The sequence below is a fragment of the Phymastichus coffea genome, unplaced genomic scaffold (genome assembly GCF_024137745.1).
Source record: "Phymastichus coffea isolate CEN01 unplaced genomic scaffold, Cenicafe_Pcof_1.1 PCOF00130, whole genome shotgun sequence".
Lineage (NCBI taxonomy): Eukaryota > Metazoa > Arthropoda > Insecta > Hymenoptera > Eulophidae > Phymastichus > Phymastichus coffea.
In genome coordinates, this window is record NW_026706941.1 from 53604 (window position 1) to 175499 (window position 121896).

Sequence of the window (121896 nt, forward strand, 5' to 3'; positions counted from 1 at the left end):
ATCTACCAACAATGATGTATTATATTGTAAATATATTTTCTCAAAGTCCATGCTGATCTCGCTTCCTCCAATCACAAACATGCTCATAAAAACAAGCACCACTGAGCGTGATGCGCTTCTTGAAACCAACATTGCTTTATACTGCGTTGGAATTTTTGAAGAATAGAATTCAGATTAATTATAAGTATACTTGTATTTTAGTTTATTTTAATAGAAATAATTCCAAAGACATACTTGTTAGTTTGCAGCAATATGTACACTAACTACTATTTGTCATATGCGCTTATATCTTAGAGAGATAAGCATTTAAGGACGGAAATGATTTGTTAAGCGGTTATTTAATACATCAAAGCACAAATTAATGCTTTGAAATAGAAAACATTGTATCACTATTTTTGGTCTGACAATGTCGACTTAGATAGTTATTCATATTTTTATGGTTTTTTACCATAATGCTCCTTCCCCCCAAAACACATTTTTCTATTTAGAATTAAACTATATACATATAAATATATGTGTGGCTATAATTTTTTTATAACGGTATAATATTTTTGAAAATGACAAGTAACATTTTCTTGAAGCATAATATATATTTGAAATGAAGTTACGTATTACGTATTACGTATCACGTTATATATGATACGTATATAGCTTATTTATAAGGTATATTCATTTGTAAAGGAAATAAAGACAACAACATTCTTTACATGTTAAACATAAAGATGAATAAAGTCATAAAAATATATCTTTTAATTTTTTATGATCATATCGGATGATAAATAAACAGAGTATTGATCAAATTGTTCTACTTTCTTGCGTAGCATACGGTTAGCAATTTGTATGTATCTGACTTTGTAATATCATAATCCAACCTACTACAAGGAATCAAGTTTTTTAACACTGACTGGAATAAACAAAAAGATTTTAAGTTCTAAATATTTTAGCAAAGTCATAATAGCATGTACAATTAATTAAACCAATCGAGTAAGGCAGTAATTGAAAAGTTTGTAATATTTAGATTTGTCGTTAGATATATGCCTAATTTCTGTTGAATTTTTTAATTAGTGATTTAGATATGAAAGATATCACTAAAGAAAAAATCTTTTTGGAGCACAGATGTTTTTCAATTATTTGAATCACGTTTTAACAGTGATTAGTCTGTGCTAGTGAAAAGTTGGAATAGAAACAAATTTTTTGCGTTTTTCTAGAAACCGTTCAAAGTCATTATGGTAAGCTTAATTCTCTTGCTGAAAGTTGATAAAGAACGAATGTTAATATTTCTATGGAAGCTTGTCAAATTTTAAGTCGTTGTCAAACCAATGGAACGATTCGATCTTCCAAATAAAGAAACTTGAAAACTTATAGTACATGATATAAAAAAAAAGTTTAATTATTATTATTATTCTGTTTTGTGCTTAAATTTACTCTGTTTCGTGGATGGTAAAGCTTTGGAAAATCTGCCGTCGTAATACATTTTTCATGAAATAGTAGGAGTTGAGTTGTAAATAGTAAAGTAGTGCGATATTGGAGTAAAGGTATTTGGTTAAAAAAAACTTTTGTTAAAAAGAAAAAAGGAAATTTTTGATTGTGTCAGAAAAAAAGTCAAAGAAATCTTAAAATATAAAAAATATGGCAATAAGTGCTGATTCTATAAAAGTTGTAATCCTGGGACGAAATACTGGATGAAAGAAGGGGTGACTTTTCGGATGACATTTTGGCGGATATAGCAATGGATTTTTTGTCTGAAATTGGATGTAGATTAGCAGATAGAAAGGTAGTGGTGTGATATGAGGGCACAATTCATGAGAGAAGAAGAGTCCAGATAGCTGAATATCATTTGGAAAAGTTCGGGAGATAGATTCTAAATGATGTCAAAGTTCGGATAGTAAAAGCCTATGAACGTTAGGATTTCATTTAAGAAAGTTAGGATTTTATTAATGAAAGCCATGGTGAGATTTTTACAATGCTTGATGTTACCTGTAAAAGAGTACTTAAGCAATAGCCCCGGTGCGTGGTTGCTGGAACTTATATACCCTACCAAAGTGACATTTGATTGGATTATTAAAGTAACCAATCAGAAGCAAGTTGCTCGATAATGGTAATTGGTTATGGTTGACCAATGTTTATTTCGCATGACAAGATTAGTGTATCTAATGAGACCTTATCTACTATCTAAATAATAACAAATTTTGTATTTACATGCTCTATGCCTACGCTATCACTATAGTATGGGGTTGTTAGTTAAAACTAATGAATATTGTAGCCGTTTCAATGATCCAAGAACACAGTAGCCCTTTTCCAGTGGTTATTTTGTGTTACCTGGATAATTCAAATTTCCTAATTGTTACATTTGGTAACATTTGCTTTGGTAACCAAGTGAACAAATTTTACTCAATAATAATCTATTTCAATCAAATCAAACTGTGAGATTTTCAAAATGCAGATACTTCGAATGCTTTTTTATGACTAAGACTGGCATTTATATATTTAAATAAGACTAATTCATCATTTGTAACACTGGCGATTAAGGCATTTGATAAAAGGTTCTACGAATTTTGAACTCCAATAAATATCCAGTCCATTATGCTGCCTTAAATACGTAAACGAAAACCAACTTCCGCGTAAAAATATTAAAAATGAAGTATTAAAATTTAAATAAAAATGGTATTATTAATAGTTTTATCATGCAAATCGAGCGAAATTCTTTCGAAATTGGCTTATTTACAATGATTGAGCGTTGTGATCGAATTCAGATTCAAAGCACTGCATGGATTATTATAACAAGAGAAAAAGAAAAAAAATGCATAACTTACTTTATTTAAAGCTTAGTTAGTTAATTTAAAAGTATTGATAATAATCTATTGTGCTTTTTTTCAATACATTATCAGGGATAACATTATAAATTGAGGATTCTAGTAATATTATAGTATATCATATTGAATATTATACAAAATAAATGCAATAATATAGCGTAAGTGCAGAAGTATAATGTCAAGAGTCGTCTCTGATGATAGAGATACCAAAGATTATTTGGAATTATTGGATTGGTATAATATACAAACTCTAGTAATTATATATGGAAATTAAATGAATGAATATCGATGACTATTTTTCATAAATCGTATATATACCAAAAATAACATCGTAATTCTGGTGATTCAGAATCCATGTTAAGCTATTGGATTAATAATAGGAGAAGTGACATCCTTTAGTTAACAATGAATTTCAGGGAAGAGGTATGAAGAGCAAAAAATGTATTAAGAGGCAGAGTATTTCTTTTACAGACCAGTGATGATTCATGGTCGATATTAAGATATGCAAAGACCGTGAATTTATAAAAAAACAACCTAAAAACTAGATCCAGTACTGCTTAGCACTATTATATGAAGAATATGGTGTTTTTTAATTATTAGGATGGTATAAGCATGTATTAGGGATATGCATAAAAAACTTAGTAAAAGAAATATCTATCTCTTGTTCGTAATTTTAACTGCTGAAAAATTGCATTTTAACAACATTTCGTGTAAAACATACGCAACTGTATCCGATTATGTGAATATTTACTTGCTGGCCTGCATCTGGATTTGAAACGGCTGCTCAGTGTTGAAAGTAAATATAATATAATTATAATATATAATAGCGGTAATATGAATGATAAAAATAACTAATATTTAGATATTAAAATTTATTTTTCATTTTTTACAATAATTTCTTTTTACTTTAAATAATATGTTTACGCGTTGAAGGTTAATAGGTAAGTTAATAGGTAAGTTGGTTAATAGGCAAGGAACTAGATGTTATAAAACATACATTTTTTGAACAATAAATTGATTATACATAATTGTTTACTTGAGGAGGATGGACAGAAAACACAACTAACTAATGTTGGTTGTTATTTCGAAGATTTGTTTTTGATGTTCTTTTTCTGTATTTTCAAAGTCCTGATTATCCAAGCAAGCGATAACTAAATCCGCTAATTTATTGTTTTGTAGTAATAAAATTTCATAAACAAAGGAAAAACAGTAATAACCGTACTCATCCATGTGGAAATGAATTTGTGAAAAATCTATAACATCGTACAAATCGATTGGTAGTTTGGCAAATTTTACTAAATTTCCTTTTTCATTGATTTTTATGGCTACCAAGTTGTTTGTTTAAGTTATGGAAAATGCAACGTTATTTTCTTCAATACTTTCTTGAACAAGTAATAGAAATTCACCATTAGGTAGATTATAAAGATTAGCTGATCTTGTCGGATATTGGAATTTTAAAAAAGTTTCGAATTGTAATCGTCCATTATGATTATATTGAGAACAATTAAAACGAAGTGAATTAATTTGGTAGCAAATACTTAATTTTTGATAGGTACTTGATATTGCCACTGTTGAAGAAAATGACTCATAATTGAAATACTTTTTCAGTATTGTAACTGAAACAGTTTAAAAATAAGACTTAGTATTTTTGGAAAAACACTGTTATTTTGGTATAAATTATTATGCATATGTGTGTAAAGTGTTATTATATAACTGATTGCAAATAATAGTGGATAATTTTCTGTAGCTATCTAACGATATGGAATATAAACTATATAGAATAACAATTTTCAAAAATAATAAATGTTGAACTATAAACAAATTTCCTCATATGTAAAAATAGCAGCGGTCAACTATGAAAATGTTTAAATTCTATTACAGATATTTTACCATTTTGATTCACTTCCTTGATTTGAACAGTTTTTTGCAACATTGTTGCCGCATCGACTATAAAATATCCTTTAAATGGTGACTGTATTGCTGCAAGTATGTGAGGATTTTCATTACACAACCATTTGTTCAATCCTGTAACAATATTTCCGCCATCGTCCAAAATCATCTTGCTGAATGCGAAATTGCCGATGCTACATGATTTTTTTCAAGATGCAGTTTGTCATTGACAACAACTATAGCTTCGCAGTTAGAAAAATGTAATATACTATATCTAATAAAATCATATTTTCCTCTATACGTGAGAATTGCTTTATCATTGCCAAAGTCATGTACTTCAAGAATTGGTCCAATAAATTCGCCATTTGTATAATTAGCATTGATTCTAAAGTCACATATTTTTATGTGATTTTTGGAGTTTACAGATTGTTTTGATTGAATAGCAAATGTACACAATTTTCCCCAACTTCTTGGTCGAGGGTCGCAATTACCAAATATGAAGCTTGCACTACCAGGTTTATAATAGTTTTCAATCAATCGTGTTTTGTACCTAAGCTCTATGAATTTATTTATTCTTATTGATGCGTTCAATTCATAGGTAAGAACATTAATGATCAATATTAAAAAAGTTATATGTCCTTTTTGAATCACTGTCATTTTTAGACTGCACTACTGTTCAAAAATTGAAAAGTTATTGTTAAAAATCTAAAAAAACGTATTTAAGAATAAATTTCATAACTTACGTTTAGTATTCTGTGCAGGACTGGTGTTTTCAAGTACTACATTCAAATTGAACTAGTCGTACCATTTCAGTATATTTGGCTACTAGTACTTATTAGCCAATCACGGAAAAAAAACTAACGTTTATAAGTCAAGATTAAACTATTTCCTATGCGAACTATGCTTTATATGTAGAAGAAGTCTTTTAGTTATCATGAATTCAATATTTTGTAATCAATGATAAAACTTACAAGGAGTAATATGTTTTAAACTTTTTATGACGGCTTGATAAAAAATGTTAGGGAGAGTAAAATCGCAGTAATCGATTATTTTCCACTTCATGTTATTTATTTTTTCAATTTTTCCAATTAACCAAATATTTATTCTAATCCTTTTTAACTATGGAAACTTCTATGCTATGTTGGATTTCGATCGGCCTTATCGCTTTAACGGTAATTTTATAGCTATAGATACCATTTTTTTGCAACATCTATCGTAATTAAGTAGGTTGAAAGAATCAATTATAAAATTGTTCACTTTTAATTGTAGTATCATATTTAATTAAATTGAAGAAAACTTCAATACTTTAATGTTCATCGAGCGAAATCATTGATTAACTAAAAGTTAAAAAAAATTAATGTCTTGTATAAAGTGGTAAAATGAACATAGATTATCCAATTATTCAATTGAAATTTTCTACTTTTTTTATTGATAAAAATTTTCAAACTTATATCATTAGAACTTCCAATTAGGAACAGCAGTCAGTCGTCAGAAATTATTATTGTAACATGCATTTACGTTGAATATTCTGATTTTCTTTTTTATTGAAATACTATATTTTATATAAACGTACAATTTTAGTTATTATTGTTTTATTAGATACATCATACTGCAGACAGAAGCTAAAAGTGTAGAAAAAATGATAATAAATTGTATTATCTATCCAATGCAAAATTTGTAATTACATAGCGGTAAAACATGTATAAATTTAAAGTACTAAATATAATATATATAATAATGTAAAAATTTATTCGAAAATTCATACCATAAAAAGCCATCAGATGAATATAAGTAAGTTAATTTAAGAATTTGTTAAATTTTCTTCTTCAAAACAAGTGATCGTAATATCCATTGAACCTCCTTTTTCGATTTTGACGAACATGTGCGATAAACAATATTCGTTATTTTCATTTACGAAGAAATGAACATCCTTCAAATCAATCGGACCGTCAAATCGAAACTTTGAAACCACCATAGATCCGACTTTAACTCCTTTAGAGTCTATTTTAGTAATGACGAAACTATTTTTACTTTTCTGAACACAACTAAATGGACTACCACTTAAGCAACTCTCAGTTAGCAACATGAAACCGCCATCTGGTAAGTTGTGAATTTCCGCTGTCTGAATGTTACTGCTGAAGTCCAAAGTATTTTCAAATTGTAGATTTCCATTCAAATTAAATTGTGAACAATTGAATATATGCGACTTCGACTGGTAACAAATACTTAGTTTCTCGTATGTCTGAGAGATAGCTATGGTAGGGATAACATTTTTTTCCGAGTTGGAGTATTTTCTCAAGACTTGGACTGAAATAATTTATAAGTTTATATAATTAAGTACGTTAAATTAAATCAGTGTCCTTATTTTAATTGAATCTTAATTAAATAATGTTGGTAGATAAATAGTAAATTACACCATGATTCTCTGTATAATTTTAATCTACGATTCATAAAATGGAAAAAATCATACGTAAAGACATGTAAATAGACCATAATGTCAAAAAGATAAAAAATTCGTACTAATAAGTAAATATTACTCATTTCTAAAGTACTATTTATAAAGAAATTACGTAAGCAAAACACTGATATTAAACATAATTGACTCACTCGTCTTATCAGCCGTCATAACTCGGACATCGCCGTTAGATAAACTGCCATCTATAGCCAAACGAACTTTCGTCGGCGAATACACAGCAGCGAGGATGGTATTCACTTTAACACTTATCCATTCGTCCATATCGGTAACGATGTTGCCCTCACTATTAATGATCAGCCTGCAGTACGTTCCATTATTACAAGATGATATACCGTAGTTAGGCTCGACTACATCGAACATGTCATCAGCGGCAGCCATGATTGAACCAAACTTGATGTTCACATTGTCGTTTATTTTTGCGACGATAGCGCGACAATCGGAAAAATGTATGATTCCATAACGATCGAAATTGTTCGGTTCCTTCCATGCAACAACAGCTTTGTTTTTTCCGAATGCGATGATGTTGTAGATTTTTCCGATGACTTCGTCTGGTCTATTAACTTGGAATGTAACATCACAGACGCGGAAATGGTCGGGCGAATCTATGGGCTTCTTTGTTTCCATGACGAAAGTACACGAGCGTTTTTTGGCCACTAAAACAGTTTCATCGCAAGTACCGAAAACCATGCCTGGGCTTGTGAACGAATAACGATCTCTGAGTAACAGCGTAGCATGTGACGGGAAGAGAGTTCTTGTCGTAGTTTTCATTCCAACGACCCCATCGAGACTCATGGCAATAAGCGCGAAAAGTGCAAGCACCGTCATTTTTTCTTTTTGAGAATTCATAATTTTTCGGTATGACATTCGATTAATCTGTGAAAAATGATGAAAAAATAAGTATTGATGAAAGTAGAACAGAATAAATTAAGTTAATCTTGAATTAACTTACGTCGTATTTAATGTTGTAATGCAAAACGATGCGTCTTATTGCTACACATACTTCGTACTAAACTTGCGTCTCTTCTTTCCTCTTTTATTCTCAGATAAAACTCATCAAGAAGCTACGCGTGTGTGAAGAAAATTCCGAGGTCTGGAAACTTTGATATGATAGAGGTCACGACTGTAACATTTCTATTATCAATACTGGATGTTGACGCTGCATCCGACATTTGGTAATCATGTTATCTCCTTTCACTTTCTGTGATCACTTTATATTATCGATATTTGTACGAATACAATGTTATTAAAAATAATATTTTCGGAAAACTTGACCACCTGGAAAATCTTATTTTTTAATTCGAATGCTGATTTTTATAGTTTGATATTATATAATCAATATTAATCTTCGTTTTTGCAATGCCGTCTTTCCGTATATATTTTGAACAATTTTGCAAATAGATAGTTACCTTTGTAGTTGAATAGATGCATTGTAAATATAAATAAAAAAATATTAGCTTATAAAGTGCGTGTAGATCACTTTTTTAGCTTACAGCTTTTCACTGAAAACTTGAAAAAAGTAGGTGAAAATATAAGCTGAGTTCGTTATTGCAGTAGAACTTTTTCATTACGTAAATGTAATTATTAATTCAAGAGAATTGATAGTTCAAATTACTTATAAACTGAAATTTTCGATGTCTAAAATTTTATGTAGCTATAAGTAATCATTAGAAGTTTGGGAAGAACGTTGGCAAACTTTCTTTGACGGAGAGTGAATGAAGTTAAAGCACATTGAAGACGAATCATTAGTTTAATTTTTCATTAAGTTCTCAAATTTTTCAGAATACCGTCTCGACGATATCATTTATACTCGTGTTAACTACTTTATAAGCACACTTCGATATTAAAAATATTTAGGTTTTCAAGGAGAATTTACCCCCTTATTAGATAATACGTTGAATCCCGATGTCATTATGTAGGAATTGATTGGTACAACTACTTTGATTTTAGTCACAAAAAATATGTTGATTCCATTTTTCAAGCAAAACTTTTCAGTGCAGTCGAATGGTCTAGTGGACGCTTATCGTTCTGGCCAGCTGTCAAATAGCAGAGAGTTGCACGGCGGCCGTGAACAGCTCAATCCGCCGACAGGCAAAACGATGCAGCCGAGATAGCTCTGATGGTGCGCGCATGCTTTCACCTCAGCGCCATAAATCGAGCAAACACAAAACGGCAACGCCCCGCTTTTTATAACGAGGCATCGTTTTGCGGGCTTTGCGATCACTCTTTTAGCCATTCGACTCCTTATTTTCGTGTTGCTTTGTTCCTACAGCTGCGGTTTTTCCAGCAAGAAAGAGCGTTTATCTACGACTGTATTTGCACATACGTGTAGGTCTTGTGCTATGTTTTGAACGTTGCGGTATCCGATTTACTCTTAATCACATATCCTTTACAAGGTCTTCCACAGCGGCGATTTTGGTTTCTCTGATGGGAAATATGGGTACATTTATATATTCAGATATGAATGAATTTTGATGGGCCCTTTAAAGTACTTCACAAGTTAATGGCTTTGCGGATTTCCAATGGATTATTGTAACAGTTGATAAGCTCGTATTTTTGGTATTCTGAAATTTGGAATCATAAACTCATTGAAACTCAGTTTTAATTTGTTACGAATTCTAAATCAATGATATCGTAATTTTTTATTTTCAACGTTACACAATCTATATATATATATATATATATATATATATATATATATATATATATATATATATATCAAATTAAAAAATGTTTATTGGAATAAAAATTACGTTAATCATTCTTGGAATAGAGATCGTGATTATGAAGCAGCTATATTTCTGGCATTTTAGGCATCCATTTGTCGAGAGCGCTTTAGAGGTTTAGTGTTAGTGTATATAGCTCCTTAAATTAATATAAAACTGAATATTTATCGAAGCTCAAATCTACTATATTCTAAATTTGGTATGAAAGTCGTTGAGCCGTGCTTTAATATGATTGAAATAAATGAATTTGTCGTGTATTCTGAAACGCTACCTATCTGTTGATCTAAATGTCTTAAAAATCAATATAGTCATATTTAGCGAGTGATAAAATTTTTATTTATATCGACAAGTAATTGATATCACCTTTCAATAAAGTGAACAATTGTTACAAAAGTTTAACAAGAAAATTTGTTTACGAAAAAATTTAATCATTGCATAAAAGAAAATATCTCGAGATGAACAAATATATATCATACACTCAAACATATTTCACTCCTGTGCGGTAATAATCAGCACTCATATCGAGCTCCAAATATCGTCTTCATAATTACAATCAAGATCCAAGTCAATCCGTAAAAAGAAGAAGGCGTTGGCAAACAGTAAGTTAACGGCACCCAACCTAAATAGCTATGCTCTTGATTACCCGTGCGCAATATATACACCATACACACTGACTGTCGAAAGTGTTGCCGAGCAAAAGAATGAAAAAAATGCGTAACACAATCGGATTATACGATAGAGCCCTACTACCGCTCGCATCCTTGCGCGATATATGCATAATGTAGCTCGACGTCAGCAGCGCGTATATACTCCGTGGCATTTGCGCAATATTTTTTTTCTTTGCGCCTGCAGACAATACACAGCAGCAGCTTTGCCCTCAATTTGAATGCAAGTTGTGCAAGCGCCGGGCGCGCGATAAAAATCATCGAAAGCGTTTATGAGTGACACGAAGCCCATGTCGATCTTGCGATTGGATAGTCGAGAATTTTTCGCGTGATGCACACATCACACCAACGCTTAGGTGTTGCGCACGTACACACGTTTTTCTTACGTAACTCTCACTTCTCTTCTCCCTCACTCGAGCTTTTAGACTCCCGGTGTGTTTGGCACTTTGAAACATTTTGCAGAATATAATGGATGGCCAGCTAATTAAACGACGCGGGCTTAGTCGTCGTGTAACAGGAAGGGATTTCCTAATGACGATCGAAGAGACGAGCTTTTTGCGGGCCAGGCGAGCAAGCTCGTCAATTATAAATCGACGTGTGAGTATGTATGTGTGTGTGTGTGTGTGTGTGTGTGTGTGTGTGTGTGTGTGTGTGTGTGTGTGTGTGTGTGTGTGTGTGTGTGTGTGTGTGTGTGTGTGGAGGGGGAAGGGGGGGGGCTGAAGGAAAAAAGCACACAGCGAAAGACACGAAGAGCGAGAAAAGGCTCGTGCAACGAAAGTCCTCCTCCCCTTATCTGGAGATAGCATCGTAACCGAGAAAGGAGAGAGATGATTCGCTGACAAATACGTAACGCATTGTGTTCAGTGTGCACCTTTGGCCTTTTTCTGCCATTCCAGCTTTGCGCTTTTCTTTTCTCGTCCGATTGTTAAGAGCACAGTCGTGATGGATCGAGAGAGAAGATTTTTTCTCCCTGCCGTTGTTTGTTAAGCTCGTGATTCGTGTGTATGTGTTTGTCTGTTTTTGTGCGCTGCTTCCTCGTTCGATTGACGCTTTCGCGGGCTCGGGATATGTGCTGTTCTTTTTTGCAACGGAGTTTGTATACGACGAGTTCTTCTTCGTTGCGTTTTTCTTTTTTTTTCCTTTCGTCGACTGTTATTTCTCGAAAGCTTCGCGCGCGCTTTGTTTCGTGGATTCTCTTTTCAATGTCTTTTTTCTACGTTTAATGAGAGCCTGTCGAGAGTTTTTTTTATCTCCTTGAGAATTTTCTTGTTTTTCCATTTTACTGCGAGAAAATCGTTGAATCCTTCGCTTTTTTTATTAATATTTGATTTTATTTCAAAATATTATAGTCGTCTTATCCCGAAACATATTTCATAATTATTGAAATACTTATATCATTTGTAAACAAAAATATACGTGTATTTACATATAAATTGTCGTTGTCAAATGAACGGATATTAAAACTCCATAGAAAATATGCAGCAATATCATTGACATTATTAGCACTAGACGAAGTAATGAAGTAATGAGTATTAAGGATAGCTCATTTTGTAAACATCTATTCAACGATAATACATAAGCAGATAATATAATTTTCAATAACAGGAATACCAATTTCATCAAGCAAATTACGCGCTCGTATGTTTCCATAATTTGCATCATTGATTACGTACTTTTTTAATACCTTCTCAATATCCATACAGCAGAAAATACCGAAAGCCCGCGTGCATCGCACAAAGTGAAAGCAATGAATCAAAGTTTTAAACATCGATAAGAGATATAAATGCCCGTTTAAGTCTATAATTTCAGTGCACGATAAATCACACGCACACACATAGAGACACAGTCGGAAAGGAATTGTCAACTCGGTCGATAAATCAAACACACAGCGCATTTATTCGGCATGGATAAACAAATCCGCGAAAAAGGAGTCACGTATTCCTGTTTACTGTGCGCTCGCGCGGGCTCGGCAATAAAGTTGCGGGCCGCGCTCCTCGCACACGAGAGATGCAGAATTATATAGGCGAGAGCGAGAGAGAGAGAGAGAGAGAGAGAACGACTTCCCGTGTCGAGAGTTGAGAGTTCGCCGAGAGCGGCGGCACTCGATTCTATGCGCGCCAGTGAATTATCGCAACCAACTGCTTCGACGACTACGACGACGACGAACGCTCTCTTCTTGCGTGCTTCTTCCTGCAATTACATCGATATTTAAACGTCCCTTCGACTGTGTTGCAAGCAACTTGAGAACTACTGCTGCCAGCTGTGCTGCTGTATTAGAGCGGCGCGACGTCGCTTTTGCGCTTCTCGACATTGCTTTCGAATTCACCTCTATCTGCAGTTCAGAATATCTAGTCAATCGATTCGTTACAAATAGGAATGTTGAGGAAGCGATATACGAATAATCGAAGTTAAGTATATTTTTATTGTAAACCATTATCTAAATATTAAATTCTGCATTTCAGTTCGAATGAGTCAGTTGTAGATGTCACAGATTCAGTTTACATTATACTCAGTTAACTCTACTTTTATTTAAGGTTATATGTATTATTGATTGAAAATTAATTAGTCTTTTTTGTTCTGATAGTGGAGAATCTCTTTCGATGAAACGAAGGGTTTGAAGGTCACAGTCTAAATTCTACACTTAGGGGGCGTAAAAAAATTATATTATGAAACGATCGAAAACTTGCTTCAAAGACTCAATTATAAAGTTTTACCTACAATTAGAATTAAGAACTAATGAGCAAATTATTCACTCTTCTGTTCTTTAGTATGAAAATGGTTATAAATTTCTGTTGTTTGGTATGAAAATGGTTACCTATAATTTTCATCTGGCAACTTTTCTTAATAATACGTTATCTCATAAAACTGAGTCAATAATTGACGTATAATAGATCAACTTAGCAGACTCTTATTAGCTCCGTTGAGAAAATATTGTAAGCGTTTGTTATTTTCCATAAATATAAATCCATAAGTAATCCTTTATTTTATAGCACTTTTAGTTATTCAAAGTTATTACTCTGTAAAAATACTAAAGAGCTACAATTGACCATTTTTTGTTGTTGATATTTTGAATAGGAAAGTCCATGAATTTCACAGAAATGCGTAAAAATTCAAGCACAAGAGAAGATGTCTTATTACAAAATTCATATAAAAACGTCATGTTTTCAAAAAATATTCATTTTGATTATGAAACAAACCATCTTCGACTCTAAAAGTCCCATTACCAATCAAATTCATCAAAGAACTATAGCATATCGATGAGTACATTAATTATTTGAAGTATCTACTCAGCGCTTTACTTTTCCTTTCAGTAAAAATTTGAATCGCGTTCGAGAAATCTTAGCACAAATGTTTAGCAAAATTGCTTGAGCGGTAGCAAGTCTGCAAAATAAAGGATTTTCCAGCGTTCGCGCGAATATAATAACTCGGGTTACGCTTTTACTTTTGTACGTAGAGCTAGCGAAAGAGAGACAGAGAGAGAGAGAGAGAGAGAGAGAGAGAGAGAGAGAGAGAGAGAGAGTGAGAGAGAGAGAGAGGACTTTTCTCCGGCCGCGCGCGCGAGAAAGAGAATTGCAATTTCGCGTCGCATCTTCGAGTCACGATTGCAGAGGTGGTAGTATGCCGCAACTGCGACGCGACATTTTCCCATTAAATTTTACAGTGCTCTCTCGTTGATTTCGTTAATGAGACGCCACAATGACTCGCCCCGAGTGTTCTCTCTCGCTTTTAACTTCCATCGCGCTTTTTCACCTTCTTTACTCTCTTATTTGGCTCTCTTCCTTTTTTGCTTTGCTTTGCTTTCAATTGTGGAGAATCAGCGCCTCGAGTTTATTTTGTTTCGCTACGACTTGAGTTTCAGCCAGTGTAGTGTGTGGCTTTGGGATCTAATTTTCCTTTTTTCTTTTTCTAATTAATTAAATTGTGTTACGCAGGTGAGAGAGCTTTTGAGATTTCAAAGTAAAAGTTTCTATACGATCCAGATAGCTTTTAATAAATTATTTTGAATATGGAGTTATGTTGACATTTTAAAATTAAAGAAATATGAATTTCCCAAATTAATACGGCTTTGAAAAATGTTCATAATTTATTTTAAACGCACGCTGAGAGTTATTTCGTAGAATTCATAATGCAATATGAATTATTAACAACATCTTTATTTAAGCAGCCGCAGAGATAATGAATTTAATTATAAAACTCTACATTTATTTAGTAATTAATTCAGAAATTTTGGCGCCACCGCTAAACCATAAATATAATGTAATTCATTAAAACCGCAAAGCGTGCCATTGTGAAAGACATGTCCAGTTGACTGACTAATTAGTCGGTATTATACTTATTATTCGTTTGAGTGCGCCGTAAGGATTATAAAAATCTGCACTCGCGCTCGGGCTACGAAGGAAAAAAGACGAATTTATTCGTAGATAAATTAATAATGACACGTTAGGAATTCTCTGGTTAGATAATTAGTCTCGTCGTCGTAAGCGTCAATATGTTCGTGGCTCCTAAATCACGTTATCCATCTCGACAATCAGAAAAAAAAAACAATATTCGAGAGCGTTGCAGCCGCGCGCAGCTCGCACTTCATTCAATTAAGTCGTAAAGCGAAAATCTTTAATCTGCTCTCGCGCGCGGTTCCTTCTTGTTTCATTTTTCTTTTTTTTTTTTAATACGCTTGGTGCTCGCAATCGTAAATCTGCTTTGTAATAACGGCGATTACCTCTTGCGCCACGCGCGCGCGGCTCGTAGTAGTGGAGAGATGCGCTTTTTCTTCGGGCGTCTGCTGCTGCTGCTGCCTCGCGTGACTTCGCTCCCGCGTGAATGCCGCTCGGCTGCGCGACTTCTTCTTTCTTTTTTTTTTTCGCTTTCCGACGTTTTTGCCCCCTACTTTTGCCGAGAAGGAGTGACAATGAGCGAGGAAATGGGCAGGTGCGCGCACGAGATAGAAGTGAAAATTTTAATCTTACGCGTCTCGATTAATCTTGAAATCGACACGAAAAAAACTTTCTACGAGCACATTTCAAAATTCTACAGACACGTTGTATTTTTCCTTACTCGTCGTAAAGTGAAAGAATGCCGTTGGATTTCCAAGAGCACAATCAAGTGTAAAAATACACAGTGCATCAATGGAATCACGTCGGCGACCTTTTTCGCAAAGTCAACAGAGAAGAGCTCTCGCGAAGTTGTAGTTGTGGGTAATCAATCTTGGAGAGCATCGATAAGAAATCAGCAAGGGACTTGGCGCAACAATACGCGAACAGCGAGTCGAGTAAACACACGAAAATTCCAAAGCAGCTCTCGCTGCTTGTACGGCGCACGAATCGTCATATACGTATCCCCAAACGAAATATACACTTCATGAATTTCAAAACCGGCGCCAAACAAGCTCGCTTTCTTCTTCTCGTGTACTTATAGGATCCCGGCATTTATATTGACGAGGGTGGGCACGCTGACGCAACCATACGTATAGACTGCACCTTCGTGATTATTAATCCGATGGGTTTAATCAAAACATAAGACTTCGTTGACATACGCACAGCCTCGGTGTCCAGGTATGTGTGGTATTTTTACTCCATGGATAATGAAATGGCTGATTGATGGGATTTCACGATGCGCGTTTCTCTGAATGCTTTTGACAAATGATGAAATAAGGGGGAAAAGCTCGTTTTTTTTCGGCTTTTTTGCTAGGTAATTGTGTAAGCAATTGGCTATGTGTGTGATTTAGCCGTATGATTTTATCATATATGTACAGAGGGCCTTGCGGCAAAAAAAAAAGAGTTTCTATGTACTTGAGACGGTCTCTGTAATTGGAAGATGATTGATGGCGGAAATTCGTAATTAGGATTCCAGCAAGATTAAGAGCTAGCAGAGTAACATATATGTGTACATTTCTATTTTTTATAGATTCACATTATATCGAAATTTCATCTAGATTTTATTGTTGATTTTGTATATACTTAATATTGTTTAATAAAATATTTACTTGCATTAAGCAATTATCGAGGTGCTGATGAAAATCACTACAGAGTATTAAACTTGTCAATCCATTTTCGCGAAACCGTGATAATTAATAAGCCTTATTTATTTTCTCCGTTGTATGCATTATAAATAGGTTTGCATTTTAATTCAGTAAGGAGTTTCCTGAAATCGATTGATGCATTGATTTATTAATATGCGATATATAGAATAACTATATTACTTCAAATCAAACCTCAAATTCAATGTCATAATTTGGTTAAGACGTGACTACAGATGATAGACAGATGATCCTATTTTATTAAAATCAAATTCGTCGTTTGATTACGAAAGCAAAAATCATTAATTGAATGCCCGTAATCAAATAGTCGTTCGCACTTATTTTACAGTAACTCATCAATCTGTCAACATCCTAACGGATATTCAAAGACAGGGCACAAGCTTGCATAAATGCACGAGGTAAAAACGTAGCGTACGTAATTGCTGCGTGTCAACTACGAGTAGGAAACCGAACAAAGAGATGAAAAATTATCGTCAGAACTACCAGAGGCGGCCTAACGAGAAAAAGACCTGTGCACAAAGGTTGAAGGCAGACTCATCCTTAGCGCCGGCATCTTTTTGCACGCTCCAAGCCCAAACGATGGTGCAACGTGTCTATTTCCCTCTCCCCGCACACGAAGCACCATCCCGCAAGGCAATCGAGGCTATAAATCAGCGATAATCGTCGGCGGTGGATTTTGAAAATTATTAAAATTATATGTAGCTACGTTTGAGGAAGGACCCGCGATAGAGAAACTTTACTTCTTCATGCACGTATCGAGATTGATGATTTTCCTCCAGTTTCGTTGTTGCTTCTCGCCAACTCTTCCTTGATATTTTTCGCTGCCACTTTGAAAATGCTCGTTAGTTTTACGGCCACGGCTGCAGGACGACTTGTCGGCCCGACGCGCCAGCACGATGGCATTAAGTAATCGGAATTATTTGTCAATTTCCAAGCGACACCGTGTGTCTTCGATTTTTCGCGATCGGCATAAGATAGACGCCGTTGCGAAATACTCTTTGTGCAAAAGAAAAAAGCAACACTGCCATACGACAATTCATCACACACAAGTAGTTCATGCTCTCAGTATAGTCGAGGAAAAAAAATCGAGGTCGCCAAATATATCAACGGGTTTGCATGAAATTGATGAGCTCGAGCGATGAACGACGTCGGAGACACGACATAATCGCGACAGACAATGGGCGCGCGCGCAGTCAGAGATACGTAATCGTGCTGCAATATCGATTACAAAGCTTTTCATCTCTCTCTCCCTCTCTTTATCCAGCGAGAAAAGATCGTGTATTATAATGACGAAGGCTTCCTGATGCATACGTGGAATGCCAAACTGCTCGTATGTGTCCTATTTTTTTCACGTAGCCTAAAAATAAGGAATTTTCTCTTGCGCGCCGGGTCGATATTATCGGCTATCCGTCTTTCTTCCTTCATGTTCAATGTACTTTTACATCGAGAATAATCCCTCTGAAGCATTTAAAGTTGTCGTTAGTTGAAGCGCGAAGAAAAGGAGAAATTCACAGTTGTACGCAGAATGAAGTGTCGAGTATAGTCAGAGACACGCGTCTAATGGTCGATCCACAGGTCGGATATGTACATTTTTTGCATTGCAATTACGCACTTGCTTCTGTATCTTTTGAAATGCATCTTTGAAGATCGAATCGATTTCTAAATTACTCATTGTTTACACCTTCGAATTAATTGTGCGTTTTGTAATATAGACGTGATAATCGTACTTTAACGTCTCAAGTTCTGCGTGTATACAAATATTGAAAATTGAATAAGCCTCGGGAGAGATAAATATTGTGTTCAAGTGTATAAACGACGGAACGACGTCAGGAGACGTTAGAAAACAATCGGTTAGAGTGTTACAGCAACGAGATTTTTTAATATAGATATGCCTTTTTAGCGATAGATTGGAATTTCTTTCTTTTCAAAACTACTTCTGCCATTCTTCTCGCGAGGGATCGTTATTAGAGACAACGAGACAATGCTTCGGTGAGATGTTTAGACAACATGTTGGCACGAATGATTCCCATGTTTTACGATGTGCGTCTCTATGTTTTCTTTGATAGTTGAGTCTTGAGATGAATACATTCATGAAGAATTAGAATATGAGCATGATAATTCCATTTATTGAGTATAAAAAATTTCAAAATTATTGTATGTAATCAATATTGTCGGCACTACACTATTTGTATAAATAATTTCTACACACATGCGTAACATGGTCAAATATTTAGTACATTCAATTTAAATAAAAAGACATGACTAGATGCGTTTGGTGAATTTTCTGGTTTCAGGGTTTCGGACTGGGATCAAGGTGACGAGGCAGCATCTGTGGCATAAAATACAAAAACGTCAATAATTGATCAAAATATTTTGTTAGATGTGCAATTTTTTTATAGATATATTTTTAATATTTGAACAATAATTAATTTAACTATCCATATAAAATTCAGATATATTAATTCGAGAATGAATTACAAGAAAATGTTGCGTTAATGAAATAAAAGAACATAAAGCCGTGACGAAAACCTGAATGAGAGCAGGCCGCGCGTACGAGATGAAGTTCAACGGCGCCTCCTCGCGCGCATGATGTACTTGCAGCGCTCCTTGCGCGACATGTTACGCCAGCACTTGCCGGCCTCCTTGGCTACCCGCGTCACGCAGGCCCGCGGATTGCGACGAAGCATCTGCATGAAGAACAGGATGAAGCCGTTCACCTGGGGTGGCTTACATTTGCGCTTCCTTTTGCAGGCCATCGCGTCGCACGAGCCCTTCCGCGAGCTTCTTCTGCGAAAATTCCATCGAGTTTAGTGTTGTTGAAAAAATATTCGACGCGTAATTCGACAAATAGCTTCGTGTGCTGAATGACGATGTTGGAGAGGTGGAAAAACGGTTGATGGACGCTTTAGTTGTGACCAAAAAAGGACAATATTCGTAAAAAGCATTGATATGCAACGCTCGAAACACCACTACGGTAGACAACAACGACGTAGATAAAAGCTTGATCACAACCAAGTCAACGAAATGATTAGATATACTTCGGTTACTTGAAAGCCATTGGCGAAGAAAGAAAAAGATAAATAAGCTTGGACTCACTTGAAAAATTTGAAAAACCAGCGGAATCTGGGCGCCAAAGTCACCGTTTTTCTAGGCTCGCGGCCGATGTAGGTTAAAGTTCGGATCGGTTGATCCGTGTCGCTCGCGCGGAGATCTAAATTTGACGTTTTTCGCGATTTTCTTTCTTCACCACATGGCTCGAACGGTATTTACGATAAATTTAGTTTGAATAAATGTATTACTTGAAAATAACGCGGATTTTATATTACTAGTTTGTCGAAAAATTTGCTGGGTGCACGTCACTTTGCTCTGTCATCTCCGCGCGGCCGAAAACTGATGCTGTTTTGTTGAGGAAACAGCCTATCGGTAACGCGTGTGTTGCTGATTTCACTTTTATACCGTTCCAATCCTGTAGGTGTTGAAAACAGCAGCATCAAAGATTATGCCTATCCCGTTATTACAAAAACCATTACAAGAGTTTATCCGTTTCGGAAAAGACAAATCTGATTTATTAGACAACATTGGTATTGTCTACAGTTTTAACTGCAAATAATGTTCAGCGGTCTATATAGGTGAAAGTAAACGTTCATTAAAAATTAGATTAAACGAACACAAAAAAAACATTGATTCAGATACAGTAGTGGCTACACGTAGAAGAACGTTCTCACACGAATTTGACTGGAAAAAAGCTAAGATATTGGATTATGAAAAGAATTATAAGAAACGAAGAATATCTGAAATGTTACACATTGGCTCACATAAAAATACGTTAAATAGAAAAGAGGATATACAATATCTTAGTCACACCTGTAAGCCTTTATTAAGATCGATGAGATATAGATGAAGAGTATATATATGCGTTGAAATACTTGATTTCTCACTTTAATTTTGACTGTGCTACGATTTATTCGTTTTAGCCTATAATAATTTGACTACGAGAGAAATCAGGTATACTCATATACTTATAACTATATACTTTTAAAATTACTTGTGAAAACTCTATTGTTAATAATTTGTTATGTTTTTTTTTATTAATAAAGCCTGAAGAGGTCAGCATATGTGCTGACGAAACGTTGCTGAATTTAATTAAAATTAAGTGATTTTCCATCTATCACTATTTCCCTTCATTCCATCATTACAAAATTTATCATTTAAGCATCAAAGATTAGTGGATTAATCTTAATAATCGACCAAATAATATTTTATAATTTCTGTTAATGCGCTTTAAAATTTAAAAAATTATTTCGGTTTTACAAGCTCCGCCGCATTATTACATAAAAAAGACATCTTAAAAGACATCGTTTCATTATTACAAAAATTACGACCAATTAATAATAACACATTTACTTTTTAAAATTTTTACTAACATAAAATTCATTAAACTCAAATAATATAGAATTATGGAAATCTTCGAGTGCACTTCCACTTTGTATATCGTTGACACGAAATAATTTCAATGCAGCGCAAACAATACGAACGTAATTATGATTCAACGAATTCATCAATTTCGCTACGCACAAATGCATAACCAGTATACAAAGGCGCAGGTGACAATCATTTGAAAATTTTCGAAAGTCCAATAACTCAGGCGTCAATCTCCAATTGAAAGGCGATCAGCGTGCGACAAAATATCGAGTAACTTTTTAACACAAATGCAAACGTCAGATCAATGAAAGGGCGATGCTTTCTTCCACTTGACGCGACAAGAATAACGACCACAGCCGAGGCTCCATAGAGAAGGAAAAACATCGAAGACGAGTCGATTTTACTGTACCCGCGTGTGGGTAGGTTCGACTCGTTGAAAATTAATAATAAGTGTGGAGAAAGCAGCGCGCCAACGCACACGTCTATCGGAACTGATGATGATAATCGCATTTACGAGCGTCATTGTCGCCCTCCCAATGGATTTTCTTTCTCATTGTTCCCTCGTCTTGGCATTTTTCCTCAGGAACGCCACAGCATAGAGAGCATGAGAGAGGGACGTCGTCGTAAGTTACAGCGTTCTCCTTCTCGAGTCGACGCAATTGTCAATAGAGATATGCGTTTTGTTGCTGTTGCTTCGCACCAAGGATTTGTAGTGTTTTGTCGGTGTGCAATTAAATTGACGTGGTTAGAGATGTTTTTTTGGCGAATGTACATTTGATTCAAATTAAATACATTACTCGGTACGTTTTGATCACGGGAAGCTATAAATCTTGTTCAAATTTTTTTAGCGCGCTTAATGGATTCATTATAAGAAATAATAATTATTCGAAACATATGCCCGTTCGTATTCTCTTAATTGCTTGTAACCATAAAGTTAACATATGTTGTCATCAAAAGTCAACCGATGATACTTACCGCATGCAATAATTGCGCAATGAAGCAATCTCGTCCGCACTTATTATATATCTTTGCTATCATCGCATCAGAAAAATAGAGTTAAAATTGTAGACGAAGAATGCTCGTTCGGAGAGGATCACTCTGCGAAAATTGTCGCGTAATTTTTGAGCGAGGAATTCGCATAACGTCGTCGTCGGGGAGGAGACAATGCGGTTCAACCGCATGCTGCATCATCTTTGTTTGGGCGAGCGATATTTACGGTCTTATTTTTCTCTTGCTGAGCATAACTTTGTCGCTCTCTTTTGTTCTTTTAGTCGATAATTTCATTGTTCGTGCGCAATTTGATATGACGAAAATCTTGGAAATGGTCATCCGGTTCTAAGGCCTTTAAAAAATATTTTATAACTTGCGACATCATTTTACAGATTAGGTGATTAGAAAATAACGAGTGTATGGAAAATAACGTATTTTCATATGGTTTTATGATGACATCTGTCTTTAAACCGAATTTTGCAGTTATATTTTACTGAAAAAGAAGATTATTATTATTTTCGATATTCAAGAGTAAGACATAAAGAACGTAAACGTTTGATGTGTGTCTAACGCAGGTTTAGATTTTAAATCACTGAATCATGTTATATATGACTGAATAAAATAAAGAGCTTTGAAAATGTTCATTAAATAAAAGTGGCAATTCAAGTGACGTAATGCTTAATAAACTTAAATTATACTAATAATAATAATAATAATTTCGCAAGCAATCATCGCATTGATAAAAGTAAGAGTTCCGATTGGAAAAAAAATTCGAGCGAGAATTCATGGGGGTGATATGAGGATAAAAAAGACATGAATAATGCTCAATGACACATTGAATTGAAAAAATGTCAATGCAGAAAATCGGAAACGGAGGCGGAGATCAATATAAAAGAAGCGGAATGAAATGTAAAGAAGGGGGAGAGAAAGAGTAGACAAAGTCCTCGACTGAGCAACGTTTCAAAGATGCTCACAGGCTCGAACGGTAATCGCTTAATTATACGGCGGCACGCGCGGAAACCTTTTAAAAAAAAGCCTCGACCCTCATTGTCGTTCCACGGCTGGTGCGAGAGACAGACACGACATCTACGGGAAAGCAAACAATGCAAAGAATCCACTTGCTCTAGCGAGTTAACGACACGACGTCGCTATGCATGTATATGTCGCGTGTCGACTTAAAAGATTATTATTATAAATTAGATGATAGTCACTGATTTCTACACGTATCTATTATTATTACGGACATCGTTTCATTATTGCGAAGAAAGTGAGAGACCTTTTTTGTCTCAGCAATAAGAAATGATTACATAGCGTCGTTTATGGAGAAGCGTGTCCATACGCGTAGAAATACTATACAAAGATTAACGTTTTTTTCAAGTAGCGTATAAACGGCATGTTTCATTATCACGTAATCGGTTTTAATCGAACCTACTTGTACGATAATAGGCTTTAAAAAAATATACGTTGCGAGATTTACCGAATACAGGTTTGGTTACAGAGCGTTTACAATGTATTAAATAAATTAAAATCTAGGTAAATAACTTTTATTCAATTATATTGCTTTCATCTTTCATTCATTCATTGCTTTCATCCAACAGCGCGATAAACATTGTTTTTGTATAAGCAGAAAATGTGGCTGAATATTCAGAAGTTCTGGTTATAAAAACATTGTGCAAGATATTTTCTTCCTAATTTTTTCGTAATAAAAAATAAACATATGATGACATATTTCAAAATATCTAGCTTCCGTGAACCTAGTAATTATGAAAATCCACTTTACTATTTCTTCTACGTTACGTCGATAATTTACATATGTGACTACTATGAGCCGTCAGATAAATAACGGTAAATAAATTAATTTCAATCATAGCCAGTAGGATTTCTCTGGGAACGTTAATGTGACTCCCACATGTGATGAAAAGCTTGTCCGACTCTTTTATATTGGTTCAGCTTTAGGACATCGTACGCAATAATCTCTGACAAAAGTATTGAAAAATTTCAATAATTACAATACGCAATAATCTTTTAATATTTTTTTGTATTCTCTATATTGAAATAATTGTCGTAAATGTAGGAAATTATAGAATAAATTCGTAACATTATCGAGTATTTTTTCACCTTCGCCGAAATTCACGACGCTAAAGTATATGGCCTCCATTGAAAGTAACCGAGTAATTATCTCCGAGTCTATTCTCCGGCGTCGCGTAATGAGTTTACAGCTGCGCTTTGAACAAAACTAGAGGGAGCTTATGTGGCTAGCTTGCGAATGTAATGTTTCTGCTTTACTTTAGGAGTACAGGGGGCTTTTTATTCGAAATGTAACGTGCTTGCGCTGCTGCGCACTGTTTTCCGTAGAACAATGCCTTTGAGAATGGAATCGTATACATGCATTCTGTTTCTTGTTTTCGCAACTTCCCGCGAACGCCAGAATTGCTTTTATAAATGGCCGATTACGTTTTAATGTTCATAAACGTGGTGAAAAGGAATAATTTTATATTTCAAAATTCGAATCCTTTCAATATCAATAGAATTAATGTTAACGGAATTTTTTTCACTGTTGAAAAATAAAAAGATTTGTTTTTCATGTAAAACGAACGATTATTGGTGCGCAATTATCCTACGGTCTTAATAACATAAATTTAAATATTTCAACATTGCAGTGAATTGTATCATCTTCATAATAATATGTAATACCGCATATTACTATTTCTGCATACAAAATACAAGTTAATCGTGATAATCATGATTAGTAGCAATCAAATATTCTTTCATTATTCGTTTTTTAAGAAGTATTAACTTTGAATACACTTAGAATAAATTACTTGATTTGATATTTATGTTAATTTTGATGTTGCGCATAAATATGTTGGATAAGAAGAATTCTCAAAGTAAAAAAGATAGGAAACCGAGAAGATTACTTTTGCCGCAGCTGTGAACAGTGCATTATCTTGAGAATAATAGAGGGCTTATAATAGACTTAATAACAAATAGAGTTTAAAGGACTTTGATATTAAACATGTTGGTAATTATTATTATTCTAACATCGTAATGAAATTCGATCAAAGTGACAAGATAAAGTGACACGAACACAAGCATTTGTTTCATTTCTTGATTCTCGAATGCTTTATCTTAACTTCAAAATAATAATGAAAGTAACAATATTTCAATTAAATTCAATGATATAATGTTATTAGTAGTTAAATCAAGCAATCAACCTAAAACGAAAATATTATTAATGAAACCTCATAACGATATTCGGAGTCAGAATAAAGCGCAGACTTTAGTAACGCCTGAGCACTGACTTATTCCGTCTGAAATTAAGCAAAAATATCCTGCAACAGACTAATAGAAATGGCACAAGTCAGCTATAATTTACGATTAAAAAATAACAAGACGCGCTCGCGCGAGCGAGATGAGTGACGTTTTAAATGAAGCGCATCGCGCGACCATTAGCTGGCAGCGCCGATTGTGGCGTATCACGTAATAACCCATCGTCGACGTTCTAATTCAATTTTCACGCAGCGATATTCACTTCGCACCTCTAATTTGCCACGCGCGTCGAGTTATATATAACAAATTATACAATAATCCAATGAGTATTTTCCGCTTTTTTAGGTTATATATAACTTAAAAATTTTAATTTATATATAAATGACCAAATTAAGTATTTTCCGCTCTACCGAGCGATTCCGTGCATTGAAATACCATTGCGCAATGCTGCGCACATAGAAAGGATATATTAATTTTGCGCTTGGGATTTGTTTTCCAGTTGCAGAGCCGTAACATAATGTAAGGTTTTGTATTATTCGGTCGGAGAACTATTTTCTAATTTCAATAAATTGTGATGATGTTTATTAAATTCATGTTCATTCAATTTCTCAGTTGTCAAATTATAAAACAAGAAAGTTCAATAAATATAACAATTAGTAAAGTAATTAGCAGCAGAATTAATAATAGTCACCGTTTTCTTTCCAATTATTATAGCAGCAAAGAAAAATCTACGTTTTAAGTATTTATAAAAATTTAAATTCATGTTGCAGATGAATACCCCAACGTCAAAATAACCGAGAGCAAACAATAAAAGAGAGATAGTGGAATAAAATCATCCATTGAAAAGAGAAAAGGCAAAAAAAGATACGCAAATAAAGATATCTGCGTTCGCGCGAGAACACCGTGCGCTCAGTAAAGATAGGAAAGAAGCGAGAAAAAAAAGGAACATCCGAAAGTTTAATTGCGCCTTCAATTACGGGTCGTCGCGCAATGTCGTGGCCGGTGTGTATGTCTTTGAGCATCTCGAAATTTTAATTGACGCTAATTATGAAGTTACCGATGCCCATGGTCAAGACTAAGGTAGCGCTAACCGCTAACCGGTAACCGAGGCGAGCGCAGTATAGAGAGCGACTTTGGAATAAGACTTGTTACATGCATTCTATTGACTTGTAGATGCGCGCTTGCTCACGCCATTTCGCAAATCCCTTGTCCACGTCCGTGGAAATGCTCCGTTTCGGTGGAGTGTGATTGCTCTATTGTCTTGTTGTTTACCATTGATAACGGAAGGACTCGCGCGACCTCAAGCGTCTCTTCTTGCTCAACTACTGCGCGCGCGCGCGTTCTACTAGTTGTAGTTTTTCCAGATTGCGCCGCCTACGTGATTTTCGATTTGGCTACTACACTGGTCGCTTTAATTGAGAACATCGGCGCGCCATTGCCGCAAGAGGATATATCCACTTAGTTTTCGTTCGTTTGAATTCGTTGTATTCCGTTTTCTTTCGCGTCGATTTGTGAATCGTTATATAAAGTTACTTGGCTGCGCAGTTTACAAATGTGCTACTTTTAGTTTCATATTTTAAAAAGTAATGGCAGATACTTTAAATGAGCTGTACACAATAGTCCCTATTGAGTGTTTACTATCAAAATACCATTAGCACCACAGCAATCGCTTTTCATGATAAGATCTCATTTCCTTGATGATTCAGCAAGAATACGCCAATCAGAATCTGCATAGTCCTCTCAAACGCTTTTCAACCTTTGTCATCGATACGAATGAAGCTTATTCATTTTTCTTTTTTATCAGACCGAATGCGCCGATGATAGTCATAAGTCAAGAATAATTATTGCAACTTGGAAATTATAATTACGTAAATTATTTTCGAGATAATAAAAGTATGATGTAGAATTTCGAGTCAATTGAACTAAGCTTTTTGTAATCCTTAATTAATTTAAACAACAGTTTGGTAATTAGCATTATAAGAAGACTGATTTAAAAGGCTATCATTAGAATAAAATATCCTCTCAACAAAAATTCCAGCATTGATGCTTGTGTGAGTAGAAAGTGAAAAGGATATTTTATAAGTTAAATTAATCCTATTAGCCTTGGGAAATTTTCAATGTTATGATGTAATATTACCAATTTCCATTTTACTTTTCCATTAGCATGATACCGTTCTAATCGATCATGTATTAATGTATCAAGGCAATTTGAAAACGTAATATTCAAGTCTTGCGATAAAACTCAGTTCCATGAGATGCAACTATTTTTCAAGTCACACCGTAAAGAAGATGAAACTGTAGCTTTAAAAAAAACCATTGAAATCGAAACTGTATTTCGATATTTCAGCGTACGCATGTGTCGCCGACTTATAAACACTTGGACTTGGCGTCATTCGCTGCTCCATTTGCCAAAGCTCTCTTTTCGCGAAAAGCTTGGGAAGACGAGATCGACTCTTGAAAGTTTCTGCCTCTGACGAGTAAGACTGGTTGCTTTCAGTGAAATTCTCGAGTATAGATATATAGAACGTAAGAGACTTACACTACTCCAACTATTTGACATCGCTTTGATCGGATCCAAATGGTAAAATGATCTGGAATAAAACGTTTGATCGAAAAAGTCGCTTCTCTCGTTGCATTATTTCATGCACTGTTGATCTTTGACGCTATTGTTTTATGCGGGAATGGTAATATTTTTTTAGTATTCTACACAATTCCACACAAAGTTTTTATAATTATTGAGTAATATCCAGATATTTACTTATAAGGCTATTAGGCCAGAGAGGATTCCTATTGATTTCTCTTTCAAGTAAGGTAAAAAAGTGGATGTCTAAACACACGTCAGGCAAATGCTTTCTCCGACTCTGCTAACATGCTGTCTAATTAATAAAAACTAATAATCACTTACATACAGGCAAATTTCTAAATCACTGACAAAACTGCAGTTCTCCGCGCGGATCGGATTCTATTTACATAATCCTGAACCGTACGAAATACCAACGATTAATAAGAACTTCGTCTTCGCATTATATAATTCAATACACAATTGTTTCCCTAGTCTGCTTAAGTAACCGTAGTATAATTGGCAGGACAAACACTAAAATGAAAAAGTAGAGTCACCAGAATGTGTACAAAAATTAAACATCATAATCGTCGAACAATCGTCGTCCAAATGGGCTTTTTAGCCAGGTGTGCATCGTCTTGCGAAAGTAAAAGTCGCACGGGCGCAAGAGTGAGAGAAAGAGAAGAGGGAGATCGGCTTTTAATTAGAGTCGACAAACGTGCGCTGTGTAATAAATATTTATCGCTAAACCCATTGGCTCTAACACACGAACTTTCCATCTCTCTCTCTCTCTCTCTCTCTTTCTCTCTCTCTCTCTCTCTCGTCGCTTGTGCACGTGCTGTGTGACCTTTTCGATTGTGGCTTTGGTGGATGTTGGTTTAACCGCGCGCGTGCGTGTGTGTCGGTCGCTTGATTAGAGACTGCGCAGCGTTAATTTGGTCAGCTGTTTGATGATTTTTCCAGCACGTGTGCTTCGGTAAACGAAGAGCCTGCTGTGTAGAGAAATTTTTACTCGCGATCGGTTGATCAAGGAATAGATTTAGACAAGGCGGGCTTGTTATACAGTCCTGTCCTCTACTACCACGTTTGTTTTAAACGTGTAGTGATCTAGAGCTAAAGTTTAATCGAAAAAGTTCATTCGTATCAAATTATTCTATACTTTTGTAAGTTCGTATATGAATAATTGCATTGATATATAATGAATAACATCGTCAAAATATACAGTGCCGCTCACGCACTTTTACCCCCCCACGGGCAAAATCAGTCTAACTTCAAAGTTTTATATCTCTGGTAGAAATTAACGTACAGAGACGCGCGTGGGTGCGTTTGAAAGGTCTTTCGGAGAGCTTTCAAATGATATGACTAACAGTTGCCATCGATTGTTTTTTTAAATTTTGCAACAATTATGCAAAATTGAAAATTCTGAAATTTTTTTATTATTTTTGACAATTAGCCAATTTTGGAAAAAAAATCGTACGAAAATTTGAAGTACACCATTTTTTAGCTATTACCAAGCCCTATCTGAATCACTCATCAAAAATTTATTTTCGTCAAATATGACGCGCGCACGGGCATTTTTTCCTGGAAGTGACAGTTTTTTTCAACATTTTTTATCTCCGTCAAATTGTAACAATCGAAAAAAATTTATAGGAGAAAAAATGTTTGTTGTTTCACGTAGAATACTGAAATAATTTTTTTTTTGGTTTTTCGAAAAATTTTTTTTTTCGGTTTTTTTCAATTTTTTTTTCTCACAGTCGGTACGCTAAAAAGATAAGAAACCACAAAAAAAAATTTTTTTCCACCCATTCAATAATACTACATAACAAGTATCGTAAATTACATAAAAAAAAAATCTTTTTTTTTTCGACCTTGAAAAATAATTTAAACCGAAAAAAAAAATTTTTCGAAAAACCAAAAAAAAAATTATTTCAGTATTCTACGTGAAACAACAAACATTTTTTCTCCTATAAATTTTTTTCGATTGTTACAATTTGACGGAGATAAAAAATGTTGAAAAAAACTGTCACTTCCAGGAAAAAATGCCCGTGCGCGCGTCATATTTGACGAAAATAAATTTTTGATGAGTGATTCAGATAGGGCTTGGTAATAGCTAAAAAATGGTGTACTTCAAATTTTCGTACGATTTTTTTTCCAAAATTGGCTAATTGTCAAAAATAATAAAAAAATTTCAGAATTTTCAATTTTGCATAATTGTTGCAAAATTTAAAAAAACAATCGATGGCAACTGTTAGTCATATCATTTGAAAGCTCTCCGAAAGACCTTTCAAACGCACCCACGCGCGTCTCTGTACGTTAATTTCTACCAGAGATATAAAACTTTGAAGTTAGACTGATTTTGCCCGTGGGGGGGTAAAAGTGCGTGAGCGGCACTGTACTGGTTAATGATCTTATTGTAATTTTCGCATTCGAATATGAGTTTTCAATAATTGGACTGATACGACCAATTAAAACACTTGAAATGAATCAGTAATTGACTGAAATAACTGAAAGATAAATGTTTTGTATCTCTGCTACAAATGATGATCGGCGAAGAAGAATACTTGAACTAAACGTGCACGGTTTCAGAGATATGAGACAGAATTTGAGAGAGCACTTAAAATAACTTCTCATATCGAAGCGAAGGTTTCCTTGGCGCCAATCGTGAACAATAATCCATTCAATTATATAGCTAATGGGGCACGGCAGATGCACTTCCTCGCGCAAACACTATCATGTCGGTCGATCGGAATTTCGTGCCACGACGGCGCAGCGCAGGACAGTTCGACGGTTTCATTCTTACGTGTGACTCGCATACTGGCAAACAGACTTCGAGGCAGAGCGTGCGCTTGGTTCCGCTGAAAAGTGCAGATTGATGCTTTGTTCCCTTACAGCGGCATTTTCAATGTCCGTTCTCAAGTACGCTGATATTTTTATTACCTTCCAGGATCAGACATTTTCGTTAACTATACGTATGGTATTTTTATTGTTACTGGTGGTACATTTATCCAAACGAGTTTCGAGCAGCAATTATTTCATGGCTATTGTTGCATGTCCAAAAATCATGGCGATACCGAGAGGTGGCGCTTTAGACATTGATAAAAATGCATAGCAGTAATGGTTTCACTAGGAATATTTAATATAACGTGAGAAAATCAAGTATAGTATCTGTCGTCATTTATTATCATTAATTACAGAAAAATATAACAAGAAATCATCAGAATAAAAATTTTGCAAAAACAATCTCGATAACCGCCAGATGGCGCATAAATAAATGAAAAGGATGGTATAATGGAATCCAATGTTTTATATATACTTGAATTTAAAGTGCTTCAACTGAAAAAATAAGTGAATCAATGGAGGTACATAGTAGACCATTTGAAGAAGGATGCAAGATATTTATCTCCAATCGTTGATTTATTATTCGCTTTTCAAAACATCGTCTAATTCTATTTAGGAATTTACTATTAATTAATGTGACAGAGCATATTGAACTATTTATAGTTTTGATATTTGTACACGTCTACTTACAAACTGCTTGACATTGTAATGAAAAAATTCAAAACATTACGATATCAAAAGCATTGCAGGTTATCTTCGATTTGTTTATTTGTTCTTTGTCTTGCCGCCAAATGTAACACATACAATTAGATATGTAGGTTAAATATATTTCATTGCACGATCCAGTAGCAGTCAAACATATTCCAATGAAAGCTCTCAATAATACACAAAGAGTCGTCGATATATCTTCAAAATAATTATTAGATAGTTTTCCTGAAAAATATATTTACAAAATGAAACATGTTCAACAGACGTAAACTCTCATGCAAATTGTAGACTATACCGTTTAATTAGATTCCACTACAACTACACTAGCAGCTGTGGTAAGTAATTTGGACTTGTAAACGAGTGGGCTGCCACTATCATCCTGTTCGAACAACGTATTGGAGACAAATTCGTACTGTCTGCTTAGTGTACGCAAGCGTAAAATCTTAATGGTAACTCGACCTGCGTACTTAATAGACTTTGTCATGCTTATGTTGTACAAGTGAATTTAACTAGTTTCTATTTTACAATTTCTCAGTAACATATTTGAAAATTAAAGATTCTGAACTTTATGTATTCGAATGCATGGAAGGTAATTGTTTTAAAATCGGTTGTTAATTCTAATTCATGTTCATTACAATCCACTGTGTTTCAGTTGTAGAGTATTCCAATATTTGTGACATCAGGTTTGTGTAGACTAAATTCACAATTATTACGTCCTGTCACAAGTATAGACAAGAACCATCGCTACTCGTATCGTATTGATCAATGAGACTAGTGTGAAGCGAATCGATGATCAATTAGATCACCTACGCATCTATATCACAGTATTAATCATCACGACGTGTTTCATTATAGCCTATTTACTCCACTTGACCAGATTTGGTCCGGTGCCTCTGTTAATAAGATTCTCTAGGAATTCTCCCTTTATTTCAAATGAATCGATTTAACATATGATACGTTTATGTTTATAGAGTTTTTGAACTTTGGAGAATTGAATTACTTTAAAAGTGCTGTACGCACAACGTTCAGCCCTCAAAATCTGATTGATCTTGCTGTCTGAAAGCCCCGAGAGAGATACAATATAACTCAATAAGCAGCAGCGCAATCAGCCCAAAATCCTGCGGCCTGTATAAGCTATACTCGTGCGTCGTGCGCCGAGGACCGAATGGGGGAACGAGTGAGACGATAGACGTCGAATACAGTATTAGTGCGCGTTGAATGTTAATGGGTCTAGGCGTCGGTGGCTTGCGCAGCGCCCAGACCCCCACGCTGCTGATTGACTATTTCAGCCGCTGGCTGCGTGTCTATTTGCATTTAGGCTCGATTTCGCGCGCCAGCCAATGCCGTATGAGCGAGCAGCATGAGCACGCGCTTTCGGCGCCACTGGATATTTGCATTGAGTGCGCGCGATCGCGGTCTGCGAGGCGCAATGTGGCGTTCGTTTGTTGCGTGCTTTGCTTGCTTTTTATTAATTCCGCCCGACGGACTGCTCGCCATCGCTGGCCAGATCACCGTGCCCTCCGCTCGCCGCGTACGGAGTTTTGAAACGACAATGTCGAGCGCGGGACCCGAATTTGAAACGAGAAAACAATGCCGGACGAAAATTTGCTTCTATACCAGCTCTGTGAGCGAAAACGGATTCCCGCGTGGAGATTAGATAAGTGGTCGTAGATATAAGCAACGAAACCAGACGGTAGTAGTTGTAGTAGTAGTCTGCTTGCACTCTCGAACCGTATATACCCACTCAAATAACCATTTTCGCGATCGTACACTTTCCTCGCACGATTCTAGCCGCGGATAGGTACTTTAGCCGATAACGCGCACTGGTGCCGGATTTTTTTTTTTTTTTTGCCGCTGCTTCGCTTCATTCAATCGCACGTGTACGAGTTGCACGCTCGATCTGAGATTGTACCGGAGGAAAACTTGGACGAGTGAGCTGCGGATGTGCGCTGCGGTTACCTATGTGACCATGACTACTCTTATTTCTTTAGCGAGTTTATCGCACGTTGAATTGACCCATGTTACTCTCCAGGGTAACGGATTTTCTAATCCTGCGTGTGCAATACACGTATATACTCTACGCTCTCGCAGTGGGATTCCAATTGATTTGGAAAATTCACGGTTCGCGGTTTTGATCATCTTCGTTTTGTGGGCTTCGCGCGAGGCGGGATTTCGATATGACTTGCTCTTTTCTTTCGCTGAAACATGGATTTCAAATTGCTGGATTGGTCGGTCTTTGCGCTAGGCTAAAAATTATTATATCTCAATACGACACGAAAAAACTATATAAAGAAGTTGTTCTCTTTCCATTATCAAGAGTAATCGTTATTTTAGTATTCTTTTCGTTGCTACATGTTCACCGTCGTTAAATACTTTAGTCTTTACTTTTTTGTCTCTACTTTATTTTTTAGCCTATTGCCATCTATTCAAATTAAGTATATTTTAAAGAAATGACAACTACAGACATATAATAAAAAAAGTCGCGATACAAAGCTGTATCGTACGAGTATGTTTGTTTACCGTTGTTATAACCCACGTATAGTGTATTGATAACACATTTTGATTGAAAGGTCTTCACTTTTATACACACACAGACTTACTGATTTCAAAATCTTCAATCTTGTTTTAAGAATAACGATTTAAAATAATAAAAATTGCTATTTCAAAAATTGCGTGTATTGCGCAACTTAAAAATCCATCATTAAGAAAATAAAGTTGAATGCCATTAAGCATCCACTACTCGAATACAACATCTGAAAGTCAATGAAGCTAAAAGAATGAGAGGGAGAGAGGAAATCCAACCGTCGATATTTCAATCTTATATCAGATGTACGCGCATGGAAGGTCAGATCGCATTATAAATCCACGAGGATCGATCTCTTCGCCGCGATCATAATCGGTCGAATAGTCCGTGAAGTCGTCCGCGAAATTTTCTCGCTGCCAGGACGCCAGCGACACCACGAGCAAAGCCCCACGGTTTCTCTCCGCTTCATCATTTTTATTATTATAGCTTCGCCTCTTGGCTATGGGACTACTATCTCGTGAAGAGGGCACGTAAATTTATTCGCGAAGTGCAGGCGCGGAGATTGCCGCTGATTGCGTTTTGTCGCTTCGGCTCGGAGAGGGAAATTGCACTTTTGTACTTTGATTCAGCCTGGAATTTTATTGTTTTTGTTTGTCGTAAATTGAATTTATAAATGTATGTCGAATTTATTAATATTATCTTATTATTTTTATCAGTGTATGCTAATATTAGAAGTGTAAAAGTTAAGATGATAATATACAAATGGATTATAGTTTGTCAGGATTTTTGATTAATCAATAGAGCTAAACCGAGCTTTTAGTTAATATTGTACTGTTATCATATTGTATTGTTGTTTAATTAATATTGTATTTCACACTGACATCGTCTAAGTTGGGATGCAATTTATTTACGGTTATTATGGATAACGTGTCTTGAAATTTCACATTAGTTTTTAAATATAAGCCTTGGAACATGTATTATCAAGAAAATTGGTTGACTTTTAATGGATACTTCAAATTTGGAAGAAAATATTTAATAAAGGTAATAGAAGTCGTTTAAATTTTATTGAATAGTTCACTTAATATTGAAGCCTGTTTGATATTCAAATAACGCTCTTAAACAACGAAAACGTTCAATTAACGTTTTTCAATGAAATTAAACACAAACGAAAATTGTCACAAAAGACCTGAGTGCAATAAAAACGAAAACAATCAATTAAAATCAATGGCAAACAGTACATGAGCGTTCATTTTCACTTTGAGCATCACGAACTTCAAAGGGAGAAGAGAAGAGATAAAATAAAAGTTTGCAGCGAAAACCAACAAAGAGTAGATATCCGTTACAGAGAGAAGGAAAGAGAGCTGGGAAAATTTAATAAGGCGAACGTGCTTTTATGTTTTTTTTTATCACGATTTCGAATTGGAAGTAAGGCATTTAAAACGAAAAGCAGATATAAATCGAGTAGAAAGAGTGAAGTATAAGGAGGAAGAGACGAGGGCATATCCATGTTTTTTTTTTCCCGATGGCTAATACCGGAGATGAAAGTGAGCGCCGAGAGTAAGAGGATTCGTGTCCCTAGCCGCGCGCGAGATCGGCCCTTTCATTCTTCCCTCTTATCGTTGACTTTCTAGTTATACCTGCGAGGCTCTTCTGGATTCCTCGACCGCTGCAGCTGCTGCTTATCGCCCCTTTGTTTCGCGCGCGCGGCTTGGCTATTGTTTTTTTTCAGATGTACTGCTTTTTTTTCTTTATTTTCTGATAATTCAACGCTTTTGTTCGCATATTGTCGATAAGATGAGACCGATACTAATTTTTCAGTTGCCACAGAGCGATTTATCTTTTTGGTACGCTTTTACTCTTTTTAATAACTGCTATGAGTTTAGAGAAATCACAAGCCGCGTCGAACGATATTGTACCTGTATTGCAATCATAATAAATACGAGACAATCGTTTTTCTCTAATCAAGTAATGTCCCTAGAAAAAAAATTCTTTTTCTTGATTTGAAATCTCTCTCTCTCTTTCTTATCGATGTAAGTTATACATTACGCTCCTTGTTCGTAAACAGCGGTATTATTAAAATAAAGGGAAAGTGATAAATGGACTTTTATAGTATCTGTAGGGAATTCCTCACTGTAAAGAATTGATGTACTCATGGGTCTCTTAAACTTTGTCTCTCCTCTGCGTGGTTTCAAAATCTTCCGCGCATGCAGTGCTTTTCAATTATTTTAACGCATCTTTGTAGTTCTTCTTCTAATACAAATTAACTAGTACCTGAATATTATACAACTTTTACTTTTTAAAATATATATATCTTGATGTTTGAACTTTATCGAGAGAAATTTTGGCTGGCTACACAGACCGATCTCTAAAAAAACCCAGAATCGCGATAGTATATTTTTGAAGCTACTCGATGCGTTGAATCAGAATCTGACTTCAGAATTGATCCATCTCCCAAGGTTTTCAAGAAATCCTAACCTAAAAGTGCAAAAATTACGATTATTTGTTATGTTCGAGGTTATGTAAGGTTGTGGATAAGTGTTTTTTCCAAAAACTAGTACAACCATCACCAAGCAGCACTCTTGCCCCATTTAAAATCTATTTTTTAGATTAGAGATATTTTTTTTTCACCGAGATATCATTGATTGGTGTTAAGTATTTTAGCAATTTCGTAACAACTTTAAAATGACAGGTCACATAGTTCAATGGTTATGGCAATTGAGGTTCAGGGGTTTGGATTTATATAGTCAGAGGTAACAGGGGTTAGAAATTAAAGCAATTGGAGTTCAAGGGTCTGAGCTCACATGGTCACAGGTTCTAGGAGTTTGGGATGTTTTGTTATTGTTACGGAATTACTAAAGTACTTTTAGTTCTTTTAGGTTAGGTTATCTCGAGAACCTTAGGTGATGGATCAATGTTGAAACCAAATTCCGATTCAGCGTTTCGAAAACTTATGAAAATATACTATCGCGTTTTTAGATTTTTTTCATTTTCACATTTTGTCGGCCTGTGTTATGATTCACGTAATTTGTAACAGCTTACGAGTGTCCTAGTCTAAATTCACAAAAGCAAATCGAACTTTAACATCAAATTCGATGAATAGAATAAAAGTTAAATAAATTTCACAATCTCTCCTATCCAATACATTCACACGATAATTCGTTATGATATTGTCCAAGAGTGTAACTTTTATTTTTAACTCATCCTGACATTGCAAGAGCATGTAGACTTCTTGTCGCATGTCAAAATAGCGATGGGATCATCAGACATAAATTCACAAAAGCTATGCCCGCACACGCATTATCGTCAGTCGGTCATCTCATTGGACGTTGAGCAATACATATATATATATATATATATATATATATATATATATATATATATATATATATATATATATGAAAAAATAGTTCAAGCCGATTGGATAAAAAGAAAAGGATAGTGACACGCTCCTCGTCCCACGCTCGTTTGATCACGGATGGTCCGGAGGAAGCACATTATAGCCAAGAGGCATGTAACGAACCAAAAAGAAGATCCACGCTTCCCGATCCGCAAAGGCTTTCCATCGAGCGCTCGCTCATAAACAATAGCCATTGCGCTCTTTTTTTTTCTTTCCCTGCTATGCTGCGGAGCTATGAAAAATTCCGGATGATCTGAGCGAAGACGTGAAAGTGCTACTTCATTGAACGATTCTTGTGGCTGCGCGTTGCGTGTGATTGCACCGGCTGATAAGATGCTTAACAATAATTGTTTACGCTGCAATTGAGATGAATTTCAGACGTTTTCATGTTCTTTTCCTGCAATCTTGACCTATTTCGTGATTACCGATAATCTTTCAGCGCTGTCTTTCGATGGATTTTCAAATCATAAAGTAACAACTAACAATTGTTTTGAAAGTAATAAAATAATAGTGGTAACCGGTTATGGCACCAATAAATTCATTTATGTAAATAGCTTATCGTCTGCATCGTGTTACTTGAACTGCGCAACTAATAACAATCTCGTGGCAAAATCCAAAGAGTCGAGATGCTTTGACATCGTAACCATTTTTCTCTCTAACGTAGAGAGAGAGAAAGAGAGAGAGAGAGAGAGAGAGAGAGAGACAAAGAAAGAGAGATGACTCGATCAATCGAGGAGAACGAATCTTGTTTTTCCAAGCACGCGAAGGATGATGATCGTTGTTGCACGAATGCTTCGGATTGCCCACTTCATTAGGAACATTAGCTGAATTTGCATTCTCTTATCGATATGGTTCATCTTCTCTTGCAAGGATTCTCAAGACGACGATGGTACTTGACAAGTTTTTATTCGACTTTCTATTTCCTTCAGTTGGATTTCTTTTTCAATTCTCACACCGGATTATAAATACACTTCGGTTGAAAATACAGTATTGTAGAATTACTATATTTGTATATTTTCAATTGCAACTTCACTTTTTCAAATACACTATTCTTCATGTTTAGTAATTTTTTCCTATAATTGAAACACTAACTTACCATACTCTAAATATTATTAAAGTTTTCCTTTTCTCATCAACGTTGTCAAAAATACATCAACGTGTTCATTTTCACCTTAAAAACATTAAAGTGTCACTTGAGAATCAGCTCACAGTTAATCAGTCTTGGCTAGATGCATTGACACTATATCTATGTAATCTATCCCTCATACTGTAGAATTATGCCATAAAAACAATTAAAATTAACTCATGTTGAAATGGCTTTAAAAACTATCGGTAAATCGATATATAGAATAATTTGTTATATAAAATCTACACATATTTTTAATTTGATTGTATCTGACTAAATTGATAAAATTATTACAGCTTAATAATGAACATATTTTGAAAATGTACGTTCGATCTTCTAATGTCGAATCCAACAAATCTGTAATACCTATAAATTTACATATGAAGGTAATAAATGAAAATTTCAACGGTATATGGTAGCTACGAGCATTTCTATATATTTTCAACGAACGAGCGTACTTTTTTTCTCTTCGTCGCATGACGAAATCAATATACGAGCATACATTATGGGTCCTCCATTCTCTTGCCTTCAAATATCGGGCCAACGAAAAAATATCCGATATATCTGAAAACTTCGAATGCTCACTGTCTCCTAAGTTTAATAAAGATCCAAGCATGTATCCTTTTGCAAGCGCGCCTGCTCGACGTATTTATGTCGCACTGGCATGACTCTGCTGACGTGTATACGGCGTATATCAAATGTGAACGTTTCTGTACTAATTCATTTGACGAAGGAGGCCTCCTGTGTTTGCTCTCGCGAGTCACGTATTATAATTTTTAATATACATTGGCTGGCGCAATATCACTCGATTCATGATTTAAAATATGTATATATTTGGGAGCTGTATACGCGATATTCTCTTGGCCCATTGTTCGCGCTCACTCGCGTGCGCGTGTTCCCTCGTGAGAATAATTGATCATAATATTTCGATAAGGCGCGTACTCGTGATCCACCTTGATGATTTTACAAATACCACCAAAGGAGTTGTGTTTACTGAATAGGTCTAATTAAAGAAAAAAATCGTTTTGTTTGTGCATTTGGAAATTTACTCTAATTTTAATGGATTTTGGGAAATACCTCATTTTTATAACCTCAATGTAGAGTCGGACTTGCATGATGCTGGTAAGTGATAGTAGATACGTAATGAAAAAATTTCAGATGAAAAAAGCGGTAGACTTGCAAAACACTTATACGCTTCAATCATATTTCAGTTCAATCCTCATAAATGCAAAATACAATCTAATCTCATCGAGTTTTCAAGCTACTTTTCCATATTTATTTATGATTATTTGCAACCGGATGATTTTAATTGATAGAAATAAAATTCTATCATAAAAATCGTTACTTACTTGAAACCAGCTTTGTATAAATTTAATTTATATTTGTGATAGAGAGCTGAAACATTAATTTTCAGTCTTATCATTTATGTCGACCTAGTACGTCAATTATATTATGAACATGAAGCCATTACTTTTTAAACTTTATACTTTTTGGTTCATACCGATATATGCGTTTTTGAGAGTTACGATGTATAATAAAATTATATTGTACACATTTACTTTCACTATTCAATAGTCTTTGACAATTTATATTAGATAGTAAATGACGAAAGAGATATTTTTATTATCTACGATTTTAATAATAAAGGGAGAAGGTGATGTAAATTTTTTGATAATTCCGCGAGTATATTAATTGCAAACAATCAAAATATGTAAAAAAGTATCATTTTTTCCTTTTTGTAAAATATTTAACGATAGAGATCTTCTATTAGATTTCAATGATGTGTTGTATGTTTAACAAATGAATAATACTATTATAATCGTGTTGGCTGTCAAGTCTCTCTCTTTCTTAAAACAATCAAATGTAATGTGAATAGCGTTTATCTTCATTTTTCACAACAAACTCAATGAACAGCTTCGACAACGTTCATTTAATTATTACTCATAATTATTACCGGAAGGTTCGAAATTTTTCCGTTTCATGACAAAAACATTTTCGGAAATTCATAGTTATCAATACCTACTCGACTGTCTAAATTTACCGTTCTGGAAAAGCATGTGAGCAATGGGGGGGGGGGGGGGGGATTAAGCTTCAATGCATAGTAATAAGGTAACTATGGTAGTTTAAAGACAAATTCATTCTGTTTAGGCATGATTAACGCTACAGTTATTATAGTTATTATACACTCATTATGGACATGCATACATAATAATTTATACAATTAGTTGCGGTAAAATATATAATAAATCAACGCTCAAAAGAATTATATATAATTTTAGAAACGCATATCCATAGGATAATTACTGATTGATTTTGAAATTAACGTTATAAACAAGTATAATAAATAATCTGCAAAAAATGGCAACGTGTATAACATTAAATTTATCGGAAATATTGTGATTTAGATAGTAGTTAGATCAGCGAACTCTTTTTTGGTAGGATGGACCTCTAGCGTACACGTTTATTGCTATAATCCCCTCTCTGTGATATGACTAGTTATTAGTGTCGCGATAGAAATACATTTGACGTATGTGTGTTTTGAACGGCAGCTTACGGTACTGTCGTAACTCTACAAGAAACTGTTTCAACGAATCTTTTCACCTTTCTCTACAGCTTTAACGTAGCTTAGTATTAATGCACATGCTATATCTAATTTAGGGTGCTCATCAACGTTCTTGAATGAAAACAACGGAAGAGCGAGCGAGGGTCTTTGGATTAACGAGCATCGTCACTCATAAAACCGACGAATTTATCGCGGTGAAATTAGCATAGTTCCCGCGTAGAATCTTTTATATTTCGAAAAAATAAATTCATCGGCTTATGTGCGTAAAGCTCTTTCCTTCTCAGCGCCATCCTCATTGCAGACAGGCGCGGGATAGAGAAAGAAAGTGAACGTGGGACTTCCATTCTTTTACGGTACATTATATCTTTTGTGCGGATATTATATATACGCGAGGTCGCTTGCTTCGCTTTCCGTGAACTTAGCGCATATATGAAGGCCGTTAAATCAGACTCATCTAGATGAAATCTAGAGATTTTAACTTTTGAGAAAAGTTCAATCTATGAGAGCGGCGCAGAAATTTTATATTATGCTTTTCAAAAGTTTAGCATTGCTGCGAAGGTACTACGATACTTATGGTTGATTTCTAAACCGTAAAAAAATTGAAGATGCACAAGGTACGCAATGAAATATCGGGATTACGAGTATTTAATATTCGCAAATTCTTTTATCCGCAGTCGTAAATCTACTAATAAAACAACTGAATCTGCGTTAACCAGAACTTCACGAGACGGAAACAATTAGCCAAGTAATGAAATAATGATAGGGGGTATTCATGCATTTCTGCGTGTATTTATAAAACATGAAAAATTTCTAAAAAACAATAAATAAGAGTTGCAGATGTATACTATATAGTCGCAAAGTCAGAGTAACACTTTGGAGGAGCCGATTTTGCTACGAAGCTGAAATAACTTGACTTTTATGGTTCCCTAAAGCTCATGCGCGACGTCTGTACTTGTATTCTCGCTTATGTATATCGCGCACACAATAACTTTCTACTTTGCAGCTTCACTGCGCTACGTCGATGTCGCTTACGATAATATCATTCTTGCTTTAGTCTGCGATGGTGCATGTGTACTTTTAAATTCGCATTCAGATCAATTTTTTTTTTTCTATTGCGGGATTTTATATCGCGAATGGCAACAAGGATTTTTTACAATGTTTTCGTAAAGGTAGTACTTATTCGAAGCTTCTGTTTTCAAATGATATTGGAACTATTTTTCACTACTTCGGATATGAAGTAGTGAAATATGGTTGACCGTATAGAGTAGGATACAAGCTAGAAATGTGAAAAATTAATTATTTCCCCTTTCAACGAATATGTTATTATATAATTTCCGCTTATGGTCAAGGCAATTTACAAACGTGTATGCAGATAGATGCGATCGTGGTGTTAAATTTATTTACAAAAACGTCTTCCAGAAGACATAAGTTAGTTTGACACAAAAAGCTCGCATGAAAGGCTACGCTGTATCAAAGACCCTAATGATTTTCCTGGTGTGCATCGAATCAATGATTTAAGCGTTATTATTCACAGCTCCGCCGGTGCCACACGTAATTGTATATTACCCAGCAGTAGCTACTCCGATCGTTATACACCAACAATTTTTATCAAGCCAGATAATATACACTTGAGTCATTACTGATGTGGCCAGTTGCTTTTGTGGAATATCGTAAAATTGGGTTAGGATGTAAGGCAATAAAAGCGTTTGCGCGCGTCGACCGACCGACATGATGGAGAAGCCACCGTGCAATTTCCGTCGAACAAATGCTCTCCCTTCTTTATTTCTTTTTTGTTTGGGATTGATACTTATTATAGAGTTACGTCACCGTTGAATCTTCACCGCAGCACAGATTACGTTACAACTTTGCGAACTCATCATTTTCGCCAGAATGAGCTGGTTGTCAGATATTTTCTTTTCCTCATTTATAGGATCACTTTTTTATGCCAATGTAGTGTCTGTAATAAATTGAAGAATGTAGTGTGTATTAAAAAGATATTTGGATTCCTAAAATATTTCGATAATTAATACTTTTAATGTTTCCATAGTAGAACACTTACGTGATTCAACGGTATGGTCGAATGTCTGTAAGGTTTTGTGAAAGTTTTATAAATTTCCATAGAAAAAAGATGAAGAAGCTAATACTTTATCTTGATGATACTCATAAATACTCGAATTACACAGAAATTATGGGCTGATAAGCAGTTATTTTACGATTATGTAGTTACGAAAGCGATATTTGTCATGTTGATTTTAATTTGCAAATAGAAATTGAAAATTAAATAATAGTCGATGAATTAAAAATTAAGTAAAAGGTCTGTTATTTGAAATAATACGATACGAAATACGAAACAATCAAAGTTAATTTGAATAAAGAAAGCGAGACATCCCACGCAAATTGTAAATTTTTGGTGTTACTCAAAAGGAAAAAAAAATTCACTTCCTCATATCCATTAAATGTACGGAAACTAGTTCAGGATATCCATGTAAAAGAGAAAGATAAAAGCTCCGAAGGAGGGTTGGAGCTGGAGAAGGCAAAGGCCGGAGATGACAATGAGAAAAGCGAACAAGAGAGATGACTGTTACATTTCGAGCTAACATCAGCTATCAATTTGAAATTCATGAAGTCAATTACCATCTTTGGCGCGCGACTGCGCTAGCGCTGCGCGAAGTCTACAATTACAGAAATTTCGCTGGTCAATACTTTTAGAACGGGGAAGAGCTACGAAAGCAAACACCGCGCGGACAAAGAGAAAGGATGGGCTTGTGAGAGGAATGAGAGAGAGAGAGAGAGAGAGAGAGAGAGAGAGAGAGAGAGAACGAAAAAGAATTTGGTCGAAAGGTATCCTGGACTGTATTTACAATGTCTTTGTCGTTAATACGATGGAAGTTGGAATGATTAAAGGTTTGTAGAAGAAAGTTCGGAAAAAATTCGCACATGGCTCATTCGATGACTTGGGGAATTTCTTGTTGAACACTGATGTTTCGATTTTAATTTGATTCATAGTTACGTTTTTGGGGGTGTATACGAATATTCTTGTGGAAGACTGACTTATGATATTACTAGTAACTATACTCAAAGAGAGGGGAATGTTACGCACTGAGAACTATATAAAGAGAATAATTTAACAATTTGTTCAACATTAGACTCTATCACAAAAATTTTGCAAAACAAAATACATTACAATACAAAAGTTTATTACGCGACGCTGACGTTCGTAAATCGCTAACCGCTCGTCTGGTTTCCACGGAAACTTCTGGTTTACGTAGTTACGCAAGAGCGGTTCGAAGTCAACATTTGAGTTGGTCAAAATCATGGAATACAAATTGCAAGCCACCGCAACTGTTGTTCAACAATAAATACATGCATCGATACAATACAGGCGAATCGTATATCCGAGCAAACACGTCGTGTCGAAAGTCCACAAGCTTGCAATAGTCGGTACAAGTTGGATGACAAAGCATCATCAAGAGGTCGAGAGAAAAAGAAAGCTGATACCTTGCGCGGCACGGTGATAGTAGTAGGGCAGAGGGACAAGCGAGACTGCACAGCTGAGTTGAGCGGCGGTGGCAGCAGCATCCTCGCGGCCTGCAGAGCAGAGAGTGGAAGGGAGAACGAGTGAGGTTCGCCGACCGGCTGCTCAGGCCGTCAGTATCGTGCCGCGACTCCCTCGCGCCGCAGTTCGCGTCCTGCCGGCGCTTCGCATGCCACATGATATCTTAGTGCCGCTTGTCGAAGCGACGATCATTTTTTTTTTGCAACTGACCAAAAGGAAAAAAAAAACAATTCTTTTGCGTTCTTGACTAGCTTGTGGTGCTGTGTAGAAAAGACAACTTCGTTGGATGTGTGCGCGCACTGACAATCCCATCCCATCAGGCGAAAGCTCACGTGGTATGTATGTTTACTGTTTTCGTTCACCATGCAAACGCTCAACCAGATGGCCTCTAATGCTCCTCGCTTTACTCCTACTAATCTCAGGGATGTTAGCTTTGGCCAAGTTTAGTTTCCGCATACAGTGAATTGTTTAGGGAACAAGATTAGTCTAATTTTGAAGCCCTGAGTACAAGGGTTCCTTTTCTAATTTGATTTGAGAGTATAATCATTATCCGATGAAAGATGTTTCGCGATAAGTAATTTGTTTTCGCGATTCATTTTGCTTTGTAGATTATAACTTCAGCTTTTGTAAATATCATTTTAATAAGCATGTCTTTATATAATACTGTAATCAAATTAGATTAACAATGAAGAATGTTTTTGATGAAAATTAAAGTATATTTTGAGAATAACTGAAAATTATACAGGATCCCATAACACCGACAAGAATGCTCTGAACTCATCAAAAATTTTCTGTGAAAGCATTCCGCGCGTAATCTGGTATTACCTTTTCACTTGCATGTGCTTCATTAAAAAGTCTTAATCACTGAAATTATTTACATGATCGTTAAAACAAGCTCAAACAACGTATACAACATTTTGAAATGGAACATCGAAAGTTACCCGCGCGTGTAAATTTTTTTTGTTCAGCCCTGAATTTGCCAAGATACAATTGGATAGAATATAATCATTAAATATATGGGCTTTTAAATTTCAGGCAAAAAGCTTAAAATACAGAAGCATTATCGATTAACGGGCATGCGCGCTTCAAACGGATCGTTAAATTGTATTTCTAAACCTTAATTATGAATAACGATCGTGAAAATCTATTTTTCAAAATACAAAATAATAAATAATACGCAAATATATTCTTTGCATATGACGAAAAAAGATAAGAAGTAGATTTGAAAAAAAAATCGTATTTTTTCACAGTAGGGCAAGTTTTAACGTTGTAATAAAATCTTTGTACATAGTTTCAACGTTATAATTTTATACTATTCAATGTAAATAAAATTGATGATTCTTGATTTTTACGGCAATTCGAATTATTTTATCAATAAAAAACTGGTAATATTTTTCAGCTACTTTATGTTTATCTATAGCACCGAAAATTACAGTATTAAAATAAAATAGAACATTCAACGGAATAAAAATGTCTATAAAGACCTGAATCAATTAAATGACGATCATAAAAATTAGTATTACAATAATTTTATATTAATTAGTTTATTACCAGTAGACTCTAAGAACAACGATTGCTAAAAATTATAACTGAAAATTGGCGATTTACAGTGTATGAGACTATTTGTTAGTACACAAAAGTTACATACACTGTAATCGTTAGTGAGCCGAATTTAACAGTAATACTGAGTAATGTAACTCGAAACTCAATATCTAATTACCAGAATTAGGAGAATAAAGCTAGTTAAAATTGAATTCTCGTAGTTTTATAGTTTCAGACGTAACTCTAGGACCCTTGAATTTCGTGGACTTGGAAAAAACAGTTAAAGCATATTCCTTTAACGTCACGCGTTACTTAAATCGATTTCGAATTATTCATGGACAAAGAAAAGTCACGCAAACGAAATAGACTTTGCTCTCTCAACTCTCTTGTAGCTAAACTATAAAGCTAATTAGAAGCCGTCAACAGGCGCTTAAGGCTCAACACTTACCTCGTGTTTATGCATCCAAACGAATTGCGCGAACTCTTCTGCATAAGCGTGGACGTGGTAGAATTATTCCTTAACAACGCCACATAATTAGATGCTATAATTAGAGAGGGACGTGTGAGAAGCGCACAGCTGAGACAATCAGACCGAGTGCGTTACTTTTCCGTATAGGTGGCTTGCAGTTCGCAGGCATTTTTCTCGGGCCGAAGGTCGATCGCGAGATACAATTTTACGCTGCAATTGATTTTCTACGCAGGGGTTGAGACACTTTTTTTTTCACACGGCCGCGAAGTATTGGATATCCTTTCAATTCAAAACTGGCGGGATAGTGTATTTCTTTTCAAAAGACGGTATGTAGTTTCTCTCGCTTCGCCAGAAAAACACCCACGAAAAAATAGCTTGGTTCTCTCGTTTGAACATAAAAAAAAATCACAACAAAAGCTTTCGCACACATACACACTGTCGCGATAAAAGCCGTATGTACTGTTATATCCTAATGAAATTTACCATGCAAGCAAAAGGTGCCTACTTTGTAATCACGACATAAAACAGTTATTCGCCAATCCGGTAAAAAAAGAACCCTCTCTCTGTCTCACTCGAGAATATTAATCCGCAAGCTCCTGACGCGACTCGGGCGAGGCAACGGAACGATTTTATCAGTTCAGTCGGGACATTGTCGTAACGGCTGCCATACGCGCGGGTTCCCTTCGCAGTAGTATAATTCTGCGATCCGTCAGACCGTGCCACTACATACGAACGCGTACGCGCAGCCAGTGCGTCACTTTGTCATTTCCGATGTTGCCGCAGCTTGCTGTGACTTACGCTGATGCGTGTTATGCGGAAGAGCTTTTAGTATCGGACAAATGCAACCTATTATTGAATGTTTGCCCTAATATATTACTCGTGTGCTAATGCGGCCAATGCTTTTATTGCTATGATGCAGCTTTCGTGTTATGTTCGCTTACGCTGACAGGATTGAACGTACCGTAAAAATTGCACATGAGCACATATCCTTGCGCAAATTTTATTTCACGTGGAATTAGAGTTTTGCGTAGTTGCAAAATAGAAACGACCATATTATACGTACAACAATTATGAAATCGAATTAAAACGTCACCGGTTTCCAAATCTTGAAATTGAATTTTTATGAAAAGTAAATGTTCGAAATACAATTTGATTTGTTGAATTTTGTGGTAACCCATTTAATGTTGGATTCATCTATATATTACTAAGCATATATAAGCTTTTATGGGTCATCTTGTTAACGAATATAAAAACGTTAAAATGATCCTTACGACATAGGTCTTTAGTTTATTCATACATTCCATAAATTACGCTAACGCTTGTTAGCCAGTTTAATAATATTTCAACAATATTTTAAAAGAATAGCCCTAGCTACAACATCTTTGCTAATTTGACTTTCAATCATCCTTCTTCGTAATTTTCTGGGCGAAGTTTCACGAGTGAAATCTCCAGAAGAAGTCGAAAAGTGCGCATCAGCATCTTGCAAAATTGGGCAAATTATGCAAAACCCCCCAGCTAGGGCGTCATATCCTTTTTTCGCGTGCCGAATTTCTAAATGCACCTGCATTATTCACACGGGGCGTGAAAAAGAGGAAGCTTTATAAAGAAATCGACGACGATCTCTTGCGCGCCCGCGGACTTATTATATTATGGGCGCGGAGAGAGGGATTAGAGGAGACGATTGTGCAAGATTGCGCGCGCTCTGCGAGTGAGAAAGAAAAATCCAGAATATAATGTGAGCAGATTGATAAGTCAAGATAAGCAAGAAAATGAAGTACGCACATCCCAAATTCCTTGCTATTACGTGTTACATGATTGATCTGTACGAGTTTTTTCATTTATTCGCGGCACGAAATAACTCGATGAGAAATTAATTTGATCAAGCATCTTTTTAAATATTGTACATAATTATTCGAAAGCTTTGCAGTTGCACTTCAAAATAAATATTGTATGCATACACGATGCGTGTCTCGGAGATTTTACTTTGTCGAAAATTAAGAGACAAAAACAATTTAACACACCAGTTCACTCAGAAAAGCTAGGAGATATAGATGTCTCACAATTCTGACTAAATAATAATAAAGAGCCATATTCGGCTTATCCATATAGGTTTCTCAATTAGCTCACGCTCCGTGTACACAGCAGAAAAGTAGCTTCTTTGAAGAACAATAATACAGCAAGATGATTTCATTAGGTGGGTGGTTTCGTGAAAAAAGAAACAAGGCTAAGCTATAGACATACAGATACAACATGGGTATATATATATATATATATATATATATATATAGAGAGAGAGAGAGAGAAATAGCACAATGACGTGCGTTTCACACGCTCGATGCTCGTCAATGTAATAATTATACAAAAGCACCTTTCTGTGCCTCAGCGGCACGCAGCCACACGACTTTTTAGTTTTACAAATCCTCGGGCGTTGTTTTCGCCCGCTTTCACAGCTTATGACAGATTTAAATTGGGCCTCTTATTTCAAGGATGAGATAAATGATCGGTGAAATTTTCGTTAAACCACTATATTAAGTGTGTTTGTGAATCAAGAAAATAGGAAAACATAGCATCGTAGTTTTTTTTTTACGTGAAATTCGTTTTGGTGGATGATCGTTTTCTACGCGACGTGTGAACGATGAATTATCGAGATTGCTTATTATTGATACCCATAGTAATTTATAAGCTTGTATATTTATGTTTTCGAGATGGATACGGCAATTAAAATTTCTTTAGGTACATTACAATTTTTATACGATCATCAAATAGCTGTAATAACTGCACGGTGCACAACGTAATTGTGCCGTATTTGTATCTGTTATTTTTATTGTTCGTAGCCTGAAGATTTACTAATCGTTAAAAGTTGTGGAATATCTTATTAAATCATTTTTATTTGTCAAATAAAATCGCTCGTGCTTTCACACGTAGTCGTATGAATTATTATTGTCGTAACATCAACACTTTACAATGACTATTCTTGAAGGGTATTACTCAACTTTCAGGAAAGCATAGTAATTGTAAGTGCCGTCCAGAGGAAAAGTTGAAAACCTACTCCAATTTTAGAGTAATCAATTTTGTATTATGATTCGAACAATTTTATTCCCGATATGAAATATGGAATTGCGACGAGCGAAATTCGCTGCGTTTTTTCATCTCGCCAAACTTCACACGCAGTTTTCAAATATTCATACGCGCTACCGTAGGTTTCGAAAAGCACGATGTTGAAAATGGATACAAAGTTAATGTCATACAGTGGGTTGCAGGACAAGCGTGTGCGGGACGTGCGCTTGCGACACAAGAGCGGATAACCTCGATCCGATATTTTCGCACACGCACAAAATCCCCGAGTAAACATCGAAAATGAATTTCGATCCGCACCGGGGAAAATGCATTATTGAATCTCGTGAATTGAAAAATATATTTTCATCCAAAGTCTATCAACGTGGAGTGGCTCTCTACTTCAGTTATTGACATTGTATTTCTGTTCTCTGCTCTTTTATTTATGCGAATCAAACATTTGATATTTCAGTATTGAGAAGAGATAGTCTAGCTCACATTGGAAAGAAAAGATCGCCAATTATCGTCCCACGGATTCTTAGTGAAAATCTCAAAAGAAAATTTATGAAAGCCGACAAGTAGAATCCACTCGACAGTAGTCCACAGGCGGGCATTACACAGGAAAAAAACCATCAGTGAAAAGAGGATCGCGTGGCTCTTTGGCGTTGCTTCTGCTTCGCTAAAAGCTCTATGACGGTGCAATTTAATTTTAACATGAGAATGCTTCGTAAAGAGCGAAGCTTCTTCGCAGGCGCTCTTCTAGTGGTACGTGACTTTGTAAAGTTCAATACTTTTCAAACTGAAAACTTCGCGACGAGCAGATTGGCAGCTTACTCGCTGCAGTGGTTTTTGGGGTTGGAAGTCTTCTTAAGTTTCAGATTAACATGATTTCGTTTTGAATAGGATTATATTCGAAAAGTTGCTTATTGAATTAAAAGTAGCGTTCGCTTTATCAGAAATTCCAGTATAGATATCAACTAATTTATGAATATTATCAACAAGTTGTTCGCCTTTGACGTAATTCAACGAAATTGTTTGTCGCGAAATAGAACGAAGTGGACATTCAATTCACCCTGATTGGATTACACGCGTAAAAGTAAAACAAGTATCAGCGTGTATACGTAAAGGGAAACGCAGCAATGCAACAATTAAAGTGGTGCCGGATTTTTTTCCCCGTTCAAATCTACTCAATTTTGCCTCCCATTCGTGAAATTGTATTTCCAGCGCACTGCCATTAGCGAATATTTCGTGCCCATAACGAGTTTGCTTGTCTGTGGATTCCGCGCGCAGGCTTAAACAATTTTTCTGCAAACGAGAGTAGCGCGCGCGTGTTCAGTTTTCTCGATTCCGCTTGTAAATATACTGTCTGAAAAGAAAATATAAAGCCGCGGAACAGGAGAGAGAGGGAATGAGCGAGAGAGAGAGAAATTTAATTTAGCCAAGCTTTTTTCACTGGGCTAAGTGATAAGGTCTTTTTGTTGAATCTTTCAGATGCAAAAGTTTAATTAAATTTGAGCACAATTGTGGTAGAATGTTTATATGTAAAAGTTAATACTATTTAATCATAGAATCAAAAATATCGTTTGATTTGTTTCTTACGTAAAGTAATATATTTCTTTACCCTTTTGGTAGCTAAGAATCCAATTTTTTTATGCCCAGAGATGCACAAAATACGTTTTCGCGTTGGTAAACCGTAGCCGTCACAAAGCATTTTACACATCCACACGAACAACTGACCCTAGGCCAATTCTACAAAATGGCGCGAATTGATGGCAATCAATCGCGACTCACACACTCGTGAAACTTTCGACCTCCCATTCTCTTCAATCTCCATTGCATTCACTCGCTGTCCATGCGCGTATATTCTACGTTTGTGAATCGCGGAAATTAGTCGTGTTTGCGTTTCGCCTTTCTACGCGGATATCTCGCCAAGTGTTTATCGCGTGCGACGATCTTTCGAACAGCAATGTAGTGCTCTTCCACTTCCATCGCCAAGTTCTATTCCTCCCCATTTTTTTTTCAATGAAAAAAAAAAGCTAGGAGGAGACTCAATCATTTTCTGGCAGCAGAACTTTCGCGGCTGATTGACTGGCGCCATCGAGAAAGAGAGAGAAAGAGAGAGAGAGAGAGAGAGAGAGAGAGAGAGACAGACAGAGACAAAGAGAGACAGAGAGAGAGAGAGAGGAAGAGAGGTTGGAAAAAAGGAGGTTACTGAAAAATGTATGAGAGCGGAGAAAATACAAATGGATTTCGATCTACGGAAATGCTGATTGACCTATAGCAACTTTGCAAATTTTCTAACCAAACACGTGATACACACACGCGCGCGCATACATGTTTTATCTACAATTTCATCTTACAGACAAGAAGAATAAATTGCGATCTGTAGAAACAGGAAATATTTTATATAACGTTCGTATATTTTTCCAAACAAACACGCACTATCGCAGAATTCCACACGTACACATCCAATTGTATTATTTTGTAAGAAAAAGAAAAGACTTTCTCAGAATGTCGATTCACCACTGTTATAGAAGAAAAAAACGAAACAAACTAACTTACTGTTTAGCATTCTGCGGAGAAGCGAGTCTCTCACGATAGCGCTGCTGTATCATTGACGGCGAAGATACGCAGGTAAATATGCAAACACAGTCAGAGTGCGCGCGCAGTGTAGCAAAGAAGCCAATGAAGATGCTTATCCACGGATACGGCTGCTTCCTTATGCATATATATTTGGTATTGGAGCTTCCAGGACCACCAGCGGCAGTAGTAGCGCCGATAGCACCTTTCTATCGCGGGAAAAAATCTCTTTCCCTTCGTTATCGAATCCAGCCCATTCCTATACATTCTCTATTTGAGAGAGAAAAAACGCGTCAGTAAATTTTCATTTGGAAAATTTAAGTGTATAAGTGCTTCTAAGTACGTGTTAAATACGAGAGAGAAAAGAAAAACGAACGCTACCCCGAGAGTGGCGTATTAAAAAATTCATGGCTCAACGTAGTAGTGAAGTGCACCGCGCGTCGCTTGAGCTTTGTGCGGATCCGAGCGCAGTAAATCGTGATTACCGTGTTTAAAGGCGCATCACCAAAGGGATTGCACACATGAGCAAGTGACACGCTCATACTGAAAGGTCAATGTACTTCGTTTATTGACCATTGCATGTAAATCAGGTAATATTATAATTTCAATATTAGTTACTGTTAGTGACGTCTTATTCGACATCCGTGGCATTCGTAATTCACTTTCATTGCATAATCAAGAGTAAAAATATAATAAGAAATGAAAGGATTTCACATGTTCCCTTTCATGAATATTTTTAAATTATCAATTTCACGAACCAGTGTTGAATGGTAAGAAAGATCTATAAGTAAAGTTCCTAGAAACTTTGGCGTTAATATTCTACAAAACTTTTTGTCATTTTCCAATTGTTGAAATGCAGTAATATGAAAATTGACACGGCTATATTTGCAAAACGGCACAAAGTTTTCCATACATATCAATTTATGTCCTTTGTCACACTTCACTGACAAATGTGGAGTTGTCGGAAAGCTAAATTTAATTTTAATAAACTCAGACCATTGTTTTATTCAATCAGCGAATTTGATGAATTGAGAATTCATCAAATGCATTTATTAATAAAGTATAACTCGGTTTATCTTTCAACTCTTTCAAACGCTTGATAAAAACTCGATTGTGATGGACTATGTACTCGGTAGTGATGGACAACCGACGAAAGTTTTATATTTTCTGCGTCATCTTTTGTTTCTCTTTACTTTACTCTGAGTACTTTCTTACTCAACTCGAGTAATACAATAACTTAAACAATAAGCTACTGAATTTTAGGAACAAATTAGAGTATATTTTTCTTGCGAAAAATTCAATCGAGTAGAGCTAGTTCCTTTGTGAATGATAGTATAACGCTGCCCTTTCTTCGGTTCAAAACGACCATCCGCTGTTTATTAATAATTCGCTTGACAAACACACGCAATACTAATAATGAAGCTACAAGCACGTTAGCGCTTGGTTTGATTAATACGCAAGCTAATGCTGATTTCTCATTATTCGATTCTCTCGCTCGCGCGCCAATTGGATTAAGTGCGCGGCGGCCGATTTATTCTTTCGCGCGGCTGCGAGCTCGTGAATTTTTATCGGCAAAGCCTTTTGTTCGGCCACCACCAGCAGCGCCTCTGCCACGTGATTTATGGAGCCACGGAAAATTATTAGGAAAGGGATTGGCCTTCTTCCCTCCCCCCGAGGAAGCATCCTTCTTTTTTTTTAATCGAGATTGATCGAGTTATTATTGGAAGCTCGCCCTTTCTCGCGAAGAGGCTTTTTTCAATTTTAAAGTGAAGTCGTTGGCTGTTTTCTTTTTTCAAGAGTCTCGATCGATTCGGTCTTTGGTAATACTCGATTATATTTCGATTAAGCACAACGACAAGATTACTATTGCACTAGGAGAGTAGTGCATGAGGCTCTGAAATTGAGCGAAGTAAGTAGAGAGCATGCAACTTTGTAAAAAAGTCCAAATTTGAAATCGTAATAGCTCACAGCAGCAGTAGCGTTCAAGTAATAATTTTCGTGGTGACGAAAGATGAAATCTACTTTTGAGTTTAAGGAAGGTTGATGCCAGTACTTTCTCTATCTTTTAGAAAAGTTGCTTTGCTCATTTATATCGCGCAAGAGTGCAGGCTGTAAAAAAATTTGCTTTTAAACTTCGGATTTGATTTAACGAACATAGGGCACTTTCGAAAACCACTATGTTCCTTGATCCAAGTTCAAATGGCGTAAAAACGGGTAGCAACCTAATCCCCTGGCGAGGACACATATATATGCTCGATGTTCAACAATGTAAGCCATCGAGAATCCAAGTCAGCAGAAACCCGCAGCGCGAGATGCAATACGTTTCACATGTTTATCACTCTACCCGCCGCGACGCTGCCGCTGCACTGTTTGCACCCCGGGATGTATGTTTCGTCCTCGATGTCGTCGTCGTCTGGGTTTCCCTTTGCAAATATTGACCTGCTTATTGCCGTACTTCCACTGCCAAACATCATTACAGTCGATTTTCAAGTTGTACACGAAGTCGTAGTTAAATTTGACAATATTCTAATGTTCGATATATTGGTTATTGAACATCTGGCCGAAAACTAAAATCTCTATTTCACGCCCATATAATATTATACTTTATCTTGCTTGGTAACTATACTTGACATCGATCACTGACATTCAGTTGCAAATATCGACAATTACCAAGCTGTAAATGATTTTTAATGTTGCCATTTCGATAAAAAAAAGTTGAACATTCTTAGCATAACTTTCAACGAAATCCACGTCAATGACTTCTTCAGTGAAGCGCGAACTTGAGAAAAAGAAAAAAAAGAATTTCTTGGCAAAGGCGCGAGAACAGAGTGTAAAGAAGAGGTTAGCGTGAGAAGCGATTGAAAAAATTTAATGGCCTGTTGCGCAATTATTCATTGAAGCTAATTTGAAATGAAGTTCCACACGCCGGATAGAGTGTTCGCGCGCGATACACAGCTTTAACTTTCTAAAACTTTTCTGCTTATTGTTCGACGCACGAATACACACGCTGGAAAGCTTTACTTTGCAGCACAGTCGTCAGATTAATTGCGTTTAACAAATGCAACAACTTGATTCGCGTGCAAACGCAACTCACACCCTCGTCCCTCGTCGATCAATTAAGTGATATTACACGTTCGTTTCGGTCGCATTTAATTCGTAACTTATATATACACTCGTAAATCTAGATAATGTCACGAGCGCTTAATTTAATTCTCGATTATCACGCCGTAATGAAACAACAAATAACCGCCGAGTGGAGAAAGAGCAGCATGAATAGTAAACCATTTTTGTAGGCGAATTTCATGGCAGACGAGTAAGATCGCAATATAACGGTGAATTTCCTTCTTTTCGTAATGAATTTTCAACATAATATTCCAGTCGTGTCGCTTTGATTCAATGCAAATGAATCGCCGGACACAAAAGCTCGCAGCTCTCCAAAAGGCTTTCTCTCATTTCCTGTAAACAGTTGCGCGCGCGCTTTTGATTGTGACACGAAAAAAAAAACTCGGTTAGTGAGAGACAGAACCCAGTGAATTTCGGCTTAATTCCTCTCTCTCTCTCTCTCTCTCTCTTTAGAGATTTCGTGCTTTTTACCAAAGAGCGGATTTTGTGCTGTGAATGCTCGTCAGCAATTGCTTTGAATCTCTCTGGCTTTGTAGAATCGCTTGTAATTTACGTAGGAATTGAAATTCTATGCCCGATTTGAATGTTTGATACATAGTGAAGCTTAGTGTGTATTCATTAATATTAACTCGTTACAACGTGTGTCATGTAAAAGTAATTGACGGAATTACGCTCGTTTGGTCGCGATGATTAATTGTGATTTTACGGTCAGATTTATCATTCATTTACAGAGGTAAATTAAATATATTGAAAATGTCATTTTATCGAATCGTAACTGCATCAAACCAAGTCATACAATAAATGCTCAAAAATTCATAATCTCTCCAATGATGTTTAACCCTCGTGGTTGAAAAAAAAATCATACGATTGTAATCGTCGCTGTTTACAACAAAAGTAGTCGCGCGCAGCATAACTGAGTAATTGCCGGATTAGCATTACAAAGGGAACGTCGCTCTTCTTTTTTTGCCTTGCGAATCGCGATTGACTATCTATATCTCACCTTCTCCGCGTGTGCACGCGCGCGCCCGCGCATCCATTGTATCGTTGTGATATGACTCGAACAAACTAAGTATGTCTACCTCACTTGCACGTAAAAGCAAGTGAGCGACTCTGAATGGTATTTCGTCTCTTTCTTTCCATTTTAATTTTTCGACAATATATTTGTTATGGTTACTTTGCCGCTTGTGGAAATTCCGTGTTTGCGAAATTTTATATATGGGGTTTGGATGTTGTAGCCTTTTAGATTTTTTATCAAAATGATAACACTCAAATTTGAGCAAATACTTTGCTTGAGTTTGTATTGAGTCAATTAAAGTTGATGAAATATTATCTTAACTTGTCGAAATATTTAAAAAAGGCATTTCCAATATAAATTTAATTTTATAAAATATATTCTTGAAAATTCAATTATTCATGAGTACAAACTATTTAGATTGTTGTCCATCTAGTCTATACTTTCAGTTATTAAAAAAAATTATAAATATACTTTTTTTCCTTTGAAAACAAAAAAATATATTCACGTCAAATTCAGAATAATAAATGACAGTCGTCCAACTTTTAAACGTTTATCCGATTGCTTGTTGGCATTTCTTCGAAACGGGCTCTTAATTCAAGATCTCCTCGAGTAACACCAGCCGTAAAATGTAAGTGACGCGAAAATCTAAGTATATGCAAAGCTCCCACTGCGGAAACGCGTATCTGTACTTCTTCGATTCCCTGTATCAAAGACCCTCGCAGTAACACGCGTGCTATACGGAAAAACAACGGCGACACACTTGCGCATCAGGAAATCGAGCAGTGGAAGGTAAAAAGAGAGAAGTGTCCCAGAGCGCGATATGCCATGCGTCAGAAGAGCTCTACGGTAGAGAAAGCGCCAAAAGTGTGCGCACGCGACTTTAGTGCGCGCGTTCGCACGGATCTTACGTAAATACAGCTTCACATCATACGGATAAGTTGTGACTGCCTTTTTTTTCCTCTCTATCTCTTTCTCTCTTGAGTGTAGGAGGACAACGTCGAGTCTTCCTTTGTAGGCATATTCTTCGAGTGTAGGTGCGCGATATGTCACGTTCGTGATTTTACGTTGCGCGTGTAAAAGGTTAATCGGGCGATCGAGATGAAGATTTATCATTTGTTATACGCATGCGACGGCGATGAAGATGAGAGGTAAAAGCTCGTGTCTCGACGATTGTTATGACCACCATTCTAAACTTTCTTCCGTCTTGTCAATTGAGGCTCGTTTTGTGTGAAACGAGCATACGAAAAAAACGAAACATTACTTATCTCTATGACGATTATTACGTAAATCGCGCGATTGAAGAAGAGCCTACTCATGCGCCAAAGTGAAAATCGCAATTATTTATACTTTGACAAGCGTTTGGAAGGGTATACGAAAGTTTGATTATTCATACATTCGATGAACAGCTGTATTCAGAATTAAACTTGATAGACAGTTAAAAAATGTTTTTCTTTTTCATGGAAGCAAGGGGAAATTAAAATTCACTACCTGCAGTTACAAATTTAACAGCTTGATCAGTCGCAAATTCATCTAATTAATTAGGGTAAAGTTTAATGCTAATAGATGAATTATGCACACTCATGACTTATTCCGAGAGGAATGTCAAATAGAAATTCGCTGAATAATCAAGTGCTGCATATTTCAAGAACTTACGTAAAAATATTCTTGTAAAAAGTGGAATTAAAACAAATAAGAGAATAAAGACGTCGAGCCGACAGCCAAAACGCCGAAGGCAAACAAAAACGACGAATATGCCATTACGCATAACAGCATCAATAGAGAATACATCAGCCGACACGATCGTCGGACGTGCCACATGTATAAGAAATCGCCTGGTCCATCTTATGTCTCTCTCCATGGGCGATCAATCGATAAAAACCCACGACGTTTGGTAATAAGGTCTGGGAGAAAAGGGAAAACTCGTCCGTGAAGAAGATCCTTGCCAATTTTTTTTCCAGCTGGCTTGGTTTCGCACGTTACGTCACATAGTGCCGAGAAGGATTCGCGCAAAAGGATCTTGCTCTCTCTCTCTCTCTCTCTCTCTCGCAGAGGCATTGTCATTAAATGCGACGGGCCTTCTTCTTTACGTAACGAACTATGTACCTACTTGCACTAGGAATCCCTTTTTTTTATGTAACACTGCACGATTGGACACGCCGATTAATGACCGCGAGTAACGGCGAATCAATCGATTGTATTGTATGCGAGATCGCCTATGGTGCGTGCATAAGTACGATTGTTTTGGTACGTGGCAGTATGAGTGAAGATTTGATTATTGGAATGTACGGTCATTGCTCGATTGTAATTGTCTTTGCGATTGATGACTCAGGAAGTACCTTTGCATTGTAATGAGCTTCTATTTGTTATGATGAAGAAAGTTATTTTGCGTGTAGACGAATACTTGATGCTTTTATTTTCATGATTCCTTTTTAGAATGTATAAGATTTTATTATCACTCCGCCTGAATATATAATCTGTGTTACCCTGGTGTTACGATGCGACTTCGCGCGCTTGTTGATTTTCAATATATCTACTTTGTTCGAAATTATAATTTGAATTGGATATTACATTCAAATTGAATATTTGGATTTTGATAAGAATATATCAAAGAACATATTGTAATATGATCTGAACGTATTACAAAGCCTGTCGATCCGCGATTTATTTATTTTTTGTTTAAAATTGGAATTCCAATTCGATATATACTGAAATAGAACATTTCAACTTCGAGTAGAATACATCGAATAGGATCTTTCGATAGTGGATGTAGAAGATTGCGCGTACTGAAATAAAAGTGTAAAAGCCATTCCTTTATTCGATATATATAAAAATACATTAAAATTTTTTTATTAGAAAAATGAATTATATTTCGCGTTTAATGGTCTTTCCCAATCGTTCCATTCGAACATAAAAAGTAATAATAGATATTTTATAAAAAAGCGTAAGCTATATGAGCTTTGATATCATCATAAAATATTAGCGGGCTTCAAATTCGCAACCAAATCCAGAAAGAGAAACTTAATTGAAATCGATAATCATCGGGCAATGACTTGGTAATCTTTTCATTTGCAAAAGAAAACCATTACAAATTTTTCATTACCCGCGCGTATCGCGGACGATCTCTCGTTGAAAAATACACAGCATGCAGGCAGAATTCAATTGCACACACCCGAAAACTATCGCGGGTGGAAGCAATTGAAATATCATTCTCGCGCTTCATGTTCATCAAGCGATTTATGCAGCAGCTGTCGCGTCGGCATAATGGTCGATTCCGCAAGAGCGCAAAACAACAAGGTATTTATTCTCGACAAAGCGAAAGGGTCATCCTTTGTCTTGAAGGCCGTCGGACGGAACGGACGTACAACTAATAATCGGTTTTGAGGATAGCCCAAAGTTTACGTGCAACATAACGTGAGTGTAAAACCTCTACTGTGGCCATAATTTCAAAATATTTCAGTTATAAACATGCTGGGTGTTTGACCTTTAGCTACATTTTCCAGCCCACATCTTAATTTGTTTTGCAAGTTCGTTTTAAATAACGTGTTTTTGGATAAATCTATTAGTCACTCAAACAGCTTTCATAGAATAAATTGATACTTTAAAAGGAATTTGATTGGTATTATCTATAGCTAATCGGTTACGTAGCACTAGATTTCTTCGTTTTAAAAATCACAAGTTAAAAGCCTCATGAAAGAAAGAATAACAATTTGCTCCGTGCTAATACTTTGCATGCAGTGATGGCCATTGCTCTGTACGCAGTCAATTATGGGAAACACAATAACGACTCCACAACTGAAAATCGGGCGCTCGGATCATTTTTGATTGCAACCTCGTGCATAATGATTATGACTCTTCCTCGTCTCTCTCGCTCTCTTTCGACCATCCGTTGGTAGTATCTTTCGTTGTTCGCTCTGAATTTGCGCAAGAGAAGAACCGACTGCTCTCGTCGCATTTACGTCACGATCTCGGCGCGCGCGAGAAAGTACTTATCTAGGGGGGCTACTAACGCGGAAGGGGAGATAATTGCTGGACTCGGACTTACGCGAAGAAAAAATCGAAGATGCTTAGGGGCCGAGAGCGCGCTTGGAGAATTTGCATTGTTGCAACTCGAGAGAGAGAGAGAGAGAGAGAGAGAGAGAGAGAGAGAGAGAGAGAGGAAGAGAGTGAAAGAGGAAAAGGATCCAGTTTATCGGCTAGAGAAAAGTTACTTTTCTTGCAGACACTATTGTTACTGGAATATGGAACTACGAGAAATGAGAGAGAGGGAGAGAGAATTTGAGCTTCTATATGTTGGCCCAGAGCTTATAGATTATCCCAAGATCTCAATAGCTGCTGGCGATGCTTTTCTTCCTTTTCTTCTTTGATCGGTCTGAGTGTACTATCCATTTGGGTATTTGATTTGTTTGAAATGCTTTTGATTGCAGTTCCAAAATGAGATTAAGATTGAAGGAGATGGTATACTTGAGATGTACTATATTTTCTTGTATAATGAGCAAACAAAAACGACTGGGATGTAATGTTATGTGTAATTTACTTGCTAAAGATATATTTGGCGTACAATGAAAATTCGTTTTCTTTCCGTTTCAGGTAAGCCAAATTTTTTCATCACTACTTTCCATCATCATGGGACGTCCGTGAGTAATCCACATAAAATCATCTACGTTTATCAAATCATCGCTTGCATCCTTTCTTGAGGTCATAACAAGACGCCAAAATACAATTGAAAAAAAAAAGTAAAAGAAACTAGCCTGGATATCGAGTTACATAGCAGCACGTAACTACAGCTGCGCGAGATGAAAATTTCCGAGCGCGCGTTTTCTCGGCAAGAGAATCTCGACAGCCGACAATTAAGCCCGTCTGATCTCCTCGTATATGCAGCGCCCCATCAAGCCGAGAACGCGCAAAACGTCGAGCTAATTAAAACATCGCAAAAGTTTATCATGGCGACGTGTATCTACGTAAATATCTCGACCTTAACCCAGGCCTCGCAAGCGCACTTATGCGAGTTTAACTCAATTATAAATTTCTACTTATCAAGTGTATGCGTGCGCGCGCGCGCATGTGTGCGACGGGTTTTCTTGTGGGAAAATTTCGTTACACTGTTTAGATAGTCACGTTTTGTGCCGTTAGGATGCTGCAGACTTTATAACAGTTTTGAATAACTTTTGACAACAAGTTTTATCGTATACAGAGGAACATTTTCGATATTTCGGCGTACGGAACTGCATTATTCATCGGACATTAACATCACGGAAAACGCATTAATATACCATGCGCTGCTCTATCTCGGCATGACTTTTGCACTTGCGGCGTGCAATTTATCAGAGTTGATACAGTTGAGGCGTAGAATGGAGTGGCTATTAGCTAGGAAGATGCCCTCGAATAAATCTCTCTCGGCAAGTTGAAACTTGCAAAGTATGCGCGCAGTCGCTAAATTTTGTCGCAGACTGTTTCGTATACGTATAACTCGACAGTGCGAGGATGGCACTTCATTCGGCACATGCTGCGCAGAAATATCGAAGTCAGAATTGTCTGGCCCAATTTCCGCTACTCTTGCTAGTAGGTAATTATGCGGAAATTGTCCGAGCGTAGAGCCGCGAATTTTGTTTTTTTTTCTGCTGCTGCAGGGCCACGCGGATATGAGAAGTTTCGAGCCGATATACTACGGATATGGAGTTTGCAGCAGTTCAGGATTTTGACGATGGCAAAGAGAAAGAGAGAGAGAGAGAGGGTAGCTTCGATAACGCGCTGAAAAGTAATTAACTGCTTGGGCTAGCCGCTCTACTACCACTACGGTTGACGGCTGTGTGTTTTAGGGGTTTCGCTTCGAAAGTTGATTGTATAGGAAGGATTCGTTGGCCTAGAGTTGTTGGGTTAATTAATTTTCCCGAGTTTGAGGGAGGAGAACTGGTGTTTAATGAAATCGTATATGCGCGCTGCTATACCTTGAGTTACTGATGTTTACTTTTAAGAAATATATCCGGCTAATCAATTGTACGGATTTTTAATGATCCCAGTCGGTTGTTCACAAGTCAGTCAACTCGTTAAGTAAATATTCTTAATCAACACTTTCAATTTCATTCGATTGCATTTTGTAATTCAACATTAGAGCTGAAAAAAATTCGAATGACAGTTTACGTTTGAAAGAAAAAGAAAAGTTATCTTCTGCAGCACAACTTTTGTAGTGAGAGAATTCAATTATTACTCACAATATGATACTTTGAGATTAATACATCACTTTATAGACGGGTAGTCTCGATTATATTTAAATATTTCTATGTTTTATTCGAAGTTTGAGAATAATTCATATTTCAGGCTAAATCGTACATTTGCAATTCAAAAATCCAACTATTTTCCAGAATCACAACGAGCAACTGAATCTTTGCTTCAAACCGATAAATCATTTGTGGTCGTATTTTCTCAAAAGCACTATTGCCGATATCTCATTTTCTGTTTATATCGTTCGTGAAATAAGAAAATTTCGAGGCGCGCGCGAGCCAGAGGCAGTCAAGTTGACAAAGCCCCAAAGCCAGCAGCATAAAATCACAATACAAAACTTGGGAGAGAAAGGAGGGGAAAATCCGTCCGGAAGAGCGAGGAACTTGAATCGGGGATATAGCTCTCCGCCCTCCGAAAAATAGCGTCGCCGTTCGCTGGTCGTGCATAAAACTTTAATTTCCCGAAGAATTTGCCGATATATATCCGTCGGCGGTAGCCGAACAATCGAGGTGGGTGCTGCCGCGGAATCGTTAATCGAAGCACGAACTTTGGTTTTACTGTCCTGTGCAAAAGTCATTCGAAACTCTCCTCACTATTACTACTACTGCGAAGAGGGCTTTACGACTTTTGCACAGCTTCGGCTTTCTCCACTCTCGGTGTTTAGCTTTTACCCCGTTTTTTCTCCTTTTTGCTTATTTGTAAAATATAGCGTGGGGAGGGGGGGAAACCGCGAATAAAGCTTATGTAAAATTTAATCACTCCTCGCCGCAGTAGCGCGCCACCGGCCCGCGAATCGTCTCATAAATCAAACGGGGGTGAGATGTAGTATGTGTGTGTTGGTTTTAGTTCGAAGCTATGAAATATAGCATTTGCTTTGCTTACAGTTGCCATGGATTTACCGCTCGGTCGTGCGCGCCGCACTGGTAGGGTAGTAATCGTTTTGATAGCGTCGTAAGCTGCCGAGTTCGAAGCTTGCAATCGCGGATTCTTTTTTTATGCCGACTCTCTCGCTCTCTCTCTCTCTCTCTCTCTCTCTTTCTTCCTTGGGTGTGATGATTAATGAAAATAACACTGCCAGATATAAATAATCCTCGAGCTGATATTTGCATTTGGTACAACTCTATAAATCGATTCATGTCGATTCAGACTTTCATTCTCCATAGAAACACTAGAAAAGTATCCAACGGATATAATAATGCACAATTAAAGATTTTCATTTCTGCCACCATTCGACTTTCTAAAGTCGCCGAGATAGTGAAAAATACAAGTCTAACTAACTCACTGTTGCGCTACGTATATTGGCCTGAAATTCCTGAAAGATAGCGCGAGTTGCGCATTTCAGTGCGCCAGTTAGATTTGCACACGCTTCGCTTCCTTCGCGAGAGCCGAGTGAAGCTGCAGCGTAGTCGAGCAAGCAGACTAATTTTCGCGAGGCATCGACAAATCTAATGATCTCCTCTTCATTGGATTTTCTGAGAACTCCTTGCGAGAGAGCTGAAAGCGCTTCTGTAGTTTTGTTTTTTTAATTATTTCTCTGTTTCTGAGTATGCCTTAACGTAATTTTCCGAGTTTATATTACGAGCTGACAGTTTATCTTGTATTAATAGATTTTAGGTCGGTGCTGTTAATTGGAATATAATTCATAGATATTTGTTAGGGATGTTGATTGTCAATTTTTAATAAGTGACAATTAATTTAGTGAAACTTTACGTTTTTCAGTTTGTCGTCTTTGATTCTCCAAATGTTACATACCATGGTGAAATGAAAAATATTTTTCTTATTACTCGTGAGATTCTTTATATAGCTTATTCACACAATCTCAACAGTGCATAATAAATTATTTAATCATCAAAAATGAATTGTTCAGCTATTTTGTACCAATATATTCTAAACATATAGTGATTTTGATTTAATAATATTCATAATGTCTAGCCATCTGACAACTATTGATGAAAACTAAATAAATAAACTCTAAAGTCCATAGCGTGGTAGCCACAGCGCAAAAAAAAAAGTGTAAAAAATCATAACCCACCCAACCCCGGAGCGCCGCACAGACGGGTTGTAATTATTATGACCGCGTATTACGTATTCGGATGTTCTTCCGTCGCTCGTTGGCAACACGCATAGCTAGCGGCAGACAATGGCTCTCGATTCCCATATTATGCAAATGCCATCGTTCGCACCGTGCACGCGTCCCCGCCCGCGAAAATGCGCTCTACGCTCGCGCAGCTCGGCCGCTTTTATCGCCGGATTGCACGATCTCTCCGCGGCACCGCTCTACTATTTAGCTGCTTGTTTCGACTGCGGCAATTGTCAGTTGGCTGCGAGCGCGTCTACGTCGCCCGCTGCATGCTCGTTATACGAAGAGCGAATTTTCGAAATCGACGCGGCCTGCTAAAGAAAAAAATGGTATTAGGTATCGCGCGGTAGGCGTGTGCTTCTCGGCGGATATACCTGCGTCGAAGTGTACTTTCTCCACGTGCAGATTTCCTCCGATTCGTGAAAAAATATGAAATTTCTATGGTGCGCTCTTCGGGAATGCAAACGAGACTATGTTTTTATCTTTTTTCGCGAAAAATTTTGTAGCCCAAATTTCTCAAAAATCCACAATTTTAATGCAAACCTGGTAGCGTAAACTAATTTCCATCTCCAGCAGAAAGAAAACTCCGGCAAATTTTCTTATTTTATAGAGTAGTTGGGATATTGAAGTTGAAAAAAATTCAAAACACGAATGTCGTAACTTTCCGCGATACGTGCACGGAGGGAGGGGGTGTATATATATATAGGGTGTGAAAAAGCAACACCTGGCGAAAGGTAGGTATAACGCGATTGCGAAGCGCGCGCTTGCGACCACGGAAAAAACGAGACCAACGACGTGAGTCCAAAAATTTCCAGCCGTAGTTTTATATGCGCGCTCGTGACGCTACAAAAGCGTTACCACGTGTGCGGGTGTGCGTTGAATTTTCTACATTCTCGTATATTTTTTGAAATATGAAACTAGCAAATATAACACCTTTTTTCGTATTCTGTTTCTTCTTTCTCTAAGGGAATTGATTGGTGCGAATTGTTTACTTTAATTGATATTGGAGTGAAAATGTCTTATGAGAGGGAGAGAGATTTTCCGTTGTCTTAATTAATTGTATGGTTGGGTTTTATTCGTAAATAAATGAAACGTTGTTCTCTGAAACTGACCGTTGATGAATTGCAAATATTAAAATTCATAAAAATGCATTTCTATGAAATGTATAAAAATGAAGATACTGAAGCGTTTAGAATAGCAACGATATAAATTCGTCAATGATTTATCAACGCGACAAATGACTTCCCGCAATCGTCGCATCTTTTCATTCGAAACAAAGAGAACACGCAAAAAGAGAAAAAAAAGCCAAGAGGAGGATTTCCATATCGGTACAAGATAGCTTTAGCTTTCGCTCGTGTGCGGAGACAAAGAGGAAGAGAATACCGCGCGGCTAGATAAAAGCGACGAGAGAGGCTTTAAGCCACAGAAGAATTTTAATTACCCATAACCGCTTTATACGGAGGCCTGGTAATCGTGACGTAAAAGTACGCGAAGCCCCAAGATAAGCGCTGTTACAACCACCAGAAGGGAAAGAGAGAGAGAGAGAGAGAGAAAAGACTTTAAAGAAGATATCCAGTGAAGATTTGCAATTTAAAAGCTCGAGCTCAACGTTTTAATTATCACGCGAACTCGTTAGCTATGTTTTTCCTACCCGGCGTTAAATATATCGATAGCCAATCTGCGTTTGTTTACATTTGAATGAAAACTATCTCGCACGGAAAGAAGCTTAATTTTCATCATGAGTACGCAATCGCATCGCGAAGCGATTGGGTCTTAGCCTTCCTCGTTGTCGAATGAAAGTTGCACATCTCGCGCTCGAGCATACACATACGTATCGTATGCGCGCGAGGACGGCCGCGGAAACCAACTCTTGCTCGCGGACTCGCTGCACGTTCTTGCCGCGAGATAAGACGATCCTTCGCGCATAATGGCCTACACTGTGCCGCCGACACGCTTGATATGCTAGCCCAAGATTGTCTACTCTGTTGCTGCTGCTTCTTGACTTAACTTGCGCTTCCTGTTTTTCGATGTGCCCAAGTATGAGTTTGCTTCTATTTTGATTGGATCTTTGAAGCTTCACTTGTTTGTAATTTTTATGAAATTTCTGATAAATCTGGTATTTTCCAAAAATGCAACATTGAGAAATTTTTATGAACATTAACTTTGTTGCTGAGCTGAACTTAACTAAACTTACTGAACAGTAACTGGAAATGTTAAGTTTACATCTCATATAACTCAGCAACTTAAGTAGAAGTGTACCCACATGTAGCTTTAAAACAATAACCGAAGATTCAATTTATCGTGGCAGATGTTTTTAGTATACGATCTTTGGAATATACTCCATAAAAATTCTATCATGGAGTTGTCTGCGACATCTAGCGTAAAAATATTATCTTTTTTCATTTGCTTCATATTATGTTTTAACTTATTTATCTAAAGCAAAAATGTTAACTATTTTGTCATGAACCATTAAAGATTATATCAATGTAATTTTTATTTTTTCAAATACATACTAGTTATAATCTTTTAGATAAAACGAAAGAGAGACGACTATCTCTCAAAATAATATACGCTGTACAAACGGGAGACACAAAAGCACATACGCGTCTTTCAAAGTCAGCGTCCCTAAATTTTTGTTCTTGGCTCGTCTGCCACAATGAAACCTCAGGTCGTCGCCACATCAAAGAACAATATTCGAAATCGCACACTCGAGGGTAACTCGCTACATTACATCATATAGGCAAAACCACTTTGGAGAAACGTACGGTACGGCGGTTCAGCTGAGCGCGAAACTGCCAGTCGGTCGCGCACATACGTGCATACACACGTGTGGTGTTCCTTTCGCTTTCTCGCGCACAGGGAAAATGGACGAGCGCGCTCGCCTTTATAATTCATCATAAAACGAGGAGCAGCCGCTCACGCTCTAAACGAGATTGAACGGACGAGGAAGTGTTTTGTCGCAGCAGCCTTTACGACGCGTCACGAGCGATGCTGTGTATGTCCGTCTGCATGTCACCCTCACTTGAAGATTAGTGTGAGCGATCTCGACTCTTTATGTACCTGTACTTGCTTTTATTGATCGTGTTTTGACCTTTGTAGCTTGCGGTTCAGTTGTTCATCAATTTCACGCGTGGGAAGTAAGGAAAGACATGTGTAAACGATATTGAATTGGAGATGCTAAAGCATTAACAATGTGAAATGATAAATTGATGAAGTTAGGGATTGTAATACAAAATGTTCAATATTTAAAAACAGGTATTATTATTCTCTAAAAAATGGAAAATATTTTTTTTTCAAAAGAGTTCGAGTACTTGATAGCTGATGTTATTAGCACATCTGAATACATTTAAAAAATTAATAATTAGTTAATGAACTGTAGATACGACCCAAATTTTTCTGCAATATAATTTTTATGACATAGTTCGTTCGTTTCTCAAAAGATTTCTCAATTTTTCATACTAAATTTTTTTATTCTCAAGTTATTGAAATAGTCTTGCAGAGTTTTTCGAGAGTTATTTTTGATACTACACGAATAATAGAATATCATTCAAACTTTGCAGTAAACAAAAAACATAGAAATTTCTATCCTGGCTACACTCATCATCATCGGTCAATCAAAACCAAATCTTTCCAAGCCGCAGCATAATTTTTTTCCCGAAACCAATCAGCAATTGAAATCGAAGGCGATGTTCTGCAAATAATTTCCTTACACGACTGCTTACCTTCGTGTTGGCGTCATAAATAAGCCCCATTCAGTCGCCGTACACTTGCATATAACGTATAAGAGTAGTCGCGGAAAAGAGATAGCATAGAGCGACTTGGCTTTTTGGATCGAATAATTAAATAGGGGGGGGGAAAAGTGGTCGCTCCGCAGAGTGAAAGAAGATACTGCTGGGCGAGAGCGAGAGTGTCGTAGTGTAGCTGCTAGCTGCGCGGACGAGAAAGCTAAAAGCGAGGTCGCGACCGAGAGAGATAGTCGCACGTATATACCTATTCGCATTTATCGAGAAGAGGTCGCGCGAGTAGAGGATATATACGGCCGATAGCTAACGTTCGATCTCCTCTTCCTCTCCTCCCCCTCGTTTTTTGCTGTCGCGCGCGAGGCTTTGAGAAAGTTCGCTCGTTTATTGATGACTCGGATACACGCGCGCATAGCGAGTTTTCATTCTCTTCCTGTAGTGGACTCGAATATGAATTTGCTATATTATGCGCCAACATTCCACAATGGAATTTCAGTTGAAACTATCTGCGCGCGCGAAAACTCCTCGAGTAGCCGTTGGAATGAAATTCAGCCATTTTAGCGCTAATATGCATTGTATTTGACGAACTTTCGGCATCTGCTATCTCGGCACAAGTAAACATAGTACAACTTACAAAAGTATTGCGAAGCGGCATAACCGTAGCGAGGTGAAAGTATGTCGCCAAAATTATTATTCTTACTTTGTGGAAATTAGCGATGCACCTGGTAATACGAGACGTACCCGTCGTTCGATTGGCATTCTCAAATCCTTTTTTAGCACGCGACCGAGTAGCGTGTAATAATTTTATAACAAGAACACTTCGCTTAGAACATGCGTATCTCTCGATAGCAAGGAACGCGTCGACCTTTAAAACACTACAGTGGTATATAACGCAGCCCCTAGAACTCACATTCCTCCCTGGGTCACCCGTAAACTCGCTCTTTTTCCGCATTTACAACGGCGGGTGTGTGCCTGTGCACGCGCATGATATCCGGGTGACTTTAACGAGCGTCGAAATGACGCGGATACCTACTGCTATACTTTTTTCTTCCCTTCCCCCCGTGCCCATGGCGAGTTTATACCCGCCGTACGAATTCGCGCGGAAGTTCAGCGATAACGTTACTCCCTTTCTTTTTTTTTTTGTTTCTCTGGTAGCGCGAGGCCGTTAAGCGATTATTTTTATGGTTCGCGCGATAGTTAACTCAGCTGTGTGTTCGCCAGTGCGAACTCACCAAGGGGTGACGAGCGCTTGGCGTACTCTTGTTGACGGGTTATGCGGATTATGAACGACCAGCGAGATGTTCACACGTTAACGAGTTGAACGGGTTATAACGCTGCTCTAAAAGATTCTGCTCGGACGAAAGTTATTTTTTTGTTCTGTTTGTTTTTTCCGTTAGTTTTGGTTAATTAGTTCGCCTGTGCATATTTTAGGGAAACGTAATCGTTCGAGTTTTCAAACTAATTTTCCTCTTGTTTAATTATTATATTTTATGAGAATTAAAAAAATCTGCAAAATTGTAAGTTCACTCCGACGTTCCAACAAAAGCGCATACATTCAATTTTCTTTTTATAACCCAATCCAAACAAAAGTATTCTGTTCTCATCCTGGCAACGGCTCAATATAGTTTCTATGCGACATATTCCCTACGCACACAAGATCCTCCATTTCATTACGATGGAACGTCGTTTCTTCGTGTATACTCTCGTAAATTTATTTACACCGTACATAAAGGCACAAGCAGTATCTCAAGCTTGCAGCACGAGAAAAATCCGGTGGCGGGCGGGCGAACGATACGTTTTAGCGGCCTCGCGAGAGCCGCCATCCATAGACGCGTAAAAGTGAAAAATAAAGGCCGAGATGTAGCGGTCGCCACTGCTGCACAGCTACTGACCGGTGAGTTACGAGCTGTGGCTTGCTCCCACCTTGGATTTTATTTATATTCCAAGGGAAATCAATGGAAGAATGGCCGTTCGTTAGCTTTCCTTTCTTCTTCTTTTTTTTCTTTTTTTGTTGTGGGTGAATCGCGACTTGTTAGATGTTATGTGTATCCCGATGAAATTTATCGGAAGTTTGAAGATGAAGAATCGTCATTTTTTTGTAGTAAGAGTGTAGCTCTTTCGAATCGGAGAACAAATTAATTGTGTTTATAAAGATTCTGTTGAAAAGTTATTTTAATTACAGTTCTAATTAAAGTACCAACAGAAAATTCGAATCCATTTTACCCGCACTAAAACTTTTGATATAAATAAACGGCATATCAAATTAAATTAAAAAGGATAGAGGAAAAAAGTTCTGACTGCGCCTGGACCGCAAAAGCCAAAAAACGTTTCCAATGCACTCATCTCATCTTTGGCGCGCCGACTGGCCTTTTTGTACAGACGCAGCGGGGGCGCGCTTTGCCATTTCACCGAGTTGCCGCCACATACACATTTTCAGGGTATGAATATACGCGGAGCGCATCTTTTGACGCCATAGAGTAGTATTGCGTGTTGCGAATTCCACAGGTTTTACGCGAATTACGATGCGCGCTCTACTGGGAAATCTGGAGTTGAAGCGAAGTTTCCTTGCGGCAATGATCAAACTTCAGTTTACGCAAGAATTTCATTTTTCAATATTAGAATGATTAATAGTTGCTTTATTCAATGCTCGATTTTTTGCATTTTTTCGACCAGTAACTTTTTCATTGTCAGATACTTCAAATGTTTTAATTATAAGTTGCGGTAAAATTTCATCATTTATTGGTCGAAGTTTTTAATTGTGCGTCAAGGTTTTCTTGGAAAATGAAAAGCAGGTTTAGAATAATATTATTGTTCTATTCGAAAATCAATGCAACTTAGATCGACGTATAATGGAGCTTAATTACCATTGAAATCGCACCAGCTATCGGGGCAAACTCGTTTGAATTCTGACACCATGCGCGTCAAGTCAAAAGCACGAGAAGACGAAGAGGCTAACGTATAAGCACAAGGCGACACGCATACATACACGCAGGCGCGCGCGGAGAGTAACAATTTAGCTCGGCACACGCTCTAATTACGGGCTTTAGGTTTAGAGTCGGTTGCTTGCTGCAGAAGCGCGCGTAGCACGGTTAGTCAGATCGCGTTTTCCCGCCGCTGATTGGATTTCCCTTTTGTCGCTATTGCTGCTGCCGTCTAAGTATATCGCGCGAGCGAGCGAAGAGGAGCACATAGGCTTTTGCTTTCTCTCCGCGAAAATACATCGGAGAGCCTCGCGCTACGTGCCATAATTTCGTGCGCTGCACAATCTCTCTCTCTCTCTCTCTCTCTCTCTCTCTCTCTCTCTCTCTCTCTCTCTCTCTCTCTCTCTCTCTCTCTCTCTCTCTCTCTCTCTCTCTCTCTCTCCTCACAAGCTAAGCTCGAAGTAGAGAGGTGAAGGTGCATTTATATATATGTGAGCTGTAGCTAAGAGCATCTCTACTCTCGACTGATCGTCAGTTTTACATACCCAAAGTTTCGCTGTCGCTTGCTTTGAGTTCTTTTGTGAACTATGATAATTATTGACGAGTCTTTTGAACATCAGATTTCACTGAGACCACAATGAAACAGAATATTAATTTCTTTTCCTCTTGTAGCCGTGGTTTGTTTAATATAATTTCCCAAGCGGATAATTAACTGTCGATACGAGAACGCAACAAGCTAAAAGCGTGTTGTTCGCTGAAGATGATTCAACGAACAAGTGTAGATATGTGGGCTAATTGCATGCAACGCAAAAGCATACGTTCAGCTATGAAGAACATCTCTGCGCCTTTGTGACCAAATATGCTTACATGATGTCGCGAGCGCTAAAGTACATCGTAAGACCTGTGTGCTTATTAGGAGAAAGGTCGAGGAAAGAAAGTAAAAGTTATTCGAGCCTACGATGTGTGTGTACATTAAGTTTATTTTAATGAACAGGGACGCTTCATACGGCAGTAATTTAAAGATGCTCCATGACCAAAATAAAATATGGCGTGGATTATATTAGTATTACATGCGTTACAATTGTGATAAAAACGTGATTACTTTTTATTTAAAAAATCATCAATCGTTGGATCTCAAGATATAAGCCTGTTTTTTTCATAGAATATGATTTCTAATATAACACTAAAAGAAATAAACGAAGAACGTTGGAATATCGATGTGCTTTGATTAGTTTTTGTTGTTAATTAAACTGACTTTACTTTATAAAATAAATATAGACTTTATAGAAAATTTAATACTTATTCAGAAATTAAATATTTGAGCTTTCGACGATATAGTATACGTGTTAACGAACTAAAACAGGCTCAACATGATTAAATGAAAATATGCAATTACTTATGCTGATAAACAAAACAAATACAATGGTAAAATTATTATCTTACAATAGTTTTCGGCAATTCTTTAATGTTAACTTCGTGTTCAGAACTCAGAAATATGACTATACATATAGGTATGTCATATTATATATTTATGAGATGTGAGGTTATTGCAGAAAACAATTTTGCGTGATAATAAATTGTGGTATATGTTGACTTCTGAATGTTTTTATTATATTTCTTTTGCACGTTATTACGTTCAGCAGTCGAATAGAGAGTGAAAGAATCAGTTAATATTAATTTTTCGACATTGCAGCATTGCATTTAAATCTGAATAATGAGTAATCTTAATTAAATCAAATTATATATGAAATTCATTGATAATAGTTGAAAACGAATCAGAAAACATCAAACTAACACATCTTATTTTTCTAAAATTTGTGTTACCATGTCGCACGTACATATTGATTGAATTTCTCGAACCGAGCTATAGTCACTCGAGCTATAGTCACTCGAGGGCGTTAATTTCAACAGACGCAAAATCAAAACTGACACTGCTGCATACAGCTCTCAAACTATCATTAGTGAGATGCGCAATCTTCCGGTGTGTGTATACACGTAGCATGAGAAAAACAGAGAGAGAGAGGGAGTCATACAGCGTTTCCCCTTGCCGTGGCACGGCAACGACAACGAGGCAGTAAAGTAGCAAGCCAACTTCCCCAGTGTAGCGAGGAAACGCGGCGGGCGTTATAATTATTTCACTCTCGCGAGCGCGAGTCTCTTTCTCTCTCTCTCCCACTCGCGTAATTGCTTTCTAATTAACCGCGGCACTACTGGCTCGACTTCAGTTTGACTTTTGAATGCGACAGGATCCTTTCTGCGAAGAGGGAAAAAAATTATTAGTGTCGGATGTGCTGCTGAACCCTTCTTAGCAGTTAGAGACGCATTAATTAATCATCCGAACGATGGGATTAAATTGATCGTTGTTCTCTTAATTAATTGGATTCTTTCAAGAGAAACATTTAATTAATCATTTGCACGTGATAAAAACCTCGCGGATAATTAATGTTTCGTTTCTTTTTGTTGCAGCTATATGTTTCACTCTGGCTGTCGTTATTGATGGTTGATGACTGATGCGAAACTAGAAATCATAGTTTTTTGAGGTAAGAATACGTTTGATCATTATTATTTTTGCGAGAAAGATAAACAAGTGTTTGCCAGAATCAATTGTATAATTTTATGATCAACCGAATCACTCGTATCATAGCGGCTCTCCGCAATGATCATCGAATTCGAAAGCAGCCAATTTCACTGCAATAATTCTTGAAACCATTTCAAAGCTATCGCGATAAAAAAAATAAAAAGAAAAAAAATAAGAGATCGAGAGCAGTAACAACAATCGTATACACCTTGCACAAGTCACTTGTTTCGTCGAAATCGCAATCATACTTTAACGCTTTACGAGCTTTGTAGAGTCGAAGTGTGTCATTGCCTGTGTAGATTCGCATTTGGCGATTATATATTTTGCCCGCAACAAATTTTCCGAGCCTCGCTCGCTCAATAATTGGCCCTCGGCAGGAATTTTCGTGACCAGATGGAAATCTCGTCGCGTCGTGAGAAGTCCGACGCGGATGCCAATTATCCGTCTCTCTCGCGGAACGATGCTATATGTTTTTTTTTACTTTTCTTTCATCGAAACCGAACGGCTTCTGGATGATCCTCATCTTCAAGGAATTGCAGGTTAGCGTGTCGAGGGAAAAACTTTGGCTTTTTTTTATCATTACACTCTCAGTAATAAACTTTAATCGATTTGTAATATTTTCAAAATGATAAAAATGCAGGCTCACCATTATTAGAGTTCGTTGTTCAAAATATGTTCTATCTTGTTTAGAAAACAATTTTCTATCTGGATATTGAAATTCCCCAAGTGAATAATTCGCCACGGGAGTACAGTCATTATTCACTTGAATCACTGAAATAAACGCAAACTCAATCAAATCATTCATCAAAAAGTGAAAACGAAGCGGTGACAATAAAAGAAAAAAAAATTAGAATTAAAGCTAGTGGGAGTTAGAAAGCTAGGGAGACGAAATCCAATAGAAACAAATGACAGATTGCGCGTCCGCAAAACACAGGCCCAGTGCGTATATTATAGACTTTCACGCGAACGGGCGACGCTACATGTGTCATCTTCGTTTTTTTTTCTCGTTACGAAGCATCATCTTCGTCCTCTTTACGCCTATTCGTTCAAATTTGCTACCGTTTGCGAAAACGGATTTGGAATATTCTTATACAAGGAGCGTTTCCTATTGAAAGTGGCAATTGTTGTAGTCGCAAGTATTGCTGAAAGAGGAGATCTCATGTTGCTTTGATAGTTTCTGGATGGAAAATAACGGTATCAAGCATCGTAAAGCCGATTGATCAAATTTACATGCTTTGAGTGTGTGCCTGTTTGGAATACATTACCGAGAATTTTGAACGATTCAAAGGTTTTTAAAACTAGGGCAGACTATTTGAATTGATCAAAATTATCCGTGGCAGTCGGTGCTCAGCACCCATCGAGTTCGGTCGTGTGTACGGGTGATTGACAACACAGTACAGGTGACGCACTTATAGTGATCGTCGCCGACGGGCGAGTGAGTGTGTGCTCAAGAGTACACGCTTTCTGTAAGGAAAGCGAAATAGTGTTCCTATTCTTTGCATTGCAATCATCTTTGTTGCAAGTGCAGCATAATGGCCTTCAACATCGAGAGCCCAGTTTCTACCTCAATTTCTACAAACAAAGTTACAGTCAACAGTGAATCGAACAACCCACTCGAATCTTACGCTAGAGTTACTGCTAATAAAAGTCGTCCAACAAAATACGAAGGAATAACCATTGACGCAATCGAAGGTCTCACCTATGATGATTACGTTGACGGTTTGTCAACAATACTTCATGAAAGTCATATAAGAGTTCTATCACATTACCATTCTAAAAAACTTCTAATTTTTCTATCAAGTAAAGAATTAGTTAATAAAGTGAAAAATAAATCATTTAAAATTAAAGATCATACTCTTACAATCAGATCATATGTAAACAACAATAAACGCGTAGTTATCTCAAACGTGTTGCCTTTCATACCGGATGAATTAATAGTTAAAACGCTAGAAGAAAAAAACATTAAAATAAAATCGCCGATAACCGACATCAAAGCTAGCTTTTCGAAGCCAAATAGAACACATATATTATCGCTCAGAAGACAGGTCTATATAAGAGAAGAAGACATAAACAGACTTCCAGAAAGCATACAAGTAAGCTTTGAGGATATAACATACAGACTTTTCCTCTCTACAGGTTCAACTCTATGCTTCATTTGTAAACAAACGGGTCACGTCGCGAAAATGTGTACGCAGATTGATTTAAGAGCTCAGATTCGTCCCAGTATAGAAAATACCGACAACTCATCAATACCAATCGTCACAGATATTATTAACAACTCGACCAGTAAACCCACAGATATACTGAGAGAGATAGAAAGTTCCAAATTATCTCTCAACGTACCGCCAAACGAAGTAAATAGCAACAAAAGAGCCCTGTCAGATACTGCCAGCTCCAAATCTCTAGATGGAACTGTTAGTGATTCAACCCAACAAATTAATGACGCCGATGGTTTTATTAAACCAAAAAAACTAATCAAAGTTGAAAAAAGACTTAAGAAGATACGTAAAATCACAGAAGAAAAAAGGCAAAAAACTTTAGAAAATCTGCAATTAGCCTTAAACCCGGCCGCTGAAATATTTACTAGTTCCAATAATTTGCCAATAGATTTTGCAACTTTTTGTAACTTCATTAAAAGTTACAATAATATAGCTGACCTGAAAGTAGAAGCAAAAAAAATAGTTAATGACATCTCAGTTTTACCCGCTATAATTGAAAAAGCATACGATTCAGTTTCTCACTCACCAACCAAAACTAGACTAACAAAAGTTAAAAATAAAATCAATCAAATTATAAATTCAACAGAACAACTTTCTAGTGAAATTTCAGAAACAGAAGAAGAAGATGAAGATATGTACATAGATCAAAAAGACAACTACGAACCTCAAACATCAGTACCTAAATCTTAACTCTAATAATGATCCAATACGCTAAAGACTTAAAAATACTCTTTTGGAACGCTCGAAGTATTTATAAACACACGTCTGAACTACCTAAAATACTTAACGACGAAGAAAACAAAATAGACATTTTTATATGCGTCGAATCATGGTTAAAAACACCACCAACTGACCAAACAATAGAAGAAGTACTCAAAATATCTGGTTTTAAAGCATATAATAAAGATAGAGAAGAAGAAAGAGGAGGTGGTATTCTTTTTCTTGTCAGAAACCACCTAACCGCAGACTTTATTCAAATTAACGATCCTAACGAGGATAAATACGAAATAGCTGGAATTCAAGTCCATAACACTACTCCAAAATTAGACATTTTAGCTGTTTACCGTTCACCTTCCGGTAATCAGTCTCTCTCACAGGAAGTATGGGATAACTTGGTTAATAACATCAGAGATGATTCATACTGTCTGTTCACTGGAGACTTCAACGTGCATCACCTATATTGGAACTGTGAACACAATGATGCCAACGGCTCACGTTTTCTGAACTCCATCCAAAAAAAAAATCTAATTATTCATAATACTGAATCTAAGAGTAGAATAAATCCCAGTACAGGTAAAAAATCGAATCTAGACTTAATTCTCTCCACTCTCAATCTTACAGATAAAATTGCTAATCTTAGAGTATATGACGAAACATACGGATCAGACCACTTCCCAATAATTTTCACTCTTAAGGTTAACAAAACTTTTTATGAAAAAAAATCATTTAAAATTAAAACTAAAAAAACTGATTGGAAAGGATTCTATAATTTATTAGAAGAAAACTATGAACAATTTTTTGAAAATTCTTTTTGCGATCAAACCGCTGTCGGTAAATACGAACTTTTTATTAATTTAATTAGTAAAGCTATCATATCTAATACTCCTCAAATGCCCAAAAACTTCAAAAACAAAAATCGCTCTAATCCAGTAAAATGGTGGGACGAAGATTGTAATAGAGCACGAAGAATACGAAAAGCTGCTTTTAAAAAATGGTGCTATACCAAAAAAGAAGAAGATTATATTAATTACAAAAAACAAAACGCTCTCGCTAAAAGAATTTTCAAACACAAAAAAAGAGAATGTTACAAAAACTTTGTAGAAAAAATTAACCTTACAACCAATAAAACATATGTCTGGAATACTATGAAAACCTTCAAAAATAAATATGTAAAAGTAAAATCTCCCAGCAATATTGACGACACAAATAGAGACAAAGTAGAAATAGCGTTAAACAAAATTAGTCCGCCATGGGCCGAAACAAATCCTGATTGGCTCCCTAAATGTGAGAAAAACGAGTTTTTCAGTACACCTTTCCAGTTTACAGAATTTAATCTAGCACTTGATTCTAGAGACAATAGTTCTTCTCCAGGCCTCGACGGAGTTGATTACGAAATTCTAAAAAAATTACCAATAAAATATAAACTCATACTACTAGATATCTTTAACGAAATATTTGCAAAAAGTGAATTCCCACCTGCTTGGAAAAACTGTTTTGTATCCTTTATCAAAAAACCAGATGGTGAAAGTTTTCGCCCAATCACCTTATCTTCCTGTACATGTAAACTTTTTGAAATAATCATAAAAAATAGACTGCAGTGGTGGTTAGAAAGCAATAACTTATTACCAGAGACCCAATCAGGATTTCGAAAAGGTCAATCATGCCATGATAATCTTACGCAGGTAACTCTAAATATTGAAGAAGGGTTTAAAAAGTATCAGCATTGTCTTGCTGCCTACATAGACATAACTAACGCATATGACAATGTCGTTGGAGAGATTTTACTTCAAATACTAGCAGACATAAAGTGTCCAATTCAGGTAATAAAACTAGCAAAATACCTTAATTACGAAAGGCTTATTTATACTAATCTAAACACAGATGTTCATAGAAAAGTTTATAAAGGCGTACCCCAAGGTGGACCCCTTAGTCCCCTCCTGTTCAATCTGTATATAGCCAAAATTACCAAAAATATTCCAAAGTCTGTTATTATTTCTAAATATGCAGACGATATTATGTTATTAATCAAAAGAAAAAGTTTAAAATCCTGTACCTCGCTCATGCAAAAAAGTTTAAAAATAATTAAAAATAATCTATACGAAATAGGTCTGGAAATATCGATAAAAAAAACTGCTCTAATTCATTTTAACAATCAAAAAATCGAACCAGGAAATGTTACTATTGAGCTCGACGATGATATTCTTATTTCACAAGAATATGCACGATATCTTGGTATAATATTCGACTATCAATTATCTTTTCGACACCAGATTGAAAATGTAAAAAATAAATCTCTTAAAGCTCTCAATGTTATTAAATTTGTGCGAGGAACTTGGTGGGGTGCGGACCCCAGCACTCTTCTCACTGTATACAAATCATACGTTAGATCAATTATTGATTTTGCATCTTTCATATACCTTTCAAAAAGAGCAAATGATATTAATATACTTGAACGCATCCAATATGCAGCAATTCGTCTCGCCCTCGGTTTCAGAATTAGTACCCCCACCAATATCCTCACAGCCGAGTCCAAACTTATGTACATCAAAGACAGATCCAAGTATCTATGTATGAACTACTTATCCAAAGTAATATCTAACTCAAGCCTACCTGTAAGTAAAACTATCAACAGAGTATATTACTATTTTAAAAAATATAAAAAGAAAAGTCTACTTCTTAACTGCATAGATGATATCAATCCGTTAAAAACAACTGTCGAAATCAAATCTAAATTCAACAGTTTTCTGACTGACTATAATGTAATTACATCCGCCATTGATATAGACACCGAATTTGGAAAGCTACTCAAAAATTCTCATAATTGCAACAACTTAATTAATTCATACTTACAAGAAAAAAAAGCAGTACCCATATACACCGATAGTAGTAAAAATGTAGATGCCATATCAGTTGGAGCAGCCTGCCTCTCTAGCCAGTTAAATGTATCAACAAAAATAAGCATCCACAAAATTGCATCTATTTATACGGCAGAAAGCCTAGCAATAAAAGTCGCACTCAATATAGCACTAAAAAATACCGATAAAAATATTGTCATTCTCACTGATTCCCGTAGTGTACTAGAAAAACTCAAACATCTGAACTTCGAAATCAGAACAAATTCATTTATCTATGAGATAAAAAAAAAGGTAATAGAATTCTCCCAAATTAGTACAAATAACAGTAAAATTAGATTCACCTGGATACCTTCACATATAGGAATCAGCGGTAATGAACAAGTTGATCAACTTGCTAAAGATGCAACTCACAATACACCTGATATTTCAATCTGCATACCTTTCACTGACTTAAGACAAAAATTTAAATCAGAATCATATTTAGAAACAGACAACACTGTGAGAGAGAAAGGATTGACAAAAGGAATCGATTATTTTATGTTTTACCATACAAATAACAGAAAACCTTGGTTCAATAACTGTAATCTAAAAAGAGCGAACATCGTAACAATAAACAGGTGCAGAGCCAATCATTATAATCTTCGTGCCTCACTTGCCCGAATAAACATCATAAACGACCCGTCGTGCGAATGTGAAACAGCTGATCAAGACTTAGACCACATACTCTGGCACTGTCCGATTTATAAAGACCAAAGAAAAAAGCTAGCCAAGGAACTAAAAAAATTAAAAGTCAATCCGCTTAATGATGTAAAAAACGTACTTAGTAATACCAATCCTTTTATATACAAAACGCTGTATCAGTACTTCATAGAATGTAAGCTAGAAATTTAAGATAAACAAGCACACACTCCTCTTGTAAATACTCACACCATTTCCTTTCTTTGTACTTTGCTATATAACCTCTGTAGTTCCTAATAGCAATAAATAAAAAAAAAAAAAAAAAAATTATCCGTGGTATACAAATTGTATAAATTAAAATTCGGGTTTCACAAAAATAGATGTAAAACTCTTGCTTGTTAAACCGCCACCTTTCTAATAATTTGATCGTTAAAAGGGGCGATCTACATACCTCTACTTTTTACTCATTATCTGATTTTCATTGCTTTCAGTGCTCGACTAAGCAGTTCCTGTCGAATAAAAATATAGCAAGTTTATAAAATGACTGCATTATTTGTTCTGATTATAGTGATTCAGTCAAATTCAATTAAGGTCGGTTAAAATTTATAAAATTTATGTGAACGCTCGACGCAAAAATGAAAACCACAACGACCATGTTGATAATTAAGCAAATTATAGAGTTTTCGAGCACGTGCGCGTGCGCGTGTTACTAAACTTGAAAATTACAAAATCGTATGCATTTGCATGGATTTCAAAAGAGAGGGCCTTCCGGAAATACGCAAAAGCCCAATAAAATCGAAATAATACCATAGGTCTTCCTTTAGCCGTAGTGTAGTAAGATTATACTTTTTATACAGCCAGTCAGCTTTTTACTTGTTAAAAAAGAAAAAAAAAACAGAAATCCCGAAACGCAGCGTCACAACTTTGATTCGAAGGTTAATTAGGCGTTTCTTCAGGATCAACTCTTTGTAATATCCGGCTGGTCGAGCAGTGCACGTAAAGCACGCACCTTGCTGATTTCGTTACAACAACCATAATGAGAAACAAGAGGGAATCCCTCCTCTTGTACGCGTGTAAAAAGTTACTAGCATTGTTGCTCGATGCCAGCTCGAATGCGTCGGCGTCACCGTGGCGAAGCTTGTGTTTTTTTTTTCTTTTTCACTCGGTTTAGCAACTCTCGTTTTTAATTATTATTTGTCTTTCTTATTCACACAGCTGCACAATATTGAAACAACGGTATTTAGAACAAAATTCACAAGAATTTCGACGGCATGACGAAAGCTAGAATGAAATTTGCAAATTTTTTGTACAGTTGTTTATTGTTATTTAAAGTAAGTTAGTTGAATATATTAGTCGAAACATAACACTCATTGAAAATATAGTGTCGACACTAATAATAATAACAGTCGTTAACAGGGCTGTGTTATTTTTGGTAATAAAATTGCTCTATTTTTTCCTATTAAATATCATTCTAAAGGTAAAAAGAAAAAAGAGAAAAATTGTCCTCCGCCCAATGTCATGATGTGTGCGTTAATAAAGGGGTTCCGCGAGATTCGTTCATTATAAGTTCGGTCGTGGCGGGCGCTGCACTCGCGTTAATTAAGCGCTCGGTTACGCGGACCTCTTCCACGTGCTCCACGCGACTATACATAGTTATGTTAAACGAATAATTTCTGCACTTTCAATTACGCGCCTGTTGCACCACGCGACCGGCCGACCGTCCGTGCCGCGTGCCTTAATTTATCGGGCTAATTTCGTTTTGCCTCGCGTCCGATACATCACCGATTCCCCGTCCATTTGATGGAGTCCCCGGAAAATTAACGATACACGCGCGCGCGCCCGCCCCGACGGCTCTCATAATTTCGCTATTGAGCGAGTGTCGATTAGTTGACTTTGTAATTTTAGCGGTAGGCACGAGCAATTATAAGCGGACGGTAATCAGCTCGTTTTTCCGTTATGTATGTAAATTTAATCAGCTGATAAATTTCGTTAAATTATTTGCTTTTATTAACTTTAACGTGGTAACAATGTCAATTATTCTTTTTTTACTAAGATATTGGAAATACACTATCTATTTAGCTCGTTTATTGATTGAACAAATTAAATGTTTTTAAATATACTAACAACATATATCGCAATTCATCTACTTACGTGGAAAGGATTGAACTCGGTATTTACTATTGACAATTCTTTTATAAATAACCATTATTGTCCTGGAACATTTACTTACAAACGTTTATGCCTTACGGAAAATTTATCTCAACTCCTACCAACTTTACATATAAGTATCCACAGGCGAACAATCGCTCGCGAAGAAGCTTTTAAAGCTTCTCCGCGAGCGATTGCTGTTCGCTGTTCACCTATTTTTCACACGGTATTTTTCGCGCAACTGTAGAGAAGAAATATAAGTATATACACACAGTAGGCTACAAGTGGAATCGCTCGCGTCTTGACTTCTCTTAGAAAGGCATCGCACGCGCGCATTGAAAGTGCACAGCTACTATAATGCACATAACCGTGAGTGTGTGCATGCGTATGCGCAATATAAGCTCGCGTTTTCCGCGTGAGCGTATACGCGTCAACGCGGAAATAATCGCGGCACATATCCGTATGTAGTAGGCGACGAATCCGGAGCACGCTGCTTCGGAGGGCTATTTAGAGAGAGAGAGAGAGAAATGAGCGGCATTTTACATGATTGATGGTGGAGCATTGCGACGATGCTCATTGTGTTTGCGCCCGTCGCAGATTTCAATTGATCAATATGAATTGTTTGACAAGGTGAACATTCTCGACGAGTTTGCCACTCGACCACGCGCATATCTGATTTGTCAATAAGAACGTTGTTCATGCATGCGCGCCAGCGTGCAGAGAGTTTTGCGCAAGTGCACATTTTGGAATAAAGTAACTATATTGATTTCTATAATTAGTGCTGCAATTTTGATTTTTCTTAGCGTAGTCTAGCTTTCATCACACTTCGAATGAATATGTCGCTCACGAAATGCTGGCGCTTTTTTTTCGTCGTATCTACTTAATACATAAATAATTGAATAATTATAGACGAATATTATGCATGCATGAAAGTCCGCCGAAAAATTAATGGGCAGGGATAATAAACTCCGCAACTTGCATAATAATTTTCTTCTTGTAATTATTCTGCATCGTCAAGGCGCCTTGGCAAAAACTTTCACATCCTCCTCAAAGTTTAGATAAACAAGCGTAATGAGAATTTTCAATCAAAGCCACCTGCGTAAACGTACAACTGAAATTACGCTTGGCCGCGTTACGGGGACGAGAGAAAGATGCGTCAAACCGCTGTGCGTAAAAATGATTTGTTACGCAAATTCTTTACACGACAGCTACGAAGAGCTGAGAGCCGATACGATAAGCATTCCGAATAACATTATCCATCAAACGTTCGGGTGTATGTGTATCTCTGCGGCTCATAATGCAACATTAATCCTAATCTCAATCAGCATCGAGCCGGCGAATAATCGCTGGCAATTCAACGGCAATAATTCAGCGTCGTTAGGCAGAATCGCAGTACGCACAACAAAACTTTCACGTCGAGCAGCAAACAAATAGTCCGGGCTGCACTTCTCTCTGTCGGGATAAAATTCTTGTTTTCCTCGCATAATTAATGCGAACTCCCACTCGCGCAAAGAGGAGTCTTTCGGCTCCCCGCTCCTCTCCCGCCCCTTCGCAATTTCGGGATTTATCGCGACGCATTAGCGTCTAAGCAGTCTTTTCCGGAATCTTCGTCGCAGCTGCACATTTTGCATTATAAATGCACGCACTTTCACCCGCGCGCGCTAGCCATGCTCCATTCGTCATCGTCTCGTCACCACGCACAGTGCATCACATCATGCATATATAAGGGGTCTGCTACTATATCGTATATTATATATGTCCTGCGGTTTGCCTTATGTGCATTGTTTTGACAAAGAGATTTGTTGGGATGCTCTCGAGATCGTGGCTATTGTTGGATTCTTATGTTAATTTTCTGTATGCTAATGTCTCAAACTCTTGAAATTATTTTTTCAATGGGATCCCATTATTTATGAAGTGCATTGCACTCTCGATTTTTACTGCTGATTCGTAAAATGTAGCGGCTGATTTTTCTCAAAGATTCATTTTACCATTCAATTTGAAATTCAGCACCTTGTAACGTTTCATCAAAAACATAACGATGACCAGAACTAGAAACTATATTCTAAATGAAAATATTTTTACGATTTCCGAGTTAATTTTCCTGTTGAAAAGCACAAATTTTAGATATAACTCAACAAGTTACGAAAGTTTGTCGTGAGATTTTTGCCGATGCCACGTCAATTTGTCATGCTTTTCCTGGTAACGCGGCAATCAATTAAAATCTAATTATCAGGATTCAATGAGGTACAATAATGCCGCACAAAGCTTCTTCAGAAATTTAACAACTGGAAAGTTAGCGGTCGCTTAGATAAAAGCCAGTTTACCCCATCAACTTTTTAACAGCGTGAAAAAGGCCTGGAGTTATGTTTCGTCATCGCACCGCGCGTCCCTGCAAATTCAACGTAAAGAAGAGATTTTTTTTTCATTGCACTCGACGTTAATTTATCAGCAATAAATACAAAAGCGAATTATGAAAAAAAGACAATTATGTAAAAGATTTCCCATCGACGAATTACCACCAGCTTGTTGTATGTGTGATGGCTATCTATAAACGACGCGATTTGTGGGGTTCAAGAAACGGGTTTCCAAGCGTTAATGCGTCGATCATCTTAATGATGCTTCAAGGAAGGACTTTCTCTTATCGGTCACCACTTTTGATCGTATATATCGCGCGCATCTTGGTGTTATATTACTGGATTTGTGTACGTGCACGTGCATAAGAGTATTACAGCTTTCATTATCGCATTTAACGCTTCGGTTCTTGTTAAACTTCGTAATAAATTATTGACTTACTCAATTCAATTGTAAAGTGAAGAGCGCTGATCCCGATCTCTGAGAATTTATAAATAAATATATCTTTGTGAATCACTGTAAATTTTCTGTATTACGATAATTTTCTCGACGATGCTTAAAGCTACTTACGAGTACTTGCTATTTAGGCAGACAATAAAAATAAACCGTTTCAAGGTGATATACTTCTGTGTAATAATTGTTACTATAAGTTGCATACATTAATACTTCTAATCTTCAAATGTGCATTCCTAAGTACTTTTTACAAGGCCTGTCGTCCATCGCGGAAACTGCTTCTCTTTTTCAAAATATTTTGACACAGGCATTTATTTTGGTCGTGCCGTCATTGTGATCTTTGGTATGAAATTCAGTGAGATTACAAGCAGTCAATAAAAAGTAGATTTTTACGCATATTGAAAAAAATGAAAAAAAAAAATACAAAACATTTCCGTTATATCGATACTTTAATGGCTATAATATTGAGGAAAAGTATTCAGAATGTAGATCTTACTCCTTTCTTCGACAGGGTAACGAGTTTCTCCTCGTTAGGATACCGAGTGTACTAGTGTAAGTCTGTTCTGACGGTATATAATTTTTTCCACTACTATCAATGGTGATGTCGATGCCCTTATTCAGTATTATTGGATACTGTGAGGAAAGCCGAACTTACAGTTCCATAACTAACATTAGTAATATTTTAAACTCGAAAAGTTGATCTACAAATTGATCTAAAGATGACTATTATTTTCCACAATGACATCCAATTATCTTCGTATAATCCACAATTAAATGGGCAACCACACTTGTGCTACAGAGCATGTTCTACTTGTAATTTGGCTATTCAGTGAGCACATCAAGTGTTATGATTACGCAGCGAAATTCGAAAAGCGGAACATTCCTAACAAGTTCTAAAAAGCAACATTATACCACACACAAAGATAAACAGAATGAGAAGGGTTGTAGAGACGGAATGGGAAAGACATATTTTGTAAGTTGTTGGTGTGCGTATATATAACATGTATAACGGCCGCTTAAGCGAGCCAGCGGACCGAGCGCAATCTGCAATTCAATTAGCGCCGGGCGCTGGGACTGCTCGTCTTCCGTGAAATATTAAAGCATTCCGGCATCGAACTCTGTACACGTATGTCGTCTTTCCTATACCTATATATACATGCATACATGCTTGTCCCTCGCGGCTGTCTTTACACTCTATACGATGGATTAGTTATGTGTTTGATGTGCGCGAATGATTAATTTGATCTAGATTGAAGTTCCGAGATTACGTATGTATCTGCTGATGAGATCAATTTGATTAGGTGGAAATGATATGGAATGTTGCACTATTAACTAGATCTTTAAAGTCGTATGTACTGCTTGCGTAATAATCGAATTATTGGTTCTTACAGTTATCGATTTTATTAATATCTCAACTTGTATTTTCAAATAATGCGCTGCATTATAATTGAATTGCTTTAAAACGGATTAACGATGTGGTTGCGGCGCGTGCAGTTATCGAGATAATTTCTTCATCAAACACGTGTTATAATTAACGTTGAAACTTTGAAAAAACGGAACGTTATTTTATATAAATTAAATGTTGTAAATTCTAGAGATAATATTTATTTGAGAATTACCAATGACTGGATTGCATATAAATAATAATAATTCGATAATCGAAAATTACTAAATTGAATAATGTAAGATGCTACAATATATTTTATATGCGAGAAAACTAAATACCAAGGTGATAATAATCCAGAATATAACAATATAGAAACTGTCGTCTCAATGTTTCCGTTACGGAGGCCACGTGCGATACAGTCTGAAATTAGCCTGGGGAATAGCCCGTGAAAGTACACGTAACATCACTGAATGTCGAGAGAGGGAGCAATTGTGTGGTGGGGCAAGCACCAAGTAAGGCCGGCAACAAACTACTTGACAAGCCGAAATAGCTCAGTTGGGAGAGCGTTAGACTGAAGATCTAAATGTCCCCGGTTCAATCCCGGGTTTCGGCAATTGTCAAATTTTTTTTAAATTTTTTCCTTCTGTTCTTTAGTTGTGCAATTTATAGTATATAGTGAGTTATTGTTTTAATAAAGTGACTTTTTATTTCATCGTTAACAATCGAAAAAATATTACTTTTTTATTAGATATCGATTATTGAATTTGTAGGAAAATATAGCCCAATGTCCTTTTTTCTCAAAATTAAAAAGTAACAAAATAAAATTTTCTTATGATATTGTCCATTAAAATAATTTAAAAAACTTATAGCAACCTTCTAGTTTCTCAAAATATGTTTGTGCTTTAGGCAAAATACATTATGTCATTATCGAGTCGAAGTTGTAAAATTTTACCTTGCAGTTCACCCTACTTTCAAATTAACATAATTATTGCACCGTATACCCAAGTCACCAAATTCAATTTTTTCACGATAATGGAAGTCAACCATATTCTGTAACGATATCAACACATCATATTATACAGCTGTCGCGTCACATTTTTCCGTGGTTGTTCTCTTAGCTGCTGCGAATTCTTTTTTTTTCTTATTCGTTTACTCTGCCGACATCTTCAACATTTAATAGTAAAAGTGTGGTAGTGCAGAATACTTATCTTTCGTGATTTATCATAGAAAATGCATTACTATGACTCATTTTTAAGGCGGATTGCAATATGTTTGTAGTATCCAACTTGAGGCATACTTTTGATACGATTTCCACTTAAATCATTGTACGCAGCAAGTATGAAAGTTTTTATTAACGTTTCGTTATTTCTTTTCAGGCTTCGCGCTGGCGCCCCGATCGCAACAATGATTTTCAAGCTATTCCTCTTGCTATGTAAGTATTATTGTTTTAGCTTTTGAAAAATTGAGAGATGTTGATGTGACTTATTGTTATGCCAGTAAAGTGTAAAGCTCGAGTCCAAAAGTTGATGTGTATTAACTTTTTCATAAACAGCTTATATGTGAAGACGGGAAAAAGTTCATTTTTGGCATTGAATTTTGATGAAATGATATAGTTTATTTGAGATAATAATTTTATGATATTGCAGCTCTCATGAGGATACGCTGTTGAATAATTTAGAAAGTGTTGTGAACATTTAGGATGAAACAGCATTCAAAGCCGATAATTTGCAAAAATTATTTCATCAAATTCAAACATCTATACTTTGCAACTACTATGGACGTATCAGAAAGCAGCTTATTGTTTAAACATATTTTGAATGGAATAGCACGGCAATTTTATTCAATAGGTATGAGTAAAGATGAACAGGTGTCATGAAAATTTTCATAGCCGCCTTTATGTGATGTTGAAAACTAACTCTACAAAGCGGATGAAGTAGCTAGTATTTCTCTCGTCATATTCCAAGTTAGATCGTAAAGGGGCAATTAAGGCTATCTAGAACAGATTCATTCATAATATTCCCTTGAAATCTCTTGAAATGCTACAAATTAAATCATACACGAGTTTAGTGAAGCTAGAACACGCGTGGAACTATTAGTAACGCATGTGGATATTTCTCTTTCTGTTTTGTTATTGATCATTGCCTAATGAGACCCATTGTAATATCACTGGCTAAATGATTAATGGCTAATTTCAAGGTTAAGTTACGCCGCCGGCACACGCAGTGCACACGGATGCTCGCCGGAAATTTCGTTTCGGTACAATGTAGGTCTATCTCTCTCTCTCTCTCTCTCTCTCTCTCTTTTAGGGGCGCTCCGTGTGCCGTGACGATCAAGAACGCGATAATGGAATTGCACGAAAATTGGGAAACTCGGCTTCTGCCCGCGCTCACCTTTGTCTCTCGCTCTTTCTTACTCCGCCTCGAAATTATTTGCAACCTATGCGTAAGAGCTTTCTGTGTTTGTGCGGCTGTACGCGCGTACGCGTAGACGCACGTCTGCTACGTGGAATGAATCGGGCAATATATTTTTTCCGCTCGTTGCTCTTTCGCAAAATATTTTTACTTGTCTTGCGGTAGTGGCACAAGGTCGACGATTTTTTTATTCTGCGGGTAAATGTCTTCTATTCTTGTACTACTGTTTTGAGTTCTGAAAAGTGCTTTACTAGTGAAGTATTTAGTGAATTTTTAATGAAATTTCGTCCAATAAAACCAACGTATTATTTTAAAAACATAATCGTATCGGATATTTGATAGTTTTGAGGATAACATTATGAATTTTCTGAAGTATAATCAAATTGTTTTAATTGGTCTGACAAATAAATTCTTTTCCTCATTTTGTGGATTGAAATTAGTCGAAAACAGCCAATGAATAAAAGAAAATTAGGCAGATTGAATTTATCAAAACATGTCAAATATGCAGCTGCAATTTTGATGTAACACAAATAATAAGTAACGCATATCACTGGTGCGATTGAATCAGTTAAATTGCTTCAGTGTATACATACATTATTTACATTATTCTTTGATTACAAAGAATCTAATAGTAATTAATTCAAAATGATCAAATTGCAAATTGAACTTCGAAGAATATATAATTTAGGCATGAGCCATTGGAATCATAAAATAAATGAAATAATAAATAATGAATGGTCTTCGTTGCAATAGGTGTTAAAAATTACTTCAATGAATTTCTAATGCATAGAATTTATATCTGATAAATTGAAATGGAATGAAAATAATTCTTGAAAATAACGAAAATTACAATTATAAAAGCGACGAAGAAATGTCATAATAAAACGTATAAAGAAAGAATGTCAATCTCTTTGGAAATTCAATTATAAGAGCAGTCTTGGAACTCATAGAGCGCGATTTGATCCTACAAAAATTTATTGGTCTCCAATAAAACTCAGCGCAGTCTGCTGCAATTCTAGCACTTCACACCTCTTTAATAAAGGCAAAAAAGGAATGATGCCAGGGGGACAACACAGCACTTATTCAGCGATCGGATCGTACGATCGATCGCGCAAATTTTCGCGCCGTTAGCTTGAGCACCGCATCGCAGCAGTGGTGGCCGATGGCCATTTTACAGATTACGATATCTTCTCGTCTTACGCTCTGCAACTTGGCTCTTAGTGCTTGCGCGCTAACTATCCGACATAGCCGCGAGAACTTTTCTCTTGACTCTTCGAACTTTTTCAACGACTCTAGGCGATTGTTTTAAGTAATGGCTGAAAACTTGGCTAGCTCTCGATCTCCTTTCCCTTCTCTGCGTATACGGATCAGTACAAAACTACTTTTTTTTCTCTTTTACTTATTTTACTTAATTGGCTCACTCGTCAACGCTCGGTTATTCCTCTCTTTTGTCAAGTTGCTTCCTTATCTTTTTCCAGGATTTCACTGACGAAAGGTTTGGATTAAAAGTGCCTGCTCATTTGCACAAATTAAGTTGCGTATTTCCATAGAGTTGCATAAATCTTCGGCTTACTAATTGTCGTTTTAACTAATTGTCGTAACGCTTATACCTATGTAGGATGGTTTCTTGATTTCGAAATATTCCCCCCTATCAGTGTATTATATCAATTAAGTATACTTAAATAGTGCACTATAGTAAAACTAATCGTTCCATGTAGTTATCAGAAATTTTTCTTAAGAGAACAATTTTACTTTTTGTTTATAATGGTACATATGTATTGTATTGAATCTTGCATCATGAAAATCCTATATACACTCCACCAATACTCGTTGCACGATATTTTTTCTCTACCATAGAAAAAAAACACTCACAAGATAAACACAACAACAGGCCCTCGTCAGCTCGAATCTCGTTTATGGGCTTTCCGTAAACAGAAGATCGCTCGATTCCGCGCACTGGCGAACTGCAGTCTGTTTCCCTCTAATAAGCGGCTAGGCGGAAACAATTGGTCTTTTGTTATTTTTTTTTTACCGTGCAACAGTCCGGGCATCTGAAAGCTATTGAAAACACGGAGAATAGAAGCCGACTGTATTGCGAGCGCCTTCGTCAAGGCCGCGAAATTCCCTTTTTCTCGCTTTCTTAGTCGTGTGGGTGAGGAGGCGCGCTTATAATTGACGAGCAGACACGAGATTTCTTCGACACGCGCGCGCTGCGCTCTACCTTCAGCCGTATTACCACATCGGGGTAAATCGCGCAAAGGTCACCTCCCTTTGTATCTGGCTTATTCTCTTCTACCGGTATACAATGCGATACTGTCGGCTTAATTGAGTGGCGCGTGTCACTGGCTGTTTTATTTATAAAGCCGTTTTCTCATCGACGCCGCTACCATGTTTAGCTCGCGCTAGAGTAATAAGAGATAATGAGGTAATTTTGTTTGTCTGGGTGTGTACCCGCGAGCAAGGTGCTGATCGTATTATCTACGATACACGGATTTTCCACGTTTTTTTACTGCTTCGACCCGCGAGTGCTCGAATATTTTTTTCTTTCATTTAGCTGTCTGCACGGGCAACAAAGAGTCTTCGTTTAATGACTTTGCAAATGCCGATTGTTCAAAATGAACGCTTAGCGACGTACATTTCTAATTAAGATAAAGCACGAACATTTGTTTAATGGGGTATTATATACAGTATTTTCTCCTCGTGCATTATCCTCCCGTTCAAAAATTCAAGAATAATGTTATCCGACGTATATGCAGGAATAATATTTTTCAAGGAGATATTACGTAAGCCGCGAATATCAAAACTCATCCATCACGTATGCACAGAGGCAAAAGGGGATCTCTACGCGTAAAATAGAATGCCGTGACAATGAAACTTCTTTCCGGTGAACACAACGTCAGACGTGTCGATGCTCCTATTACTCGCGCGAGCATCGAGATCGAGCTGCGCCTCTCCTTCTTCGTAGGAATATACATGTAGCGCGCTTCATGCATTATCCGACAGTTGCGGCGGTTGGTGAAGCTGCACGATGCTTCCTGATTTACGCGTGCGCTTGCGAAAGCAGCTACGGCGCGGTAATGCGGTCTCATCAGTTCATCCTTGTCTGCGCGCCTATTGGAAAAAGGCTTCCTTCGGTATATGCATTCCTATCCTTCAACGAGCAAGAAAATGAAAAGAGAGAGAGAGAGGGAGAGAACGTACAGCGCAAACAGCATTCATTGATCAAACAGCTTTTTCTTCCTCACGGCGTATGGAGTTTCGTCTCAGATTACATTTTGCGTTCGGTGATTCAATATCGTGAACCTCGGCTTATCGATTATTAAATTTTTGTAGTGCTTTCATTTGCTTTCTTATTTTTTTATGTCAAAGTGTTTTGCCTACCGCACGTTTGTCATATATGGATGAATCCATTATGTATATTTTCGGGTAAAAGGTTTATGAGCACACTACGCAATGAATAATTGAAGCTTTGTGCAAGCGAGAGATTTGTAATGACTTACACGTACACGCCGTGGATGCTCCAAATTGATCCGTCACGAATCTTTAATTGTTACTAATGATCAAATAATCACTGTTTGCACGCTGAATTTTACCGTTTGCACATGAGTAATCTATGTACGGAGTAAATTTACCGTTAAACCATTGAGCAACGCTCGCAAAAAAATGCACTTTTCCCTACCTAACGATAAATAAATAACGCGTTCAAACCGTTCAAAAAATCAAATATGAAGGGAGAGTAGAATGTAAGAGAAGGTCTATGAAGATGATTTTATTTGCCGTCTATGGGGGTTTGCGTAACTTTTAAGTAACGAGATATAGCCGAGCGTTATATATAGGGTCGCGAGGAGAGGACGCTTGAGTGAAAAATCCTCGATATCGAAAGCGAGGAATCGTTTTCATTCGGGTAAACCGAGCCGAAAGTCACGGAGGTAAATATTAATTTTTCTGTTTTATCCAACACGAGCTTCGTGTATTTTCCTTTTAATTGCAAGCTACCTGATTGGCGCATTGAATTTCGTAATCTTCATCACGTTTTGAAGGTAATACATTATTCAATAAACCAATAAAAACACATTTGTTTGCGATTGTGAAATATACGAGTGTTTATAATGTCTCGGCTGTGACAATGTAATTTTTTTTTTGTCATTGAGATATTATTTGATTTATATAATGGAGCCACGCTTAAAAGCAATTGCATTAAAGATTAAATGAATTCAAGGAGATATGATGACGAATTGAAGATTTGCAGATAACGGTTAGCTGCTGATGACTCAATAAACTATAATAGTGCAATCACAGTGGACTAGTCTCAAAATTTGTTTGAAAAAGTATTTATATAATTTAATACTCATGCGATATTCGTTAAACTTTCATTTTAAGAGAAACAGGCATTCTACGGTTAACACCCGTCATTCAGTCGAATTTCCCTGTCACAGCATACTGATTTTTTCGTGATGAAATAAATTGAATTATGAAGTCGACAACATAGGCCCTCCGATGTTATCCGAGTTATTATAACAATCGTGTCTCGATGCATCGTCATCGTAGCTCGTTACCATACATCTCTGATCATCGGGCATCGTCATCGTCGTCACCTCTCATCTCTCGTCTAGACCGTGGGATAAGTGCGAGACTCTTTCACTTTCCACGCTAATGTATATATACATGATATTTATTTTTCGTATAATTAAAAATATTTTTTTCCAAAACTTTCAATAGGCTCTTTCGAATAAAGATATTATTTGTTATATAGACGTTGAAAAAAGGTATCGAGTGTTCGACATGACTTGTCGATTTATTGAACGGATAACACGTTTTTTCCATTCGTGAGAATATGTTTTACGATCGTGAAAAAAAGCGCGAAGCTTACTTTATACGCAAAGATGAAACATTGAAATCGTAAAGTTTCGCGTTGAATTCGCTATTTTAAAAGAATAATAATAATATCGTTGGAGCGAGCGAGAGTGCGACAAATGAATGTATAAATCCTCGGCCGCGCTCTCACTCTGCTGTCTCGCGCGCGGGTAAAAGTCAAGGGGATCGCGCCGCGACGGTGAGGCCGTCGATCGCTCGTCGTGACCTCGCAAGCCGCAGCCCAACATAACGGAGAACGTCTTCTTGCGGCGGCCAGAAAATATGACCTTATAAACGCCGCGAGCGTCGCCAGTTTAGTCGGACAATGCGCCTGCCGACGCTGATCTTACGTCGATTGTCGGGCTTGTGCTTTGTGCTACAACTTTCCTCTACACTCTGCGCGATGTTTCTATGAGATTCAGGATTGATCGAGAAAGGGAAGGGAAGGGAAGGGAAGGGGGATACGAGAGGAATTCGATGCTCTTGCTTCGCCTTTCGATGCTTTAATCTTAGTTTTATGATTATCCTGGTCGTTAGGAGCTGTGAGCATAAATATCGATGATAAATACATATCGCTGCTGATGTACTTCTTTTTACTGTTATTGTAATTGCAACAACTGTCGAGTACCCCGCTGATGAGGGATCCTAATGGCAATGCATCGCACATAGGAACTACGTGAGTCCCCATCCTGATTTCAATTTATAATTTTGATTGATACTCTAAAAACCTATAACTCATTTTTAGAAAGTGAAAGTGACGACTCTAATTGCAAAAAGTGCCTCTGTCGCTTTTTCTCCTCGTGGACGCCCTCAAACGGGTATATAAGGGCTGCGTTCCTTTAGGCAGGCAGTCTAGTTTTGTACTTCGAACTAAGAGCGTACGAGGGTGTTGAAAAAGTAAGGTGACTTTTCAATTTTTACGGGCTACGTACATTCAAGTTTTGAATTTTTGTTGTTGTGTTGGTATACTCGCCACGATCATATATTCAGTTTTGACTATATAGCACGTCTTGTTTTTCTGGCAGAGGCGTCAGAGGTTAGAAGTGTCTGGTGTGCTCGGCGATTTTCTTCTATCGAAAAGAATAGAGCAAAGCGTTTGCATTAAATTTTGTGTGAAAAATGGAATCCAGTGCTCTAAAGCTCTTGAAATGTTGACAATTGCATACGGTGAGTCTACTCTCAATAAGAAAAATGTGTATAAGTGGTATAAGCTGTTCCAAGAAGGCCGAGAGAATGTTGAAGACGAACCTCGCCCTGGACGTCTCAGCACATCAACAACAGATGGAAACGTTGTAGCAGTGAAAGAAATTGTGTTAAAAAATCGTCAAATCACCATCAGAGAAGTTGCAGAAGATGTTGGTATATCGGTTAGCTCATGCCATGATATTTTTTTAGATGTTTTGAGCATGAGACGTGTGTCAGCGAAATTCGTTCCAAAATTGCTTAATTTGGATGAAAAGAACCACCGCATGACCATCGCTCAGGAGATGTTGAATTAAGTCAATGAAGATCCTGATTTTCTCAAAAGGATTATAACTGGTGATGAATCGTGGGTATGTGGTTATGATGTCGAAACTAAAGTCCAATTGTCCCAATGGAAGACCCCAGAAAAGCCAACACCCAAAAAAGCACGCTAAGTTCGATGAAATGTCAAGGTTTTGCTCACTGTCTTCTTTGATTACCCTGACGTAGTTCATGAGGAATTCTTACCACAAGGTCATACGGTCAATAAGGAGTACTACCTTGAAGTTTCGCGTCGTTTGCAAGAGGCAATACGCAAAAAACGTCCGGAACTTTGGAAAAACAATTCGTGGATTTTGCATCATGATAATACACCTGCTTATTCGTCGTTGCTTGTGAGAGATTTTTTGGCCAAAATCAAGACCACAAGTCATGCCTCAGCCTCCATATTCACCGGATTTGGCTCCTAGTGACTTTTTTCTTTTCCTAAAACTTTAGAAACCCATGAAAGAACATCGATTTTCAATGATTGAGGAGATAAAAACTGCATCGCTGAAAGAACTCAAGGCTATACCTCAAAATGATTATTAAAAGTGCTTCGATGATTGGAAAAAGCGCTGGCACAAGTGTATTATATCTAACGGGGATTACTTTGAAGGGGACAACATAAATATTGATCAATAAATAAATATTTTTACAGTATCCATCAAATTCATAGATGAGTTTATAATATCACTATCTCAACCTTTCCCTGATTCCTCCGGTTGCGTCACTAAAGATTTCACGATACGACAAACGATCAATGTTATGTCGTCATTATTGTTCTAATGTTTCACGATAATGACGATAGATGCAGTGACCGTGAGTAATAAATACGCCAACGAAAACGTCATTGACACAAAGTTATATGGATAAAATCAGTGATTGTCATAAATGACATTTCGCGTTCAACGAATTAATTCTTTTAACAGTTTCAAGAATTCGTAAATTAAAATATGATCTTTCAAAAACTTTAGATAAGTATGCTAGAAAATAACACACACACACACACACACACACACACACACACACACACACACACACACACACACACACACACACACACATATATATATATATATATATATATATATATATATATATATATCCTTTAAATCGACAAGACAACAAGACGGTGTAGAATCAACCGTAGAAGCATCAGGCGCACGCGATAATTATTATCTTCGAGTCACTTTCACGCGGGGCATTATATACTCCGGATTGCGTCGTTTCACGCTTGCGCGCGCCTACGAGGCACCGCGATCTTCGGTTCACCTTCTCGCGCGCAATCTTATTCACGAGATCGATATAGTACCCGTTCTAAATTCAATGGCTTATCCACTGTACCATCGCTGTCTTGTATGAGTATATTTTTTTCTTTCAAATTAAATGTTAAGAACAGGACTTTTGCATCCATCTATTGCTCGGACTACATTTTCATTTCACGATTCGCTCGTCCGATAGATATTCAACTTTCTAATTTCAGTCAGAATTATCATTTTTACAACGAAATTAATTAACGTTAATATACGCGACACCATGAATTTTAAAATTTGTATATATATGCAGCAACGAGATTCGAAATAAAGTCTACTTCCTAAATATATTTGTAACAAGGTTGTCAGCTGTCACACTGGATCTCTTTCTCCTAAACGATGTTAAACTGCATTCGTCACATGGACACGGCATATGTTAGGAATGAAAAAAAGGCAAGTTTCAATTTGATTTTCCATCGCAAGCGTCTACGTAAATGATTAAATCCTTAACGACTCCCAAAGATCATTTCCACGTATTATCAGCTCTGTCGTGATCAATCTAACTTGAGCACTGAAACGCTCACTTCCTCAAGCATAAGAGCTGGATGGCTCGAATTACTAGAAATCGAGGCGTCATAACGCGAAGACAATGTATGAAAATCATGATTCACGTGTATTATATTGAAAGATGGCGTGAGTGCACGTGGGCGCTCTTGGTCTTCCAAAAAACCTAACGAAGCTTATGTCTTCAGTCACAGCCGAGTAGAGCACGTGAAATTCAACATCCGATTTTCCGCTGGCAGACCTTGCACGAAACAGTTCACCGGTTAAGACGCACGTACGGTTTGCTCTTCGCATTTTCAACCTTCGGTGATTATCGACCTTTATGCCCGGAGGTATCTTGCATTCATGAGATTAAAATCAAAAGTTTACGTGTAAGTGGGTCGAAATTTAAAGGAGATCAGGTTTATTGATTAACAAGCTTCTTTTCTCTTTCGAATTGTACCTACAACGTTTTCGCCGGTAAAACATGGTATTACATCGTCGCGGGTGAGTTCCGTTTATTTTATAGCCTTTCTATAGCCATCCGCTTGCACCAACGCACTGATGAATATCCAGGTGATAAGCTGGAGTGATGATCCGGTTACTGACACGTAAATACGTTGGTTTTCAAAACGGGCACACACGCAATCTCACGCATTGCACGCAGTGCGACCGGCAATTTGATCATGAAGTTATTTACAAAGAAAAAGTTATTTATATATATAAGTGATGTATTATTACTGTATATGAGATGGGCTATCAAATAGAACTTCAGAAATCAATTGTTTTGATATAACTTTGGCTTCTACAGTGAACATAATTATTGAGTATTACTATCTAAGAAATAAATGCATTGGGTACTATCTTTTTCCTCGTTTTATTGTTATTTCATACTTACAATCTGATGAATTATATCACGCATCAACTGCGAGGACTATTATTAGGGCTCCTTTTTCTCACACCATTGATACTTGATTTTCTGATGAATATCAAAGTAGCTGTTACAAAGCAGAGATGCTTGCTTAAAAGTAGGTTGATTTTCGTTATTATTCCGTAATTAAGACACGGCCTTGAGAAATTTTACATTACTTTTGAATCGATTCTTCTCGATTCAAAGGATACCGGATTTCAATTAGAATGTATATTAATTGACGTAACAAAAAGGTGCCATTTAATTGACAAGCAAGTCTTTTTTGAAAATGCATACTTGTCACATAATATATCATTAATGGATGTGTTAATTTTATGTATCCATAAAAATTTTAATTTCATACAACAAAGTAAATTGAAATTACGAATGCAGATCTTGAGCACTTAAGTCTACATTAAAAATCCATCAGCCCTTCTTGCCGTCACCACATCAGCGCCAAAATGATCAAAGCTACTTTTAAGAATAACATCCCGCATGACATCAATAAGAGAGTATAGAACGTGACGATCAAAAATGATTAACCCGATTGACGCGAGCAAACAAGCGAGCCGTCAATCAAGCGCATAGAATGTCGCGAGCGAGCAGCTCGTCAAAGCTTTCCAACGTTAATGGAGACGTCGAATCCAGCAACACGTTCGCGTTCACGTATAAGAAGCTTCGGCGGCAGAGAGGCGTAATTGGGAAGCTCTCTCGTTTGCGATAAATTTAATGGGCAATCGCTGCGATCGATCATCCGGCAGCTCTCGTCGCTGCGCTATGCGGGATTTCACGTGTTCCATACGCGATACGAATCGCGCATATATCTGTGTAGCTGTGCTATAGATACAACCGTAGAGCTGAATTGTGATGACGCATCAATTTATGACTTCGCTGGGCGTGATTAGCTCGCGAGAGAATTGATTTTCTCGATTTGGCCGACGTTGCCGTGCTAATATTTCGTTGATTAATTGTCTCGTGCGTATGCTTTCGCGTCCAATTCAATGGATATACTCGTATATATACGCGCGCAGGGAGGAATTTGTTGATGTAGATTTGAAATACAACTCGCAGGTCAGATGTTACTAGAGCGGTGTGGGTTTACGGAACGCGAGTTTAGCGATGAGACCAAGGTGATTTAAAATTATTGGCGAAATAACCTGAATGTCGCAAGTCGCGAGAAATAATCGGCGAGAAGCGTGCGAAAACAACAGGGCACGCGGAAAGTACGTATACGTATACATACACGTGGAATGCACGAGCAGTGTGTGATCATCAATGAATTTCAGGAATCGACGGCGCGCGGCAAAACGATGGGTATACATGCAGGTCTCGTAAATACGCTTACCGTCCTACTAAAATGGAGAGTGGGAGATAGGGAGCCAATGAGCGGGAGAGAGAAAGAGGATTGCAACACATTAATACGTTCGGCCAGTTGCTGGCTGGTGCTGCTGCTGCTGCTGCTTGGCTAAGGTTTTCCAGGACGAAAACGCGGCTTTGCAATGCGCCTTGGATATTTCGTTTGGGATAACGATCGCGAGGCGATCTTGCATTATGATAGAGCGCAAAGCGCCGATGGCTATCTGTCGGCGCCGCCGAGCTCCGCACTGCAACCAGAGCGATGCCACTTGATAACTATTCACCTATATATATCTATACTCGACCATGCGCGCCATTTCGATATACATTTATATATACATATATATAGGTACGCATATATATTCATAATGCGTGCATGTACAATAGCAATCTGCTGCTTGGGATTGTCGGGATATTCAGTACGTAGGTAACATTGTTTCTTGCAGTATATATACTATATAATTGTATTGAATTAAAATTGCAGTGTGTGGCAAATTTCAATTTAAGAATACAATAAAACTGAGCATGAGAATGTCGACAATTTTGAGATTATTATTATTAACAGATTTTGTTTATCAAATAGCATCGGCAGAAGGGTTTAAAATAAAAATAATTGATAGACCGATTGGTTATTCTAACTGAATAAGGCTATACCGAACCGCTGAAATCCACATCCTAGTATAGCATGTTATAAATTGATAACCTGCGGTATTCCAGTTCTCCAGTGACAATGATGCGGTTCAGATCAATGACAAGTTTTTTTTTTATTCAAAATTGATAACAGTCGCTGTTACTTCTATCTTTGACACAACCGGGACATATTTTTTTCTAATTGACTGATGATTTTTTATGATTATCTTCATCTGATAACTTTTTGCATAGTATTTTAAATCAATTGAGCTTTGTATACTGTTGAAATGGTTGCGAAACACAAAACAAACTGAGTAACGGGTAAAAATTAATTATATAATTAGCGAATCCAAACAAGTCAATAAATAAATATTTTCCAACAAAATCATCGGTGGTAAGTCGGCGACGTCAGCGTTGTAATAATTTGCAAAGCCGTTGAAGGGAAACGCTTGACGTTCCGTCAGCCGCAGCGACACGCAAGGCCCGCGTCGATTGCATCGATCATGGCGTGGATTTAGCGAGCTGTATTATACGCATGTGTGTGTCGTTCTCGTAAGTCTCTTTCTCTCTCTCTCTGCTTCGCTGCAGGTGTGTTCGAACGTTGCTTCGGACACCTGCTAATTTATATAATGCTTGACGGCTAATTTTGTGCTCCCTATATTTTCTGCATTACCCTCGAATCGACTTTTATATTTTCATGCAAGGCTATCAATACGCTGAAATTGAATGGAACGATAACTGCTACTCTAGATATTGCTTTGTTAGCTTGGGTAGATTTAGTATTTTTGAATATACTTTTGTTATTAATATACGCAGCTCAAGAGACAGAATTATTTCCGGTTGGTTCTCGATATTCAATTGGTTGAAATATCATAGCGGGCACCGCAAATAGTCTTGCCAACGGCACAAGTGCTGCGTAGGCGCAGCTTGCTCGAACCGGAGCCATCGCCTTCAATTTCTCACCTCTCCCGCGCGGCACGTACTCGGGGCCTTTGTCTCTTGGATTCCGCGCGCTGCGGTTGTTTAAACACCTCGCCCTGTATGTATATAGCTTTTCTCTCGCTGTCGCGTGCGATTTATCCCGCTTCGATCCTCTCTCGGCCGTTTGGCATTGACGCGTCAAGTGGTTTTCCGGGGCGACACTTTGACGTGTTGGCGTGATGCTTTTGAGGCGTGCATTGTACGCCATGATCAATCATTCCAGTCATTGATTGTTAGCGGTTCCGAGCTCTGCTGTACTGCGGAATTTTCGTCATTTGACGGTAACAATACGTATGCACTTGACAATTCTTTTTTTCGTTACGTTTGAGTTGCTGTTGTGATCAACTGCAATATGGATGAATAGGCCGGCTGAACGTTTATTAGTTTATATTTGTGATTTTAAGTATTTAATTTGATCATTCAAGAATATGTTACAGTTCGACCACGTATACCAAGAATTTAATTTTACTTAAAATAGTTTTGGTACGAAGTTGTTTCCTGTCATTATAAGAAGATCTTATTACAAAAGGAATCCTTTCGCATATGTATTAGGCGGAAATTTACTTTACATCCAGATGATTCCCCTCGTTACCGCATGATTTATTGTCACTGTAGGTATTTTAAACTAATTATCTTATTCGCAAATTAGCTTATTTTCAAATTCGTTATACGCTTGATCGTATTGCGGACTCGGAATACTTTTTTCAGCTCGATGAAAAACGTAAAGCTAATTAAGCGAATAACCTGCACGGCGATTCCGTATACATTGCGCGTGTGTGCAACCTTTCACAGCGATAAAAAAAATAGAAAAAAACAAAACAAAACAGCGACGTGCGAGCGGTTCTCGAGTGTGCACGCGAAATATGAGGTGGGTGCGCAAAAAGGTAACTAATGAATTTTCCACGGGAAAACGTATGCAGAGCGCGCGAGCCGAAATGAGTGGCCGACAACAACAGATGCTCGATATCGCCCAGAGGAGCACGAAAAACCACGCGAGGTATGCCAATCGTGAACGCTTGCAGTGCCGTATGCCGCTTGCTTTGGCGTTAGGCGCGCAACGCGTGTAAATGTCACTATGGCTCCTTGTTAAAACAGCCGAGCGCGAGCGGTCAAATAGCCCGCGGGGCCCGAGAACCGCGATTCCTAACTTTCATGCAGTTTTAAGCTGAGCTGCGTTACTTTTTGAGCTTTCGCTGCTTTTATTTTAATTTTTCCACGTGCGTTTTTTTTATGTTCTATTTGCGCTCGAATTAAAATGTGTTTTACGAATGCAGATTTCAATTGAACTAATCGTCAATACAACTGTTTTTGCTTCATAAATCATGTATGCGAATCGAAAATAAAGAATCTCAAACATTATTTTACATAAGAGAAAACATTTTCATATATTTGAATACTTCAACAAATACATTCCGATAAATAAAACCAAGTGTAACTACTCGCGTGTTCAAGGACCGTCCATTATCACACTAAGAACTCGAAGAAAAAAATGAGTGTCGATGAGTATAACGAAGAAGAAGCTTTTTCTCTCTCTCTCTCTTTCTCTCTCTCCCTCCCTCTCTCCCTCTCAATTCGGGCGTAATAACGCTTAAGAACTGGTCCTAACGAGAGCTTCGAGCCAGGCCATATTCCCTCGGAAACTTGCCTCGTTCCGCATGCAAAAGTTCACTCGCTCGATAGATTACGATTACGGCCTAGAAGCTTCTACCGAATCCCCTAGGCTTTACATTCCTTTTTTTCCCTCGACTGCAAGTGTCTACAATATTTAACGTTATGAAATTATTGTCCACTACCACTGGTACCTAGAAATTAAAGTGGTTTCTCTCGGACAAAAGTAAAATGAAGTTTCGGCCGAGTAGACGATTGTATAATCAAAAGTTGTATTATAACAGATAATTAATTGAACGGACTTAAAAGTTTTAAACTTTTGGGTCAATTGAATTGTTACTTCTTTTCATAAAGTTAAAAAATATTTCACAAAATGGGTAACTCGATGAAAGAAGGTATCGGAGGATCCCTTTGCATACAAACTTTTAATAACGAAATTATCTCCATGGTTTTCTTAAAAGGCAGTATTAGCAAAAATTATGCGCAAGACGGCTCGTTGAATGCAAAGTTGTTTGTGCGAGAGAATGTAATGAACAAGAAAAAAGCCGGAACGCTTTTGCTGGGGCGCTGGAGTAAAGCTCTTGTAAACACTATAAGCTATATCCTCTCCTCGTTCTGCAAGGTAAAAGCCAAGTAAATTGATAGAGAATGGCGTTGCCTTTAGTCACGATTACATTGTTCGCGGAGTATGAGCTTCTTTTTTTTTCCCTTCCCTTCTTTCAGCACTTGATTCAATGCTCCCGTTTTTTCTCGTTGCAGGTGTTGCGGCTAGCTTCGTTCCGGGCCACTGCGAGGAAAAGGTGAGTTGACTCGCTTAATATAATTCCACGTGCCTCAGCACGCAGCACTTCGTTAATTTAACCGAGCCTTAATGAACAATTCGCAGGCACTTTGCTTTGACGTAGAGATTTTATTTTTCTCGCGATTAATTCAATTTCTCTTTTTTTTTCATTTTTTAGCGCAGTCAAAGCAAGTACTGCTAAAATCAAATGAAATTGTTCTGAATCAAGTGGTTGAATCATTTCTGGTTTGTTTTAATTTCAAATAAGTTTAAAATGTCAATAAAGCTTGAAGGTACCATTTGAATAAACTATATTTTATAGTTGAAAACATCTATAGTAGATAGAGCATGGAGAATCTGAGCTACTTACCATACCAGTATTCGATTCATTCCTTACAAACACTCGGTAACATTATCAGTCCCTTTGAGCCTGTAGGTCGATGCTACTTTATCGGCCGAGGTATCGCCCTGCTGGTTTATCGATCAGGCCCATACCCCCAGTGTCGGTAATATTACGGTTAATGAGCGTACCAACTCGGTATATGGGGGGGGGGGGGGGGGGTCCAATGGCTCTATGCTAGTTTATCGGTTGAATAACTGGTCGATACCTCCGGCCCCATGTCCTTTCGTTAGCGACTCTCGTGCGGTTCTACTGACGTTTCTGCTTCTCTATCGAGCACTCCCCCGCATGCTCCATACCCCGTGCCTGTGTTTCCAATCGATTCGATGAATCAGAGTCGGTAATAAAATGTGATATCCTATGCTCCGTATACTGAGTTTTTGTACTGACAGCTATTACAACTGTTGACGTTTTATGTTATCAAGGTATAAGTATGTGGTTAAGTCATAAACACTGACGGTAATTATGTTTTATACTTTTCACATGTAGAATATAAGAATATTAGCACTATAGACAAATTATTCGTATATTCATATTATAAACATTAACTCATTTGTCAGAGAACACTCGTCTAATAATGACAGTCTATCAGAAAAAAAAAAACAAGAAGAAGAAAATGGAAAAAGTTTGCTAAATAACTTAATAAATAATCTACCCTTTAAGGTTCACATACCTGGTTATCAGTATCGTGGACTTAAAAGAAAGCTATATGAACGGTTGGCTTGGGAAGATTCCGACATTAATAGTTTAAATGCCGCATATAAAAATAACAACATGGCTTACTCTAAAAATAAAAATATTTAAGCAAGAAATGCTGCAGATAGAGTGTTAGCTGAAAAAACTTGGCAACTTGTTCATAGTTCTGATGCGCAGTTTAGGTGAAAAAGCAGCTGTTAAAAGTATACGCTGTTAAAAAAATCATGAAGGCAAAATCGTCTTTTGGAATGGGGCTCGGGTAGAAGCGTTACAAGGAAAGAAAAACTTTGAGAAAAAAAAAACAAAAACTTTGAGTTTGAAAAAACTGATCAGTACGATAAAAAAAATACAACTCTCTGCAATTATTTGAAATTTTTTATAGAATGCTTTAAATGCAACACGTAAACTTTTGGAAAATGTTGGTGGCAAGAAAAATATAAGTGTATTGCCGATACCCAAATTAGGAGATTTTTTCCCAGCACTTATACCGATTTTTACAAGAATTAGAACACTGGAATCATGAATATCGATTTGATTTTGAATAAAAGTGAAAAAAATATAAAGAATACGAAAAAGAAAATAGCGAGACGAAAAAAAAACTTCGAAGTAAGATAACTTCATCGTCCTTTAACAAATTACGATATAAAATAGTATGCTCGTGAACTACAAATTCCTCATTTTCGAGGAGTTTTTATGAGAAACTGTCTACCGAAACAAGGTCCACTAGTTAAAGAGTCTGCTGTTGTAAATCTTTGATGATAGTTTTCAACCTAGTACTCATAAGATTGCATACCGAAAAAATGGCAAAGATATTTTTTACTTTGACAGCTTTGATGACTTAAGACCTTCGGTAGATCTCATGAAATATTTTAAAGTTGATAAAATAAAATACAATTATAAAAATTATTAATCTTATAATACTTCCATTTTTTGGTCATTTATATTTGAAATTCTTATGTCATTTATTAAAACATTCTGATTATTATCACTTGTATAAATAGAAAGAATTCCAAATAAAATATTCAGTTTCATATAATTCAAGATGGTTTCGAGTTCTTTCCTGTTGTACCACCACGCTACAAATTCATTAAAGTACCTAAAGAGATTATATATCTACCTTTGACTGTTAACCTTATTGATTATTGACAATTTTATTTAGTAAATCAAGATGGAGACTTGATAAATTTTCGAGATGACGTTATCATGTTCATTACGTGTAAAAAGAGTATCGTAATAAGAATAGTTTATAATCTTAAAGTAGGTAATGGCTACATAAGTACTCGATCATGTGCGCTTATAGTCAGTCGACAAAACATTGAGTTTCTGAAGAATCTCGGCCTAAACGTGATCATAAGCATCCCTCAAACAAAAAGGAAAAAAAGAAACTTAAAAACCGTAAAAAATTGGTATGCATATTCATCTGTTGCAATCATCTTAAAGATGGAAGAAATACTTAGCATACAAACTAATCGTCTTCAATGAGTCTATCGCTCATTATGAAATTCATGTGCACCAGCCTTACACCTCACAAAACTTCAATAACAGCGATGGAATCAGAATATCAATCCAACATCAAAATTTATGTCTTTTGCCATCAAAAAGTTCTCTGCATGTTTCAGGAAGACTTCGACTAGACGAAGATACTGCTATAACTGGTACAAATTTTATAAATAATGTTAAATGTCAATAACGTTCTCAATTGTTTGAAAATATTCGCTAGGAAATTAATGCTATTGATAAATATTGATGTAATAATGTTGGATTGACGAGTAAAGTTTAATTTCATTCAATCCGAATCAAAGTAGATTTCTTGAAAATGCTGAATGGCTTAACATTTAAGAAACTAGAAATATCACAGACCAGATTGGTAACTTTGATGGGTAACGATTTTGAATTATACTGAAGATTATCAAAAAATTCTCGTAAATATAAAATATGAACTTATTCTAACACGATCGAGAGATAATCTTAATGAAATTCTACAAAATCAGGTTAGAATTGATAATGAAGATAATTATGAGTCGCTAAAACTAGAACTTATACGAATCGAATGGCTGATGCTTTATGTGATTATGTCAAACAGACATCAGATGCAATTATTAATTCTATTCAATTACCTCATTCTATAATTTTTTGATCATGGGAGTTTTATGAGTATCCAGAACTATTTCAAATACCTATATATATTTGGACAATCAAAACATCAAATCAATTAGAGAAACCAAGATTTCATATATCAAGTTTTCAGATTAAACACAAGTCTATGATAAAACGAAAAATTATGGCAATTTCGAATATTGTAATGGAACGAATGTAAAACTTTTTTTAATTCTCATCAATATCCGTATGGCAATTAAAATCTTGATATTAAAATAATAAATATTCAATGTTATACGATATATATTTGGATATAAAGCAATTCATAACTCATTCACCCTTAATAGTGATAGACTGTTTAAAGCAAAAGGAGACATTGAAACGAGCAGCAGTTAATGTACGTCTAGAGTTTCAAACAAAAGATAATACACCACAGGAAACAGCTGCATATTGTCTGATTTTGTACGATCGTAAAACTTGTATAAGTATATCATAAAAAAAAATTAGTTATTTGACAATTATCATTTCATTTTATTCATTTTAATAAGCATTGACGTGTTCAGGCGTAAACTGGGTAAGTCTGAAAATAATCGTGGTACAACTGGTATAGGATATTAAATTACAAAGGAGAATCAATGCGACTTAGAAAATAAACGACTTTGTAATGTACGTACTGCTTTAAATTTTAATGACGATATTCTTTCAGTAGAACTTAAAAATGTACGTGACAGTCTGACAAAATAAAATAAACTGAATATTATTGAAGTAATTCCTAATCCAGACCGAAATCAGAAGGTTATAAAAAATTTTTGTTTTTTATACACCTTACATTCTATTAGCGACTTTGATTTCGATTGACCGATTGGGAGCATGGGGCACGGAGCTGGGGGCATCGGCCAATTACTCAACCATATATTAGCATGGAGCCGTCTGGTCCGCCGGTACACCAGGTCGGTATGCACATTCATGAAAATCAGTAATATTACCGGAGCCGGGGGTATAAGACCGACCTATAAATCAGCAGAATGCCTGAACCGATAAAGTAGCATCGACCTGTAGGTAGAAAAAGGCTGATAATGTTACCAAGAATCAGTAAGGAAGAAATCGAATACTCGCATGGTCAATGGCTCAGGATCCCCATAGCTCTGTGTAATGTCAATATTTCTAATGAAGTTTTGCCAGTTTCATATTCAAGGAATGATTGAATATAAGAACTGTCATTTATCCTAACATGATTAATACTGACATCCCTTAAAACAATTGGAATACGTTATTAATGCTCTTGTGTTACAACTCACTTATTTTTCAAAAATAAAACATAAACTACTGACAAGTAACAAAGTCCCGATACAACGATTCAAACTGATACAATATATTCATAACAAATTCTGATAAAAAATTTAATTACCCAAGCGTCTAAAAATAAATTGAGATATTATCCCATTTCTAGCAAATTGGGATAATAAAGGGATATTTAAAAGAATTGGTGTTTTTACGACGTGCATAGAAAAAGCCGAAGCCTTAATTTTTCTCTAATCTGAATATCCGAAGGACTACGCGAGTTTTTGCCAATGAAAGCGTAATCCCGGAGCCGGCGCGCGTGCACATCCGCGTTATCTCGTGGTAGCTTTGGATGGCGTCAAAGCTAAGCTGCGCGGCGAGTGCGGACGAAGTCGGTACACGAAGGAGAGAGAAAGACGTGCGTCTGCGCTTCCGGCGGCGTTCATCAGATTGGCAAGACAATGGGATATTCCGTGACGCAATGGTATTATGGAACCGCGAGCGCGGGTCCTAACTCCTCCCGCCTCTCTCGTTCGCTTGCGTCTTCGTTTGAAATCCGCGCCCGTGCAGAGAGGCGAAATTCAGCGCGTTGCTTACTTTGCAAAAGTCAGTCGCCGGTGGCATCTTTGACCATGCCCAAGCACGATTTATTAGCGATGATGATTCACGCATATTTTGCACAATATTCCGCCGCAATTGGATTCCTGATATATTTACATTTCCGGACACCGAAATTGCTCGAACGAAAGCTTTTTTCTTCCCGAACAAAAGAAGAACGAACGAGAAACGTAGTTTTGGAAAATTTCCGAGCTTTTACGGGGAAAGTACATCGTGAACGAACTTTAGTAGGTCAATCAGCTTCCTCCGTTTAATTACCAGCTGTCGTCAAACGACTTTTCCCAAATTCTCTATAGCGTGAAAAGAAGCGCACACGGACAATACTGCGTACTTTCGGAACTATCTTGGAGTAAAGCACGCAAGCGCTTATAATAAATTTTCCACGGAAATCATCATCTTTGCGCGGCACTCTCATATCCCGTGATAGCCATCATTATTAAAGAGAATACATTGAAAATGCGCAGCAAGAAAAAAAAACAAGACGGTCAGGGCCAAGGAAGCCGAGCACTGCTAAAGTAGTTTGCGAATTAATTTCGGCTGTACGGAACCTACAGATATACCTTCGCGGAAGTAGCGCCGGCGCGTTTCCTACATTTTTCCTTGGCTCATTAAGAAGGCGTGAGTACAGCCGCAGCTCAGTTGGCTCATCCTCGCGACTGCCTTTGCTGCTGTTACGTGTTGAACCTTTCTCCTACTGCCGTGCACTCTTCCTTCTCGCGCAGATTCTCATTTTTCGCGCGCGCAAAGTCTTTCCTACGTGACTCCCGCGCTCCCGGAATCGAGTTACTTTATCAAAGTTCGCGCGCGAGGAATTTGATTTGGCGCGCGCGCCCGCGCGAGTGGCTTTCTTTTCATAAACTGCGAAACGGAGTGCTTCGTACCGGCTCTCTTGTACATTTTAATGAGTTCTGACCGCTAGCGAAAATGTTCGCCTCGAATTTTTCGAAAAACGTGAATTTTCGTTCTTTCTGTTTTTTTTTTTTTTTTTTTTTTTTTTTTATCGGCCGAAGCCAAAGAATTTATCCCTTGAACTATCGAAATGGAACATGAAAATTTAATTACACGTGAAAATCGAACTTTGAACAAGCCAAGAGAAATTCAAAAATTTCGAACTATGTAGGTTAACGTTCAATTACAGAAACGTTTCAAAATTAACTTTACATAATAATTATACCGGCATCCTATTATACCCAAAAGAAATGAAAAAAAGCAATCGTAAAAGAGGAAAATGAAAAAGTATGTAAAAAAACGAGCCTCTCGAAGTCACATACGAGAAAAAGAGAAAAAGGCATCGGATGATCATAACTCATCCCACTTAATACCAAGGGACGCGACGGATGTTATCCAACTGGACGAATTGCCTTGCATAACCGGCTTGATTTTATCCAGCAATTCCGTTTGCTTATACACCCGCCCTCCTCGAGTCATACGGCAAATCGGCTAAAGCAAATCTTTTCTTACTTTTTCTTTCCTTGTTGCAGCGCTTTTTTCCATCGGCAGCAAGCCGTGACCGCATCGATTTAACGATCGCTTAACTCATATTTCACGCCAGGCCGCGCTCGCGCGAGTAGTCCTTCGCAGCTCTGATAGCCGCACGTAGATAAAAAATTATCTAACATGTGTATTACGCGCACCATTTTTTCCTCCTCGTACTCCTTTATAGAAGTGCTTGCGTTGTATCGGTTACTGACTGACGTAGTTAATATTATTCACCGAGTTATTGTTTCGTGCTGTTCTCTCTCGCTATGCTAATGAGTTGGCTTCTCTCTCTCTCTTTCTCTTTCTTTTTACTGTGTTTATCTTGCGCTCCGGCGCTGATTGTTTTTTAATGTCGCAGAACTAATTATCGACGTTGCGCGCGTTCATTGCACTGTAGCATTTCCATTCCTATAATTAATAATCCATATTCAGCAAATGTAGATAGACTTATTACACTGAACTTTTTGTTTATGTAGAACGATAGGCGTCGATCAAACTCGAGATTATTAAAACTTCTAAAAGTTGAAACGGAATTTTCGCGAAAGTGACGTGCTGTAATATAGAGTGTAACGTACATATATCACATAAAACGTGGAGAATATTTGGAATGCAAATAATCAAAGTTTATATGATTGGTCGCATCTTGTGAGCATAGAATCCCACCGTGAAATCAGAACCGAACTACGCGACTTTCTTATTGCGCGAGGGGATTCATGCACGCCAGGGTGAATATATCGTGATCCTCTGAGAATTTAATCTAAGTTGGAGTCTCACTCCCTCTCTCTCTCTCATCATCGCAGTTTCACGCATGCGGACTCCCCGGCACGCCTCACATATATACATATACATACCGATACTAATATATGCAACTTTGAAACATTTTGCAAGAAGCATCCCCCGAGTTCAAAGAGAGTGTATTTGGATGGTCAAACGCCTCTGTTATTTCAGAGTGGAATCGCATTTAATGAGCGCAATACATACCTTTATCAATTGAAAATTTTGCTAGAACGAGAGAAAAGCAAACGAAATGAACTATTGAATTATTTACGCGAGAATGATGAATTTACTTGCAAATCTCTAGCAAACAACAGTTTGGTGCAAAGTTTCCAAGTTTTCCATTAAAATTTCATGCATCAATAATTCCAAGTTTTCCAGCTCCTTACTATTCTAGTTTACATCCAATGACAAGATCTCGCAGCAAGTTTCTTAATTAAACAAACAAAATGCACACGTAGGCTGCCTTAATTATCATTTATTCGTATGCAAAACAAAATATCAAAACGTTTCTATAGACTACGGACGAAAGAGTGCGGTAGTGGTAATTTGAATGTCGCGCATTCCACTGTCACGTACCCGTAGCGAGGTTTGCGCAAAGGCCGCCGAAAAAACACGGACCGCCCTTATTTTTCACCTGGCTTACCTTTGAAAGAAAAAAAAAACTACGTAGAGATTGGCCATCTACGCATACACATGCGCTCGCCGAGCAAAAACAAATCGCCAACAGTGTAACATCTGCCACGTGGTGCGCGCCAATAGGCCTTTCCCTTCTTCAAGAAGACCTTGGACTTATCCTATGCTCTCTCTCTCTCTCTGTGCAACTGGAACACATGCACTCCCGCCAGTACTCTTTTGCTCTCCTAACTATATATAGGTACTGTGTACGTTGTGCCTTCCTAATATATTCCAACGAAGAATTTCGACAGCCAGAGGATTGCTTCTACATAGGCGCACGTATGTATATGTGTTATGAGAGGCTTTCCTTATTACGTTGCGCGCGTTCTTTATGGGGAGCGAGCCGCACACGAGATCGGATTTTTGTTGCTCGCTGTTGTCCTAGATAAATCGTTTCGTGATTTTAAGTGGCTTGCAAAGGTATTTGATTATATTTTTTCCGTGGATCATTGATAATACTATATGCATCGTGATTAGATGAAACTCACAGGCTGCTTAGTTTGGAAAGACCGATAAATTTATTATTTGCATACTTAAAATTTTCACAAATTATAATATAATGTGCATGATTAAAGCTCAATAAAACTCGAGATTCATGTTATATTCATAATTTGCTGAATTAATTTTCTTATGCATTTTTAAAGCACGGCTTATGTGCATAGGTTTCTGTACCACGTAACTTTTATGGATATAGATCTACAAAATTTTATAGAGCACTTCGCATAATTTACACCTCCGCTTATTGATTCTGTAGAATGTATACCCGGTGTATACACAGCTTGTGTTCGTATTAAAATGTAATGGGCGCAGGTATGACGCAAATGACGTAATACGTATTTGGCCTGTAGAGCAGTGCTCGGGGAATGCGCGCTGAGGAGGAGAACGAACATTTCCTCGATGTACCCTCAAGATTTTTGGCAAAGTGCTGATGCTGCTATCGAAACAATAGGAATTTCCGTTGGGCGATCAAGCAATAATAACGTGTTTGGTCCAAGCAGCGAGGACGGTGCGCGTAGGAAATTGAAAACTTGATTTACGTTCAATCACTTGACGCACACAGTGAGTATTGGAAACTCTCTCGGAACATGTGCATTATACGATGCAAATATCCTCTGATCGACGTGCCGCGCTCATACCTTTTTGCGCGCTCGCAGAAGGGAAAAGCTTGTCGAAACGAAATAAACTTTGCCGATTACAAAACTTTACGCGCGAGACGGTCGAACATTTACGGGTAGGCTGCTCCTTTTGCTGAAAAGTTCGCCGAAACAAGCGTCATTTTTACGAATCGATTTGCGGTATTACAACAAGTACCTGTGACAGTGAGCTGTTCATCTGTGTACAACTAAATGCGTCAAGCGAGCTAAAATGAGCGAGGAAGTTTCTAGAACTACATGCAGTCAAACTGCTTCGCTAATTATCTCATGGTGCTTTATTTACTCGTGGTTCGGAGGTTAGCAACGCCACTCTTTATTTTCGATGTACATTTTTAGTACTCGTATTCATATTCACAAGCAGTTTGCATGAATTACTTTATAATCTTTTTCCGTCTCTTCTGCAGGCAACTAATTTACTTTAGTCAAGAATTTCCAGCTATTTGATCAGAATTACGGTACCTAATTAAGGAGTCACGATGTTAACCAAAAACAGTTTTATATTGAACTCGTCAACGGGAAACCGAATAAAATTAATTTAACAGCAAAAATCCGCTTAAAAATTTCATACTTATAAAATGTTATACTTATTTGCAAAGTTATGCTTTAATCAAATCAATGATTAAGCTGGACCATTTAGCAATCATACCTTTTAAATTGTGTCTACTTTTAATGAAATCGATTAAGCCGTTCCGATTTTTATATATGCGCGGGTCAAATTAGGTCATACAGAATCTTCTTCTCTTGCAACTTGCTAAAAATAAATAAATAGCAAAATTGAATAAAAGATCGTTAGTAGATTGTTAGCAAATAAATTTTTTAAAGACTATTTAAAAATCAAATGCACAAAATCGTTATATTCCAATGAAATTGCATTTAATTATTATAAAAAATAATAATTACGTGTTCATCGCTATTCGAGTCATGTTCTCATATAACGAGCATCGGAATCAGAAAACCCCTGGAGAATATGCATTCACTCGTGATCGAGCTCGTGGATGGTTGCTATTTGACAGGAGACGCTGAGCGTCGGTGCGCCATTCATCGGTCTTCCTCTCACCCATATTACCATAGAAAGTGCAACGCGTCACTTGCACGCACATACATCTCTCGTTGCTTCCAAAATAAATACCGAATAAAGCAATAAAAGTCTCTCTCTCTGTCTCTCTCTCTCTCTCTTTACTCCCGCGCGCGCTTATTTAATTATCACACGCGAAAAGAGAGCACAAAGCATAACTGTAGGCGTGCACGTTATGCGATTCACTGTATACGATAGCCATCTCTCGCAGTAGTAGCAAACAGCGTGTGCGGAGCTCTCTTTTGAAAAAGTTCTCACGCGGCGCTCTGCGTGATTCCATTAACGAAGTAGAATGGGCTTTAGAGTCCTAGCGATAACAATGAAACGCTCGCTCTCGTGAATCGCGTCCGAAAAGAGAAAGAAACTCGGGCGAGTGTAAGAGAGAGAGAGAGAGAGAGAGAGAGACGAGTGACATTGTACGCGTGCAAAAGCTCAGGGCGACGGAGAAAGACAGTTTTCTTCCGTCGACACATTGCCGCGGGGCACGATTAGAACAAGAGTGAGAGAAACGAGATTTTTACTTGGGCCAAGTTGCGTAAGCCCCGAGAGTGGCTTCCTTCCTCTTTCTTTCCTTTCGCTTCTTTCCTGTTTCCGTTTTCTTTTATTTCCAAGACGATGACGTTTCCCTCGTAAAATGTTTATCGGGACCTCTCTTATTGTTGTGCACGTACTAGATGTTTTATTGTTGTTTACCTCTTTCGGTTTCAAAGTGAATTTGAATTTACGGCCACCTGCTTACTCGAGCAACGAGGAGAAATGTCGTTTTCATATGCCACGAGCACGACTTTTAATGATCATTTTATTTGACATTTATAACAAGACATGAAAAACTTTGTATTATTTTATTATCCATGGGAAATCTTTATATTTGACAAATAACGCAATCTTCAAATGCACAATATCCGAAAAGAACGAGAATTCTTTTTACAGCGATTTATCATTCTATGAAAATCATCAACAAATATTTTATCTGATGATTATTCTAAATTATCAATTTAATTTTAGACATTTGACGATGACGCAAGATCGAGATTACCGGAATTCCTCACCGAGTTGGATGTGGCGAGCGCTGAGGCATCGGTGGAAGACGTCGAGGCATTAAGGAAAATCGTTAAAAGACTTGCACCCGAAAAGAATGGCGAGTACCTTGGGATACGAGGTTTATTTCATTTCACTATTAACAACGAATTAACATTATACGCCAAGTGTTATATATCTAATCAATCATGATATTCTCTCTGTAGTATATTTTGCGAACAAAAATCTGCTGAAGAAATGGCTGAAGGGAGCGGGTATAATATACTTTTAAACTAATACAATATTTACCAGTTCTATTAATCATTGTAAAATAATTTCCATACATATTTTAGTTATTACCTAATTCTGTAACATATATGCATGCATATAAATGTCATTTGATAATACTTCACCGTTAACTGTAATTACCAATATTTTTGATTTTACTAATGCCTTCAGTTGTCATTAAAATAAGTAATTTCTTCGATTTACGTTAAATCTGTAATAACTTTTCCACTTTATTTTAGAAATTACGGGGCAACCAGGAGTGGATTATCCTGCGTTGACGACAATACCTTCTACTTCGTTCAGCTGCCGCGGTCAGAAAGGCGGTTATTATGCTGACTTGGACACTAACTGTCAAGTGGGTATCAGTATCGGACTATCTTTTTTCATTGAGTAAAATGAAAAAACTTTCAATGAAATTATTATTTTTAGGTTTTCCATATATGCGATAATGGACGTAAAATCTCATTTCTGTGTCCGAACGGCACCATCTTTCAACAGTCGCAATTGATTTGCGACTGGTGGTTCAAGGTGGACTGCAGCAAATCAGCCGAGTTGTACGAGCAGAGCGCTGAATTCTTTGCCGAAGAAGAACGAAAACGAATTGAGAAGAAGAAAATGACCTCGGAATTTCACAGAGCAACGGACAACGAGGACAATAGTGATCATTTCTTCGCGAATTCGAATTATGATGGTCGACAAAACGGTAGACAAAATCCCTACGGTCAATCTGCCGTGCAAAATCAATTGCCTAACGGCCAAGGCACAAAATCAACGGCATCGTTCGATCCTAATCAAGTTTATAATAGACAAAGTACTCGAAGTCAGTCAACCAGCCAATACCATCAAGACACCGCAGTCACTCGAGCCAAGGACGAGTATGGCAAGCCACCAAGTAGCCGACAGCAGAATCAACTACTTTCCAATGATGGAAAATCAAATCACGAACAAAGAGGATCGAACAAGTACTATAACAATCAAGCCAAAACAAGCCAAGAGGACGAATATTATGGCTCCGCGGCAAACGTCAATGCTCAGCAGAGCGTCAAGTCGTCGAAGCCACGTACGTTCACCCGACAGAACTTCAACGGCGGAGTTCAAAAGGTTACGCCCTCATACACGGAGGTCACGACTTTCCGTACGTCCACTACTGTCAGTCCTATACGTGAATTCCAGCATTTGGCCGAGAGCGCGGCATTCGCCTCTAGCCGTGGCAATCGATACAAAGCCCACAACTCGAATCAGTTCAACAGCTTCTATTCCAACAACAAAGCTACGACCTTTGCTGCCACTGCCGCCACTGTAGATACCATGCAGCAGCAGTCTACCGCCACCACTACGGTCAGCTCCTCTAAAGATCGAATTAACCCACACAGCTTTGTGCGATCGCGTATCCCTGCCTTCCCTGGACCCACTTTCACGCCTATTTACAAACCAAGGACTACCACTGTCTCCCCGACTACTACTCAACGCCCTTATACTAATACTGATTACTTCAGACAGAATTATCAGGAGCAGACTACGACTAATAATGGCAATTACGAGACTACAACGCTTTATCCAGACTTCACCACCACGGACTCGTCTTTTACTTATACTACGAGTGCTTATCGGGATCGAAACACAAATGCTCCACAGACAACTTTCAAAGGCGATCGATATGCCACCAATATGCCAACAACGAGACAATATTTTACCAGAGACTTCTACACAGAAACCACCACTATTCAACCGTTCACAACGACAACTGCGAATCATAACAGTGCTGAGTTTACTACTCGCTATACGGATAATTATTCGGGATCCTTCACCACTGTGAGGCCGGTTTACCATGGTGCACAGAATTACAATACAGCGAATAACTCCGAAGAAGATAGAACCACAACTCCAGCAATTATATATGCCGATGACATTCAAGCTCAAGATATCGCAAGATTCGGATCATCGAAATTTTCAACCAAAAAACCAGCCAAATTGCAATCTACGTACCAGCAGAATTTTATTAGTGGATCTACTGAGAAACCAAATAGAAATAATAGTAGTCAAAGTTTTAATTCAGTCATTCCACTTCGTACATCGAGTCTTTACGATAGTAGTGTGACTTATCAACAGGGAAAAATTGCATCCACGTTACCTCCATACGTACCATTCACAAAGAATTATGCTTTCAGTACCACTAAGAAGCCAAATTACACACCAGTAAGCACGAATTTTATTCAAAACAACAAGAAGTCTGAAAACTACGTACAATCTAATTTTGGAAAGTCAGGAAATAGAGCAACGTACTTACCGGAGAAAACAACTCAATCATCAATTATTGCAGATAAAAGTGTTTTGGATAGTAGACCCGCTAATGAGAGAGAACACGCTTTAAACATGTTGAAATCTCTTCAAGGACTTGAAGGCAATTCGCCAAATCTAAATCTCAATAACTATAATAATACTAGAACTGGACTTGATGTACCAGTCTCTTCAGGGCCATCAACTTTGCATTCTTTGGCATTGTACTTTGCTAATGCAGATGATGATGAAAATTACGATAATGAAAAACCCACTGACTCTGCAATAAATGTAGAATACTTTGAAACGACACCGAATCCTATAGCTAGAAAGAATACTTCTGTTATTGATCTACCAGCAAGTATTTTGACTCATCACACTATTAGTTCATATGCGGAACTTTTTAATCTGAATAATGCACTTGAAAATAATATCACTGGTGATCAAAGTTATGATAACAGCGATGAAAATCTTACTGATGAGGACAGTGACTTAGATATCCAGCAGAGTGAAGGTCCATTAAGTGGTGTCAAAAAATCTAATAATACTAAATTAAGAGAATTGGCTCAAGTTTTTACTCAGGCGTTATCTGCTTACTTACAAGACCCAGAAACATTCAAAAAAGTCTTAACTGAGATAAGACCAACTGAACCTCCACAAAGTGAAAATGAAATAACAACTCAAACAACAACTGAAGATTATCCATCCGTCACAAAAGAAAAAGACGAAGTACTTGATTTTTCAGATGACAATAATGGTGTAAGAAGGAGAAGGCCAACGACTACGCCACTGCCAGAAACTACTAAAGATAATGGAAGAGAGACTACCTATCAACCGTACTATACTCCTGATTATTTCACAACAACAACGCAATATCCAGACGAATCTTTGAATGAAGCTCAGAGCAGTTATGGCAATCAAGGAAAAGTAGATAAAAAATTGTCTTATTTACCTAACAATATTGATGATATAAAGAAATTAAAAGAAATTCAAAATTATAAATCTACTACGAATAGTGTCAGTAGTTCTAGTGACTCTGGCCAAGAATACGAAAATTATTTCCCTAGCGAACCAAGTAGATATGGTGGTTTTCAAAATAATTCTGCGAGCTCTTATACTCCTTATGGAAAGTATGTTAAACCATTAAACTCAACCCCAATAAGTGATAATTATATTGCTTCATCAACCCCTGCATCTTACGAAGTCGCCGCACCCCAAAGTCAAAGTTTTACGCTCAGTAAATCAAGTGCCAATGTCAATGATCGTCTTCATGAAGACTTGACACCTCCAGCAATTCCAAGTTATCAGACCTCAAATACTATCAACTCGATACCAACTAGCACCACTCAGACTAGACCAGTTGATGCTGGAATTCAGAATAATCACGTTACACCCGTCTACAAGAAACCACAAGAGTCAGTAACCACAACAAGAGAACCATTCAGAATACGGTACTACGATACAACACCTAAGCAGCAGCAATCTGAAAATCTCGTAACGGCTAGCAGTATTCATTCGAACTTTGGTAACAACTTTGATATTAATAGTAAATTTCGTGAAACTGAGAGGCCAGTTAATACTCAAAAACATCCGAATAATCATAATAATCATTGGACTTCGTCTCCAACGGTGACGCAATTATGGGAAACGACTGTATTCATTGATCCTGATCATATCAATCGTGGATTGGATAATGATCCAAGAATCACTCAAGCATCAAACGTTGATTTCAGAAGTACGACTCCCAGTTCGAGGGATGATTTTTTAAACAGCGATGTAAGCAATTCCGTAACACCTCAGAATTTTCTTGCCGATCCTTCAACGCCATGGCAATGGGTATCAAATAATAATGATGCACCAACAGCATTCACCTTGTTACCAAATGCATTTGGAAATACCGATTTTACAGCGACACCAACTCCGACATATACTACTAAATCCAGTATAACGACAACTCTTACTACATCGATCACAGCAACAAATGCTATTTCTGAGCGTGACCAAGGCATACCCACGAGAATAAGTGTATTCAACGTGACCGAGAACGAGATTGAAAAAGCTCACATGATGTTTGGAAGTTTGAATGAAACTAGTTCAAAGACGTTGATGAAAGTCATGAAGCAAGCCGACAATAATGCCACAGTCAGGCAGTTGGTACTACTGCTCATCAGTCATTGTAATGGACCAATGAACAAGACTATGGAAGAGGAGAAGGAACAATTACTTAATGCACTATTGAGAATGCCTGTGCACGAATTCACCACAGAAGAATCTAGAGAATTAATCAAAGGCATTAGTACCTTACAACTACCTATTGGCATATCGACAATAGAGACAAGAAATCCAACAAAGACGACTACAACAACTATTTTTTCTACATCCACTTTATCACCGAAAGAACCTGCAGTAACAACGTTTAGAAGTCGATCAGGACGAAAATTCAAATCGACAACTACAAACCCAACCAGGAGCAACTCAAACAAAGTCGTCGAAAGGTCTGATAGATCATCCACTGGCACAAGAAATCTTGTCCCTGTAGATGAAGCTACTGCATCTGATAATAGGGCACTAGATCTTCTTAGGTCATTATATACAATAGCCGCCAAATGGGGTTGAACAGTTTGAAGATTTTTGGGATACATGATCGCAGACTGTCTGTTTTTTATATTGTTTTACGCTAGAATATTTGACGTTTATTCGAATATTCATGAGATTCGAAGCGTAAATTCAATTACATGCTTAATTCGATGATATTATTGTTTTGAATTTGAACAAGTCTATTTTAAATAAAATTATAATTCAAACTGACAGCACGTTAGTATGATATAAAATATCCTATTAAATAACAGAGACATTTTGATGTGCAAATTCTGAATATGAGTGTTGTAAAGCAGACTTTAGATAGCAATCGTGAGCCCAACTTTGTTTAATGGAAATACAAATTATCAGCCAGCACAAACAAAGTATGTAGCGATAATTGTTCACGAAACTCAAAGACTCTAAGTGGATGTTAACGCAGTCTAAAAATATCTATACATGAAAACTTATAAATTTACGTTGATCTTTTATCTTTGCACGATAATTGTATTTAATGCATTTTATCGGTTACCATAGTCTATAGTCCTATATAATATATAACGTAAAAATATGCCGAAGGTCCTTCTTTTTTTGAGTTTTGACCTCGCAAAAATAAATGAGATAACATTTTTTTCGTTCTCGTTCCTAATTCTGACAAGTTAAGCTCTGTTCCAAGTGCCGAACAGGTCACCACAGAGATTATTGCATTTTATTTTAGCTTAGTCGACAAAGAAATTTTTATTCCATAGTATATATTTTAACATGAATCGAAATATTAATAAGGTATCTAGAACAATTTCACAGATTGTTTTCAGAAATTTCTTATGAGTGTATTATTGAACAAAATAGTGTCTTTGTTTCTGAGCAATCGAGTTCTGTATTATCTCTAATAGTTTATACATATTTTCAGCCTGCATTAAAATTAACAAAGATGTCGTAAAAGAGTATTGAAAAATTGACTGAATTTTCTAATTTTTTACAAAGATTTTGTATTAAGTCGTTTATGTTATTCTTCAATAGGATTTCGTCCTCAAATATCATAGTAAAACTAGATATTTTTTTCATTTTTACGTAATATATTGAATCGCAGGCTGAATATTCGCCATAGTTGAGAAGTTGAATATATAAAAGCCGTTAAAAATCAAAATTATTTATTCCATTTTTCATAATTTGTAAGTCAATATTCTGTAAACTTTGAAAGATTAATGTATTATCAATACAAGTGTACGGTGTCGGTTAAAAAAGTTAAGTGAAATTAAATTATCCGTTCAGCAGGTCCTCGAAGATCTATTGTTAGATCAAACTGATTTTCGGATCGTTAGTAAATTTCAATGGTGTTTCTTCCTTAAAAAAACACAGACGCTATATGCGGATTTTATTTCGATGTGAATGCGTGGATTTATGAAGTAGATGTATCGATTTTATGTAAAATATGTTTGTACAGAATGTGAATAAATAAATGAGGGTTTTGTTATAATAAACCATAAAAATTATCATTATTCCCACCAGAGTTAACGCAATACATTCATCTAAAATTGCTGAGCTTTCAGACTATTTCTATAAAAATTTTAACTATCGTAACCATTTACATGATATTATTTCAAAATGTTATATTTATCGAAATAAATGAGAGAGACTTTCTTAGTTTTTTTTCTGTAAAATTGAATTAAAATGCCAATATTTCATAAAACCATTTCATCACAATAGCATAATATTTCGCATTCTACGAATCATTGCAATATTACAAAAATTCTCAATCACCGATCAAGACAACTAATAAAAGCGACAAAGAAAGCCGACAATATGATAATTTCAAGATAGTTTGAAAGTTTATACCGCTACCTTTTTACACACAATAGCAATAAGGCAACGGCGGCAGGAATAAAACTACTGGCAACGGCCTATTGTGAAATGCAAAGCCATATCCATCAGAGCCTCACCCAGGCGCCGTTTTCGTTGTTAGGGAA

The 121896-nt window shown here is 37.0% G+C and overlaps 2 protein-coding genes and 1 non-coding gene across 4 annotated transcripts; 2 read left to right on the plus strand and 1 right to left on the minus strand.

Annotated features, from left to right (window-relative positions):
• Positions 1-3694: 3694 nt before the first annotated feature.
• On the minus strand, positions 3695-8249 carry LOC131671610 (uncharacterized). Its single transcript, XM_058948169.1, has 3 exons — positions 8129-8249; positions 7311-8052; positions 3695-7010 (listed from the first exon to the last, which is right to left on the minus strand). Exons 2-3 carry the CDS (start codon positions 8041-8043, stop codon positions 6505-6507), a joined length of 1239 nt encoding a protein of 412 aa, XP_058804152.1. The 5' UTR covers positions 8044-8052; positions 8129-8249; the 3' UTR covers positions 3695-6504.
• A 36442-nt stretch (positions 8250-44691) lies between these two features.
• LOC131671609 (mucin-5AC) lies at positions 44692-121381 on the plus strand. 2 transcript variants are annotated; one of them, XM_058948168.1, is made up of 9 exons: positions 44692-44890; positions 60926-60972; positions 73765-73838; positions 88065-88120; positions 103497-103537; positions 114776-114929; positions 115015-115062; positions 115315-115430; positions 115505-121381. In XM_058948168.1, exons 4-9 carry the CDS (start codon positions 88093-88095, stop codon positions 119966-119968), a joined length of 4851 nt encoding a protein of 1616 aa, XP_058804151.1. In that variant the 5' UTR covers positions 44692-44890; positions 60926-60972; positions 73765-73838; positions 88065-88092; the 3' UTR covers positions 119969-121381. The 2 variants fall into 2 exon arrangements, with proteins under 2 accessions (XP_058804151.1, XP_058804150.1); XM_058948167.1 differs by lacking the exon at positions 60926-60972.
• Trnaf-gaa (transfer RNA phenylalanine (anticodon GAA)) lies at positions 87229-87301 on the plus strand. Its single transcript has one exon. It is a non-coding gene; the product is annotated as a tRNA-Phe (tRNA).
• Positions 121382-121896: the final 515 nt, after the last annotated feature.

What these genes read in the sequence shown, in the direction of transcription:
- LOC131671609 (XM_058948168.1), top strand. Translation starts at nt 88,093, where the DNA reads ATGATTTTCAAGCTATTCCTCTTGCTAT. An exon ending in CGGGCCACTGCGAGGAAAAG is followed by an intron (nt 103,538 to 114,775) that starts GTGAGTTGACTC and finishes ATTTAATTTTAG; the next exon opens with ACATTTGACGATGACGCAAG. An exon ending in CGAGTACCTTGGGATACGAG is followed by an intron (nt 114,930 to 115,014) that starts GTTTATTTCATT and finishes TTCTCTCTGTAG; the next exon opens with TATATTTTGCGAACAAAAAT.
- LOC131671610 (XM_058948169.1), bottom strand. Translation starts at nt 8,043, where the DNA reads ATGTCATACCGAAAAATTATGAATTCTCAAAAAGAAAAAATGACGGTG. An exon ending in TATGACGGCTGATAAGACGA is followed by an intron (nt 7,011 to 7,310) that starts GTGAGTCAATTA and finishes AAATTATTTCAG; the next exon opens with TCCAAGTCTTGAGAAAATAC.